Raw genomic sequence first — 144,179 nt, 5'->3', positions numbered from 1 at the left:
ATATACATCAATCAAAAGGGCACAACAACAAAATCCTAGATCTTGGTGGAGGGGCCCTAGGTCCTTAATAAGGTGGTCAAACACGACATAGGATAGTATAGAAGGTGATCAATAGGTGTCCAAGTTGACACAATATAATTTAGACAATCTCGAACATGCATTTAGGCAAGTTGTTTACATTTTGTATTACGGTTTTAGGCAAGTCAAAGGTTGGTCAACAATTGGTCAAACATTGTGAGTTGACCAAAAATCTCCATTCTTATGTTTTATAATTTTTTTGCATATTGTGGTATTGTTCTGAAGGCATATGGAGTCTTTTATTTGAAGTTTGTGTAAAAGTTGTAAAAATTGCAAAAAATGCAATAAAAGTTGTCATGCAACTTTTTGCAATTTTTCTTGCAATCAGGAAGTGTAATAGTTAGATCATTATTTTGATCAAGCATGGAAGGATGAATTTGTAAGGTCAAGAGTTGTGACCTATAAATTGATTATCTTCAACCTAGGCTGGGGTCAGAATAGCACTATACATATTTGGAATGAAGTAGCAATCCTTTTGGTGGGAAAATCCTTACTCTTGCTAATTTGGTCTTCATCCTGCCATAACATATATAGACATATGTATATACATACATACATATATATACATACATACATACATACATACATACATTCATACACATGCATACATATATACATACATCTGCATATGTAATTTTATCACCTCATTTAACTAACTTTACTTTCAAATGAAAATTTAGGAACTAAAATATTGGAATCATATAAAGGAATCATGGAGGAAAGTCAAATAGGTAACCAAATGAATGTTGGAAGGCATAGACGTTAATGATAGGAAGCATCAAGCAACATGAACGGATATGGAATTTGATGGTTCTTGCTTTGTAATTTCTATGTTCATGATGGAAAGTAGCAATTACCTTCACACTTTTATTCATGGTTTAAGAAATTATATACGGCCTACTCTTATTTCTAATTTTTTCTTATCAAAGGAGATATATGATTACCTTTTATCTAAAAAGCAAACATGATTGTAGTTTTGGTATGAACATTATGAACATGCAATAAGAAATCTATCGAGTCAGAGCAATAATCGAGGGAAGTGATATGAGAAACTTGGGAAGAGACTATTCATCTTCCACAATGAGTGGGAAGATACATTCACCAATTTGTGTATGATTCAATGGAATAATTTGAGGCAAGATGGAGCCCTAGTATTTTTTTTTTTAGAAGTCAGGTCCTCCATTTATGATGTTGGAAAGTTGAAAATGGGCAATCATTGATGTCACTTGATCTCATAAAGAAATACTATCCAGAATCTTGAGAAAGAATATGGATCTTTGGAAAGATTCTTTCAAAAAGAACATAAATAAATTTATTATTTCTGGTGAGCCTAGTGTTGGAAAAATTCCATTGCTGAAGGACTTTCTTAACATATTTTACAAGGAATTGTTCCTGAACTACTTATAAACTGAAATTTTGTCTTAGTAGATATGGATGTGCTTATTGCTAGAACTAAATTCTGTAGAGATTTTGAAATGATTGAAAATAGTATAAAGAAAAGTTATAACATTGAATGATCACATTTTTTCTTCTATTGAAAATACACCAAATCTCAAGTCACATGGAGGATGGATTGGGGCTTAGATCAAAATGATATATGAAATAGTGTGCAATTATTCTAATGCAAAACTACAAAATTTGGAGTCAAAATTGGTACAAATTAAGATTAGATTTCTCCTAGTGGTTATAGCTCATAATTGTAAATCTAAAGATGCTATAGCAGAATGCCAAGAGGACTTTCAAACTCAATTCAAGCAAATGATCAGATATACATCTTATGGAAGAAATAGAAGAAATTAATGATTTTTAGGGCTAAACGTTGTTTCAAATAATGGTCACATCAACATCAAAATCCATAACAACATGATTTTCTTCCTTACTCTATTAATGCGAGCAAGAGAACTTCAATTACATCCATTGCAAATTCCTAAACAGAAAACATTCTTGAAGATTCTAAAATAAATCATTATCCCAAAAGAAAATCCATCTTTGTGATTCCCAATACAAATATTTATCGTGAAGAGGGCTTATTAATCGAAGATGGAAACATAATAACCAAATTGAAATAGAGAGAAGAATGGAGGCAAACCAAGCCAATGTTGGAAATGAAGCAATGATAGAAATACAAAGGATAAAGAGGATGACAGTATTCCTGTGGTTCAATGCATAGCTAAGGAAGCATCCAAATTAGAACCAATCTCTACAATCTAATAGGCTTAATCAATTAAAACTTTCATATATAATGAAGATGCAAAAGAAAGTCACAAATGAATATTAAAAGGTGTAAGAGATCTTAGTCCAAGTGCACCTGCAAAACCAATATCAAGTATATTTCAAATGTTTTTGAGGTCTTATATTCTAGGTTTATCATGAATACCATGAAGGTATAGACCCATTTTATTATCATTTTATACCATCAAGGGAACTTTTTTGGTTTAGTAAACACTTAAAAATCTTAGACGGCTAGGTCTTTATAGAATCCAATCGAGTCATGAGCTAAGTCAAGTCAACTGGCAAGACATTGAATCCTTGTAATAACTTAATAGACAACACCTCAAACTTCATGTTTCCAATAGACTCTTCTAGTGGCTATGCATACATATCCATTACCAGGGTATCAATGCCTCCATGGAAGATTCCTCACTTACACTCTCACTAGGAGATCAAGGAAGAGAAATAGCTTAAAGTCCACAAGTCTTCCAATTTTTTCTGGGGGTTCGGATTAATTAGGCAATCTATTCAAAATTGGGCAATATGAACAATGTCTAAATTACCATAATTGATGGCCAAAGTAAAAATTACCTTGAATCCTTACCCTAATATTATGCAAGTTGCAAACAAAAATTATCTTGAACCCTTACAACAAAAATGAAAAATACCTTCAACCCTTACATTGAAATTAAGCAAGCAAACAAAAGAGGACGAGACCTTACCTTGAAAGCAAGTTCCAAATAGAAGAGGATGTAGATAATGCAAATGAATCCATCAACCTTACCTTGATGGTGCTGAAAATCTCTTAACTGGTCACGCCTAAAGTCTCCTGCTCGCACTTTGCTGCGTGAAGTGAAATGAAGTTTCACTTCTTTTTTTTTGTTTATATCCCTAACACTATCAAAAGTTCAATGCTAATCTTAATTGTTGTCAAAATTTAGACGTTATTGGGATCAATTTTTTTTAAATGGATTTGACAAGCCAAATTGGCCTGTCATCGAAAATTAATGTCGAAAATTACCCCCAAATGTACTAGTGAGGCTATAATCAGATGAAGTAGGAGAATTAGGTCTACTAGGGGGTACAAATCTAGTAGAGGTAGTAGGTCTAGAAAAAGTTCTAGGTAGAGTGATCTTGGTATGATGTGTAGTGACAACACAATGAGGGTCCTCATCCTTTAAGGTGAATGTGGATATGCGAGAGTCAAACTCATTGAAGGAATTTATAGTATTGTCATATCCAGTGCATGTGTAATTCACATTAGCTTATGAGTTTGAGTTTGAATTGGAGACCTTTTCCTTTTCATGATTATCTAAAGGATCTTTAAAGATGGTATGATCAGAATTGGATGCTAGTAGTGAAGGATCTATAATAATTATATCGTCATCGATAAGATATTGTATTTCATGTTTGAGTTGAAAACATGACGAGGTCTTGTGACCTTTGGTGCGATGGTAATCATAGAATTTTTTGTCATCCCACCAAGAAGGTTTAGTTAACGGTTTATCTTTGATCGGGGTTAACTGTAGGAAGTTATTATTGAGTAATTGTTGAAGTACAATCTCAAAAGGTATCCCTAAGAGTGTGAATTTCCTATCTTTGGTTCGAGGATGTCTTCGAGGTTTATCCTACGCAGAAATCTCAATTTTATGTTTTTGAGGTGGTGTTTGATTGGGAGTTTGTAAATGTGTAGGGTTTGTGCCTTTTAAAGTCAATTGAGGTTGTCTTGCACTAATCGTTCGTGCATCCACAATGCCATCATTTGTTGCATTCTTGTTTTTGGAGAAAAATTTTGCCTTGTCATTAGATGAGTTTGTGTTGGTGTTTTCCTTGTTTTTCTTAAGGATACCCTTACAGATGAGGGTGTTGTCAATACTATCCCCTTTTTCATCAACTTGGAAATGTTGCTTGGACTTTTGATCTTGAGTTCATACATTAGGTCAAGGACCAAGTTTTCAATGCAGAAATTAACTAATTGTTCTTCAAGAATGTTGAGTGAGCATTGACTAACTAAGTTTCTCCGACGTAATAATAATGTGATAAATGGTTCTCCCATCTTTTGTTTAGTAAAGCAAAAATCAGAAAGTGCCACCTCATTTGTAATGCTGAAGGAAAAGTGGGAGATGAATTTGTCTACTAATTTTGACCAAGTTTTTATGTTACCAAGAAATTTGGAGTACCATTCTAGTGAGGGCCCACCTAGAGAATGAGGGAACAGTCTCATGAGGTAGGTGAGCTCGTCACTGAGTTTAGTACAAGAGGCACAAAATTATTTGATGTGATCAATAGGGTTGCCTTTTCCTCAATATTTTTCAAATCTTGGTGCCTCAAAATGTTTGGGGAATGGAGGCATATATAGACTTTTGTCAAAAGGGTTAGGACGTAAGTCCCTTTCTATGTATAGAGCATGTTTCTTCTAGACTCCCAATGCTTTGAATTGTTTGGATAGTTGTTTGAATTGTTGTAGTAACTCTTCATTAGGGTTTTGAATGATAGTCCTCTCTTAAGTCCCTTTCTATGTATAGAGCATGTTTATTCTAAACTCCCAATGATTCAACTTGTTTGGATAGTTGTTTGAATTTCTTTAGTAACTCTTTATTAGGGTTTTGAATGATAGTCCTCTCTTAAGTCCCTTTCTATGTATAAAGCATGTTTTTTTTGGACTCCCAATGCTTCAACTTGTTTAGACAGTTATTTGAATTGTTGTAGTAACTCTTCATTAGGGTTTTGAATGATAGTCCTCTCTTTGAGTCTTTTATGTCTTTAAGTAGACCTTTTTCTATGGCAAAAACTATGTCTACTTGGTTCTAACATTTCAGTATCTAAAGATTCAAGTGATGTGTCACTAGGTGGTGGAGATATGTTGGCACCTCCAAGGAAGAATTGTCTTTGTTGTGGCACTTGTTGTGGTATTTATTGTGATTGTTCTACCATAGGTTGTTGTTGCATCACTTGTTGTGGTTGTTGTTGTGCCATTTGTCGGGGTTGTTATTGAGATACCTTGGTTAGTTGATTATAAGGCCATGTATGGGATTATTGTTGTGGAAGTATCTGTTGAGATCGTTGTGGCATATATTGTTGTTGCAACAAATGTTGTTAATAGGAAATATGTTGCTCTAGACGCTAATGATATTCCAACTATTGTTTTAGTTACTCTTGTTTTTTGGAAAGCATAGCTTGTTGTTGTTTGACAAGTTCAATGCTCTCCTCTTGTGTGTTGGCTATAAAATGAGCCTTCTTGATCCCTTTTTTGATCCTATGTCTTGAGTCCTTAAGTCCTTAGTCCTTCAATTTATTCAATGTCCTTGGTCCCATAGGCTTAAGATCACTCTTCTAGTACTCTCATAGCATTATCATATCATAGGCTTTTGCTTTTCAATCATGTGCATTATAGGCAATTATAGCTACATCATATGGAGAAGAAAGAAGGACATGGGAGCTACAACTAAAAAGGGAGTTTTTACTTTATGTTGCTTTCTTTGTTTTAGTTGGCTTTCATGGTAGACTAGAGGGTATTAACATATGTTTATTGAGTTTTATGATTTGCTCATAGTATGTTAGATATTAGCTCGTTTTATGGTCTACAATCATCTTCTTCATTGACACACTTTTATATCCATGACACCATGATGGAATTATGGTAGATTCATTGCAAAGAGTGGAGATCCCCTATATTCCTAATTCAAGATCTACATTATATTTACATACATACAAGCAAGGTGAATCCTAACATTTATCTTATCTTTCAATCATTTACATTTATATTTCTTAATTATGGTTAATTCTTTAACCTAGGGCTTGACCAAGGCAAGCCCTCATCGAACCCCAACCTCCAAATATTTCTTTTCTATGTTGATTTGCAGGCTAGGAACAAAAAAGATTACAGATCTGGAAACCATTGTTTGCCAACTTTCTAGATTCGTCAATTGTAGATCACTAGACTATGTATGACCAATCTTCCCAAGTTGACCCAGTCCTTTAGTCTTAGATCCTAGGGAGAATTATGGATATTGTTCCTTTCATGTTTTCATTCTGAGATATGTGGATGAATATTCAGATATAGTCTAGATATGTAAGTTTTGGAGCAAAAATACATCTTCTTTTACACATTTCAAGGTGGGTTATTTATATTTTATTCCTTTCATATCTTTACCCTATATCTATATCTTAATTGGGATAATTGTCTTTACATATCATCTAGATTTACATTATTTAAGAAATTAGTTCAATTCCACATTCATATTATCCTATCAAGGGCCAAATAGAGTATGTTTCCTTGTATTGTATTCTTCCTAGTAATATGAATTTAGTATTAGCTCCCTTCTTTCTTTGGTCCTAGCTTATCGAATTTGGATCATAAGTGGAATCATACTTGGAAATCCCCTTCTTTCCCTCACACATATATTTGAATGGCTTAGTGGCCTCATAAAGTGGAGACCCACATCTTATTGAAGTACTTCCATTTTACCACTAAGAAAATCCTATAATGAAGGTGACATTCTAATGGAATGATTCAAAGTCCTCTAACTAGGACACTCCTAACAGAATGATGAAATCCTTTAACAAGGTTGAACACCTAACAATGTGTTTTGTAACCTTTAATAGGGATTACTCTTGAACAAGCTCACTTAAAAGGAGTGAAAAGTGGTAGCATGTTGCTTGGTGGTTTTTTCCCAAATTGGGTTTTCACATTAAATCCCAGTGTCATATATGTATGAATGTTGTTTTGTGATGCATGTTATTTAATATCTTTTATTTATGGTAGTCAACATATACTAAATAGAGAGGTAGTGATGAATGAATAAGTTAAGTTGCTGATAATTTTCCATATTGGTCAAGTGATTTGATGAGTTTGAATAAGTTGTTTGAAGTTATTAAAAGTGGAATTGGTACATCTAGACCTGAGGATAACTGATTCACCACCCCCCCGCCCCCCCTCCTCCCCAGTTATTCTAAATATTCTAACATTTACAATATTTTTAAAATGAAATGACATTAATAGTAAAAAAAAGCCAAAAATAACCTCATTGGTCTAACCTAATATGATAAGTGTTGTAGTGTCTTAACTACCACAAAAAGTATATTAAACTAGAAGAATGCAAATTCAAGTCAAACTATATTTCAGGTGAAAGAATATTTTGCAGTAGGAAATATGAATTGTGAGGTCATCATGCCAAGATAGTGTCATGTGATTTGCAAGTTATATCTTGTTGGTAAAATGTATTACAATTTCAAGGTATATCTTGTTGACATTTTGAGTTTAGAAAGAAGTATTGGATCCTATTTTAAGAAATAAATGACAAAATTTGAGTCTACACTTGGATTGAAGACCTATAAGAAAAAATAATATATACAAGAAAAATGGTTTATATTTAGATATTGAGAATTGAAAACAAGGAAATCATTTGCTTGAGTATTTCTTTTTAAACATCAACCAAAATTTGGGTATGCTCAAATGAACTATTCTAATGAAATATGAGTAATATAAATTGTACTTGGAACTATTAGATAAATTTGAAATAGTTCAAAGCCTAAAATTTGTTCATAGAATTCTTGTAACAAATGATCTACTCTCATTCCCCATACAAACACAATGAGGCCATGATAAATAAGATATATACTCTAAAATGAATTCCCTTAAAAAATTTAATAGCATGTAGTGACCCTTACCAACAAGCCACTAAAAAACCCTAAATTTAATACACTACAGAAAGTATATTGCTGAATTAAGAAATTGTTCTGCTTAAATAACTGATGTAAAATAGTGCCAATGTATTCATTCAATGATCACCAAAATGTTTTTACATATGATATGAAATTTTCAACACTGAAACATTACAACATGGCACATTATAGACAAACCTAACTGTCTAAATCCAACTAAGAACTTGTTACAACTATAGACTGAAATGAAGAACCTGGATTGATCAAATGTTGGAGGTTGAATGCTGAAGATGATATGATGAAAGTGCAACTCTAGTTGAAAATCCAAACCAGCAATTAAGCATAAGTGAAAGGACTAAAATATCCTTCCCACCGTTGCAATAATTCAGGTGATCTTTCACACCCTCAAAATTGCATACCAATTGAGAGTTTTCATTCTCAATGGCCAATTGTGACTACCTACAGAAACCCTAGGCTCCACAACGCACATAAGCAAATATCAATATAAATCTTGATGATAGGCAATGAGCCCTTAATGCCTATTTATTCTTTTTTTCTTGATAGGTCGGCCTTCTTTTTAATTTTTTCTCTACTTCTTCCAACAACCTCTAGAAGATTGTTTTATTTAATGACTTTATAAAATATATCACTTTATTAAGTTAATTAAATATAAAGTTATCTTGTAATATATTTTTTATTGATAACTTTATAAATAATTAACTCCTCCAAAAATAGGGACATTACAAGTCCACCCCTCCTAAAATTGCTTGGCCTCAAGCAATCTTAATGCTGGATGCTACAAAATCACTTCTCCCTCCCAAGTAGCATCTTCAGTAGGTAAATCTTTCCACTTAACCAGATACTCTCTGATTACTCTCCTGTGAAGCTTCTTCTCTCTACTATCCAAAATAGATTCTGGCACTAAGATCAGTTTCTTCTCATCATCCAAGGGAGGTAATACTACAGGAGGCATCACATTCTGACCCAACGCCTTTTTGAGGCGTGATACATGAAACACATTGTGCACTCTACTATTTGTGGGAAGCTCCAACACATAAGCCACCTCACCAACTCACCTGATGATCTTGAATGGTCCATAATAGCGTGGCTTGAGTTTCTCTGCACCACTCTTCTTGAGAGTGGACTGCTTAAATGGCTGCAACATGAGGTAAACCATATCATTTACCTCAAAACTACACTCAATCCTCTTCTTGTCTGCATACTTTTTTGCTAGTTCTAAGCTCTAGCAATGTTGTCTCTAAGAGTAGCAACTATATCCTTACTTTCCTGTAATAGTTCACCTGCACGGGGTACTCGATTGTCTCCCAAAAACAAATCTAAGAAACTAGGTGCCTCATAACCATAAAGTGCCATGAAGAGTGTCATTTGTATAGTCATATGATATATAGTATTGTAACAATACTCACAGAGATAAATCCATCTGACCCAAGCTCGCTGTTGATCTACCATATAATTCCTCAAATACCCTTGCACCCATTTGTTTACAATCTCTGTTCGACCATCGGTCTGTGGGTGATAACTGGTGCTAGGTGTAAGCTCAGTGCCACACAACTGAAATATCTCCTGCCAAAGTGACTCATGAAGCAGCTATCCCTGTCACTCACAATGCTCCGAGGCAAACCATGTAATCTAAAAACCTCCCTAAAGAAGACCTCTGCCACTTGAGTTGCTGAGTATGTAGTAGTGATAGGGAATAAGTGAGCATATTTTGTTAGCCTATCCACCACCACATAAATACAATCGCGCCCCTGGGCCCTGGGCAAGCTCGTGATAAAATCCATAGAGATGCACTCCCACTTTCTATCAGGAATAGGAAGTGGTTGTAGGAGTCCTGCTGGATAAGTGTGCTCTTGTTTTTTCTGTTGGAAAACTTGAAATTCACGCACATACTGCAAAACATCAGCCTTAAGTCCCTTCCAAGTGAATCACTCTCGTACTAACCTGTAAGTCTTGAAATACCTAGGATGGCCTGTTGTAGGTGAATTGTGGAATGCTCTCAAAATCATCTACGAGAGTGTACCTAGTGTCGATCACTTTTCCCTCCACTATATCAGAGGCCCATGTGTCTCTAGCATATTCTACTACAATCAAGTGTCGCCAGTCCTCTGATATCTGAATCATAGAAGTGAGGTGTGGCCTACGAGATAAAGCATTTGCAACAATATTTTGTGTCCCCTTAACATAGGTGATATCAAAATCATAGGCTTATAAATTACTCACCCACTTTTGCTGACGATCATTCAGGTCCCACTGTCCCAAAAAGTGCCTCAAACTATTATGATAAGTTTTAATACAAAATTTGTTGCCCACAAGATACTATATGAATTTGGCCAAGGCATGCATGATGGCCAACATCTCCTTATCATATATGTTGAATGATCTCTCAGGCCCTCTGAGTTTCCTGCTCTCATAAGCTATAGGATGCTTGTCTTGCATGAGTACAGCACTAACTCCCTCTCCAGAAGCATCACATTGAAGCTCAAATGGCTTTGTGAAATCAGACAATGCTAATACTGGGCATCTAGTCATTATTTCCTTGAACCGCATAAAATAGTCTTGTGCCTCTTGAGTCCACACAAATCTCCCTTTCTTCAACAAATCTATCATGGGTGTTGCATGTCATGAGTAGCCATTGACAAACCTGCAATAGAATCCACATAGACCAAGGAACCCCCTTAACTGTGTAAGGTTCTCTAGTGGTGGCCAATCAACAATAGTGCGAATCTTTTTAGGATCCATTCGCACTCCTTCTGCACTAATGATGTGTCCAAGATACAACAGTTCTATCATCTCCAAATCACATTTGGACTCCTTGGCATGCAAGGACTCCCTCTGTAAAATGCTCAATACTGTCTCCAAGTGCTTTAAATGTTCCTGCCATGTCCCGCTATAGATTAAAATATCATCGAAGAATACCAGCACAAATTTCCTCAATTGATGGTGGAAGACCTTGTTCATACTGGATTGAAAAGTGGTAGGTGCATTAGTCAAACCAAAAGGCATGACTACAAACTCAAAATGCCCACAATGACATCTGAAAGCAATTTTTTCAATATCATGTTCTCAAACTCTGATCTGGTAATAGCCTGATCTCAAATCAATTTTTGTGAAAAAACAAGCCCCATGCAATTCATCTATCAACTCATCGATGTGTGAGATGGGATACTTGTTCTTTATAATTCTCTTATTCAACACCCTGTAATCAATACACATCCGTAGAGTACCATCCTTCTTTTTTACCAAAACAACAGAAGATGCAAAAGGTGACTTACTTGGTTGGATATGTCCCATAGCTAGCAACTCCTTGATGGTCCTCTCAATCTCATCCTTGAGTCATTTTGGGTGCTGGTATGGTGTGATCATGACAGGCTTAGTGCCCTCCTCTAGCTTGATAATGTGCTCAATACCTCTATCTAGTGGCTTGCCTGGTGGAATCTCACAAAATACCTTCTCATACTTGATTCTCAATTTCTGAATATTTGGATGATATTCAGTCTTATGTTACTCCTCCTGGATAGGCATCAAGGTGCATATTGTTGCCCACTCTAAATTATTATGCCTAGCTAATCTCTCCAATCACCTAAATGAGATAGTCCTGACATCACCATTACGAATAGCCTTTAGCACATGAGTCCTGTCATCCACCACAAATTGTATCTCCATATCCTCCAATCTTAGGGTAACCTCCTTCAAAGAATGTAGCCATTGCATCCCAAGTACTATGTCCATGTCACCCATGTTGACCACATGATAGTCTGCCTTAAACTCATTGTTGTTTAGGTGCAAAAGTAGATCTCGCACCATCCTATCACAACAAAGAGTATATCCATCGGCTACCTTGAATCTTAGTCCCTCAAACTCCTCAGTAATGAGTCCACAGCTCTCCACAAATTGTGCATCAATGAAATTATGTGTGGCACCTGTATCCAATAGAGTAATAACCTTCTATCCTACCAAGACTCCTCAAAATTTGAAAGATCCCTCTCTTTGAGTACTAGACAAACGTGCCTCCTGTAAACGTAGCTCTGGAGCCTCTTTTTTCTCAACACTATCTACCTCTTGTTCACCCTCTGCCTCATCAAGATCCTCATCATGGTGCTCTGAGATGTCTAAATCTGAACCTTCGTAATAAGCCCACATCACCCGATTAGCCTTCCCCTTAGGCCTCATAGGACAATCATGACCAAAATCATAGGGACCTTTGCAAAAGAAGCATAGCTTCTTCCTACGCAGGTCATTAAGTGTTTCCTTATCACAAGGCGCATCTGGCTTGCCTTTTGAGTCACTAACCTTCTCTTTACCCTTGTTGGATTCCCCTTTGTTATCTCTAAATGATGAAGAACCCTCTGAACTAAACCGGTTTGCTAGAGCTACAAGTTCCATACTACAGGATTTCTTCATGGCTTCATGTAATGTAGGAGGATCAAAGGCCTTTACCCACCCCTTGAGTAGTTTAGTTAATTCCTCTATGAATAAAATGACTAGCCTCCTTTCTGAAATGTCAGGCACCATCATTGCAAGCTTCTAGAAGTCATTGATAAATTTTTCTAAGCCTCCTGACTGTCTCAACTAGGCTAACTCCTAGAAATAAACTTTAGGATTTTTTTTATCAAACCTTTCTATCAATCTATCCACAAACTCTTGATAAGTGGTTACCTGATTGTGTTGCAATGTGCTTCAAATTTTGTCATAGTCTTCAGAGATAGGAAAGTGTCAACCTTATGAATCCAAGCACGAGCAGTCATTTTTCCATTGCCATCAAATGTGGGTAATACCAACTTGTTGGTGACCTGTTCCAACTCACTGTGTTTATCTGCCTGCTTCTGCCTGGCAGCTCTGTAGTTCAGGTACTTGTCAAATGTCCATCCATCCTGTACATATCCTAGTAATGAATCCCACTCATTCCTTGCTTGTTAGAGTTCATATACAAAATCTGTTACCATAGCATCAGGTTTGTGTGCTGGAGTTTCTTCCCTGAATGTAGGACGTGTGGGTCTGTCAGCTATTCTAGACTGTGTCCTATGTTGTGATCCTGCTATGCTCCTATCATCCTAGTCATTATTATGATTATTTCTCCTATTTTCCCCAATCCGTTGCATCATAGCCATCATTTCCTGTGTACTTGCCTCTATTGACTATAGAAGCCTCTCATGATGTTGTAAAGTCTCATCATCATGCATAGTTTTGGGTGGGCTTTGAGAATGTCTCTCAGCCATATTCTCAGTTATGTTGGTTCTTTTGTAAACTAAATTGGCTGCATAAACCCTATCAGGCTGGCAGGAAATCACCCTGATACCACTGTAGTGACCCTTACCAATAGGCCACTAAAAATCCTTAAATTTAATACATTGCTGAAAGTATATTGCTGAATTAAGAAATTGTTCTGCTTAAAAAACTAATGTAAAATAGTGCCAATGTATTCATTCAATGATCACCAAAATTTTTTTACATATGATATGCAATTTTCAGCACTGAAACATTATAACATGGCACGTTACAGACAAACCCTAACTGTCTGAATCCAACTAAGAACTTGTTACAACTACAGACTGAAATGAAGAACCTAGATTGATCAAATGCTGGAGGCTGAATGTTGAAGATGATATGATGAAAGTGCAACTCCAGTTGAAACTCCAAACTAGCAATTAAGCACAAGTGAAAGGACTGAAATATCCTTCCCACCATTGCAATAATTCAAGTGATCTTTCACACCCTCAAAATTGCATACCAATTGAGAGTTTTCATTCTCAATGGCCAATTGTGACTACCTGCAGAAACTCTATGCTCCACAATGCACATCAGCAAATATCAATATAAATCTCGATGATAGGGAATGAGCCCATAATGCCTATTTATTCTTTTTTTCTCGATAGGTCAACCTCCTTTTTAATTTTTTCTCTGCTTCTTCTAGCAACCTCTAGAAGATTGTTTTATTTAATGACTTTATAAAATATATCACTTTATTAAGTTAATTAAATATAAAGTTATCTTGTAATATATTTTTTATTGATAACTTTATAAATAATTAACTCCTCCAAAAATAGGGGCATTACATAGCAAGATTATCTAGTAGGTGTAAGTTGAATTTCATATCACTTTCTAGCATGTTGCCAAAATTCCCATGTACGCGAATTTGAAAGCATTGGCAAGGCACATGGGGAATCTTAATTACTATTTTAAAAAAATTACTATATATTTTTGCTATAATAGTAATAAGATTGATATATTAGGTAGTTTTTAATCCTTTTAATTTAAGATATTTAAATAAAATAAAAATAATCTCTATATACTATAACTATAATATTATTTATTATAGATAATATTATAATATTTATTTCCTTGTATTGGGGTTCGAAAAGTTGATCTTTCTTGAACCATAATAGAGGAGGTGAAGTGGGAAGCTTAAGAAATTATTTTGATTTGTGTAAACTTTGATGACACCTCTAAATGTAATTAAGGCCTAAGTGGATCCAAGTGTGACTTGGGATCACATTATGAAAGTCATAATTATGAAATCAATTCTTTTAGGGGCAGTGACAAATAATGATGCAAAATTTAGACTGGCATTAATTGGAGAAAAGTACAATATCTAGAATTGAAGGTGAGTATATAAAAATTAGAGGGGGAGTCACTTTTGATGGTGAATGCTACTAAGACAAAATCCTTGCCTAACCAGAAATTTTAAAATGGCTTAGTTTGATTTAGGAATCAATTGGAAAGTTTGAAGATTTTAAAATTACTCATGCATATATGGAGGGCGATGACATAGTTGACAAGACATCCAAATTAGAAAAATGAACTTAGCTAAATAAAGTTTGGATAGTGAGGAGGTAGGATGAGAGTTTTCTGCAAGAAGAGTGGTGCAAGTATGTATATAGGTGAAAATTCAAAGTGTTCATGGATATTGATAAAAATACTTGATAGAAAAATGATGAGATGGGAAATAATTTGTAGTTATGATAAGCTATAATCAATTCTCCAAGGTTTGTGATGTATAACATAGTTGAAAATGTGGGATGAAAAGATAAAGGGGTAGACTTGAATTGGGAGTTGATCCACGAGTTCATGTGGTATGAATGTTGGCCGAGATGGCTATCACCCAAACCATGTTACTAATTGTTCCTCGATTACTATGAAGAGATGGTAGTGCTTCTAGATTTCATTACAACTGAAATGATTGAATTGATGAGGAAATATAGTCATATTAGGAACAAAATTGAGGCCTATTGATTACTTGTTAAGTGGGGCCTATTCATAACTTGTTAAGTGAGGCCTATTGATTACTTGTTACAAGCTAGGGTTGTTGTTGCACCCAAATTTTGACCTATCAATACGCGATACAATCACTAGACTTATAGAACACATGAAGCAGTTAATCCATGCCATGAATCTTGAAGGGGAATGCTAGGGGTTAGTCCAACAATCCCCCCTCAACATTACCCGAGGAAATTCAAACCTGTGACCAAGCTCTAATGCCACTTGTTATAAGCTAAGGCTGTCATTGCATTGAGATATCAATTTGTCAATGCCTAATACAACCACTATACTTATAGAACAAAGGAGTCAGTTAAGCTATGTTCAGAGGGGAACATTGGTAGTTAGTCCAATATTACCTAGGAGGAAATTTAAAGATACAAGTATAATATGCAAAGATATAATTACTAAAAAAAAAACTTTGAGAATTCACCTTGTGACTTGGGACTATTTCAATAGAGACTATAGAGGTTACCATATGGGTGCTCTACAAAGATTATTTGGTAAGAAGAAATAAATGATTTTTATTGGAGTAGACTCTAACATTAAATTGAGGATGATATTTAAGTTGGACTTTTTATTAATCATGCATGCCATAAGAATTATGTTGGGGTTGTATTTTTGTGGATTGATCATTACCATAGGTTAGCCATAATGATTCAAAAATATTTTTAGTAGTCATTCTTAATGTGGGTGAATTGAAGGAAATTATAACAAGAACAATTTACAAAAGTTTAGCTAAGGCTAGTTTCCCAAGGAACTAGATGATGTGCACAAGATTGTGGTTGAGGATCAAAGTATTACTCTTCTAAAGGTAATGCAGGGGCATCTGAGGTTCCTGAAGATTCTAGAATTTTGGTGATGACTGGAGATGTTTGGTCATCTCTATGGTGCTTCTCAATTGGAGGCTTGACTAAATGGGCTCGATGGGGAGACTCAGTGCTCGATTGAAGGAGAAGCATTTTTTGGTCATCATTGAGTTTTCATATTTGCCAAGGAGCTCAGTTGTTGGAGGTGCTCAGTAATCGAAGGAACTTGACAAAGCTTATAGTACTTAGTGATGCTTGGGGAGCTGTTTTCTTGGTAGTGCCTAGATTTCTCATGTTTTTTGACACTCGGTCATGTGGTTATAGGGGGTTAACAAAAGGGTTAAAATTTCATATTTAATGTTTGTTGCAAGGCGACTTGTGGCTTAAATATGTATTTAATGTAAGGGTTTATTTAATTTGTAACTTGCTAGGCCAACTTGTGGCTTAGTTGGGTATAAGTAAGGGGTTCTTATAGGGTCTTGAATCATTGTTCATTCTTCATGGAGTAGTTGAGAGAGAAAAGTTTTTGAGAAGAAATAGTAGCTACGGCTTGAGAAATAAGGAGGTTTCTTGGTGGCTTGTGAGCACAAATTTAGATCTTGTAGGAGGTTTCTACCAGAGTGTTGTTGTGCTGCAAATCTACACTAGCTAGGGTTTAGGTTGGATCTTGAGGGATCTTGCATAACTATTACTTGCTTTGTATTTGATCATAACCTAGAAGACCTCACAACCTGGCACATTGCATGTAATTAGTTGTTTATTGAATAAAGAGTTGAGTTTGATATCAAATCTTGTATCTTGTGGTGTGTTTCTATTGAGTGGTTATTTGTTGGGGACTAGGACATCTCTTCTAGGGATTCTTCTCCCTTGCACTGCATCAAAAGGATCACCATGTCCTTCATCAATATAGAAGACAGGTGACAAAGTAACTCAATGTTGATTCCTCATTGGGTGGTAGTTTATGAGATGAAGTATGTCCTTAAAGAAGCTAATAATGAGTTTGGAACAAGAAAACAACAAGGGCTGGATATAAAATTATATTTGGGAGGAGGGTCATATGAGATACAATAAAGAGGTCCAATTTTCATAGGACAATGTGGAGGATGAAGATGTTGGGATTGAAGACCCTAGTTTAAATACTAAGATGAGGGTCGAGCGTAAGGTGTATGGCATGCATGACAATTTTGGTCTAGGGTATTCATTAAGGTCACAACCCTATTATTGGGAAAGTTTTATAGAAAGAGTTGAAGCAACTTTTTTCTAATTTGGTATGGAATTTGGTTTATAAATAACACAATATCTCTACTATTTATGCTCATATTTTGCTCCATTTTGTGGTAGAATCATTTAGAAGTAGTAACCTTTGTAGGGTGGTGTCATTTATTTGGTGTCAAAGGTGTTTCATCTAGGGAAGTTATTTAGGTTTATTGCATGTTGTTTAGGTGAGTAGAAAGTCATCCATATCAGACTAGTTGTATATTTTAGTGATGTTATATTTTGAAACTTTTAATATGTATGGGGTGCAACCCCAACTAGCTTTTATTTTCTAATAATAATTACTATTAGTTTTACTATGACAATAATTAAATAAGGGTAAACCCACAATAATGTGTTATACATTTTTGGATGAACAAATTTGTCACTTTCGACCAATTTTAATTTTATCCACTTTAGATTGAAAGTAGAAGGAATCCGATCAAAAGTATATTATGTAATGGTTTTGATCAAAAACCTTTTTTTTCAATATTTTTTAATTCATATCTAATTAGTTTTAATCAAAATTGTTAATGGGGCATTTTTAATCAACAAAACTCATTGTTGAAAATATTATTTTTGATAATGAGCAACGCAGAAGCTACATAGATCAACAATGAAATTCACCACCAAATCTCTAAACTAGTTTCAAGGTTGGATTTTGATGTTTTCATAAATTTTTACCTCTAAATACATTGTGTGTGTGTGTGTGTGTGTGTGTGTGTGTGTGTGTGTGTGTGTGTGTGTGTGAATACATGTATATATGTATATATGGATATACATGTGTATATAGACAAACATATATGTGTGTGTATATACATGTATATTTGTATATTATTATATATACACTCACACACATATATACATACACACACACACATATACATATATATGTGTATAATATATATTAACATATATGTATACATATGTATATATCTATATGTATATATACATATATATATGTATATGTATATGTGTATATATATAAATATATATATATATATATATATATATATATATATATATATATATATATATATATATATATATATATATATATATATGTGTGTGTGTGTGTGTGTGTGTGTGTATACACACACACACACACACACACACACACACACACACACACATGTATGTACAAATACACTTGGGTACATGTGTATATGTATATATGGATACATGTGTCTATGTATATATAGGCTATATAATGTGAAAATTCCTATTACAGTCACTAATTATTAATATCCTTTCATAAACAATTATTAAACTACCAAAAATAAATTCCTAGCTAATGTTGAAAAATAACACAACTACAACTTCACCAATAAAAAATACGGAAAGAAATTCACAACACAAAGAACACAATATTTTTGGACAAATTGTCCCTGAAAAAACCCTAAGGAAAAACCAATTCTATAGATGAGGAAATCATATTAACTTCAGCAAATCAAGAGATACAAAATTCCTTGCCTCTCACTAGCAGAACTTAGACAACCTCCTAATTTCTCCTGTTGATATTCCTCCGCTATTATCCCCAACGCTATCATTGTGCCCTTGTTAACACTGCAAGATTGTTTACTATCATTGCAAACTCATTTGCTAACACTGCAAATGCTTCTACTTGCTTGTTTAAGCTTCTCCAAGCTTCTCAAAGCTTATTCTCCAAATGCCCCCCTGACCCCCTTTTATACTACTCCTATTGGAAAACCAATGGCGGAGATTGATTCTCAATCAATCATCAAGATTAAAACAACTTAAGAACCCTAACCAAGTCAGTTTTTAGTTGCTTCCAAAAGTGGTCAATTAATTAACAAATATTTCTCCCTAATCTAAAAAATTAGTTAACAAAACAATTATTTGCTAATTAACTACACATGGACCAACAACTATCCAAAACTACCAAAACTAACATTCCCTCTTAGTGAGGAGCTATTCTGCATGACACCCAACTTGAAGAAGATGAGTTTAGCCTTCCCTAGTGCCTTAGTTTGAATGTCTACTACCTGCTCCTCTATAGGTATGTACTATAGTTGAACAACTCTCCATTGTACACAATCGTTGATGAAGTGATATCGGATTCTATATGTTTAGACCTATCATGAAATACTAGATTCTCAGACAACTTGATGCAACTCTGATTATCATAGTGTATCACAGTAGTCTCAACCTTCTGACCAAACAAGGCTACTAACAACTTTTGAATCCATATAACTTCACATGTCACCATGCTAGCTGCTATGTATTTCGCTTTTGTTGAACTCATAGCCATAGACTTTTGCTTCTTGTTGAACCAAGATACAACTCTTGATCCCAAACTGAAACAACACCCTGAAGTGCTCCTTTTTCCCATTTTACTTCTTGCCCAATTTGTGTTAGTATAGCCCATCAACCTGATACCTTCACCTTAAACACATCTAATCCCATACTCAATTGTACCACACAAGTAATGCAATACATGCTTGGTCACTGTATAATGCATTGTCTTTGGTTCAACCATGAATTGATTAAGTGAATTCACTACAAATGCTATATTTGGCCTAGTGTTGACCAAATACATAAGCAAATCAATCAACTATCTATTTAGTGTGGGATCTACATCCTTCTCCTTAGATGTATATACCTTCTTGTAATTCGTGATCATGGGTGTAGACATGGCTTTGCAATCCTCCATCCCAAATCTCTTCAAGATTTCAATGCAATATTTCCCTTGATCAAGGAAAATCTCTCCATTTGTCTACCACACCCCCATGCCTAGAAAGTAGTGCATAAGTCCTAAGTCCTTCATCTCAATCTCTTCTACAAGGTCCCTCCTACAATCCTCTATGAACCCTAGTGCACCTATAAGAAGCAGGTCGTCCACATAAAGAACAAGAATGAGAACTTCACCTCCAACTGCCAAGTAGTAGAGGTTAGCATCCACTTCACTCTTCACAAAGCCCATTTCCTGCAAGTATGTATCAATGCAATCATACCATGCTCTAGGAGGCTGCTTGAGTCCATGCAATGCTTTCTTCAATCTACACACATGGGTCTCTTTGTTGTTGGCTACAAAGTCTTCTAGTTGCTTTATGTATACCTCCTCCTTCAACTCACCATTAAGGAATGTTGTCTTGACATCCATTTGATGGATTTTCCATTCCATCTGTGTTGCAAATGAGATCACAACTCATATAGAAGTATACCTACCCACTGGAGCAAATGTCTCCTCATAGTCTATTCCCTCCTTTTGAAAAAACCCCTTGGCTATGAACCTTGCCTTGTATTTCTTAATGCTACCATCTGCACCATACTTTATCTTGTAGATCCAACATGATCCAACTACTGCTCTATCTATTGGTCTAAGCACTACCTCCCACATATTAGCATGCATAATTGAGTTATACTCCTCAACCATAGCATCCTGCCATACCTAATGTCATGCAACTTCTTGATAGTTGGAAGGTTTACTATCTACCAACTGACTAACTAATGCCACATAGTCATTGAACTTGGTTGGTTGTCTTTGCTCTCTAGTACTCTTCCTAGGAGCTCCCACAAACACTTGAGTATCCCTTTGTGTCTCTTGAACCTCGTGGTTCCTGTTGCCAACTGTACGGGACGAAATATCAACCTTTAAGTCTTCTAGATGAATTTCCTATTGCACCTGTTGCTGCATGCTTTGTGAATCTTCACCACCTGAGCTTACAATTGTACTGGTAACTGTACTTGTGCTTTGCTGCCCTTGATTAGGCCTTGGAGCTTTTGTTGGTTGCTCACTCTGATTATATGTTGGCAAATCTCTAGACCTTCTAAATGTCTTGTCCTCCATGAACTTAATATCATGTCCGACAATAATTCTTTTGGTCTTGGGGATAAAAATCCTATATGCCTTTGAGGTTTCATTGTACCCAACAAAGTACCTCCTCTCTACAGTCTGATCTAACTTGGTATGTGTATCACCTAGAATATGACAATATGCCAAACTCCCAAATATTTTGAAGTATCCAATATCTAGCTTCTTTCCTGTGAAAACTTCCTTTGGTGTCATCTTCCCTAGCACCTTGTGTGGAACCCTATTTTGAATGTAGATTATTGTACTACATGCTTCTACCCATAAGTAGTAGGGCATATCCTAGTCATGTAGCATAGATCTTTTCACCTCTGATATAGAATGATTCTTTCTCTTAACAACTCCATTCTACTATGAATTGTACGGAACAATCCATTCTCTCTTTATTCCTTCTCTAGTACAAAAATCTAGAAGTTATTTCCTTTGTACTCACCTCCACTTTCTGACCGAAGAACCTTTATCTTCCTTCTTCTTGAGTTCTCCACAAGAGCCTTATCCTCTTGGAATTGACTAAAAATCTCATCCTTGGTCTTCATGAAGTATATCCAAGTCTTCCTGGAGAAATCATCGATAAAAGTAACATAGTACTCATATCCTCTAAGAGACTTTATCGACATCAGTCTACAAACATCTAAATATACTAGATCAAGAACACCCTTAGATCTAGTGTTACTCCTTGGAAAAGATGCTTTCACAAACTCCCTTAACACACATCCCTTACATACATCATCATGCTTTGTGCTCACTTCTGGAACACCTATCACTGTCTCATGAAGCAATTTGAACGCTCCATGATGAATATGGCCCATCCTCCTATGCCATAGCTCTCCAAGATCTCTAGGATTAATATTGCTCATGAGTTCCTTAGGAGTATCAAACTGCAACCTATAAAGGTGACCACTCCTAACTCTAATAATTATGGGTGATTTCTAATCCTTGTGCTTAATCAACATGTGTCCCTCTAAAGAGTACATTATACCCCCTATCGTAAAGAATAGATGCATAAATCAAATTCATACCTAAGCTTGGCACATGCAATACATCATGAAGTGGAATTATCTTTCCATTCTCCCTCTAAATTGAATAGTCCCCTTCCAAACGAAGTTGAGTTTGGACAAGTTTCCCATAGAAATCTAGATATTGGTGTTCTCCTCCTTATAACTAGAGAAGTACTCTCTAACTCCTGTCATATGAAATGACGCCTCACTATCTATATACTAGATAGTCTATGAGGTTGAGCTCACCATACAAGCTATAAGTGCAAACTCATCTTTTAGTCTACTAGAGATTTCTTCTGCACTTGTTGAAGTTGCCACCTACTTCTTTACCTTCTTCCTTTCTGGGAAATCAATGACATAGTGACCATACTCATGACAACCAAAGCACTTGACCTTAGAAAGGTCCTTCTTTTTCTTCTCACTTTGTGAATTCGATCCTTTGCTAGGTCCCTTCTTTGCTTTCCCTTTCCCCACTAGGGCAATGTTTTCTTGTTCCACCCCACTTTTTTGACTCTTGTTGGCCCCATTAACAAGACTTAGTCTAAACTCCTCTTGAGTGAAATTAGTCCATAGTTGATCCCAGCTCAGTAAGGTATCTCGTCCATTGACAACTTGAACAAAGACACCCCATTTCTTAGTAAACCCATTTAGGACTATTCTCACTAGCTCATCATCACTTGGGCTATCTCCAACAACTGCTAACTCATCCTTGAAAAGTCTAAGATTGGTGAGGTAACTTGTGATGTCTTCTCACTGGTTCATTCGAGTATTCTTCAACTTCTCTCTAAGAATCATCTTCCTGTTGGTGGTAGCATTTCGGTACATTTTCAAAATAAAATCCCAAATCTTCTTCACTGTATTTAGCTTTGAGATATGTGGAACAATATGATCCTTGACACCATCAAGGATAATCCTCCTCGTCTTGGTATCGTCCTTATATGCTGCAAGTTGTGTTGCATTTGTAGGTACAACTATACTAGTGGTAGCATAATCCTTGATACCATTCTCTTCCAACAATAAAGAAAGCCTGGCCTTCCAAACACCAAAATTTGAGGCACCGTCCAATCTGTCCTGATCTCTCAAACTAGCTGAAGCCATCTCAAGGGATTAAATCAATAATAAATCTAAAGAGATCAATCTAGGTCTTATAAACTCTTAATTTATTTCCTAGGGCAAAACACTTCTACTCTCAACACTGCTTTGATACCATGTGAAAATTCCTATTGCAATAATTGATTATTAATCTCCTATCGTAAACGATTATTAAACTGTTGAAAATAATTTTTTAGCTAATATCGAAAAATAACATAACTGCAACTTCACCAATAAAAAATACAGAAATAAATTCACAACACAAAGAACACAATATTTTCGGACAAATCGTCCCTGGAAAAACCCCTAAGAGAAAACCAGTTCTATAGGTGAGGAAATTATATTAACTTCAACAAATCAAGAGATGCAAAATTCCTTGCCTCTCATTGGTAGAACTTAGACAACCTCCTAATTTCTTAGGACTGTTGATATTCCTCTGCTGTTATTCCTAGTGCTATCACTACGCCCTTGTTAACACTGCAAGACTATTTGCTATCACTAAAAACTCATTTACTAACACTGCAAATACTTCTACTTCCTTATTCAATCTTCTCCAAGCTTCTCAAAACTTATTCTCTAGATTCCCCCCTGAGCCTCTTTTATACTAATATTGGAAAACCAACGACTGATATTGATTCTCAATTGATAGTTGAAATTAAAACAACTTAACAACCCTAACCAAGTTGGTTCTTGGTTGCTTCCAAAAGTGGTCAATTAATTAACAAATATTTGTCCCTAATCTAACACATTAGTTAGCAAAACAATTATTTGCTAATTAAATGCATATGGACCAACAATTGTCCAAAGCTACCAAAACTAACATATAAATACATGTGCATATCTCTCTCTTTATGTGTTAATGTGAAGGTTGAGTTTAAAGAGATTGAATCAATATTTTATGTCAAATGACTAGAAAAAATAAAGATGTTTAAAGATATTAAATCATTATTTTATGTCAAATGATAAAAAAATCAAAAAATTGTGTGTGTGTGTGTTTTTCATTCTAGAAGAAAAAGTTAAGGATTTTAATGTTCTTTCTAATTATCAACATGTATGAAATATAGAGTTTACCAATGAAAAAACTATAATAATGTCAAACACATATCTTTTTTTAAATGTGACCTCTCCTAAAAAACTCATGTCTTAACATAGATGGACATCTCTTACTCTCTTTCTCTCCCCTTTTAGTCTTCTTAAACACAATTTAATAAAATGTTTAGGACACCTCTCTCTCTCGTTCTTCCTCATTCTAGTCAAGTCTTAGGCGATTTAAAAGTATGTATAGGAACCTCCCTCTCACACAAGACTAGATTTTTAGTTCTCTCTTACTTTCTCTCTCCCTGTAGTCAAGTCTCAGCTGATCTAAAAGTATGTCTAAGACCTCTCCCTAGTATTCTCTTGCTAGAATTTTAATTCACTCTCTTACACACACTCTCTCATCAAGCTTTAAGCGATTAAAAAGTATGTCTAAGAGCTCTCTCTACCACTCAATCTTATTGTTTTTTTTTGTTGCTCACTCCACCTCCCTTTTAGTCTTCTTAAATTTGATTAAATATGTTTAGTCTCTCATATTCTTTTATTAACCCTCTCTACCCTTTGATTTCCTTTCTATTTCCTTTCAGAAAAATGCTTTCTGAAAATTCCACACCCACAAAATCACAAAATTCACTTCGAAATGTCTTCGGAAATATGCGATATGTTCAATCGATAGCCTACTCCACTAGTACGGTAATTACTCGAGGAAAATATCAACTGCAATCTTATAAAGGGCTAGAATGTGGAGATAAGATATGACATATTAAAGGAGGAAGAAGAGCAGGCTATGTCAATGGCTTTCACAGTTCGCCTCAACAATCGCTTCAATCTCGCTTCGTTCGATTGTGCTCACAAGCATCAAACACAATACTCACTGTCAACTCCTTCTGTGTCTATTTCATCCACTCTAACTTCAATTCACTGGCATACTTTAAGCAGCAAACACGGAGTACCTTGGAATTCCAAAAGCCTACAGTGTAATACTCGCACACTCACTAAAATGCAATGTTCCGCCAGTCAAGAATCGTTAGTTTCTGGAATTGGTCTACATAATTACGAGGTACCCAACACAGCACTTTACCTAGAACTTTTCTTTGTCTAAATTCCTTGTACAATGTATCCAGTTGGGATTAAATTGTCTGAATAATGAATGCCCTGCTACCCAAGCGGCATGATATTTGCTGGCATTTTAATTCTGAGGAGATATTTATTCTCTGGAGTGTTATGAATGCGGAAGCATTAATCCAGAAATAATAAATTTGTAAAACAAATTATAACAAACGGAATAAAACCTTGACAATATGCAATGCAAGAATTGGTAATTTTATTGCTCAGAAGAAAAATAATTACATCTCCAATATTTCTTTTTAAAAACATTATATTACACCTTTAAGAAAAAAAAGATTTATACCCTCTGTAAGATAACAAAAATGCTCAGTACAGAATGAAATCTGATTTGTTCCGTCTTTTGAAGAACTTGGAAATTTTCGTCAAAAGTAAACACCTGTTTTTCCTAATATAATAGAGAGTATTTTCACAATCTTGTTGTTTCTGTTTTTCTTCTTGTTATAATCTAACAATCTCCACCTTGACAACAATTTACCTAATACTTGCCCAAGTCCATACATCACCTTTTGCAAACCAAGAGATGCCACTCTTCACTTCAGCTTCACTACCACCATTGGTTTAGTAAACATTTCTGCACAATTTTTATGTTATTTTTAGATGTATGAACTTTTCCAAGAGTTACTCTACCTCCAGTAATAACCCGTCTTACTTAATTTTAATATGCTTAGTTTTACAGTGATAAGCTGACTTTTTAGCCAAATGGATAGCACTCTGACTATCAGATAATACACTCACATTGTCCTACACTTTTCCAAACTCACCCAAAAACCCTTCGACCAAATTGCCTTTTTACATGCATGTGAGATACAAAGCAACTGTTTCTTGAAGCTTTGACATCCAATTAATTGCTCCATCTACAAGAATAAAGATATAATTTGATGTAGATCTCCTTTTATCCAAATCACTTGCAAAATCAGAATCAACATTACCACACATTGAACCACTACAACCATTATAGGTGATACAATAATTACTTGTGCCTCTAAGATGCATAAGCACCCATTTCACTGCCCATGCTTTTTACTTGAATTTTTCATGTATCTACTAACTACACCAATTGCATATGAAATATCTGGTCTTCTACATACCATCACATACATTAAACTTCCTACAGCATAGCATATGGTATTTGAGACATATAATCCTTTTCTTCTGTAGTACTAGGACATAAACTTAAGGAAATCCTAAATTGGAAAGCTCAAGGGGTAATTATAGGTTTCACTTTTTGCATACCAAAACTTTGAGGATCTTCTCTACACATTTCTACTGCAATAACCAAAGCTTTTCATGTTTCCTGTCTCTATATATCTCAATGCTCAAAATTTGTTTTGCTGTTCCTAGATTCTTCATATCAAATGTCCTAGCAAACTGAGTCTTTAATTTATTAATTTCAGCCATGCTTTTACTTGTTACAAGCATATCATGAACATGTAACACTAAGATAATGAGTAAACCATTTCCAAACTTTTAGAGTAAACAAAATGGTCATACTCACTTCTTAGAAAGTCTTGGTTCACCATGAAGGAATCAAACTTTTTGTACCATTGCCTAGGTGATTGCTTCAGGCCATACAATGACTTCTTGAGCTTACAAATAAATTTCTTGTTGTGATCTTAAACAAACCCTTGCGGTTGTTCTTTATATCTCATCATCCAAATCTCCATGTAAAAATGCTGTTTTAACATCTAGTTGCTCTAACTCAAGGTCAAGCAATGAAACTGATGCTAACATAGACTGAATAGAAACCATCTTAACAATTGGTGAAAAAAACAGTGAAAGCCAATACCTTCTTTCTAAGAATATCCCTCTGCTACCAACCTTGCCTAGTACTTTATTGCTTTATCATCAACACCCTTCTTCAATTTGTAGACCCCCTTGCAACCTGTTGTCTTTATTTTTGTCCATCCTTTTAAGTTTCATGCTTGGCGTTGAGTCAATTAAAATAATTCTAGACACGGAGTCTAGGTCTGTCCTTAGGACACTTTCTTGTTATTGGCCTCCTCCTTTCCTTCATAGCCCGGAATTACGGAATTTCACTATTCTAGCTTCTCTTTCGACCCAATGTGTGGGATTCATATAAATCGAGTGCGTCGAGGTCACATTTGTCCTACGTGGGTTGGGAATGTTCTTAAGCATTGCCCCCCATGAGAAGAAAGAAAAAACTATTTCAGATTTTCAAGGTTCATCTAAATTTTTGCTCCCTCAGAAAAGTTCCTACTATGCTATTCTTCTGCTTGGAGGGGCGAAGTGCTCCCAGTGATTTCCCGAAATGCGGAAGAAGTTCCTCCAGCTAGCAAAGTTTTTGAAGGAAAACCAAGTGGAGATGTCAAGAAGTACAATTTTGAAGCATAGAAAGCTCCTAAGTCTTCCGAGGATGAAGAAAAAACTAAATGCTCACATTGTAGGGAAGAATCTGTTTTCGGTGCACCTTGGGTCCAGTGATTGTGATTCTCCATTTATCTAGAAAGTGCAAATTTGGCTAAGTCCATGAAGCATGCATGGGGAGATTTTTCTTTTCGGAGGCACTTGAAAGAGTCTTGAGCGGAAGAAAACCGTCTTTGGAGTTTCCCTAAAAGAAAATGGCTATGTGTTCTCTTTGCAGAATTCTACCTCTGTTGTTGTGTCTCTGACTAGAAAAGTACCTCGATTGCTTCTTCTTCAACAAGTGAAGTAAAGGTGTATTTTTTGTTGGCAACTTGACCAAAAGGAGAGAATATTCCTTTTGGAGATGCTGATATGATGTTGCCTGAGGGAGAAGCCTAGTTGACATGTTCCCTATATAAAGCAAAATCATTAACTCCTCTAGCTTATTGGAAAAGCGAGTTTCTTGCTGTTAGATTGTGGTGACTGATTAGAAAAGTACTATACATACTTCATAAATTCTTTGAAATTTTTTTTTGCGCCCTATTTCATCGGGGTTTTGGGCCGACATGTAACTATGAATTATAACCCTAAAGCGGTAAAAGTACTTGTATAAAAGGGCTTAGGGTTAGGGATTGTTTCATAAGGTGATGCAAAAATTGGTTCTTGCCGTGGTATTGAGTTGTAAGGGATTACGGATTGTAATCAGGTTGTAATTATTGGATCATAATAATATCGGACTTGCTGTTTGGTGGACGTAGCCCAGGGATTGGGTGAACCACGTTAAATCTTGGTGTCTTGTGTTCTTTTCTGTGTGATCTATTATTTTCTGATATTGGTTATATTTGCATGTAATTGTTGTTTTTGTCCATGGTTTAATCCTAACACTTGCTACCTCATATTTGAAAAGGCAAATCTTATGAAATCTATTGTACGAATTTCTGTTTAAGGTGAATTTGATATGACTGACATCATTTTTGGCTGTTATTCCACCATATTAATGTCAAATCTGATCATTATGCTGATAAGGGTCATTTCTAAATTTAATGGGCCACTCTTTACTTGCGTGACACAGAAAATCTGAGCCTAACGATCAGATTTGAAATCAATAAAGATTGGAGGGTGGGTAATCGCAATTCTCCATTCTACAACAAGCATTTTCATTCTTAGTGCAAATTTCTTCTTGTTTTGAGCATCAATATATATTCATGGAAGTTAGAGTGGGAGGCTATGATTGTTTGCTTGGACTTGAGAGTGAATTGAAGAATTACACAGAGACTTCTTTTAGATTCTTTGATCTCAGTGATTTGCAAAGAAGGTTGAATGCTCAACCTATCCATTCGATTACTCAAAAATTGAAGGAGAGTAGATTGGTAGAGGCCGCAAGATTCTTGGTAGTGGTCCAGACACCAAAATTGAATCAAGAGTGTATTGCACAATATAATCCGAAGACCAAATAGATTAAAATGTCAGAAAAATCTTTCCAGCTTACTTCGACAAGGATCTAATGTGTAGTGTCTTCTGAATGCCAATAAGGGATGAATTTTGCCCAAATCCCAAAATAAACTTTTGAGCTATGTGTTTTGTGGCAAATTTGCTCAAACATTGGTAGATGTGTCAGACATAGTGAAGTGCATGATTTGTATTGTCCGTTTTGGCATTGGAAATTCAAATACCACATTTTAATTTTTATTGTGCTTTCAATATTTATTTTAGGCTATGTTTTGACGCTTGCCATAGGGGATGGCGATAGGGCTTTTAACAAAAGCCACTGTTATCATTATTAACTCATGATATTGCTACCAAGATACAACTATGTAGTTTTCAAGTCAAAATCTTTGACCCATGAGTAGCAGTTCACAAGAACCCATCTCTCGTACGAGAATGAATTTTACACTTAGCACTCATTGCATTTGGGTGACGCTCATAGAGGTGAAACATTGGGCCTTTTTGGGATGTCACCGATCCGAGCACTACTCCAACCCAAGCCCATGGAGTTTCCTCTAGGATTAAGAACATTTAGCTTGCTATCCATTTGCAAAACCTTCAACAAGTGTTGTGCTTTATGAACCATTCATTATAGAGCCCCTTTAATTCATTAATTGAGAAGTGGGAGATATTTTCCACAGAAATTCAAATTGTTATATTGATATCAGGATTCAACTATGTAGTTTTTGAGTCAAACACATTGACCCATTTCTCGTGAGCAATGGTTCACAAGAACCCATCTCTCATGAGAATGAATGGAACACTTGCATTCATCGTATCTAGGTGATGCCCACAAAGGCAAAGCATTGGGCCTTATTGGGAGGTCACCCATCCCAATACTACTCTAAATCAAGCCTGCTTAACCATGGAGTATAAGTTAACTAGTACTATAACTGAAGACAGAGCATATATTTGAAATTAATTTTGCCTAAAAAACAGAGCTGCAACATTTATGGTGAGCATTACAAGTTTGCAACTAGCCTAATGATAGTCAATGTTATGGAGGTTTTTGTAGATTGACATAGCAATATTGAACAAACATTTGATTGAAATATTGTTATTTTGGCACTTATAAGGCTATATCATTATAACATTGGTCTTGCAAATTGCTTTTCGGGGCCTTAATATGAAACATATTTTGGAGTAAATTTTGGTCTTGCAAGTGTATGGTTAATAATCTAATTATTTATTTATTCTGTTATTTTTAGTGAAAGGATTTTCATTTGTGAAAAGTAAAACAGTATCATGAGTCATATTTGTCACTTAAGGCACTGGACAGTTTACTGATGATGCTGCAGAGGTGGAAGTGCGAATCCCATTGCCGGGAGAAACTACTCTGGCTTCTGAAGATGTGTTTGTTAATGTTCAAGACACTTCTCTTGTTATTGCAGTTCGGGCCGTGAATGAAGTCAAAGTTTTGTTGTCAATTGACCGTCTATATAGCAGGATAAACCCTTCAGAAACTGTCTGGTTCGTTCCATTCCTCTGAAAAATCATCAATGTTTTTTTTGTGTTCATCTTTTTTATTTTGAGCCATCAAGTTTTGGGATCATATCATTATTTGAGAGTCTGTAATAGTTTTTTTTTGTAGAGTTAAACTTTTAGAAGAGCATTTCATTGTATTAATTCTTGTGATTGTACAGGTATATTGATGAAAATGATGTTGTGGTAAGCCTAAAAAAGAGTGATGTAGATGTGAAATGGCCTGATATTATGGAGGCCTGGCATTCACTTGGTACAGGAGTTTCAGCACTTTTAAAAGGAACATCAGTGTACCTTGTTGGAGACTCTTCCGAAATCAATTGGGCAGTGGCTAGAGAACTAGCAATCGGTTTAGAGTATTGTGTTTCTCTTTCTCTTGCTTTATATTTTCTTGGTTTACAATGAGCAAGAAGATTTACAAGAATTAAAAATGAATGCAGTTGACAACCCATTTCATCAAAGACCACCAAATCATTTCATCAAAAACTAAAATATCTTGATAAGAAATGACTGAGGATTTTTTGATGCAAGTCAAAAGCATCCTTTACCTTATATTTTATTGAGTGTACTATTGAAGTGTCCATTTTAATTGTTTTCTTAATTTGTAGCTTATTCTGATTCTCTATATGCTTTTTGAAAATATAGAACTGATAATGCAATTTTGAACTTGAGGACTCTACATCCCATCCTTTAAAGCTGAGAAAGGATAACATGTGGGTCTGTGCCTAAAGCAGTAATGACTCAAAATGCTGGTCAATAATCTCAGACCTGACATTGAAAATAAGAGCTACCTTTTGCTTGACTTAATTATCTGCCATAATCTAAGCAGAAGACTGCTCTCCAAAACCTTACCTGTATACTGTTCTCCATAAAACTGCTTTGCAGCTGTCTTTGATGATCCAATTGTCTCCCAAGAGTGCCTTTTTCTGAGAAAAGCAACAGAAAATAAATAATTGCATTCAGCATGAAACCCTTACAAACGGACTTGGAAGCAGTATAAGTCGGACGACATGTGTGTTTGATTCCTCTCTTCCAGAAGCACTGCATAAAGAAACAGTGGCATGACCCTTGTGAAGTCTGCAGTAAATGGTGAAATCTTCCTCCACCACTAGCCATCCATAGACCTTGTTGGTTCCCAAAACCACAGATTGGAAATCACAGAGCTTGCCAATTCTCCAACAGGATTCCACAATCAGTTCTGGCCAACAAATGGGGATAATCCAAATTCCCCTGCACTTCAAGCATCGCTACACCTAGGCGGGTAGACCTTCACTTTGAACCTGATCCCCTTGCTCAAAGCTTTTATATAGCGCATTTAGTCTTTGTGAGTTATTTGGTTGGAAAAATCCTCAAACTTGATCAATATAAAGTTATGTAATTGCTTGAAATGGTTGGATGTTTTATATAAGGTTATCAACAATTAATTAGATGCTTGCAAGAAGGAAATATGTAGATTTTTTGACTTCAACCATGAATCCAAATAATTGAACTTCAGTGATTTAAAAGACCAGTGCCTTTTCTTATTTGGGCACTAGAGTCAACTATTATGAAGATTATTATGTACAACTCTATGAGACAATATTTTATCAAAAATATAATCAATTACTCCTTAGCTCTGCAATAGATAATTTTTTATATGCAATTCTACGACAGCCAAAAGGAATTTAACTTCTTAGGTAGGAAGTCCAATTAGCCTAAGAGGCAGAAACTTAATATGTATCACACTATTCCCTGTTCATTGAACACAGACTGCAGAAAATACCCAATGCAAAAAATAAAGCCTTGTAGGAATAATTCAACAATTTCTTTATTGATCATAAAAGACAAATCATCATTATAATTGTAATCTCTTTACCTTGAAAATAAACAAAAGAGTCTTTTATTTATTATTAATATATAATATTTGAATTTATGTACAAGTCATATTTTAATTATTGCAATACCCCATACAAGGCTGAATATATCTATTTTGTATTTCCTCAGAATATCTTCTTATTAAATATGTCTTTGTTTTCAAATAGCCTACCCCTTATTTATACTTTAGCTATAAGGGAAGAAATGACCTTTCAAATGAAATGCCATTTCCTTTTATTATTAATTCATGTATCAAATCTTGTTTTAATGTTAACAATAACCGGACTTTTTGGCTATCGCACCTTTTAATCTTTTATTATTATAAGCACTTTGATATAATTATCGGGTCCTTTTGATCATTGACGATATCTTTATAGTTATAACTTTGGAGAGTCAACATTGATTCTTGTTATAGACTCGATTGCTTGCGTATATCAATATTTCATATATTTATTTCTCCTGCTGTGAATCCTATTTTCATCGCTTCTGTATTTTTTTGTTAATTTCTTTTCAACTTAAACAATTTGATGGGAGTTTTCAATACTCACACAGACTCCTTTCGATTCCTGCACTTTTGGAAACTATGGCATTTTCTGCGAGTGCTTACAAGTTACAGATTGCGGGTTGCGAGATTTGTCTGGCCTTTTCTCCTTTTGGGATTGTGGGTTTCCTTCACCGGTTTTTGCTTTGCCTCCTACTGGAGTGGTTCGCTCTTAATCTGTGATTGCTTTTGGTGTGCCTCCTACCAGTTCTGATGGTTTTTATGCCTCAAATTTTTCTATGTGGAGTTTGTGATTGATCCTCCTCTTTTCAACTGGTGTTATTGTATGTTGGTTTTTGGTGTTGTTTAATTTCCGGCTCTCCTCTAACGCTCTTCGACATTGTTGGGGTTTGAGGTTTTTGGTTTTTGCTGCAATGACCATAGGTGACTGTGACTTGCCACAAGATCAACAACATTAGCTTCTGACCTATAAGAGATTATGTGATCGGGTTACGAAGCTTGAAGCTGATAATACAACATTCAGAGAACAGTTTGCTGCACTTACAATTGAAATCTCAGAGGTCAAAATGTCTATAGCACTAAACACCACGAGTATCCAACGATTTTCAGATACCTTTATCTTTGAAATAGCAGGCTTAAAATCCAATGTTCAATCTGATATTGAACTACTTGAAGGGTTGGATAAAATCAAGGATCAACAAACTAAAATGGCTATGATACATTCCTCTCTGATTGCTGAAACTAAATAGAAGGTGAGATCATGGGCCTCTCTCTACACCAACACAAATACTACTACACCTTGGCTGAGCTTGGATAAGATAATGCAAGGAAAGATTGATGATGAGTGCATTCGTCGTGCACGTGAGCTCAACTTGTGCGTTTGAGGCCTCTCACCCACTGTGGACCCTATGGTTGCTGGACATTCTGTCCTCTCTGATCAACTCGGTTTATCCAATATCACTTTAGTCAAGTGTTGGTTCGGTAATGGTGATACTCTCTTCATTAGATTTCTCTCCCTTTTTGACAGACTTCGGGCACTTCAAGCGAAGAGAAAGTTGTTCTATCTCCCCTCTAAAATTTATCTTGATTAAGATCTCGTTAAGGCACACGTTACAGAGGTGAAACATGCATGGGAATTGTGGCAGAGGCTAGGCATGTAGGAAAGTGGGCTGTTATTAGGAATCTTAGAGCTGTGGTTCGTGATTCTCCTCCTGCTGGGTGGGTTGAGAGGACGATCTCCAAAATTGCATGACGGTTTCAACAGCAATCTGACAAGAGGAAATCCCCTTTTCTTGTCAACTATTGGAATGGTAATGGATCTTTATGGTCATTACTTGGTCTTTTTCATGATGCAGTGGGGTCTGCTAATATTTTGGCTGTTACTGAGACTCATGAGAGTCCCATGTGCCCTCTTCCTAGGTCTCCGGGTTACCAGTGGCTATCAGTTTGCAGAGACGAGGTGCGTACTTTTGGTGGGGTTCGTGGGTAAGGTGGTGTTGCTTGTTTGATTAGAGATGAAATTTTCAGGTTCACTTTAGTAGTTCACTCTGATGCCTTTGCCAGATTCATGTGGGTTCGTATTGGCTGTCGTAATCACCAATAGAGGGACATCTTTCTCGCAGTTTGCTATTTTCCACCAACCTCTTCTCCTTATGCTATTAATGATTCTAAGAATGGCGATCCTTTTGGTGACCTTCAGGAGAGTATCTCATAGTTTACTGCCATGGGTGATATCATTATTCTCGGAGATTTCAATACATGCACCAGGGACCTCCAGCCTCCTATACATGACCGTGGCTCAGATTCAATCTGTACTTCTAAGTTAGATCCGATCAATATGAGACTCCAATGCACTTTAGATGATGCTTTTGGTCCTCTTTCTTGTTACGGTCGTCATCTCCTTTAGCTATGTGAGTCTTTTGGTTTATTGCTTCTGAATGGGTTATCCTTTTACCTGAGATCCCATCTCTTTACTTGTTGGCCTCACTGTGGTGGTGCGAGTGTTGTGGACTATGTCATCACCTCTTCTTCCTTCATTCTGTCCATTTACCGTTTCATTATTTCTCGCCTCCCCTTTGCTGACCATGCTCTCCTTAGCATTGTTATCTGCTATTCTTCCCTACTCTTCTTCCCGTTTAGCACCTTCCCTGTAGCCCTCCCCATCCAGTCGACCAATGTCTGCACTCCTACTAGATTTCGCTATTCTGAGGGTGATGGCGAGCTTTTTTCCTATCATCTTAGAAGACTTCTGACACTTGCTAGTTTTACTGACTCACAGGTGGTCTCGATCATGTTTGACTTGCTTCTACCATATGGGAGTCTGCTCTCCTATTCATTCCTCACTGCCCCCTCCTCTCAAATCTAAGCACCAGAATACTTGTCCTATGAATAAATGCTTTGATGATGATTGTAAAGCTTTTCATCAATCTGTTTGTTTTGCCTTTGAGACTCACTCCCCTGTCTTTGCTCACCTGCGTGTTTCTTATCTCCGTTTCCTTTTCCATAAGAAGCGTTCTTTTGCTTCTTCTTAGTGTAGATCCCTTTGCTCCACACTAATCTGGAATCCCCAAAGTTTTTGGCGCAACCTTTTCCTTTAGTGTTCCCCTCCGTTCTCCATCCTTGACTTCCGCTCTTTGACTTCCCATACCATTTTGTTGTATGACATTTTGGGTCAGCCTTCCCTTCATTCCATTCTGCCTCCTTACTGTCGTTTGTTCACTTCCTCTTGTATCTTTGAGGCCAACAGATCCATTAGATGTAGTAGAGTTGCAGATGAGGATGACTTCCATGCATAATTCTTCAAACTTGGTGCTTCAATTCTTGGTTCATATCTTCCTACGCTCTTTAATAGAGTAGTTTGCATTGGATTTCCTGAGACATGGTTGAGGCATGTGATTTATCCTATCCATAAGTCTAGACCTACTTCGGACCTAGGTAACTATAGGACTATCATGATCGGACATATCTTTGCCAAGCTTTACGCTACTACTCTAAACACCATGTTGTCTGGAGAGTTGGACAAGAGAGGGTGCAGAGCTAAAGGGCAGGCTGGTTTTCATACTGACTATCAGGCTATGGATCATATCTTCACTCTGCAGGCTATTATTGAGGGGGCTAGGCATCGCTCTAAGAAAGTCTACTGTTGTTTTGTGGATTTTCGTAAGGCTTTTGATTCTGTTCCTAGGATGGCCTTATTTCAGAGACTTAGTAAGATTGGGATCTCAGATATGCTTTTGATTGCTATTATGAGACTATACAAGAAGATGACTAGTAGGTTCAGGACTCCGGAGGGTTTCTCTGGTTTGATTCAGAGCACCATTGATGTGAAGCAGGGTTATCCTCTTTCTCCTACTCTGTTCGGATTTTATATTGACGAGCTCGAGGATTTTCTTGTGAGCTCCTCTCATCTCGATGATGGTTGTTATTTGCATCAGGTGTTGATATCCATTCTCCTTTTTGCAGATGATGTTGTTCTTTTGGCCTCTTCTTTGGATAGTTTACATAGACTCCTTGATGGTTTGGCCTCTTTTTGTGATCAGTGTCAACTTGTAGTTAATCTGGCTAAGACTTGTGTGATGATCTTTAATTGCTTGAAGACCTCTCATCTTCATTTCTTTTTCTAGGGATAGGAGGTTGAGATCATAATCTGGCTAAGACTTGTGTGATGATCTTTAATTGCTTGAAGACCTCTCATCTTCATTTCTTTTTCTAGGGATAGGAGGTTGAGATCACTTCTTCATACATATATCTTGGAGTTAAGTTTTCGGGATTCTGCTTCAGTTTGAGACTAGCTATTCAATTTAGGATTAGTAAGGGTATGGGATCTCTGGCCATGATTGAGAGGCAGTGTTTCAAGCATCATTTTCAAGATATTTCGTCCAAGTTGTCTCTCTTGGATTCCTTGGTCAGACCGACCGTTCTTTATGGCTTGGTGGTTTGGGGGCCTATTGGGCTTCTATTGAGTGTGTTTAGACTTTATTTTTACGGCGCATCATCAGATGTCACAGACTCACCCCCCACAGTATTGTTTTAGCCGAGTTTGGAGCTCATCCTTTTAGGCTTTTGACCATTTATGACTTGATTTGGTTTCTCCATTGGCTTCGAGGTTTCGTGGACCCTAATGTTGATTGTCATAGATACTCTCATCTTGCATACTGTTCTTCTGTTCAAATTAGGAGATCTGACACTACCACTAGATCTTGCTGTTGGTATGCCCTTGCCACCTCTCTGTTGGGTTCGATTGGGATTGACATTGATCATCTCCCTCCTTACTAGTTCTTGCTGGACGCTCCTGCACATCTCCTCCCCTCTCCTTAGGAGTTGAATGACTGTGTTAGATAGGAAATCTATAGACAGTACATTATCACTACTTAGAGTAATCCTCCTGGGGGATTACGTCCTAAGATGGCATTTTATGCAGAGCATTTTCTTGAGATTCAGAATGGTATTATTGTGCGGCTTACTTATCTCTATTGACGTTGGTGTCATTCCCTTAGATTCTCTTTGGGCTCTTTCAGAGTTGGTTCTCATCGTCTTTGGATCCGGACTAATCACCATATGGACAGAGAAGATTGGGTTTGTAGATTGTGTTCTTTGGTAGAGGTTGAGTTTGAGACCGATTTCTTATTTCGTTGCCCTATCTACTATGAGATCAAAGGGAGATTTTATTGTCTTTTCAGAGATTGTTTCTCTCTTTTAGAGTTCTTTAGCTATGTTCATCAGCAATGTCTTGCACTTTATCTTTAGGAGGCCACCCAACTTCGTGAGCATACTCTTCAGTTAGCTACGTCTCATATCCACACCTCCGACCAGCTCATTACCACCTTTTACTCCCCCTTGTCTCGGTGAAAAGGCCTTCCAACACTACTCCTAGATCAATCAGGCATTGTACCTGTCTTTTTAGGTAGCGACACTCCTCCAGCGGGTCTCATTGAAGATCTAGGACTTTGAATCGTCCAGAGTTATATCCTTCTGTTTCTAATCACTTTGTACCAATGAAGGATTCATAGTCCTTACCTTGTGTTTCTTGGTCTTCTGTCTTGTTTTGTTTCTTTTCTGACACCGTTTTGGTGTTTCTGGTGTGGTTGACTCTTTTGTTTGTATGTTCAGTCCCATAAACCTTTCTGGTTTTTTGTTGGACATTAATATTATTATCTTATCTTATTTGCTATCGGGAGGAGCTTGTTCAATCACTTCTAGTTATGCATATAAAGCCTCTTTAATTTGCTTAGCGAATATTAGTTGGAGAAAGATATTTTAAATGTTCTAATCCAAACATCTGCTGTAAACAATATCAAATATGCTAGATCAATGTTCATTATTTAGTTTCTCTCTACATAATATATTCTCCACTTAGTCTAATGAATCGCTACTAAGTTAGGAAATTATCTTCCTACTCGACAGCTCCTGTGGTGGCTTTCCTTCTTTAGTTTGACCTGAGGAGGCTTTCCTTCTTTAGTTTGACCTGTCGATGTCTTTATTCCCTCTCATAGAGGATTCATCGTATACTCTCTTCATCCCATTGATCTCTTTTCCCATCATCTATGTGTCTTTCTAGAATTCCACATACTCCCAAGCTCAGGAAAGGCTGTACTACAAAACCTAAGCATTTATGTGAATGCTCCGTAGAATCCTTTATTCGCCTTTCATCCTTTTCTTCATAGGTATCTTAGACATAAAATTTCATTGCACTAACAACTTCGCACAAACTATGTGGAGGAAATGTTCCTTTTTTGGAGTGGCTTTCCAATGAACCTGAAGGCAAGTGACATAAAGTTGAACAGTAGCTTAGATGCACCATCTTCAAACATTGGAACTTCTAAAAGGATCTTGGCAAACTCCTTAGTTTATTGCATTAATTCAAAATTATCTTCTCTAAAGCATCTAGTACACAAAAAATGGATTGCCTCCAATGTCCAAATCCATGACTTTACACTTCTACCATTCTTTACATCATTTTCTATTGATTTTTGACATCAATGATTGTCTTTTTTTCTGTTCTCAACATCATAAATGAAGGCCCTAATCTTTGTCAAAAAAATTGGGCTCAACTAGTGGCTCTTGTTGGGGACATATGCCCCCATGTGGGCATAATGATATTCCAGCTATCTCTAGATGAAGCAGACCATGCATCCAGGCTTAACTTGATGCAAAGTGAAATTGGGTGGCCCCAGGCCCCCCAAAAGTGAACCCTGATCCTTTCTTCTATCAAACACCCAATTCTGAGCATGCAACACTTTGAATCTTGTTGTATTAGCTGCATCATTCTTATGAACAATACTTATTGCTTTATCAATGCAATCTATGGTAAATGACTTTTGTTTATCTTTTGAGAAATCCTCAGGTGCATTGTGGTCTTTGTCGAAAGGAGGATCTGTAGATTCATGCATGTGAATAGTCATATTAATTTCAAAATAAGTCTTCTCTACTTGATCGTAGTCTTGTACACAATTTGCTCATTTGATTCCGCCTTATCTTCATACTTTAAATGCAAACTCTGATCATAGATTGAACTAATGTCTGTCTCACCTTTTGAATGCATATCATGAATTTCATTAACTTCAAAATTAGGTCTGCTATCTTCATCATGATGCTGATGGACTTGATTGCTTAAACAATCCTCTTCAAACAATGGATTCAAGAACACAGTGAACTCAGACATATGTTTATGAGATCTTTTGTTTGGATCATCAGGTGTTCTATCATACAAGATATCAACAAATTATATACTAAAGTCATCCTTTTGAGAATCATCATCTTCTTGATCAACAAGACTAATATCTTCATCAAGATTATCTCCTTAAACTTCCTCTTGTTCATATACCATATGCAGTTCTATTTCGTCTCCATTATTTGATTCTTGGAAATTATCATCTCTTTCATCTAATGCCCCCTAAATATGCATTGATCCATTGACTTGTTTATTCTGGTGGGTTGAGAAAATATTTAGGCCATTTTTCTCTACATGGTTATGATATTCCATGTATAATAAGGATGAGACATTCATCCTCATTTTTGCATTCACTAATATTTGGTGTCATACAAGTATCATCATGGACAAATCTTTCCTCAAACTTTCCAAAAAAATCGTCTCCATTAAAATCTGAAACATGATTTTGTTTTTGTATCATACATTTTTTTTATCCATTCAACCTTAGTGCCAATTTTTTGTAGCATTAAGTTGAGTGAGTGCACAACAGAAGGTGTTCAGAATATGTGTTCATATTGGTCCTCAACCAATAAGCCGACAACCCTACAATTCTTTGCATTGTCGGTTACTATTTGAACAGCATTCTGAGAGGCAACTTGCTTGATAGCTTGGATGAGAATGTTTGCAACGAAAGGACCATCCTTTACCTCTCCTTCACAATCCACAACTTTCAAAAATATTGCACCTCTTGTAGACACTACAATAACATTCATCAAAGATAGTTCCTTGCATCTTTCCATCTATTTGATACTATTGTCACACTTGTTTCGACCCATGAATCCTTGATGGGCAGCATAGCATTCTCTACATAGGCCACCTATTCATCCAGTAAATTGGTGCGTATCTTCTCATAACCAGGGCCCTTGAACCTTTTGGAGCCTCATGAACTGCCCTCACCATGTATTGCCAATACGGTGAGTGAACAACATTAAATGTCAATCCATTTGTATAGATGCATCTAGCTATGGCTTGATTAGCAATATCTTTAGCATTCATTTTGGAATGATGATTCCAAGGGTCCCACTGCTCTCTTACAATCTATTGTTGAGGAGGACACAAGAATGGATGGCCCTTTGTAGGTGGCTCACTAGGAGTGGTACTTGAAGATATTTGATGTTTTTCCTTTCTCTAAAGGCCCACCACTTTGCAATAGATATGAAGAATTTGTCCTTGAATGTATTTGTTTATAGTATGATTTGGAAGGAAGGTTTTAGGTAGTACTTTGCTAACTCTTGCCTTTCCGGTAAAAAATTTGATGCCTTTTTGAGGAATAAAGCACAAAAGTTCTTTCACTCTACTATAAGAGCTACTAAATTCCTCTTTGTAGTGGCCACAAATCCACACATAACCTCCTCCACCTAGCATTGGTCGAGTCATTTGCACATATTTTTAAAGTGGGGAGCATTTGTTGATTTGAAGTGGGGGTTTTCAGCAACAGAAACACTTGTAACCATTCTTTAAATCTACAAAAAAAATACACAACAAATAAAACAAAAAATTAAAAATGAATTAAGCTCATTTATGTACACAAGTTGTCAAACCGTAGTGGATACCATATATCAATAAGTTCCAAAATGAAAAAACTAGGAACAATTGAAATCTAAGATTAGCAGTTTCATCTCAGTTTGATTAAAGAAATTGGATTGGTATCAAACTGTAAGATTAAAGAAATTAGAATGGTATCAAACTGTAATTTAAATTTAATAATAAATAAGTTAATAACAATAGTCTCTACCTCCGGCAAGAGCCTACAACCTAGCGGTAAATTGTGAACCTCTTATTTGGGAGGTCTTGGGTTGGAGTCTCTTTCAACTTAACAGATAATAATAGTTAATCTCAACAATAATCATAAAATAATAAATAATCTAGGCTTCCGCCCATTACCTATAAAAAAAATTGTAGTCCCTACCTCTTTCTTGATCTCTGTTATATTAAAAGTTGCAGAAGAAAGTCCACCTCAGGAGTAATCGCTGCCTCTGTTATCTGCTGCGAATGAGTGAAGGGATTTCATAATACTAGTAACACAACTTTGAATGAGTGAATTGCGAACACAAACCATCGTTGAAATTGGGAACTGCAAACAGGCTATCAATACACAAACCACTGCATAATGATAATAATAAATATGAATACGAAGTATTGCTGCAAAGTTAGATAAAGCCAAAAACAGGCATCGTTTTAGGGTTGGGTCTGTTGGAAGATAAAAACAATTATAATAAACAAAGAAGCGCTTTTCCAAAACATTAAAAAGTCAAACTTTCTTGGTCGGTTGCCCAAATTTGCTACAAATTTGTTGTCATTCCACCCGTGTTCGTCCATCAACTCCTAAAGTCGTTCGACATTTGTCCAGGGTTCGAAAACACAAATTCCACAGGGAATTGATCAGGTAAATGGTAAATTTGAATAGAACCCGGACCAAATTTGAATGTGCAGCAAATTAAATATTGATTTTGCATGCTGAGGGGCGAATATGGTAACTTAGATGTTTAATTATAATTCCGAAAGGCATTATTATACTGCTAAATCCATGCATGAGCTTTGGCATGAGATCCTGTATAGATTTTTTTTTACCCATGATTGAAACAAAACAAGAGTGTCGGTCACTCAAATATCACATGTAAAAGTTCTATGAATTTTACTTCCCAACACCCAACAGGATGGCAAGAAACTGCTCTAACCACTGCATTGAGTCTTGCTGGCTTACCCTCAACAATGCTGAAGAACAATTTTTTTTGTTGTTTTGAAAGTTTTATATATTTTTTGTTTGTTCCAAATATATGCTTTTTTTTTTTTTTTTCAGAATATGAAATGTATAACAATGCACAGAAAGTGAAATTGCAAATCTTTTTAAATTAATTTCTTTATTAAGCAAACATAGACAATGGTAGCAAATATATACAATGCACAATTCTAAGCTCAAAATGCTTGAACCTGGTAATGCCAGTGTGCAACGCTGGTTTCCATGGATAAAGGAAATGATCATAAATTGGTCCCAGCAGAGACATGGACCTTTCAGCAAACAAAACACAGACCTGGAAGGATGTAACTCAGGTCTATATGCTCCCACAGTCACCTCTACAAACAGGTCGCAGCCCTGAAATCTGGTACGCTACTCCTTAATGGATGATCGAGCCTTTCCTCCAAGTGATTATGTGCAATATTGGAGCTAGTACTCCACATAAAAGCCTCTGTACTTCTTAGATCTCTAGCCGTCCCCTCTCTAACTCAATTGTCAGTAAAAACTAACTTTCAGCCAGTACAATTCAATCCCCAACTGTAAAAGTCAGTCACAGAACCTACGGCCATCATCCACAATTCCTCAATATGGATCGATTAAGAATTTAGACCCTTATAACAACAGCAAAATGCAAAATTTGTTGCCAGTGAGAACCAATTTAAAGTGCTGGAAAATACTGAAAGAAATTCCCAATTGTTTAAGCTGAAAACCTGTGGAAACCACTTAACGCAAATATCAAAACAATGCTCATAGAATGAATAAATCAGATCTAGAGGCTTTCTTTTATGATAATTAAGGCCAAAATCTTCTTCAATACACCAATGACTAATAGCTTCTTCCATACACTTTTCACTTAACTGCAAACTTCGCTTTTTGGTTGCATATTTGAATTTTGAAATATAATTATTCCAGGTACCTTTTAATTAATAACTTGGCATAGTGTTCCATGAATTAATTAAATAAATGGCCTCTTCCAATGATGACTCAACCCTCAACTTAAGTGAAATCATTAAGTTGAATTTTAATTTTATAGTAAGTCATTTAATGATTTAATAATAACTTGGCCGCAAATAATAATAACTCTCAAAATACATATCCTTTTAGCATATCATCTGAAACAAAAGGCACATCTATTATTTCCCCATGTGACCAAATGCACTTTCTAAAAATAGAAATGGCCCTCAATTATCAGCAGACTTTCCATAAATAGTAAGTACACGAAACTAAGCCCAAATAAGTCCAATCTAAGCCAAATGAAGACCAAACTGGAACACATTGAATTGTGAAGATAAGACTCTTCCATAATCGAGCCTCTACCTTAGAAGACCCTTTATCCACAATAATTAGCCTACAAGGATAACAATAATAGGCTAATCACTTCAACTCTGATGCTAGCAAAAATGGGGACATTACAAAGACGGATTACAAGCAATACAAATTTTCCCTTTTGACCAATCAATCTTCTACATTGTTTTCACTAATTGAAGATACAAATTGTGTACGACTTAGATCTGGTATCCAGTACTTTCGTTCACTATGTTTGATTGTCACACTGCTCTGTCTAGATTCATATACACGATGACATTGATACATGTATGGCTGCCCCACCAAAACATCACAAACATCTAGAGAAGCTACATCATAAATTACCTCTTTCTATATGAGGGAGTTGCACCTTTTCCTTTACAAGGGATACATCCTTCCATAAATCAAATGCTGCCTTGAAACCTTGCTTTATTGTTAGTTATATGCTTTATGGGATTGCTGCCAATGATATTTTTTTCTCTATTGACAATTGACCTCGCTTGTTAACTTTATTTCCATCGCCTAGGATATAGAGTATAGGTTGCAATCTGATTAATTTAATCAAGGATATGTTCTTTAATATTGCGGGGCAATGATAGAGCTTATGGTTTTCATTCAAGTTACACGATTCTTCCTAGTGAAGTTATAGGTAAACCTTTTTACCAAATCACTAGATACTATGTTTTTAAAGTGTAAATTAACTACTTGGAAGGATAACCAACTTAATTGCCCATCCATATTTCTTGATTATGCCAAGTAGATTCTCATTTATTGGCGTATATCATATAGATTCCTACCCATTAGGGCACTTTTTTCAAATTTAGGAAGTCACTTAAGAGTGCACTTTTATGAGTGAACAATTATGTTAAATTCTTTAAGGATGCATCAATTAAGTATTGCACATCAAGAATGATAACATGCTTAAGCCATTGTACATGTATCAGATTCTCTAACTTTTTATTGAGCATAAATGTTACATCGCAAATTTTGCCCTAAGTTTTAAATTGATCATAGCTGTTGGTTTAACAAATTATTTCTTTCTTGATCATGTGAAACAAGTTAGTTAATTATAGACATATCAATTTATTTCCTTCTTGATCATGTGAAACAAGTTAGTTAATTATAGACGTTGTATCAATTTATTCTTTCCTGATCATGTGAAGTGAGTTAGTTAATTATAAACGTTGTACCAACTGACAATGAGTAAGTTATTATAGACGTTGATGAAATCTATAACTGTCATTAGATGATCGACAATTGTTTGATTGGAATTAACGATTAATATATCTTTGAATTGATGTCTTGGCGAGAATACTTTGCTTGGGTGATTGTAGGAAGAAGACTAAAGAGAGGGGAAGCATTGCTAAACGGGATTATCGAAAGGGGTTGGTCGATTGGTCCAGTCATCAGGTTCGACGGGTATGACCTAAGACTACCTTGGAAAGGATACAAAGACTTGACAACTTGTTGCATTATAGGACCGCATGAGCTATTAGAAAAACAATATAATAAAAACTTAAATAATCTAAATTAAAAATATAAAATTCATACCTTTGAAGATTTATTAATGGAATTTCTTATTTAATCATTATTATACACCCTTAAAATACGAACACATTTATATAAAAATGAGGTGACACCAATAAATTGTAAGTTTATAATCTAATGATGTCACTTCACCAATACATACACATGATCATTTATAAGAATGCATAATAATAATAAAATAAAATAAAAATAAAACTCTTCAACTTCTTATTCTTTCCCTCTATTTCTTTTAAAATTCGATTTGCGAGGCATTCGAATGGCCTTCTTTATAACTGAAGGTAGCTGAAGAGCCAAGCAACCATTTTAATAGAGTCTCTTTGATCGTATTTGCCATAACTATTTTCCTCTCTACAATCCTATAACTCTTCAATTCATTTGTTTACACGTTTAAGCTAGGAAAAGAGATTCTGAGAATAATATTAGTTTCATAAGCTTGCCATCCGGTTTCCTTTCTTCTTCATGTCAACATCCATCCGCGAGATCATAGCAAGGAAAGTGCAGAATCCATTATTTCCGGCCGTGGAAGGAAGGAATGGTCCGATTACAAGTCACGTAAGATATGGTAAATCCAGCAGAAACGTATTGAATTCATTACTTCATTTTAATCTTAATGCCATGCCAGTCGGTGTCCTGTTATGATCATCTTTTCATGTTAAAGTAAATGTTGTTGCCAAATTTTATAAAGTTTGAATGGAGTATGCAAATATATTTTTAAACATAGCTTTCTAGTCGGAATTCATAGGGTCTGATATCATGCCACCTGTTGTTCACTAACCATAAGTTGTCTCAGCCATGGATATGGAAAAGATGGAATAATAATGAAAACCATGAAATAAATAACCTACTGAATTTATTCTTTTTCCTTTTTATACATCATGCAGAGATGTTAATAATATCATGAATACCGAACACCAAAGAAATCACCTGCAAGGATGCCATTAATGGTGATGAGGTGAAGATAACTTGCAAGAAACAAGATTGAAATCAAATAACTAAGTAACAAACATATATAATAGCTCATGCATGTCCTAATGATGAAACTAGTTGTCAAGTCGAGTGGTGGAGATTGGGTTTACGAACCCAACTTTGAAATCCTTGGCTAGGGTAGATATAGGCAGATGTGCCGAACATTGTTTACCGCATAGATTAAATGATTAATGCACACAGACACAGAACAAGAACAATAGCAGCAGTACTTCGTTTTTTATTCGCATATGCCAAGAGCTTACCTACATAGCATAAGATGAGATGATTTACAATGATCCCAGATGGGGTATAAATACTTCTCGCCGAACCTTTTTGAACGGGTCCGTCGACTACATGACAATTCTAATCTACCCGTCGGCTACAAAATCTTTATCGACAACATGACCCCGTCGGCTACATAGTTTCTACCGACGACATCATCCCTTCCAAAAGAAAAGTCGTCTCTGGACGACCACACAACAAAACTCAACAACTAACTACATTTATTCATAAAAACAACATAAACATAGACATCATGAACCAGAAGGCTATGTCTTGGACTGTGAAGACCAGCTGCGTCGAAGCTGATACACTTGATCTGTTCGGACCTTCAAATCAGCTTTGATCTGAGAGTTCTCTTCCACTACTTCCTTCAGCATCAATGCAACCTCTTGACACTCAACTTCTTTATGATCATGAGCCCTCTTTGTTGAGTCCTTCTCCTGAAGTGCTGTTACCAAATGTTGCTTCGTTGCTGCTAGCTGTTGTTCCGCTTGCTGCTTCCCTCGTGTACCTTCCTCGAGTTGTACTAACAGGGCTGTTCGCTCTGTCTCCCATGCAATCTACTGGGTGGCAAGTCGGTCGACCATCTTCTCCCGAGCCTTTGCCGTCTCCCGAGCTTCCTGCCTAGCCTCTGCCCGCCTTCTGTGAGCACCGACTCTGCTAGGGACTTGCTTCACTCTGTGATCTCTCCACCTCTGGCAATGACGCCAAATGTTTACCGCATAGATTAATTGATTAATGCACACAAACACAGAACAGGAACAACAACAGTACTCCATTTGTTTTTTGCATATGCCAAGAGCTTGCCTACATAGCATAAGATAAGATGAGATGATTTACAATGATCCCAGACAGGGTATAAATACTTCTCGCTGAACCTTTCCGAAGGGGTTTGTCGGCTCCATGACAATTCTAATCCACCCTTCGGCTACAAAATCTTTATCGACAACATGAGCCCGTTGGCTACATAGTTTCTACCGACGACAAACATGAGATCTTTTTGTTTGTCCAGATGGTTCAATTATTCAGGAATAACTGATGGGACACTCAAACTACTAGATTACTTAGATGGCTGGACTTAAGAACATTCCAAGTCTGATCTTGAGGTAGGGAGGGCCGTTCTATTAAGATAGGATGTGTGGGGATAAGTATGGTCTGTGGTTGGGAAGTTAAGCCTATGTCAATGCTTCTCCTCTCACCAATGCCGAGGCTTGAACAATAAGACCAAGGGAATTCTCCAACATATCTGTATGTTCTTTTGCACTTTACCTTTGGAATCATGGAAGCATAAATAGATAGTGTAGAATATATGTGAGAATATATTAGATGTTTAAAATGGTAGTTGCTACTTTATTTTTCAGTTGAACATGTTAGATTGATTTAAATGGTATCATTTATTTCCTTTACAATTGATGAATTTAAAATGTAATTTGATTGGATAGCAGTTACTCCTTTCTAGTTATAATTAGTTAAAAGAAATCATTGTCATATGAAAGGGATTAGTTGATAGTTAAATACTGTTTTAAATTGGCTAGGAAAATTTGTATGTTACATATGGTATCAGAGCGTTGGGTTTGACACTAAACCTAGGGCACCCTACCTTCTTGAAACCTAAAAGATTCTGGACTAACTACAGGATGCAAGTACGTAAAACACCACGTAAGAAGACTAGACACCCCATCTTTCTCTATCTCATTAAAAATATGACTAAATGTGACCACCTTTTGCTCTATGCCCCGAGATAATGAAACTCTAAATCAAGCAATTCAGTGGATGAAGAAAGAAAGAGTCAAGTGGACTCCTACTAGCAAAGCAGCATATAGAAACAAGCTGATTCAAAACTGGAACGCTCGGTAGAGCAATCCTCACAGTTTCATAGATCCTGGATGGTGCGGGATATGTACCAAGCTGAACCAAAATTAAGTGTTGCAAAACAAGATTAAATGTTATGTTGATGTAAACATCCTCAATAGAGGAAATTTTGCAAATTAGGTTGCTTTAAGTGAAGCAACGAAATAATAAATTATATTAAGTTATTTGATTTTGTAAAAGATCTCTACTTTTCACATAATTGACACAATTATAAATTAACAGGTGGGAGCTATAAACATAGAAATTAACAGCAATGAGAACATTGTAAATCAAGACATCATACGTGAGAACAGTCAATCTTCAAATGAATTGCTACTCTAGATCTTACAAGAAACACAACTAAAGCTAGAAACTATGGAAAAAGAATGAGTGAAATGATAGCCCAGATAGGGCAGAACCGTGAGGAAATTCAAACCTCATCACCACCTAGAGCCGATATAGAAGTCTCAGAGCATGACAAAACTCCCTCACCCAAGCAATTGGAGAAACAAAAGAAGAAAGAGATAGTGGCTGATTTATCAACAGACATTAAGAAAATAAAACCACCTAAGTTTTCCGGTTCTGAGTCCAAGGAGGAAGTAGAAGCATGGTTAACTGAGATGGAACAATATTTTGAGATTAGGAATTTCTTTGAAACCTCAAAGGCAATTTGGGGAATTTTTACCGGAGAAGCTGCAACCTGGTGGAGAAACACCAAGGTTGAACAAAACATAAGAACCACTGAGATCACCTGGGAAAAATTTGTGAACATGTTTCGGAAACGTTGGCTGCCACAAACCTTTTATGATCAGAAGCTCGTAGACTTCCAAAACTTAAAACAAGGAGACATGTCAGTACATAAGTACTGGGAGAGGTTCATTCGATTGCTAACATATGTGCCACCTTATTAGCAAGACACCAATTTGAAGGTGAGGAAATTCATCATGGGATTGAACAATAGAATAGGAGGAGCTATTGATGTTCTCGCTCCTTGAACCATGGAAGAGGCCCTAGAGAAAGCTATTCGGCAAGAACACAAGATTAGATGGATGACTCCATCCGAGACAACAAAAGGAAGACAACCTAGAATTCAGATGGTGTTGATTTCAAGCCTCAGAAAAAGCAATTTAAGGATTACAAAAACAACAAACTAGAGTTAAAGGGCAATGGGGTTAAGGATGCCAAAAGCAATTATTATATGAATAAAAACAATAGGAATAATGAAAAGAAAGGACCACCAAGAGGATGTTTTAATTGTGGAGGAGATCATTATGTAAACCAGTGTCCCAGTAAACCCAACGTTAGCCAGCCATAACGACCACCTTTACCACAACAACAAGTCTTTCAGCAAAGGATTCACGCAGCTCTTGATAATATGCAGGCAAAACAATAGATAGGCCCCATTGAAACTTCGAGTAAAATCTACAGAAACCCTGTGTCCATATTAATTTATACTGGAGCATTTGAATGTTTTATATCACCTAGATTGTTAAGTAGGTTTCCGAAAAGATCTAGTTTTATGGCAAAACCATGGATAGTCGAGTATGCGAACCAGTCAGGGGCTAAAGTAGAGCAATGCCTATCTGAAGCTGAGGTTGACTTCCCGAATTTTTCAACTGAATTGAACTTATATGTAGCATCCCTTGGGTCATACAACATTATCATAGGAATTAATTGGCTTAGTGAACATAAGACCAAAGTAGATTGTCTTGCCAAAACTATAAATTGTGTGGATGATCAAGGTAGACCAACAAGCATTTCAGGGATTAAGCATGAAATTAGATCAAAACAGATTTCTGCAATGCAACTTAAAAGATATGGGAGAAAGGGCTGTGAGATTTTTGCAATTAGGATTGAGGATACAAGGGAACCTAAAACCACCATGTATGGAGATGACTACATTTATGAAGATGGGGAAATCAGGCGAAAGTTAAAAGAGTCCTTCGAAGAAAAATACCCTTATTTCAAGAATTATCAAGATGTGTTTCGTGAAGAACTTTTTGGACTACCCCCTTCTTGAGCATTTGATTTCATCATAGACTTGTTACTAGGAGCAGAACCCATATCCCGGGCCCCATATAGAATGACAACTACAGAATTAATGGAATTACAGATCCAACTTCAGGATATGCTAGATAAGAAGTTGATCCGGCCTAGTGTCTCACCACGGGGAGCCTCAGTGCTGTTTGTGAGGAAGAAGGATGGAACCATGAGATTATGCATAGATTACATGATGTTTAATAAAGTCACCATCCAAAAATCGATACCCATTACCGAGGATAGATGATCTTTTTGATCAAATGAAGGGTGCGACAGTATTTTCAAAAATGGACTTAAGGTCAGGATACCATCAGCTTCGAATAAAGGATGAAGATATATATAAAACTGCATTTAGAACCAGATATGGACATTACAAGTTCACAGTGTTGCCATTCGGGTTAACCAATGCCCCTGCAGCTTTCCTGAATCTAATGAACAACATCTTTCAGGTTTGTTTGGACAAGTTTGTAGTAGTCTTTATAGACGACATCTTAATATATTCTAAGAACGAGGAAGAACATTAAAGGCATTTAGAAATAGTTCTGCAAAGATTAAGGGAACACAAACTATATGGGAAATTATCTAAGAGCGCTTTTTACCAAAAGGAAATTCAGTATCTAAGGCACATTATATCAGCTCAGGGTATAGCAGTAGATCCATCAAAGATAAAAGCAATCAAGGGATGAGCCATACCTGGGAATGTATTCGAAGTTAGGAGCTTTATGGGATTAGTAGGGTTCTATAGAAAGTTTGTCATAAATTTTTCAAGGATAGCCTATCCGATCACTTCACTTCAGAGGAAGGGAAAAAAATTTATCTGGACAGAGAAGTGTCAATTAGCCTTCGATTTTTTGAAAGAAAAGTTGACTACAACACCTATTCTAAGGGTACCTAATCCACAAAAGCAGTTCGTAGTTATAACCGATGCATCCAGAGAAGGATTAGGGGGTGTGTTAATGCAGGATGAACAAGTTATTGCTTATGAATCTAGGAAATTGAAAAACTATGAACATAATTATACACCCCATGATCTTGAATTAGCAACAATTGTGCATGCCTTGCAAATGTGGAGACATTACTTAATCAGAAAATCGTTTGAGTTTAGATCTGATCATCATAGTTTGCAGTATATTTTTACCCAACTGAATCTTAATGCTAGACAGAGGAGGTGGTTGGAATTCTTAGCAGATTATGAGTTCGACATAAGTTATATTAAAGGTAAGGAAAACAAGGTGACAGATACCCTAAGCCGGAGAAGACACATCTTGGCGATAACTACTGTAAACTTCAGGTTAAGGGACCAAATTTTACGACACTTGGAGTGTGATGAGTTTTATATAGAAATCAGCTTAGCTGTTATTAGAGACCCGCAAGATCCTAAGTATTCAGAGTTTAGCTTAGAAGAGGATGGATTATTAAGGTATCACCACAGAATCTATGTACCCAACAACCTTGAGCTCCGAAGACTGATTTTAGGTGAATTTCATTCAGCCCCATATTCGAGACATCCTAGAGTAACGAAAATGTTATTTGATATAAAACCTCTATACTTCTGGAAGGGAATGAAAAGGGAGATAATTGAGTTTGTCGCAGGATGTTTGGAATGCCAGAGAGTAAAAGCAGAACATCGATACCCCGCAGGCCTGTTACACCCAAATGAAGTACCCGAGTGGAAATGGCAGGTAATATCCATGGATTTCGTACAAGGTTTACCTATGACACGGAATTGACACAACACTATTTTGGTTGTGGTTGATAGATTGACAAAGGTTTCTCATTTTATACCAGTGAATTTAACTGATGGAGCACCTAAGATTGCCCATAAGTTCATTAAAGAGATTTTCAGGTTACACGGAATTTCAGAGAAAATTATTTTAGATAGGGATGCTAGGATAATTTCGAGATTCTGGCAAACATTATTTACAGCTTTGGGTACCAAGTCAAACATTAGTTCAGCTATCATCCTGAGATAGATGGTTAGACAGAACAGGTAAATCAAGTATTCGAAGATCTCCTAAGAGTATATTGTATGGACCGACAGTACCAATGGGAAACATACTTACCCTTGGTAGAATTTGCATATAATAACTCCTATTAGTCTATTAGAATGGCTCCCTTTGAGGCCTTGTATGGTTGTAAATGCGGAACCCCAGTAAGTTGGAATCGGTTGGAAGATAGAATCATTGTTGGGCCTGAAATGCTTCAAGAGATGGAGGAATAAATAATCCAGATTCGTCAAAGGTTAAAGGAAGTGAACAATAGACAGAAAAGTTATGCTGATGCCGAAAGAATACCTAGGGAATTCTCAGTAGGGGATAAGGTATTACGAAGGGTTAAACCTTAGAAGAGTACTATCAAGTTCGGCAAAAATGCTATGTTAGCCCCGAGATATGTGGGACCCTTTGAAGTTCTAGAAGTTGTGAACCCAGGAGCTTACAGGATTGCTTTACCACCGGCCCTTGCTAGGATGCATGATGTCTTCCATGTGTCATATCTTAAAAAGTATATTACCCACCATGAACATATGATTGATTGGAAATTATTGCAGGTGCGAGAACCAAGGGTGGTAGAGGTAAAACCACTCAGAATACTTGAGGTACGTAAGCTACGCTTACGAAATTGGGAAGTGATTTAGTGTAAGGTTCAGTGGGACCAATATGCTGAGGATAATGCCACCTGGGAGGATTATCATGACATTTTTCAAAGATGCCCCTATCTTTTCTCTGAAAACTAAAAACTGAATATTTTCTATTCTTCTAGTATAAACTAAGTATTGCTTGAACTTTGTTGTTATGTTCATCGAGGACGATGAAAAATCTAAGGGGGTGGGTATGTTACATCCCAAATTTTGCCCTAAGTTTTAAATTGATCATAGCTGTTGGTTTAACAAATTTTTTCTTTCTTGATCATGTGCAACAAGTTAGTTAATTATAGACGTATCAATTTATTTCCTTCTTGATCATGTGAAACAAGTTAGTTAATTATAGACGTTGTATCAATTTTTTCTTTGTTGATCATGTGAAGTGAGTTAGTTAATTATAAACATTGTACCAACTAATAACGAGTTATGTGAAATGAGTTAGTTATTATAGATGTTGATGAAATCTATAACTGTCATTAGATGATCAACAATTGTTTGATTGGAATTAACGATTAATATATCTTTGAATTGATGTTTTGGCGAGAATGCTTTGCTTGGGTGATTGCAGGAAGAAGACTGAAGAGAGGGGAAGCATTGCCAAACAGGATCATCGGAAGGGGATGGTCGATTGGTTTAGTCATTAGGTTCGATAGGTATGACCTAAAACTACCCTGGAAAAGATACAAAGACTTGACAACCTGTTGCATTATAGAACCGCATGAGCTATTATAAAAACAATATAATAAAAACTTAAATAATCTAAATTAAAAATATAAAATTCATACCTTTGAAGATTTATTAATGGAATTTCTTATTTAATCATTATTATACACCCTTAAAATACGAACACATGTATATAATAATGAGGTGACACCAATAAATTATAAGTTTATAATCCAATGATGTCACTTCACCAATATGTACACATGATTGTTTATAAGAATGCATAATAATAATAAAATAAAATAAAAATCTTCAACTTCTTATTCTTTCCCTCTTTATTTCTTTTAAAATTTGATTTGTGAGGCATTCGAATGGCCTTCTTTATAACAGAAGGTAGCCGAAGAGCCAAGCAACCATTTTAATAGAGTCTCTTTGATCATATTTGCCATAACTATTTTCCTCTCTGCAATCCCATAACTCTTCAATTCATTTGCTTATACGTTTAAGCTAGGAAAAGAGATTCTGAGAATAATATCGACTTCATAAGCTTGCCATCCGGTTTCCTTTCTTCTTAATGTCAACATCCATTTGCGAGATCATAGCAAGGGAAGTGCGGAATCCATTATTTCTGGCCATGGAAGGAAGGAACATTCCGATTACAAGTCACGTAAGATATGCTAAGTCTAGCAAAAACGTATTGAATTCATTACTTCCTTTTAATTTTAATGCCATGCCAGTCGGTGTCCTGTTATGATCAGCTTTTCATGTTAAAGTAAATGTTGTTGCCAAATTTTATAAAGTTTGAATGGAGTATACAAATATATTTTTAAACATAGCTTTCTAGTCAGAATTCATAGGATCTGATATCATGCCACCTGCTGTTCACTAACCATAAGTTGTCTCAGCCATGGATATGGAGGATGGAATAATAATGAAAACCATGAAATAAAGAACCTACCAAATTTATTCTTTTTCCTTTTTATACATCATGTAGAGATGTTAATAATATCATGAATACCAAACACCAAAGAAATCACTGGCAAGGATGCCATTAATGGTGATGAGGTGAAGATAACTTGCAAGAAATAAGATTGAAATCAGATAATTAAGTAACAAACATATATAATAGCTCATGCATGTCCTAATGATGAAACTAGTTGTCAAGTCGAGTGGTGGAGATCGGGTTTACGAACCCAACTTTGAAATCATTGGCCAGGGTAGATATAGGAAGATGTGCCGAACATGAGATCTTTTTGTTTGTCCAGATGCTTTAGTTATTCAGGAATAATTGATGGGACACTTAAACCACCAGATTACTTAGATGGCTGGACCTAAGAACATCCCAAGCTTGATCCTGAGGCAGGGAGGGCTGTTCTATTAAGTTAGGATGTGTGGAGATAAGTATGGTCCGTGGTTGGGAGGTTAAGCCTATGTCAATGCTTCTCCTCTCACCAATGCCGAGGCTTGAACAACAAGACTAAGGGAATTCTCCATCATATCTGTATGTTCTTTTGTAGTTTACCTTTGGAATCATGGAAGCATAAATAGATAGTGTAGAATATATGCGAGAATATATTAGATGTTTAAAATAGTAGTTGCTACTTTATTTTTCAGTTGAACATGTTAGATTGATTTAAATGGTATCATTTATTTCCTTTACATTCGTCGAATTTAAAATGCAATTTGATTGGATAGCAGTTACTCCTTTCTAGTTATAATTAGTTAAAGGAAATCATTGTCATATGAAAGGGATTAGTTGATAGTTAAATACTGTTTTAAATTGGTTAGGAAAATTTGTATGCTACAATAAATACACATAGGAATATGCTTTTGGAAGTGATGTTTGATATTTCTTACCATACTTAACCTTTCTCCTCTGTAGGTATACTCCTCTTCAAACAAGGATATTGTTAGAACAAGCAACTGAAAAATCTATTGATAATTGTAAGTACTATTTGGTCAATTTGTTGTTCTTCCTAATCTAGATGTCCACACAATTATTTGTGTGCTACTTTGATGAGATACGTTTATTATTAATGCCAAGTAATGAATTGGAAACTAGAAACTGATTATTTTCTGCTCATCTATTTAGTCAGTATCATAAAAACTATTTCACACTGACACCAGTTTAAAAGTTATAGAATAGATGGTAACATGGTAAAGAAAAGTGGATAGAACACAATTGCTTTCAGTTATCTATCAAAAATCCATGGACATTATGATTTTGTTATGCTCATAAATCTATCAAAAAAACTATGGATATCATATGCTCATATTTATGAGAATAGCAAAATCATAATATCCATGGTTTTTAACTTTTTTGACAGGCAGCTTTGATCAATTGTGTTCTATTCACTATAACATGTTATCATATATTCCATGCTTTTTAAACTTTCTGTTTGTTGCATTAGATACATGGTAAAGAGTGTATATTACAACTTGAACAAGGGAAGAAATTCAAATTTATTGTGAATAGGGTCACCTAAGACTTTTACTTTTTGTTTCCTGCTAGTGGCAATTTTTTTTACAGTAATAATAAAGTCCTCTTTGCTTCTTCCATTGAAATCAAGTCCTCTTTGTTTCTTGCTACACCAATTGTACTTTCACTAATTTTTTTAGTAACAAAGGGATTGTGAAGTCCCAAAATGGAATCTCAAACAAAATGGAATTTTGTTATATTGTTTTGATGAATAACCGAAAGTATCAAAGGAGTTTTTGAAAGATTTATAATTTTTTTTTTTGATTAGTAAAATAACTAAAAGAAACAACGACTGAATGCTAAAACAGTGGTATTCTTAAGAATCCCCTGTGTCACTTGTATTAGTTTAGATCTAAAATTTGATGACAATGAACTTAGCATAGGAAGCCCTGAACTGATATGTAATCAAGAAAAACCCTAATTATTATCTTAGAGCCTAACTACCTCTTGCAAGTAGAGGGCAAGGCATATCTAATCAACGAACCTGAAAAGGTGAAGGGAGTTTGGGCCTTCCTGAAAGGCAATAGAACCTATTTTTGATATCATAGTCGAGAGAGCAATGGAAAATGAAGTGCTCCCCAGTCTCAACTTCCGAAGGCTGCAAAATTGACAAATCCTTTTTTCTCTGTCTGATTGATGATCAAATTTTATTTGGGAGCCAGTGGGATCCCACTCCAAAAGAAGCAAGGGAGAATTTCAGGAAATGCGACCAATGACAAGATAAGTAAGAAGGGTGGACAATGAGCTTTTCCTTCAACTCAAGAAATTGCTCTATGTAGAAAGCCATCTTATGGCAAAGACCATAGGGGAGTTAATGCATGTGGTAAGGATGAGTTACTTGTAAATATTCGTTCTGGTACACTTGTTAAACTCTTTCTTGGAAAAAGATGGCGAGGGGCTCAATAGAGTGTTGGAAAGGGTTGAGATCCATCTGGATCCCGATCGATCCAAGAAAGGTTCAAGTCTTAGAAACCGTATGCACGATCAGAGGAAGTAGGAACAAAACTAGACTCAAAGGAGCAATTGGCAAGGTAGTAGTACTTGAGGCGCCCCTCATTAGATTCAACAGACCCTTGAAGATGTTGTCTCAATAAGATTGAAATGGCCTCAAGCCTGAAGGATTAGGTCCTAGACTTCACAAGAATAATATTGTGCAAAATGGACCTACTTTCACCTAATGATACAAGGAAGGAGGAGTTGAATCCACTCAACATAAGCCCAATTAGACTCCAGAAAAGGCCCTTAAACCACATAACTTTGGGGAACATTAGGTTTGATAAGGGTGTCCATGAGAGTCATGTCGGATATGGTGTCCTAGAAGTGATGCTAGAAACACCGTCTCTCGAAAAGAGCCAAAGACCCAAACCCCTTGTTGATGCCAGGTTGAAGGGCTAGTCGCATGCTGAAATACGAGTCGAGGAGTTGGCCCCCAAATAAGTATAAGAAGTGGCAATCTTGACCTCTTCACTCTAGAAGGAGTAAAGGTGAGAGGTCTTAAGACTATTGAAGACTATCACCTTGGTTTTCCCCAAATCAACAATCAACATCTGTAGGTCACAAAAGGAAGCAAGACAATCAAGATGCCTCTGCAATCCTTCTAGTGAAGAAACCAGAATGACATCATCAATGAAGAGCAAGATAGAAATCAAAACCCAGTGGAGAAGGCACCCATACTCTCCTAAATGCTTGTGAATAAATACTTCCAATTCATCAATGTGGATCCCAAATAGAGTAGGGGCAAATGACATCCTTGTTTAACACCAATGGTACAACTAATGAAGTGGGAGAACCCACAAGTAGTTTTAAGATGACTAAGAACCCTCTTGTAAAGTCGCATAATAATAGTCTCGAGAATCTCATAAATACCCATTGCATGAATTGACTAATTTTTTTTGTGGAAATCCACAAAACAATAGTAAACCTTGATGAGTGATAGCAAGCCTTTTTTATAATGCTCAAAGAGTCAAAATATGGAGCATGGTCTGATGGTCCTCACTAAAGAAAGCCTATCCTCAAGCACAAATGCAACACTAGTCTAATTCCTTGGAGAAGAATATGTAAAGAACAATGGCATGAAGCTTGAAGAACATGTCGCCAACCATGATGGTCCTATAGTTGTTGGGATTTAAGTTGGGGCCTTGACTTGTGGAACAAATTTATGATGCGATGTGATCAAGATGGAGGGGGTGAGTGGACAACATAATTGAAGAGGCCTAATAAATAAGCACCTAAAAAGTATAGCTAAATTTGAAGAACTCATCTTGGAACCTCTCTTTGCAACCTTGTTAGTGTTCAAGATTCTAATTGCTTTTTTGATGTTAGTGTAGGTGAAAAGTTAGTAGGAGGCGTGCTGGCTTGGGATATCATAGAGCACTAAGGTATGAGAGACCAATGAGATAAAATCAAACTTAGGGGGAATGGGAAAAGCGTGGGAAAAGAGTACACTAGAAGGCCTTGGGGGAACAAAAGAGGAAGGCACAAAGGACTCTACTACACTAGGAAATGAAGAGAGACTTCATGCAACAAAGAGGTAGTGGTGGGAAATTTTCAAAAAGGTATAGGAAGGGTGGTGCGTGGTATAAGAAGAATGGTAGAGACAATGTAGGCTTTGTAGTCCTCATCATACCAATTATTCATGGGACGTGTTCCTCAGCCGAGGGGAGGGATAAAGGAATGGTGAAATGAGGAAAGGACTATTGGGTGGTTTCCTAGATAACAATAAAAAGGCATGTATACTTGGTGGCAACACTCTCTAAAGGGAAGAAGTTGGAGTCGATAGGAAGTTGTCATCTAATAAGGTGGGTGAAAAAGGTCATGATCACCATCATAGAGAAAAACAAGCTGCAAGGAGGGACTCGTAAGGGGGCAAAGGGTGTAGATTATGGGGGATGTGGGGAAGCTGTATGGACAAAGAAGTTGAGAAGAGCATCGTCAGTGGGAGGGGGGGGGGGGGGGGGGGGGCTGATAGAGAAGTGACAAATGGAAGGGATGGATTGGGTAGAGAGAACATGGTCAACGACACTAGCACCATCATCGTGAGGTTTGCAGGTGAAGTAGGAATCTAGAAAGCATGCCTAACCATTCAAAATCACAAGACCAAGAGATTTATTGAGCTTTAGAAGGTGTTAACCATACTTAGTGAAAGGTCCTGAAGAATCCTTTAACGATCTATAAAGCCCCAATATAGTAGTGTTTATGTCATTACTGCAAAGAGTATTTGCAACCCAATTGTAAAGAGGGGTTGAGCATCTTGAGTATGAACGTTTAAGTTGCCAAGAATGAAAACATCCCTGTTAACAGAAAATTGAGAGATGCTATCATAAAGGTCGGTGAAGGGATCTCCATTGGAGCCATTGTGTATAGCATACATAGAAGAGGCTATAGGGAAATGTCAAACACCAACGAGAAGGTCCTTTAGGTGGGGGAGAAAGTCACAAAATCAAACTCAAGTTTCAATGGAAGCAATCAAAATCTAGTCTTGGAGATTACTAACAAGTCAAGTGACACTGCCAAAGCCTCAGACCCCACCAAAACTCCTTGTTTCGCGCAAAGCGAACAAAATCCCGTAATGACAAGAAGAGGATATGTAGGACTTTTGTACGTTTCAATGAGGAAAATGAGATTAGAAGAGCTCAATGCATCATTAAGTTAGCCCATTGAAGACTGGTAAAAACCATTTCCATTCCAATGAATTATTTGTAGTACTATATCCTTCCTATCTTTCTCCACTCACAGTTACCATGGGTGTCATTTAGTGACAACAATATTGGGTCTGGATTCCCAACTGGGTGGGAAGGAATCCCTGATGATTGCCTTGAGGTTCTTGATGAAAACCCACTACCCATTGCATCTTTCACTAGCCACCAACTCTTTAGAGTGTTTTAGTTCAACAACTTGTGCTTTTGTGAGGTCTTTATTGGGGAATATTTTCAGTGGCAAATGAATCAATACACGCCTAGCTTTAGGAACTTTGAGTCGATCAACAACACAATGCAAGTGGAGGAAGATGGTGGAATCCTAACCCACTTAGGTTTTGTTTTCAAGAAAGATTCTTCCCCAGCTAAAAGAGAGTGTTGATGTTATTGTAGCTATGGTCGAATTCCTTTGGGCCAATGTAGATAACATAAAGGCTGTGATAATAGAACTATTTTATTAACAATAATTATATTATATAATATTATATGAAATTGAAAATATAATTATTAGTAATATAATAATTATGTTGTATAATAATATATTTATTATTATATTATATAAAATCTAATAATATAAGTATAATATTACTTAAATATATAATTATTATATTATATTATTAAGATTATACCATAATGAGAGGTGGTGTCCCTTGGTTATGGGGCACAACTAACATTTATGTAGTAAGATTGAGTCTTCCTCCAACATGGATTTAGGAAAAAGATGCACACTCCAAAATTTTCAACAAGACCCTGTCTCCATACGACTACGGATCACTCTCCCTATTGTACGGTCTGCCTATAACCATTGCGTGACCTCAACACATTACCATTGTACACAATAAAAGGACCTATATGTGGTCCAAGTTAATATATGTACGTGTGGTTCCGATTGATTTAGTATATCTCAGACACATTTTTGTTTTAGTGTCCGTTGGTAAGTATTGACGTCGACTATCTTTGTACACCTTCGGAAAGGTTTTGCCCGACGCGTATTTTAGCATAGCTTTTAGGTAGTCATAGGTATGCATTTTTGGATTATTTCTTTGTATTGCGAATTCTCGTTGGGATTCTCTGTTATTTGCCATTTCGAAAGTGAAAGATCTTCCCTACTTGGCTTGTCCTGTTTCAATGGAGGATTCAACCCTCACCCTATTTGTTGTGTTTTGTTGGCTGCAGTTCTAGCACATCTGGAGCGTCTTCTGCAATTATATACATATATATTGTTCTGCAATTATATACATATATATTGTTATATGGAATCGTTATTTCACGGTCTGTGATTTTTGCTGGAAAATTTAATCATTCCTATTTGGTCTACATATTTAACTTCTGTATTCAATTTTCTATATAGTCGACAGTCATACTGTACAACACCCTTGGATTACATCTTCCTCATGGCAAGTCTGCCCCGGCATACCGTACGGCCTCCCACACCATCAGCATGGCCTCTCCTAGCAAACTATACAACTGACCTCATTATACTGTACAACTAGCTTTCTATACCATATGGCCAGCCAGTGATAGTTGCATTGCATGCCTTTGTTCGCCACTACCATATAGTATACGATCATCTTTGCCCCTCTTCACCTCACCTTCTATATAGTATGACCTCCTTGACCGTACAACATCTTTGGTAACCGTACACCATCTCCCCTATCTGTATCTGCTACCCAGCAGTTCTTACGGCTTCCCATTAGGTGTCTTTGCTAGTAACTAATGAAAAAAAGATTGAACGTAGGGAATAGGAATATTATAGCTAAGATAGGCCATGGAAGACTTTAGAGCTATCATCTCTCCCTGTGTGCGAAGTTGAACCTTAGTGACATGCTCATCATGATCATCCTCCTCATCCTTATAATACTCATCATCAGAGTCAGCTCCATCACTCTGGGCCTCAGGGTCCTGCACTGGGTCTCCTTGTGCTCTAGTCTCCTCCATTGCCATCTTCACTGCCACTACCTTTGCCTCTTGATCCACCTGATCGATCCACTCCAAGTCTTCATCACTGAAGATAGGATCATCAACTTCCAACTCCAATTTGCCCTCAAATAGCCAAGACAAGTTGTGTGAGATAACACTGTTGAAGGCATGTTGAATCTTGAAATTTGGCTAAGCCTGAAATTTATTGAAAACCCCCCAAATCTAGAATTTGCATTTTAACTCCTATCAAAGCTTAAACCTATCTCAAACATCTTGACACTATTTATACAAATCTAACTTAAAGTATAAGAAAGTTAAATGTTATAGTTGTATAAATCATCCTACCCCTAAGTTGGAAAACTTATTATTTTTCCTTGGCTGATGGCAGAGTCTGACCAGCATAACTCGACGAGTTAGTTGAGGCAGTTGCCTTGGCGAGTCAACCTAGACTCGGTCAAGATCTGTTGAGTTCGAGTCTAGAGTTGATTTGCCTCATTTTTACCACCTCACCTTGCTTCGGGTCTTGCCGAGTCCTTGCCAGACTCATTGAGTAACGTTGGTTGCTAAAGAAGGATGGAATCCTATGAATGTGTGTGGAGTACCGTGCGCTAAATAAAAAGACCATCAAGAGTAGGCAGGTATCCTATTTCAAGGATCGATGAGTTGTTATATGAGTTACACAATGCAGTTTATTTTTCCAAGATAGACCTTTGTTCTAGATATCACCAAATCTGCATGAGGGAATAGGATGTGGAGAAAAGAACCTTTCGCTGCTATTTTGGACATTGCAAGTTTTTGGTCATGCCATTTGGGTTGCCCAACGCTTTGGCCATATTTCAATCTGCATGGACCGCATCTTTAACAAGCAACTGCGCAAGTTCTTGTTGGTATTTTTTGATGTCATACTTATTTACAATAAGACATGGGAAGAGCACTCAAGGCATTTGGACTAAGTACTTGAGAGGATGGAGTCACAATTGTTGTTCACCAAAGGGTACAAATGTGAATTGGAATGATGAAGATATTATTTTTGGGAGATGCCAGTAGTTGAGGGGTTGAGGTACATTAGGAAAAGATTCAAGCCATTTTGGATTGGCCACCTTTGAAAACTCTCTCGCATCTGCACAGATTCTTTGGGTTGTGCAATTACTACATAAGGTTCATGAAGGGATTCTCACACTCAACACCATTGATAGATCCGACGAATAAGGGATCCTTCCAATGGAATGAACAGGCACAACCAACATTTCATGTAGTGCCTGCCCCTAAGTCGCATTTCTGTCATCCTTGCCAAACTCTTTTAGGCCAATTTATGTTTGATGATTAGTATTATTATTTTAGAGATTATCAGATGTTGTTTTACACTCATTTTATTATATGATGAGATTACTTGGTACTCTATATTTAATGCATGTATGATGATTATTCAATGTTTTCAGTTATCGATGACGATTAGTTAGATGGTTTATTATCACATGTGCCTTCTTATGGATACTTACCCCATACTGCATGTGTATGGTGTGCGTGTTTGTTTTATTTATGTATGGTGTTTTTGATGTGGTTAAGGAAGGGAGTCGTAGTCACCTGCTAGTCGGGATCTACATGATGCACCATTTCCTGCCATTGTCTGTTTAGCTTAGAATATTGTGTTTGTACATGCGTGGATTTTATGCAGGTTGCAGGTACCGGGTATCGACTTCCCTGAATTGCCAGGATGAGCGTACCCTATCGCATAGTCTCAATGGTAAGAGAGGGGAGATAAACTCTTAAGTCCAATTCCTAAACCCTTTAGCCAATTGTCCTAATTGATAATTAGGACAAGTATCTGAGTTAAGTACCCTCCGAATGCATCAAATGATGTAATTTCGGGATTATAACCTTTTTGTTTTGATTTAGTATGTGTTTTTCTATGTAGGGTTTTCGTATGTTTCTTTATGAGTCCTTGATGTGTTTTCTATTAATTAAGTCTAATTAAAAAGATTAATTAAAGATTTAATTTAATGGAGAATTAATATGATATCTTTAATATTTAATTAATTGAGAAATTAATTAAATAAAAGAATTAAATTTGGAAATTAAAGTTCAAAGATAAATTTAGAACAGGATAATATCTATTTAATTTAATAATAATATATTTGGAGTTCATTTTTAAATAAATGCTAAATATTATTGTTATTTAAATTAATTAATTATGTTATCAATTAAGTTTCTAAAATTAATTTAAAAAGTTGAAAGACATTAAATTATTAAAGGATTTTAGATCGCATAATCTAAGCATGAGTTTAAATTTGAGTAATAAATTAAAAGATTAAATTATAGAAATTAATAATGTTATTTTAATTTCACAAAGTGCACATGAGATTAAAGTAATAAATTAATTTAAAATAGAAGTCAAGTAGAATATTAAATAAAGTTATTTAATAAATCAACTTAATGTGCATAAAAGATGAATGCAAATTAAAAGAAAAGATAAGAAAGGTTATTTGGAGTTAACTTAGTTGTGCAAAGAGTCTTCTCGGGTGAACGCACAATTAGTGCCCCGATTTGAGGAGAAAATTGCTTATCACAACTTTGGGGGTTCATTTTTGGGGGGATACGAATTTGGACGGGAATTTTTGGGGAGACAACTTTTGGAAGCGAATTTCAGAAGGCTAATACCAAAGAAAGATTTTCGGAAGAAGGTTATTGAGAGGAGCGAATTCTCTTACAGTTCCTGGAGATTGCATAATAGCATCAGGATCAGGTAGGGTCTTGTGTTTTTGATTATCGATTAAATACGCAATTATCCTTTCTTGTCTTCTTCGTGTCTGGGGTTTGTAAATCTGAATTCTCTATGATGAATGTTTAAACATTACAATATTGGAATTTATCAGATGCTTGTCTATAAACTTCTGTATACAAAATTTGAATGGGAAGGGTTGAATCTAATACCGAAATTCTAAATTAGAAGTTTGGATTGACTATATTTCTATACCAATTTAATGAAGGAGGCAATGTCTTTTAATATATTTATATGTTTAGGAATTAAATTAGCATATTTATAAATTTATATATATATATTTTTATATTCAAACAAAATTAAATTTCAATAAAAAAAAAAAGAGATTGATTAAAAACAGATTCGTTGTTTTTAAAAAAAAAAAAAAATATAATAATGTAATTAGTGGGGGGGAGGGAATTATCCCGTGCCCACCCCCACTGTCGGTGGAGCCGACAATACCTGCGTCGCAGGTATTGCGACAACAGGTACAGAGTACCTGCCGCCGCAGGCCCTGCGACCGCAGGACTGCGGCAGACCACATGGGTCTTGCAAGCCGACGGGCTTTAAACGTGTATTTTTAATTGTTTTTTTTAATTTCGGTTTTTATATAATTTTTATTATTTATAAAAACAAATTTTATTATTATTTAAAATTTTTAATTAATAAATTTTTAATATATTTTAATTAATAATATTTTAATCTTTATTAATATTTAATAATTAAATAATAATGCATTTAGCATAGTTTTTGTAAATATTAATTTATTAATAATTTTGGTTAAATATTAATAAATTAACAATTAATAAATAGATTAAAATAAGTAATTAGAACAAGTAATTATTGATTAATTTAATTAAAATTAGTTTAATTAAAGTTAATTAATAATGAATATTATTTGATTAAATTGTAGATTCGGATTATTGACTTAATGGAAGTTATTATAGAAATGGGTTAATCGTAAGGGGTAGTTGTGAAAACTTAGTTACCTGAATTCGACATTAAATGGAAACATAAACCTTACCTTAACTCAATAATAATATACTTTCAAATCCAATCTCTGAGACTTTGATGTTTTTTATGCGTTCTCTGTGTTTTGGGGTTGTTCTAGTATTGACCAGTTTAGGTTGTTACCAGAGGCTCGGGGTTGTGAATGTGATGTCATGATGATTTGGTCTCGATCTTTCTTAACCCGACCATGGTAATCTGATGAAGTGCTCTATGACATGATTGTATTTACTGTTTGTTATTGCTTTCCAGTTTCCTTGTGTGAAGCTGAGATGTATGTATTTGAGATACCTGACTTAACCATTTTCGAGTCTCGATCAGTTATATTTGATAAGCATTTTTGAGTCTCGATCAGTTATACTTGGATTGCTTTTCGGTTGCTTGAGAGGACTGAAGTGTTTGTTATGTTCTTGATGATGTCATATTTTGACTTGACCATTTTGGAGTCTTCGATCAATATTGTAATTTACTATTGGGATACTTTCTGGTTGCTCATTGGAGAACCATTGGTTTTGTGATTTATCATTGATGTCTTCAGTTGCTGATAGAGAACTATTGTGATCATATGATTATTATTTTGATGCTTATCTGTTGCTCATGAAGAACTAATGTAATTTTTGTGGCTTATCTTTTATGATGTTTTTTCAGTTGCTTGTATAGGACTGAGGTGATTTTATTATGATTATTTGATTTATGATTTCATGAGCTTAGGGTAGGTTATCTATGTGTAGAGTCGGGAAGTGGCTTGCAATGGGGATCGGGGCCCTAAGAGGCTGCTTGGAGTAACCCATTGTAAGTTGTTTTAATAAGTGAAAACATTTACACTAAATGAGAGAAAATGAACCTAACAAGATAATTGTATGTTCTCTCTCATGCCTTGAGTGCTAGTACAGGCTAGGATGGGGTAGAGAGAACGCTTGGTTACGACCTTGCATTCCATAGTATGCCTCGTCAGTACGAGAGGATACTAGTGGCCGTAGGATCAGTAGGGACCCGGGATTCCTAAGGAATTGCTCGGGTAACTTCTACGTGACTTTTGCGATGACACTTTTCCGCTTGCATATTAGGTTTCCTACGTGTCTTGTGGTACCTCTGGGTTTAGATGTCGATCTTTTTAGGAACCCTTGAGTTAGCATACTTATAGGATTTCCTGGACTTAGAGAGTATTTATGATTATAGGTTTTGTTATCCTATTTGGGACTTGAGACTATCTCCTCAGCGTGGTGGGAGTGGACCATTTAGGTTCCACGCGGTCGGGTGGTAGTGCTTTTTACTCTTACCATTGAGATCCGTTCCGTGGTCACCGTGGTTGGAGTTTTCGTGATTGGCATTTACCTTCATTATGTTCTTGGATTATTATGATGGATGGTTAGTTTTTATGATAGATGTTTTATCATTATGGATGTATGGATGTATCATGTACGGTGAATAGTTTCATATATTTTTACTGTACTTTGTATCATGAATTTGAGGATGTTGTATCTTTATTTTTACATATGTATATTCTTTTAAGCCTTTCATACCCTGTGACTTGTACAGTGGATGATTGAGCATTCCGAATTAATTTGCCAAGAGGCATTCGGAACAAATGTATATTATGGACATGGGACTTTCTGATTATTCTTTCATATGTATGTGATAGTTGTTAGACTTAGAATTAATTAAATTTAAACGTGACTCAACGTCTTGGGATCTTTAAGAAATGTAACTTACAATGTATGTTTGTCGATGATTACATGTTATTGCTTCCGCTACTATGTGTTTGATGTGTATGTTATACATTCTTACTTTTAAAAAAAAAAATGTTTAGCAAACTTAGTGAAACTTTAGGTTAATTCTTTTGGATCCCTTGGCAGGGCGTTACATTTCACAAGCTGAAGAAAGCTACGAGTTCCTATCTGGTTCTTGCATTGTCAAATTTCACCCAACCTTTCATCCTAGAGTGCGATGCATCTAGAGAAGGCATCGGGACCATGCTAATGCAGAACCATCACCTAATTGCATTTGAGTCAGGAGCAACATAGTATACTCCATCTATGACAAAGAAATGCTCTCCATTATGCATACCTTGACGAAGTTTCAACAATACCTCATTGCAGCCAAGTTTGTCATCCGTATGACCACAACAACCTGAGGTTTGGAGTAGAAGGAGATGAAAGAATGGTAACATAAGTGGGTGAGCACACTTTAGGCAATTGACTTTGATATTGAGTATGTGAAAGGGAAAAATCTTATTGTGGCAGATGCATCATCAAGATCTTCCATAGGCTCCTTGACTTAGATTTTGGTAGATTGGAAGGCACATTTATTGGTCGAATACTCCGAGAACACTTTTGCATGCCAATTGTTGGTCACTAAAGAGCAGGACAATAGGTACAAAGTGGTTGATGGCATCCTTTACTACAAGGACAAAATTTATTTGGTACCCGATTCCAAGATGAAGCATAAAACTTTAAAAGAGATGCACAATTCAACCTTGGTTAGGCTTCCAGGGTACTGGAAGACCTATAGAAAAATTAGGGAAAGGTTTTCATGGAAGGGTATCAAGAACGACGTCCTATAATATATGTTCAGGAATGTGCTAATTGTCAACAAAACAAATCCGAGTACACTCTACTCGCTGGTCAGTTTCATTTATTGCCGATTCTTGAGTAGAAGTGGGATACCATCTTGACATACTTCATTTCCAGGCTTCTCAAGGTGCAAGGAAAGGACTATATCTTTGTGGTGGTCGACTTACTGACCAAGTATGGTCACTTTGCTAATTCCATTGGGTATTAGGTCGTGCAAGTGGTAGATTTATTCTTCTGTGAAGTATTCCGCTTTCATGGTCTCCCCAAAACATAGTAAGTGGCAAGGATATTTGCTTCCTCTACATTTTTTGGACAAATTATTTCAACTTGCAAGAACAAAGTTGTCTCCAAGCACCAACTATCACCCACAAACTGACGGACAAATGAAGATTGTGAATAAATGGGTGGACAGCTACCTTTGGAACTATGTTTTGGCACAACAAAGGGCATGGGTTAAGTGGTTGCATTTGGGTGAGCATTGTAACAATACAACATATGCCATTCAAAGCATTGTATGGTTACAAGACTCCATTGTTCATTGATATGGCACTCGTGATAGTCATGCACCAAAGGCCAAGGATTGGCTATAGGAGGATATGGTTTTTTTGAGACCCCTCAAGGAAAATCTTCAAAGGGCCCAGGACTAGCATAAGATGTATTGTGACAAGCATCGGATCGAGAGAAGTTTTGAAGTTGGCGATTTGGTATACCTTCAACTTCAGCCCTACTGACAATCTTCTGTAAAGGCATGTGGGAAAGAAAAACCAAGGCTACATTTTCATGATTCCTAGCATGTGGTCCAGAGGGTAAGCAAAGTTGCCTACAAATTGGAGTTGCATGAAGGGAGTCACATCCACAATGTATTCCATGTGTCTAGCTTGAAGAAGGCCATGGACAACGCGTTACTATGTCAAAGGATGTTCTACCCATTGACAAAGGAGAAAAAATAGTTTTGGAGTCGCCGAGATCATCGATACCCGAGAGAAGAAATTGATGACACACACCATTAATGAGTTTCTTGTGCACTGGAAGGATCTGCCAATAGAAGACCCTACCTGGGAAGGTGAACAAATCTTGGAACACACCAATTTGAGATTAGTTGAGGACAAACAATTTTTGGGATGGGAGGACTGTAATGTCTCGATTAGTAAATAAAATAAATAATAATATTTGTATTTGGGGTCCTGATTGATTTATATATATCTTAGGTCCATCTTCTATTTTTTCATAGGTGTGTGTTGTCATGTTGCACTTATTGTGCACATCAAGAGCTTAACTCTGAAGGGGGGCATTTATGACTAACAAGTAGGATGTATTTCTAATGTGGTTTGAATTGTGTTATTGTATTACAAATTCCAATTGGAGTTCTATGTTGTTTGCCATTTTGGAAGTGGAAAATCTTCCCTATTTAGCCAATCACAATTTCAGCAGGCTTCATCCCTCACTCTGTTCTACTTTGTGTTGCTTATTTCGGATTGGGCACATCTGAAATGTTATCATGGTCTAAATCAAAACCTTTTTCCGATGTCATTGGTATTTGACATTGATCTTGTTTTTATTCGTTTTATCTATAGTTCTATTAATTGACTGTGCATGTGAACTCATTTATCTTGGTATTGGTGAACACTAAAACTCCCAAGTTAAGACCCTGTCGCAGTACGGATCACTTTCCCTACCGTACAGTTTGCCTGAAACCACTGCATGACCTCAACACATTACTACCATACACCATCCGTCTCTGCAATCCCCAACACCAAATGAATCACCAACACCGTACAAATTTCCCCTATTCCACCGTACAACAGTAATAATTCTTCCACCGTATGCTGGCTGGCCCTTGTCATCACCGTACAGGCTATTGCAGACCTGCCCCCCAATCGTACAGCCATTAGCTGCCCTTTCTACTGTACAACCTCTCCCACTTGGACTGTATGCCTGCATCCTCAAACATCATACGGAACCCAGCTACCGTACGAAACCACATCACTGTCTGAACCATATGTTGGCATAGAGGATTGGACGTGGATTCTTTTTGCTTGATAGGGAGGTCTGAAATCTCGCCAGGAAAATTACACCATGTGTGTTTGTATGTATGCCGAAGAGTGGGGCTTGTACTATGGAAGGGCATCACATAGTTTCATGACTTATGACTCGACATCCTGCTGGTGCTGCTCATCAATAGAAATGTGGTGACTGGTTAGTACTTCCTTATAGTTTCAGTGGACTAATTAAACTTTTAAACTGACAACTTTATTTGTACTGTCTACTAGTTGAGTGAGTGAATGTTCAATTTAGGTGCATGGATCATTTACTAGCAAACTGGCTTGTTTTCTTTTTTATGCATCCTACCGGTGCTGCTCATCAAATAGGAATGGGGTGACTGGTTGAGGTCTTCCTTTTAGTCTGAGTGGACCAATTAAAGTATTAAACCAACAGCTGTATTTGTATTGTCTACCAATTGAATGAGTGAATATTTAATCTAGGTGCATGGATCATTTACTAGCAAACTGACTTGTTTTCCTTTTTATAGTATTGAATGATGAAGGTGAAGACTCTGTGGCTGAAGCTGAGTCTGCAATATTAGAAAGCATTAATATGTATGGAAAGCTTATCTTTAAATTTTATTTTTGTAATTATTCAAATTTTTTGGTTAGATAATTCATAATTCACAATTATCAATATTTTTCTATATCCTGTTATTTTCAGACATGTACGATTGGTTGTGGCAATGTTAGGAGGAATTCAGGGAGCAGCTTCCAGACATGAGAAATGGAAGAAACTTCATGCCGGATTCACAATTTGGCTATCTCAAAGTGAAGCTAAAGGTAAGGCTTTAATTTATCATGTGCCCTACCCATGCTAAAATTCTTATATTGACATTTTCTTATGCAGATTATTCTTTGTGGTTGATTTCAATATCCTAAAGTAGTAAGTACAACTGTGTACTTTAATTTGTATCTTAATTCTTTTGCTACTTGAAACAATAGAAGGATCTTTGCACTTATAACTTTATATCTCTACACGTTCTCTTTCACCAGTCTTAAATGGAACTACTAAGGAGCTGTACATTATGGAACTATGCCGTTTCTTGGAATTGAACACTGCAATTTTCATGATCACATTTCATTGATTACTGTAGCTTTTGTTCTCTTGTAGCTTATATATACCTGTATTTTATAATAATTACTATATTGGTTTGAATATCTGGTGTAGAATAGATTATGAGCACAAGGGCATGCCATATTTGGCATTCACATAGTATGTTCTGTGTTTTTCAATTGTTTAATCCATAAATGTGTGATCTTATTTTCTCTGTTTGTAATAAAGAGTTTAACATCAAGTAAACTTGGAGTTTCATTGTTTGGAAAAGTTCTTTAATCTATACTAGTTTATAATAAAGCGGATCAGTGCACTACATTGTGCAATTGTTAAAGCATAATATACTAGCACTTGCACCTTTCAAGGGTGCAAGGGTTATGCCGATAGTGTTATATATATTAAATGACTTAAGAAGAATTTCTCGTAATAAAATATCTGATGGAATAATTTCATCTTTTTTATCTATACATACAAGATAATTACATTTTATTTCAAGTCTCATTTGATTCTGTTGTTTTCTATATAATTGTTGTTCAGTGTTAAAACAAACAAAAGCACTTTAATAGGATGTAGCCCTTTTCTTTACACGACACTGAGCCTTTCAAATATGTGTGTGTGAGGGAAAGAGGGGGATTTCTAAGTATGATTCCACTTATAATCTGAATTAGATTAGCTAGGAGCCAAAGGAAGAAGGGTACTAATACTAAATCCGGGTGGTAAGGAGGAGTGCAATACTAATAAATACACTCTCTTAGGCCCTTAATAGGACAATGTGAATGTGAAATTGAACTAATTGCTTAGCAAATGCAAATCTAGATGCTATGTGAGTACAATTAGCCCAATTAAGATGTAAATCTAGGGTTAAGATATGAAATGAAATGAAATGTAAAAGACTCATCTTGAAATGCATAGAGGAAGATGTATTTATGCTCAATAACTGTCGGATCTAAATCTTTTATGAACTTCCATTCGTGGATCTCAGAATGAAACAACGAAAGTAACAAAACTCGAAATCTCCTCGGAATCCGGGACTGAAGGAGTAGGTCGACATGGATAGATGTCCTACAACGAGGTTGACATAGTCCGCAACTCCGAAACTAATGACTCTAGAAAGCTTGCAAATTGTAGGTTCTAGATCTGCAATCCTTTTCGCTTCCAACCTACAATTCACCATAGAAAGAAAGTTTTGGGGGTTGGGGTTTGAGGAGGGCTTGCCTTGGTCAAGACATAGGTTAAGGAATTAACTGTAAATGTAAAAGACTATAAAGAACGAGATAAATGTTAGGATTCACCTTGCGCGTGTGTATGTAATGTAGATTTTGAATTAGGGATGTAGGATATCTCCATACTTTGCAATGGATCTATCATAACTCTGTCATGGTGCCATGGATATGGATATGCATTAATGAAGAGGATAAATGCTTCAACGCAGATCTCCTCCCTTGATGGTCAACAATATGCTAGATCTTGAAGAGGAAATGCTCATAAAGGATTCTCCAATGCTAGATAAAATCTCCTTGCTTGAATGCTTGAAAAATGCTTGAATACTTGAACTCCTTGAATGCAAAAGGCAAAAATCTTCACTAGAGGGCAACAGCTCGAGTGCATGAACAATAATTGAGATGGGATATGAATTAGGTTGCTTGATTCCTAAAATGAAGCCTCCAAGTCTCCTTATATATGAGTTTTTGAGTGGGAAAACAATACAGGCCGACTGGATAATGGTAATTAACTAATTAAACCCTCAATGACTTTCGAGCCTTGAAATAAAAAATTGTCGAGTTCTAGGTCGACATAGGTCAACCTAGTCTAGGACTATATCGACCTGGGAGGACTAGGTCGACTTGGTTCAGGAGGATAGGTCTTGGGTGCCACAGAGAGCCAGGGTAGATGCCAGAGAGATAAGTTGGAAATATGGAAGAGAGAAGAGGTAAAGAAGGAAAAGAAGAGCAAGCATGAGCATATCCATGGTCTAAAGAGGGAATCATGAAGATAAGGGAGATCAATGGTTTTAAAAGGAAAGTGTGTCCTTTTTAAGATGACACAATTGTATATGGATTATTTTGTAGTTTAGAGTGCTTCTGGAAACTATAAGTAGGTTGAATATAGAGACTATCTAGAGATTTTATTCTAGACACACCTTTAAATGTTAGTCCATGCCTCTTTATTTTCTCAATTTTGATTGTTTCTCCCCACATCTATCTCCCTATCCCTACCTATATATCTGTCTTACTCACACATATACACACTTCTTCTGTCTCCCTGCTTACCTCTCTCTTATATTACCTCCCTCTCTCTCTATCTCCATCGTTGCCTTTCTCCTCACTCCTCTTCTTGTTTCTTTTCCCCTACTTCTTTCTCTTTATCTATCGCTTGACAACTATCCCCCACTTTGATATTTGATTTAAATCCATGTATCACCAATCTCTCCCTGTTTTTCCCTCCTTTCTTCTTCCATATATCCCTTTTTTCCCCTCTCATTATTTCCTTGTCTCACTCCACTCTTATATAACTTCCCCTATCTACCTATCACTATAGTTATATTGTTTTTTTTTGTTTAAACAACCATTGTATTAATCCATAAACTCCTAAAATTCTTGCCTACATTATTAGACTATAAGAATTGGAGATGTAAACATAAAATTTGGAAACAGCAATTGTTAGAATATTTTCATTATGTAAATTTTTTTTTTGAATATTTAATGTCTAATTTTATTTTTCTAAATTACTATATAAATGTTTTATTTAAAAATAGATTACAATTTAATATTTCCTAATATTTTGAGAAGATAATAATATTCCATCTTTTATTCTAACCCAAACTTTATTTCTCAATCTAATTTTAATTCAAATTGTTGTTGTAATCCTAATCCCTATGTATCCATATATGAAATAAAAGATGGAAATTGTAGTTGCTGAAAATACAAAAATGAAAATAAGAAAACAACGTAAAATTGCAAGAATAGTAGAGGTATTGGGTTTGAAACTACTCCATTGTTAAATCATTTTATGGAAAAAATCCCTTTTTTCCCAGCTTCTATTTTTATTGATTAATACATTTGTTAATAGTTCTTAATGAATAAGAAAAAAAATGATTAATTTCAAATAATTCATCATACCAGCAAGATAATGAGTAATTTCAATATATTTATTATGGAAGGTATTAATCACATTATTAGGTTTTTCATAGGTTTGAAAAATGTATTGCATGGAGAGAGCAGGAGATGATCTTTCAAGTAAAGTACATTAATATTGTCATCTAATGATGATCAAAATGACTACCTAATTTCTTAATTTTAATCTTAAAATTAATTTTAACTCCAATTCTTATTAAACTCCATCTCTACTCTATAATCAATTCAACTCTACGCTAAGTTTAGCCATCACTCAAACTACAAAAAAATCCTAATTTATGAAAAATATATTAAGATATATTATAAAATTTCATTTTATATCTTTCAGTAATAAAAGCAAAGAAAGAAAATTTGAAAAGCTATTATTTAAAAAAAATGTTCTTGTCACACTAAGTTGTTTAAACCAATTTCAAACTAGGTAAATATTTTCTACAACATAATAATTTAAAACTATAAATCTCTGTTAGTCTCAGATTGGTTTTGACAATTGAGTGTCAACACACTTAACCATTTCTCAAGATGATGCCGAGTATAATACAGAAGCCGAGCCATAGAATGTGCCGAGCCAGAGGATTCAATAGGTGCCGAGTGAACTTTAGGTGCCGAGCAAAGTTCAAGTGCTGAGCAAAGAATAGATGCCGAGTCACTATAGGTGCTGAGCAAAGAATAGATGACGAGTGAAACAAAATTACTATAGGAGCCAAGCGAGCCAGTTTTCCTATATGTGTTGAGCATCAGTAACTAGTAAGTTTTGAGTAACACAAAATCAACATATGAGTTTGTATCTTCGTAAACTTAGATGTAAATCGTTTTTGAAGCTGACATGGGATGAATCTTAAAGGATCTTGAAGATAAGAACGAATCTTTTGCATTACCTATGTAATCAGCATGCAACCAATAAAAAAAATGGAGAAGGCATGCAGTGGCAAATGAAGATTGAATATTGATCGTAGATTCATACCTAACCCTAAGTCTTCAAAATCTTTAAAAGGAGGACGATACCCCATTATGCATAGAATGAGGATGCGCGAGAGAGGTGTATGGGTGAATTATAGCAAAGTGCAGAAGAGTAAAAAGACTTAGTGAAGAACAGAGCAACATTGCAAAATTCAGTTGGTCAAGAACAGAGTATCAGAACCTCGAAGAGTGACATATCAGATCAAACAGGGATCAGAGGAGACAGAACAGAACAAGGATCTGTAATCAACAATAGAGGATTGCAAGTCATCAGGTTAAGACTTTCTAATACTCTCTAGCAATTGTATTAGATATGGAAATCCTATGGACTTAGGTTGGCCTAGCAGCCATTTGTAAATCCTTTAATAGGGTGGCATTCCAAGTGAATGTACAAAAGTCTTTTAACCAGGCCTATTTTTAGTAGGGTAGTTAAATCCTTTAACCATGTCATTTTTAATAGGGTGTAAAGTCTTTAACAGGACATGCCTTTCACAGGGCAGACCATTGGAAGTGATCAAACATTGTAACCTTGAACAACTACATATTGTTGCAGTGATATTTTGTGGGTGTCATCCCCACCTCAGTTTTACCTTCTCATTTTGAAGGGTTTCTAGGTTACCAAATTTGTGTGTTATTTGTCTTTACTTTTATGTTTATTAGATGAATTAGATGCATGTGAATGTTTTTAGTTAAAAGGATTAGAAAAGGTTAAAGTTAGTGACTTTTGATTCACCCCCCCCTCAGAAGTAAATCTTCCCAGTTGTTAATTCCAACAATTGGTATTAGAGTTGAGTTCTCACAAGAAAGAGCCTTACAACTTGGAGAAAAGATCTAGAAATGGAAGTCTACAAAATTGGGAAGATCATAGAGAATCAGGCAATTGACATACAACTTGCTTTACATGCTTTGGAAGAAGCTAGAGGAGAACTAAGAAAATCCTTAAAGAGAAGAAGAGAGATTGCCATAGCTGAGAATGATACACAATACAAGGAGATTGACTTCTCGAACTTGTTTTCGAATAGAGATTCCAAAGAGTTTGATGCAGCAATTGCAGAACTGATGGAGAAGAATAGAGCTCAAGCAGAAGAAATCAGAACACTCAAGCTTGAACAAGAATCACAAGCCATGATCCTTTGTGAAGTAATTGAACAAAAGAAAAGAGCCATTGAAGACAAGGCTATGCTAGAAGAAGACAAGAGAAACCTTGCCAATAGATTGGAAGAAAAGTCAATTGAGCTAGCAAGAATTTCAAACATGCAGCTAGACACCCTGAGTCAGATGATGAATGCACATCATGAATTGAATGTCAAGGACATTGAGATCTCTACACTGAAGATGCAAAATGAACAACTGCAAAATGACCTAAAAAGAGAAAAGGAGATTGCAGAGAGCTTTAACAAACCCAATGAGACCATCAAGTACTTTGAGCAGCTACTAAAATCATCAAGGGCAAGCAATGATACTTTAGGATTAGGATACATCAACACTGAACAAAGAGAGTCATCCAAGACTGCAGAAGAAAGGAGTAACAAAGGTAAGAACACTAAACCTACTTGTCATGTCTGTGGTAAAAAGGGACATACCTCTAATGTGTGTAGGAGCAAGAATGTCTATCAACGTGACAAACCCAAGAATGCAAGTCATTGTCATAAGTACAAAAAGCAAGGACATCAAGCACATAATTGCAGGACTAAGACTATTAGAACACCAAAATTTGAAGGTCATTGCTACAATTGCAAGAAGTATGGACATAGGGCTTTTGAGTGCAGATCAAAGCCTATGTGGACACCAAATCAGCCAGCTAGAGGAAATAATGTACATCACTACAATTGGGACTTAACACCAGGTAAAGCTGTCATTACTGCCAGGAATATGGACACATTTCTGAAAATTGCATAAGGACACATTTCAGAGGAAACTACAACAGAGGGTTGAGCCAACCCACATGTTTCAGTTGCTTGAAGATTGGTCATACTAGCAGGAATTGCCCAACAAAGTCAAAGGCACCCAACTCAAAGAATGACAAAGGCAAAGAGAAGGTAGATGTTGAACACATCAAAGGAGAAATGAATAAGACATGGAAGAAGAAAGATGGGTGTAGCACATCAAATGAAGGGATCACTTCACCTAACAGGTCAAGTGATCACACTTCATCAAACTAAGCATGAAAAGGCATAAGGGACTGATTTACAAAGTTTTATCATACATTAGTGCCTAGACAATTAAGTACTGAAAAGAAGAGATCAGCACGATCAAAGATGCAAAGTTAAATTTTCAAGTTGCCAAGTTGCCAGTACATACCGAGTTGATTGTCAAGACTGTAGGAGCCGAATGATTAGTAGGAGCCGAGTTGGTAGAGGAAGCCGAGTGAAGAAGAGAGCTCAGTTGAAGTTGAGTAAAGAATACTCCTGTGGAAGCCGAGTGGCGAAAAGGCAATGGAAGTTGAGTAATGGAGAAATCCTTCAAAAGCCGAGTGAACAATTGTAACCACACTAAGCATTAAATGCAAGGAAAATAGGGTATATTATCATGATTTCAATCATTTTTCCTCATCGCGAACAAAGAACAAAGATGAGAAAGAGCGCAGAGTGAGTTCAAAGCAGAGAATTTAGCGTATAAGAAGAGTTCAACAGCATTCCAACATGATTCCATCAATTTCAAGGTACTTACGTCTGTGCCGAGTTACGCAGTTTCGTATTTTCTTTGCATACAAACCCTAGATTGCAAAAATGGCTTCTAGCTCTAGGAAGACTCAGGAGAAGGAACCTTTTGAAGTTCAACTAGTGTCCAATGAGGTCAAACAACTCGATGTCCGCTCAATCCCAGAGGTAGCTTATAAGAACGACTTAGTTGGAGCCTTATCCATCATACCCCCTAAGGTTGTAATGGTTCAAGATGTAAGAAGATGTTATAATTGCAAGATTGGAGCTATAGGTGACATGGAAATGAGGGAAGCCTATGAGAGATTGTGTGAGAATGGAGTGTTGAAGGAAGAATACCAGATTGTTGAGAAGAAGGGTTTAACGTGTGTCCTAGAATTCCCCACCATTTTCAAATTTGAATGGATTAGACTAGTACTCAGCCGAATACATGATGGAAGTTTATGGTTGGAGGATGGTCCAATAAAAATCACGAAGAGAATTGTGCATAGAGTGACAGGGTACCCAACCCTAGATCGGTCGAAGACCCTTAGGAGTGATTCTAAGGAGGCCATTGAGAAAAACATAGGTGCTAAGTGGAACAAGAGAGGGATGACAATTGACACCATAGAAGACCCTCTTGTTGACTTTGCTATTAGGGTGATTGCACACAAGTTCTAACAATCTAGCAAACTTAACAGTGTACCTTGTATTGCAGTGGATGTAGGATATAAATTGGTGAAGAAGGATCATACATATGATCTTGCAGAACTGCAACTACAACAGATTAATGAGAATCTAGTAGTAATCAGAAGAACCAAGGGAGCCCAATGCAAATTTGGTGCCATTTTTATCTGTATATTCTTTTATGTGTAGAATGAATTTCCTTCATTTGGTAAAGTAGCATGGAAAACAAATAGGTCAATCATAGCTCAAGTCAATGAATACATAGAGCAGATGGGAGCTAATTTTGAGACCTTGATGGCTAGCTATTTTGAATACTTAAAGAAGTCAATGAAGCAAAGGCTAAGAATCCCAGTTTCCCTAGTAGAGAAACATGTAAATGATGTATGTTTTCTTGTAGATATAGACTATACATACATTCAAGCTGCCATACTAAGAGTGAGATGGCTAAGACCTCTTGGGTATGAAATAAATATAGATGAAGCATCAGCAGCAATAACTACATTATTAGCAGAGGAAGTTGACAAGGATGCACCACATTTTGGAACCTATGACGTGGTGAGATCAAAAGTGGATATGGAGTTGAAGACTGCCTCCACTTTGAAAAAGAAAGATAGACTTGTTAAGAAATTAAAAGCTAAATTTGGGGAAGGCATTGTAGAAGCAACAGAAGAAGAAGGTGAAGATGCCAAGGAAGATGAAGAAGAACAAGGTCAGGAACCACTTGCCTTAACCCAAGGTATGGGAGGGGATGCAGATGAGGAGGAAGGTGCCAAGCAGGAAGCACCAGAGGCTGAGACAAAGAAAAGAAAAGCTCAAAAACAGCCAGTTGCACAGCCCAAGGGAAAGAAAAAGGCTACAAAGCCAAGCCCAACCAAGCCAACTACAAGGGCTGATACCAGGGCTACAACTCACGTAGCAAAAGAGCAGGAGAAGCAGAAGGCAACAGAACAAGGAGGGCCTGTAGAGCAAAAGAAAAGAAGAAAATATGTTGCACCTCCTGAATCAGATGAACAAAGGACCGAGTCTGATGAAGATCAATTCAGATTGGTAAGCCATTCTACCACATCTAAATTGGAAAACATTTGTAATAATATTAGAGACAATGCTGATTTAACTGGTCTAAAGACCATTGATTTTAATAAGTTGTCAAAAGAACAACAAAACATAGTGGAAGAGTTCATTTGCACTATGATGGCTAAGTTCAAGACCACCTCACTTGAACGATAATTCAATGCCTAAGGAGCTAAGCTCATTAGTTGAGAATAAATGGGATTACTGTCTCAAAATGGAAAAAGAAATAAGGGAGTCTACATTGGCTCATGTAATGCCAGACCTTACTAAAGGTCAAATAAAAAAGGCTAGTAAGAAGCATGGGAGCAAATTTGCACCGAAATATAGAGCCTTTAGAATTTTGTAGAACCAAATAGAAGATGTTGTCCAAAAGTCCACACAAATGTGGAAATTAATATATGGATTGACAACTGTGAAAGAAGGAAAGGAAGACCCATTTGAGGGAAGGAATAATGAAGAAGAGGAAAATGAGAAAGGTGAAAAGGCAGAGAAAGAAAAAGAAGACGAAACAGTGGAGAAGACACAGGGTGAAGAGGCAACAGTTGAAGAGCAGCAATCAGAACAGGACACCCAACTGCCACCACCAAGTCCACATACAACACCTATAGATACAGTAATTGTAAAGGATGTTCTTGACACTTCAGCTTAGAACATCAATCCTTTAACTACAGAGGATCTCAAAAAGATCCTTCACCAATCTACATTGCAAGCACAACTTTGTACAAATCTAGTTTTGGTGAGTGTTGATGAATTGTGGAAGGCTGTAGCAAAGATAACAAGGGAGAAGGAAAGTACACAAGGACCACCTACACAACCTCCCACAGCCACAACAGATCAACCTAACGAGCAAGAAGAACAAGACAAAATTGCTAAGGTTGATAGTACAGTTACAACAACAACAACTGTTGAGGAGCAAGCAAAGGAACAAACAGGGCAACATGTTCCCACTGCACAAAGTCAAGGTGCACCTCCTCAAATTATCATTATTGATCAAGGCAGTAGAGAAGAGGAGAAGGAAGAGGAGAAAACCCCTAAGGAGCAGGAGGCAATACAAACATTTGCAAACTTGCCTACCTCGGGGACTCCTAATAAGAAGCTGAGCACTAATGCAGTACCATTGCAGATTTCAGCACTAGGCTTGAGCTCCACCAAGGTTGCAAGGGTACTTCACTATGGAGACCCTACACTTGATGAAGAAATAGTCATACCTAGTTATGAATTGAGAACAATGAACCTACAACAGATAAATGAAGTGCAAGAGGCACTAGAGAGAAGGAAGAAACAAGAGATACTTAGAAATGAGTATAGGCATAAACAAGCATTGGTGGAAATTAAAGATATATTTCTTGATGCTTTCAGCTTGCAAGTACCTGATGAAACCCAACCCATCATGGAGCAATTGTCCAACATTGTGGACCAGGTACAAAATGAAGACCTTGAAACTAATGTAAAATTATTAGAATGGTTAGAAAAGAAGTTTCAGATGAAAGTCAATGAGAAAATATCAAGTGAAATAACACTTTCCCAAGTAGAATTGGCTAAGAAGATTGAAAAAGTAAAGAAAGTACTTGAGAATGTATTCTCATTGTACAACAAGTTGTGTAATTCATCATATTTCACACAAAAAACTAGCCAAAGGATAATGAGCTTGGAACGAAATCTCAAGATTTCTAGCACTCAGCTACTTAAAGATCCAACTCAGAGTGAGAAGCATTTTGCAACTATGCTTCACACACAAAAGGAGTTAGTTGTATTGACAGCAAAAGAGGCCAATATTAAGGCCAAATTGATGCAAATTCAATCTTCCATTACCCCACATTTGGAAGTACTCCATAAGGAATAGGCCTATGCAGAAAATGTTCTAAAGAAAGATCCTAATCTTTCTACTTTAGAAGGCCTTGTACATCTTGCAGCAGAGACAACCATCCAACACAAGTCATTGAAAATTTCTTTAGATAATTGGAATGCTTCTCTCAAGATGATTATGGAGGTGAATAAAACATTTTTGGCGAAGTATTCTATTGATTCTTAGGACCCTTTGACATAAGTGTCAAAAAGGGGGAGATAATTCATTATTGCATCTAATAAGAATGGGGAGATATAATGTTTTGAGGGAGATGTGAATAAGAATGGTTACATAATACATTGTTTGATGCAAGTAATAAAGAATATCCAAAGGGGGAGATTTTCAAATTCACATTTTGAGGAAGTAATAAAGCCAAAAGGATACAAAACTGCAAGATGTGAAAGGGAAACAGATATAGAGTACAGGAAGTAGAAACAGGGTACACAGATACATAAACAAAGGCAGACAAGGCAAAGAGTATCAGATACATCAGCATGAGACACATTCAGCACAAGAATTTTGGTTATAGGAATGAAAATGGCACATCAACTCAGGGGGAGTTACAAATTTTTTGAGGTATACAAAATTTTGAACAAGTTTTTGAAGTCTTGTATATATGACAAACAGAATATGTAGTATACTCATAGAGATCAGATGCATAATGTTTAGTTAAGTGTTTTTTCCACTCATGTCAAAGGGGGAGATTGTTAGTCTTAGATTGGTTTTGACAATTGAGTGTCAACACACTTAACCATTTCTCAAGATGATGCCGAGTATAATATAGAAGCCGAGCCACAGTGTGTGCCGAGCCAGAGAATTCAATAGGTGCTGAGTGAACTTCAGGTGCCATGCGAAGTTCAAGTGCGGAGCAAAGTATAGATGCCGAGTCACTATAGGTGCCGAGCAAAGAATAGATGCCGAGTGAAACAAAATTACTATAGGAGCCGAGTGAGCCAGTTTTCCTATATGTGCTGAGCATTAGCAACTAGTAAGTGCCGAGTAACATAGAATCAACATATGAGTTTGTATCTTCACAAACTCAAATGTAAACCGTTTTTGAAGCCAACATGGGATGAATCTTGAAGGATCTTGAAGATAAGAACGAATCTTTTGCCTTACTTATGTAATCAGCATGCAACCAATAAGAAAAATAGAGAAGGCATGAAACCAATAGGAAAAGTGCAAGAAATGAGCGGGAAATGAAGATTTAATATTGATCGCAGATTCATACCTAACCCTAAGTCTTCGAAATCTTTAAAAGGAGGACAATACCCCATTATGCATAGAATGAGGATGCACAAGAGAGAAGTGTATGGGTGAATTATAGCGAAGTGCAGAAGAGTAAAAAGACTTAGTGAAGAATAGAGCAGCATTGCATAATTCAGTTGATCAAGAACAAAGTATCAAAACCTCGAAGAGTGACATATCAAATCAAGCAAGAATTAGAATAGATAGAGCAGAACAAGGATCTGTAATTAGCAATAGAGGATTGCAAGTCATCAGGTCAAGACTTTCTAATACTCTCTAGCAATTGTATTAGATATGGAAATCCTATGGACTTAGGTTGGCCTAGCAGCCATTTGTAAATCCTTTAATAGGGTGGCATTCCAAGTGAATGTACAAAAGTCCTTTAATTAGGCCTACTTTTAGCAGGGCAGTTAAATCCTTTAACCAGGTCACTTTTAACAGGGTGTAAAGTCTTTAACAGGATAGACCTTTCACAGGGCAGACCATTGGAAGTGGTCAAACATTGTAACCTTGAACAGTTACATATTGCTGCAGTGATATTTTGTGGATGTCATCCCCACCCCAGTTTTACCTTCTCATTTTGGAATGTTTCTAGGTTACCAAATTTGTGTGTTATCTATCTTTACTTTTATGTTTATTAGATGAATTAGATGCATGTGAATGGTTTCAGTTAAAAGGATTTGAAAAGGTTGAAGTTAGTGACTTCTGATTCACACACCCCCCCCCCCCAGAAGTGAATCTTCCCACTTGTTAAGTCCAACAATCTCAACTAATTAATTTGATTTTTAAATTTTTTTTTATGTAAATTTAATTGAAATATAAATTTCAACCTAATAAAAATAAAAAATACTTTTGTCATGGATATCTTACCAATGTGAAAAGAAAACTGGACAAGTTTTAGATAAAGCTTCAACAGATATTGTAGACAAAGGATTTGAGGATTCCCTTGTTATTTTGAACCTGTATTTATATAGCCTTTTTGTTGTGATGAATGCAATGTGCTTTGAAGAATGTTGGAGCCCTAGCTTACGAAGAATAACATGGTATTATATATAATATTAATCAATCATTGGCCTGACAGTAAGGAGGGACTGATCCAGGCATAAGAAAAAACTTCAACAAAAATCTTATAGGCATAGTGCAGCACACATTTGCTTTTGAAGACAAAATTTGCAGAGCCCATTAGAATCAACATTTTGCATGCATGTGAGATGAAGTTCTTTCGAGATGTGTAATGTTTTCACAGCTGCGTGTCAACCAAGAATCCCAAACAATCCCAAACAGAGAATAATTAGAGATTGTAAACATTTGCACCCTACACAATATGCCTTTTGATTTGTTTTTGTTCAAAGTACAAGTGCTGTTAGGAGGAAGTCAAAGGAGTGAACAAAGATTATTGCATTGTGATCTTGTTTTTAAGAAGATAATATATGCCTGGCCTCCCTCTTTGGTGGAATTTTCCCTTGGAAGGGCTGGTTTGAATTTCTCATGTTGATCATATTATTCTTATTCTCTTTAAGGATATTTTAAATCAAGCATCCTTAAGTGAATGGTGTTTCATGAACAAACTTAATTTCATATTTGCATATAATTTCAGATTTCCATATTGTGGTAGTTTATTTTTTCTTATCCCAACATTTGCTACCAACACTTTAGCCACCTTTCATTCTTGTGGTTGTAAAGGCTTTTTGGGCTGTAGTGGCAATTCTGGAAGATTTTATTTTGCAAATTTTTATATGGAAGCCATGGCTGCATCTACATTTCGAATAGAGATTGAAATATTCAATGGATCTAATTATAAATTTTGGAAGTTGAGATCTCCTCAAAAGAGAGACATCAATGGATAGTGACGACTATAAGCCTGAAAGCATTGCCCAAGGCTTGTTGGACAAGATGGATAAGAAAGAACAGGTGGCAATCCAGCTTTTTCTTGCAGACTTATCCTTTTAAATGTGATTCTTACAGGAAAAAGAATCCAATGCTTTTGTCCTGAGATGACACCATAGTTATTTTTAGTAAGCACATACAAGCACACTATAATCCCCTTTTGATTATTAAATAAATCTTTACACAAGCAATCTTCTTATTTTATATTCACACACTCTTTTGCAATTTTCCTATCTTAGCTGCCACAACACTCACTCAAATAGTGAGAATTCCAACCTTCTAACTCTCTATGTAATATTTAGGTAAGTTATCTAACCACCGTTGGTTCTAATAATTTAAATTATCACACCCTATTGATATAATAAATCCTAACAACCACTTCCAAAACTTAAGAAAGCAAAATATATATAGAAAACATTTGCAAGCAAATTTCCAATGCATACATAATGTTTCTGTTCATCAAGACTAAAGAAAATTCCTTACAAAGATACGAAACAAAAAAATAACACATTCAGCACAAACATGTGGATCCACCAAAACAAAATCTGTTATTATTTTTATTAATTTTTTGAATATGATTGTTTTAAGAAAATGATTAACTAAACTGGTGATGTTTGTGGTTATGTTATATGACTATATTAGCCTGTGCTCTCATTTTATTTGTTTGATAGAATCTATATGCATTGACCTGCATGTTTTTCTATATTTACATTCCAAGTCAACTATCAATCTGTTAATTTAAAATCCTCATACAAAATAATTGGTAGAAAGCTCACAAAATACTAAACTTCATCATCTTTACATGTAGGTCTAGGGATAGATTTTCTAGTTTAGAATAAATTATACAAGCTAAAATTCTGAATAGAATTGACTTTGTGATTAATTGTGCTTGTTAGAGTAAATAATTAATTATTAATTATTTATTCTATTTACTTAAGTTTACTTAGGACAATGCATTCATTTAATAGTTGTAGTGATGAGTTGTTGACAACACGGGAGTTTGTTCCCTTCTAGCATGTTCCACTTTTTTGTGGAAGTGTGCTTAGTTGTCAACCTTATCTTCTACCACCTTCTAGTTTGTTCTACAAGCTTCCTTGAGGCCTTTATAAGTGGTCTCTCTCTCATTGTAAATTCACCTATTCACATAGCAATTTCATTTCTCTATTGTGAAATGTTTTCTCTTGCACTGTTTGCTTCAAGCTTTTGTTCCTTTGGTTTCTTTTTGGCAAGCTATTTGTATGCAGGTGATCTTGGCGCATTGCGGAGTCAGATTTTATCAACTCCTACATGGTATCAGAGCCTTCTTGCTACTACTTGTTTGAAGTATTTTCGAAGCCATGATTTGGAGACACAAAATTTAGTTTGTTTATGCAATTTTCTTCAATCCGGGGGAAGAGCGTTTTTTCGGAGCACTTTGGGCTCAAACGGACGCTGTCATTGGATTTGGAAGACTGTTTATAGTCAGGATTCATATAATTTTTTTTGATTTTGGTGACAGAGCTCTAGGAGGCAAATTTTTTTTTGCTTGTAGGCCTTGTTGTACGGACTGTATGGACAATTTAGCAAAATAAAATAAAATAAAAATATCCAAAATAGGCGTACCACTGTGGCACCGCCCAGCAGCCACTGCAGGACCACCTGCGCTCCACTGGCGCCTCGCCGCGATTGGCTGTGCCACCGCAGGTCTGCCATAGCTTGGCCACCGCCCTTCCTCCACAACACTTCCTATTCTCCTCGCCTTTGCTAGTCCCCGCTCCCTCTGCTCCACTTGACCGCCCAGCGTGCTGCCTTTGCACAATCAACAGCCTACGTGGATTGTTCGGTAGAGTTGGAGTATTTTGTAGGTGACACATGGCATGGGTGCCATTGTGGCACTTTGCCATGTGGACCCTGCCACGTTACCCACCACCTCAGCCACCTGCCATGTGGCATATTTTTTTGCTTCAATGGCTAGGAAGCCATCAATTTTTTTTTAGTGTTTTGCTGACGTCAGCATGATGTCACTGCATCATTAGCCCTCCAGCACCTCTCTAGGGTCCTTTTTGACCTACAGTTGGTTTTTTGGCCATATCTTGAGCATACAGAGGTATTTTTTTGATCTGAAAGAAGCATCGAAAAGTTGGTTTCGAGACGAAGACATTGTTGAAGGTATTTTCGGGTTTTGATGCAGTTTAGTTGCTTGTTTTTGCAGTTGAAGTCTGAAGTTTTGTTTTTGACTCTGACAAGCTTTTCTTTTGCGTCCCATGTCAGTTTTTTGAAAATCTTATATTTTTGGAAAGCTGGTTTTGTCATCTTTTTAGAAATGCTGTCATTTCCTTTAGATTCTGGGCTCTGATATATGAATATAACTATGCAATGAACTTTTTTCAAGGATGCTGTGTCTCATATACCTGTATAACTATGCAATGCTGATTATGGTGGTGTGTCTGGTATGTTGTTATGCTTAGACAATCACAAAAAAGCTGCTCTACTTGATATTTCAATCTATATGTATAACAATGACGTGATGATATCGCTTATAGCCATAAAATCTTGTTGGACTAATCACAAGAGTCTCCATTTGGGTTTGGGACATGGTAACTGCTTGGATTTGTTTATCTGTGGTGTTAACATGTTTTTTGGTGCATTGACAAATGTGTTTCAACAATTGGTAGTAGAGCTAGGTGATAGGTTTGATCCCCTCAAGTGATGCTAATGGGGGATTGTTGAACTAATTGCCATTGTCTCCCTTCAGATTTGGGACATGGAGTAACTGCCTCCCTCAGATCTGTTTATCTCTGCCGTTTGTATTGGGTGTTAATAGGTCAATCTTTTGGCACAACTGTAATGTTCCTGTCATAAAATAAATCATTTATCAAACTATTGTTATTGGGCTGATTGATTTAATATATCTCAGACCCATTTTTATTTTTGTTTTTGTAGTTTGTGTCACCGTCGGCTATCTTTGTACACCCTCGAAAAGTTTCGCAATGGGTATTTAAGCACGGCTTGTAGGTAGTCTTTAGGTATGCATTTTGGATTATTTCATTGTATTGCGAATTCCAGTTGGGATTCTCTGTTGTTCGCCATTTCGGAAGTGAAAGATCTTCCCTACTTGGCTATTCCGGTTTCAGTGGGATTCAACCCTCACCCTATTTTGTCTATGTATTGTTTGGCTCGGATTCGACAAATCGGAGCATCATTTGTATGTGAATATTATTATCATCTGGCACAAGTTTGTATCTATTTGGTCTTTGATTATCTACAAGCTATTGTATTCAATTTATTATATTTGTATCTTGACTATTGTTGCCAAACGTTTTTGCATCCATCCTCGCCATACACCTTCCTATCCATACTATACGGCCACTTCTTACCACTGTACTACTTGGTTGCTCTTCCATACAGCCACCATATTGCCGACCATTCCACCGTGTGGCCTTCCCAAGACCATCGTACGACCTTCCCAAGACACACTGTACGACCCTCTGCATTGACCGTACGGCCTCCCTGCATACATCGTACAACCCTCCTATATACACTGTATGACTGTTCTTCAACCACTGTACATACAATTTCAAGCCCTCAGCTAGCCGTACCTCCCCTATGCCTACTGTACGACCTACTAGGACTAGTATACGCATTATTCTGGTTGTCTAACGTCCATCAGAATAAACACGAGCAACCCAATTTGGTAAAATCAAACCTAGGAACATTACAGTGGTATCAGAGCTTCGATCTCGCCAACCTATGGACAGTGAATGAGAGTTTATAGTCGGAAGAGAAGGACACATTTTGTTGATAGAATGGCTGCCGAATCGGAACTGACAGTTGCCGAACTCGTGGCACGACTGAGAGAACTTGCCAGGAATCAGGCATAGATCATTGATACTTAGCGACTCATGAAAGAGACTCTAAGAAGTTGGCAGACAATAAAATATCTAGAGGAAAAAATGGTCACAACATGGACTCGATGTCGGGTAAATCAAACTCTCATCCAACACACTCTCAACCATCCATGCCATCTTTTCCCCCATGGACGGAGGCACCACACGGAGGGAAATAACCAACCTTTGAAGAGATGCAAGAACAACTGAGAGAAGACTGGAAGAATGTGAATTTTGATGAAGATATATCCTACAAAGATTACACGAATCTGAGAATGAGATATTTGAGAGGCGGAAACCAAGGATATTTTAATGATGATCTTAGAAGAAAGTTAAGTAAATCTGTCTCCATTTGACGGATTCGGATCCATATTTGCGCAAGCATGGGTAATGAAGGCCGATACCATAGTTCTGAAAATCGCCTCAAAATCGCCCAAATCGCGATAAGATTCATGCTGGCCGATTTTTTATGAATCTTGAATCGTTGAAGGTGATTTTTTGGCATGAATCGCCTGAATTGGTGATTTAGGCGATTCATGCCAAAAAATCGCATGAATCTGCCTCGTGAATTGGCCTCGGCAGCTAGGAAGTTGAATTGAAAATTATTAAAAAAACACATGTTTTATTTGCTTTCTTTTTTGCCTTTCCTCTTTGTTATAATTGTTAGGTTTGAGTTGGAGCCTTGTTTTTATATTTTGTTTACAGATATTAATAGTGACATTGAATCACTGATAGACATATGTACAACAGAAAGATATTGAGGAAGCAGGAGTAAAAAAATAAAAAATGTTCAGAATGCATAACGGACAATGCCCAAGGGAAGGGAAAGACATAATCAGGTAGTAAAACATCAGCAGTTGCCAGAAAGAGTGTGGGATCAGAAGAAAATCACAAAAATACTATGTTCCATGCAGTTTTGTGTGGGTTTCAAAGTGCTAATTTGGTCTTGGCGGTGGGGGTGTTGCCCCTCGACCCCGCCCTGTATGGCGCTGCCCCAGGACCTCGTGTTGCCCCTTGACCCTGCTAGGGGCGTTGCCCCCTAGACCCCCAATCGCAGCAGTTATCAGTCGTGGGAAGTCTAACCAGTTGATGAGACCTAGAGCTGCTGTAGGCATGAAGTGTCTGTGGTGGAGAGAACAACAGAGCAAGCCTTTCGAGAGGGGTGATACGCTTTGAAGCACTTGGAGTAGGTGTTGGATGTGAAGCTGTCTTATAATAACTAAGGCAGCTGTCTTATAAAAACTCTTTACCCCATGCAGTAAACACAAACTTCCATGTGTATGTATGTTAAGTTTTAACTTCTATTTGATGATGTTATAGTGTGTTTAAGTTATATTCAATAAAGGGTGCATGAAATAAGTTTTAAATTGTTAAAATCTCTAAATGTAAAGGGTTTTTTCAAATTTGCCGATTCATGGGCGATTCATCACTGATTCACGATTTGATTCGACCTTGTTGATTCTGATACGATTCTGATTCTCGTTACTTTGGCCGATACTTCCAGCCGAATCCTATGCTAGAAGAAGCAATTAAATTCATGGCATTACACTTGGAAGGAGTTGCACATGAATGGTGGCATCACGACACCATCACACTGGGTCATGATCAAATAAATACTTACGCTGAATTCATTGAGAGATTGATAGATCGGTTTGATAGTGAAGATCCGGAACTCAATTTCAAAGATTTGGCACAGCTGAGGCAAACTGGATTAGTCGACCAGTACATTGTGGAATTTTAGAAACTCTCTGTTTTGGTCATGGACATTTATGAAAGAAGATGGATGGTGCTCTTCATGGACGGATTGATAGAACCATTGAAAGTTTGGGTAAAGGGGTTCAATCCTGCCACCTTGTCGGAAGCTATTAAGAAGGCACGGAGCATGGCATCATCATCGACGTCATCCTCTCGAAGTTATTCACACCCCAAATCGCTGGCGTTTTTGAGGGACAAAGATAATAAACCTCTGCCTAGGAAGCTATCATTGGACGAAGCTACCAGACAAGAACTCTAAAGGAAGAAATTATGTTTCAACTGCAAGGGACCTTGGGAACTTGGCAACAGATGCCTCAGAAAAGGAAAAATACACTACCTTGAGGTCGTGTCCAATGATGAGGATGAATAGGAAGAGAGACTTGCTAAAGACAACCAACATCACGACGACACCAACATGGTTAGTTTGAACCATACGGAAAGGATTGTAGCATTGGTGTGATGGGAACTATCGCCCTAGCTAGTAGCCCAGGTGCACAATGTTTCATGTACGGGGAACCATTCAAGGACAAAGGGTTATGGTGATGCTTGATAGCGGAGCTACGCTAAACTTCATAAACTCCTCTCTGGTGAAACGAACAGGTCTACCTATGGAGACACATGCAGGATTTCAAGTCAAGATTGTCGGAGGGGCTTTCCTGCCCTGCACACACCTTGTTCCTCAGCTAAGTATCACAATGGTGAATCACATGGTGACCGAGGATTTCTTTATAGTGGACCTTGATGATATGGAGGTTATTCTAGGCATACAGTAGATGAGACACTTGATGAGTACTTAGAGTTTCAAACAGATGGACTTCACTTTTGTTGTCAATGGAAAGAAGGTTGTTCTTCGTGGAATGGCAAATGAATGTTCGAAGGAAGTTTTTGCACATCGGATGGAGACAATTTTTTAGTGTGATGACATTGCGTGGGCTACACATTGTTTTGTCTTGGCGGAACCCATTAAAGGGCAACGAAACCTTCCCAGGGTGATGATCTCCAGAATATTTTGAGTAAACATGATAAAGTTATTAGTGACATTCCTCCTAGCATACCGCCTCGTCAAGGGTTTGAACATACTATCAAGTTGGAAGTTGGAGCCAAGCCGATCATAACCACACCCTACTGCCATCCCAGGAAATTCAAAAATGAGATCAAAAAGATTATTCAAGAATTGCTGGAAAAAGGATGGATCCATCCCAGTTCTAGCCCCTTCGCGTCATCAGTAGTATTGGTAAAGAAGGATAGGACGATGTGCATGTGTGTGGACTATTGTGTGCTAAACAAAAAAAAAAAACAATAGATATCCCATTCAAGGATAGATGAGTTGCTAGATGAATTGCATGGCGTAGTCTATTTTTTAAAAATAGATCTCCGCTCCGAATACCATCAGATCCGCATGAGGGAGGAAGACGTAGAAAAGACGTTAAACCTAGATGCAAGCAGAGTGGGTTTAACCATGGAGGATACTTCGTAGTTAAGTGCGCTCAAGCTGGAGTTGTACTGGGATGGGTGCCTCCCGGGAAGTCTTGATGCCTCACCTCTGTGAGCATCACCTAGATCCAATGAGTGCTAAGTGTTCCATTTATTCTCATGAGAGATGGATTTGTGTTGAATCACTAGTCTTGAAACATGGGTCAATGAGTTTAACTCAAAAACTACACAGTTAAATCCTGATAGCAATATCACAATTTGACTTGCTGTGGAAATTATCTCCTACTTATCAATTGATGAGCTTAAGCGGCTTTTTAACGAATGGTTCATAAGGCACAACACTTGGTGAAGGGTTTTCAAATGGGGTTACAAGCAGAGTGGGTTTAACAATGGAAAAAACTTTGTAGGTTAGCACGCTCAAGCTGGAGCAATATTAGGATGGGTGACCTCCCAGGTTGTCTTGGTGCTTCACCTCTATGAGCATCACCTAGGTCCAATGAGTGCTAAGTGTTTCATTTATTCTCATGAGAGATAAATTCGTGTTGAATCACTACTCATGAAACATGGGTCAATGAATTTCACTCAAAAACTACACAGTTAAATTCTAATTGCAATATCACAATTTGATTTGTTGAGGAAATTATCTCCTACTTAGCTTAAGGGGCTTTCTAATGAATGGTTCATAAGGCACAACATTTGGTGAAGGTTTTGCAAATGGGGTTGCAAGTAGAGTGGGTTTAACCATGGAGGAAACTCCGTAGTTAAGCGTGCTCAAATTGGAGTAGTACTGGGATGGGTGACCTCCTAGGAAGTCTCGATGCTTCACCTTTGTGAGCATCACCTAGATCCAATGAGTGCTTAGTGTTCCATTTATTCTCATGAGAGATGGATTCGTATTGAATCACTACTCATGAAACATGGGTCAATGAGTTTGACTTAAAAACTACACAATTAAATCCTGAAAGCAATATCACAATTTGACTTGCTGTGGAAATTATCTCCTACTTATCAATTTATGAACTTAAGGGACTTGCTAATGAATAGTTCATAAGGCACAACGCTTGGTGAAGGTTTTGCAAATAGGGTTGCAAGTAGAGTGGGTTTAACCATAGAGGAAACTCCGTAGTTAAGCACCCTCAAGCTGGAGTAATATTGGGATGGGTGACCTCGCGGGAAGTCCCGGTGCTTCACCTCTATGAGCATCACCTAGATCTAATGAGTGCTAAGTGTTCCATTTATTCTCATGAGAGATTGATTCGTGTTGAATCACTACTCATGAAACATGGGTCAATGTGTATGATTCAAAAACTACATAGTTAAATCCTGATAGCAGTACCACAATTTGACTTGCTGGGAAATTATCTCGTACTTATCAATTGATGAACTTAAGGGGCTTTCTAATGAACAATTCATAAGGCACAATACTTGGTGAAGGTTTTGCAAATGGGATTGCAAGCAGAGTGGGTTTAACCATGGAGGAAACTCCGTAGTTAAGCACGCTTAAGCTGGAGTAGTACTGGGATGGGTGACCTCCTAGGAAGTCGCGGTGCTTCAACTTTGTGAGCATCGCCTAGATCCAATGAGTGCTAAGTGTTCCATTTATTCTCACGAGAGATGGATTCGTTTTGATTCACTAGTCATGAAACATGGGTCAGTGAGTTTAACTCAAAAACTACAGTTAAATCCTGATAGCAATATCACAATTCGACTTGCTGTGGAAATTATCTGCTACTTATCAATTGATGAGCTTAAGAGGATTTCTAATGAATGGTTCATATGGCACAACACTTGGTGTAGGTTTTGCAAATGGGGTTGCAAGCAGAGTGGGTTTAACCATGGAAAAACTCCGTAGTTAAGCATGCTCAAGCAGGAGTAGTACTGGGATGGGTAATCTCTCGGGAAGTCCTGGTGTTTCACCTCTTTGAGCATCCCCTAGATCCAATGAGTGCTAAGTGTTCCATTTATTCTCATGAGAGGTGGAGTCATGTTGAATTACTACTCATGAAACGTGGGTCAATGAGTTTGATTCAAAAACTGCACAGTTAAATCAAATCCTGATAGCAATATCACAATTATTTATATTACTCTAATTTGTGATTGTCTTAACCTTATCATCTTTTGTATCTCATCACTGACTCAGACTTTCTAATTTGATTTCTTTCATGTTCAAATATTTGCTGGGCTTTCTTAGTTTATCAATTGACTGGGCTCTGTTTTTACTGTCCTGATTTTGCTTATAGCATAAACACGTTCTATTCTGGCTTGTTATATATTCTGCCAGCATTCCTCTGCAGCAGTGAATGAATTATTATCAACACATCAGATGTCTTCGTGCTGTAGTAAATTTCAACACTGGTTGCACACCCCATTCAATTCAACACCTTTAGTCTCCGATGACTCCTTGTCTCTTATGGCTTATGCGAGCAATCCTTCTCAAGCATATTATATTTCTGATTAAAAACTCTTTGAGACCATGCACAACCTCTATTAACACTGTTTCATTTCCGTTGTTGCTACTGTTTGAAACCCAGTGATATATGTCTCCTTTTATTTTCAAACCCGATGGCATTTTTGACAATGACTGTAGAATTCAAAAGCCGATGGAGTTCCTGTAGCATTTGTTCAATGCTTGTCCATATAATGTCTCTACCATTGAATATACATTCTGGTATGGTCAACCTTCACACCCTTACATTCAGATTTCCGTTGTTGCTGGGACCATGACATTTGTTTCAGGATGATTGATTATCAGTGCACAAATATTTATTATCATTTTTAATTCCTTTTGACATGGTCAGTTAGGTGATACAACACGAATAAACTTGCTTCGGTGTTATTTCATTCCAAGTTGTTGCAAATAGTCACTGCTAGCATTGTTTATGATGTGCAACCAGGAATCCCAGTGATGTATGTCTCATTCGTAGTCTTTGATGACATGGCAGGTATGTAGGCTCAGGGTCATTAGTAGTGTTTCTGATGTCCTCTATTATTTCTGATGACTCTGCTTATATCATTTGATCATATTAGAATCACCTTATTACTGTCTCTACCTCTATACACTCATCGTTTGTTTCTTACTCTGTTAAACATAGTCACATTTGATAAGTTGCTGACAGAGCACTGCTTAGTCTTAAACTGCTACTTCACATTGATAAGTAGGAGATAATTTCCACAGCTAGTCAAATTGTGATATGAATATCAGGATTTAACTGTGTGATTTTGAGTCAAACTCGATGACCCATGTTTCATGAGTAGTGATTCAACATGAATCCATCTCTCATGAGAATAAATGGAACACTTAGCACTCATTGGATCTAGGTGATGCTCACAGGGGTGAAGCACCGGGACTTCCCGGGAGGTCACCCATCCCAGTACTACTCCAGCTTGAGCGCGTTTAACTACAGAGTTTCCTCCATAGTTAAACCCAAAGCTTGCAACCCCATTTGCAAAACCTTCACCAAGTGTTGTGCCTTATGAACCATTCATTAGAAAGCCCCTTAAGCTCATCAATTGATAAGTAGGAGATAATTTCCACAGCTAGTCAAATTGTGATATGAATATCAGGATTTAACTGTGTGATTTTGAGTCAAACTCGATGACCCATGTTTCATGAGTAGTGATTCAACATGAATCCATCTCTCATGAGAATAAATGGAACACTTAGCACTCATTGGATCTAGGTGATGCTCACAGGGGTGAAGCACCGGGACTTCCTGGGAGGTCACCCATCCCAATACTACTCCAGCCTGAGCGCATTTAACTACAGAGTTTCCTCCATAGTTAAACCCAAAGCTTGCAACCCCATTTGCAAAACCTTCACCAAGTGTTGTGCCTTATGAACCATTCATTAGAAAGCCCCTTAAGCTCATCAATTGATAAGTAGGAGATAATTTCCACAGCTAGTCAAATTGTGATATGAATATCATGATTTAACTGTGTGATTTTGAGTCAAACTCGATGACCCATGTTTCATGAGTAGTGATTCAACATGAATCCATCTCGTAAATCTCCATGTGTGATCATTGCTTTCTAGATTATCATTGCTGCATAGTCGCTCCTTTATACTGATTTGTAGGTACATGTGATGACCAACGTATATGCTTGTATTAAGTATATCCATCATATTTTGTAATAATTTCATCTCTATTTCATCTATATATATGTGTGATCTTCATCCAAACTTTATTTATTACGTCACCTATATACTTCATCCAACCTATATCTAAATCTTCTTTTCTTATTTAAGTTTTTCTTAGTTATCTTTCGCATTCTCAGCTCTTCTGGGCATTTATGTATGACATATCTTTGGCAATAATAATGACTTCACTGATCAATCTTGTGCTGATCAACAATAGTCTCATGCTTTCACTTTGACCTCAATGACAACTTCTTTATACCTTTAACATCAATGACAATATTTCTATCAAAAAGGTGGTACGATTATGTATCAAAAGTCTAATTGCCAGCCTGTCACGCTTTTATGTAAACTGTTATAATTAGTCCCTGGATTATTTCTGTCACCTTTCTTGTTTGAAACACTTTGTGTATGCCACCTCTTTTGATTCTCAAATGGGGTCACCTGTACATGCTGATTTCTGGTTGTGCATGCCTCCTCTTTCGATTCTCAAATGGGGTCACCTGTAAATGCAGATTTCTGGAACAAGGAACCTTAACCAGTATGGCAACTAGATTTAACAGAGCAGGAATCTGAACAATTGGACATCAGCTCTCATATCTTTCAGTTGCATGGGAGCTGTCATTTTGAACTTGAGGCAAAATGAGATAAAGAGAATTTTGTGAGATACTTTGAGGCCATGAAGAGGATCCTGTTCTTGAAGATCTCACCGAAGACATGGAAGAATTGTTGGGTATGATCCACATGGACGGTGGTCTGAAATTTTAGTTTGTTTTAATTCATGGATATTCTTTTTGGGCAATTTTGGTTACTGTTCCTTGAACCTTTCCGTTTCCATAATGGTTGATGTGAGAAGTTTAATGGTCATTTTTGGTAGAGTTTAGCTATTTAAAGAACATTTTTGATGCTGAGAAAAAAGGAGGCTTTTGGGTAAACTTCTGGAGATAATTTCATAATATGGATGTATAGTCTTTGAACTCATACTTTGATATTGATGAAATGAGGATATTACTTATAATTGGCGTGTTTAAGTTTGTCTTCCAGTTACAGATAGACTTTGGGCCACAGTAATTGTTTATTAATATCTTTTCTATTATTATTAGTTGAATATATAATTCATTTCAAAACTTTGTATTTGTAATTTGAATTATGTCCAAAAGTGGATACTTTCGTAGGATCTTTCATGACAAAACCATATATTTGCAATTTAATGATGTTAGAAGAGAGATGGCCCTTGCTAATCTCTAGTCTGGATGTTATGCATAGGCAACAGTAATTGGACTTTGTTAAAGTTATTTTCATCCATTTAATGTGAAATCAGTTTGCTACATCTGCTAGCATGGTTATGGTAAGATGTAAATGCCTTTATTGATTTCTGGTGAAAAGCATATCAATGCTTTATTCATCGGAAACCTTTTAAGAGGGAGATGTACGTCTCAATTTAGAGGAAAGTTATTAATCCAATGATAACTTCTCCAACTGTTAGTGCTCTTTCTTCTTCTTTTTGGACATTTTGAGTCTGTTTCTATATTTTAGTTTTTGAAGGACAACTCTGTTCGCTAACACTATCACTTCTATAATTATTAAGCACAGTAAATTTTCTTTTCCCAGAACTTAGTCATTATTATATCATAATTTATACTTGCTTGGTTGCGAACATGCCTTATGATTAGCCTACATGCTGACTGGTGCTTTCAGCCAACTAATCACTTCCGTATCCTCATTCGCTGTTCCTAATTATACTTGCCTTGATAGATATAGTTATCGATATCTTTAGATCATATCCTTTAAAATGACATTGCTGACTTGGTAAATCACTTGACTCATCATTTTGCTTACTGTATTGTGGCTTTGATTGTCCTTTATTCCTGCCATAATTTCCTAGAGACATCATATATTGCTGACGAGAGATAGTAGACATTAATTGATATGTGTTATATAACTGATATCTTTGACAAATAATCTCTGAGATCAAGCTATCATCAATAATTGACGAGTTATTCTTATTATAATTCCCTCAATGTTAAAGCTGGTCATCAACAATTATTATATTCTTGTGTTCAATCATGGATCTATTTTCCCAACAACATCAAATGCAACTGGTTCTTTTACATATGTCAATATAAAGATGCTATGATATTTATTTGATAATCCTTTGTTGGCATAAATAATATCAACTTTTGCTCTCCTCTAATAGTATCAGAAAAATGTTTGGTATCTTGCTAGTCACCGGTAATGAATACTATGTGTGTTGTTTGATTCTGAAACCCATTATCACATATGAGTGGTGTTGGCTAAAAGTTTTGCACGTCAGTGACCACAACTTGCAAAATTGTGATCTTAGGCAACATTTCATGAGATTTTTCTCTCCTCTCAGCAAGAGGTGAGGCTTCCTTCTTACCATAGGTGGCTTCAACAGGAACTTAACTAAAATTACAATAAAGGCAGTCCTCTTAATCAATTCCTCTTTTTTCAGGAATGATTTGCATGCAAATATAACTTTCCAACTTAACAAAAATACCTTATCACTACGATAATACTAGCGACCTTGGAGTTGACATAAGAACAAAATGAGGGGCAGCAATTTAATTTTTATATTTTGTGAAGCAAAAACAAGAACCCAAAGTCTCCTGCACTTGTCTTGAATGAGAATTTAAGTACAATAATCAATAAGGCACAAAGTTTCTTATTGGATTCTCTCAAATTAAAAAAAAAACACTTACCAAAGTCTTCAACTCTAAGTGATGACAACAACTACTATCTATTATAATTTGTTCTCTTATAATGCAAAATCTTCAAAAGTTGAAATTGACTCTGAATGTAATAGGCAGCTCAAAATCTGCACAATTAAATTCAAACCCCTCTTGAGCGAAGCTCCAAAACTCACAATCAATATCCAAAATATGTCATCACATAACGCCTTGAATCAACACAAAGTTTGAAATTCAGTTGCCTTTTTTATTGAAAGCAATTTAGATTTACATCTAAGCTCAAAGTCTTGGAGTGCATATACAAATTGGCAGAATTTTCTTGCTTTGCCAGAAGTTGATTATTTACAATTAGCTCGCTCCTTTGTATAGAAAAAGAAGAGAGAGAAAGGTGTAGAGAAAGGGGAATCCCTTCACCACCTTGACTTATAAAAAAACAAACTCCTAACTAACTTTGACTTATTCAAAATTGCATGCTTAATGCAGTTGCAACTTGATAACATGTTATAACTTTGCACGTGATACTATCACATGCAATTACATCTTGTTTTTCCGTTACATATAATATGTTAATTACAAGTACAAGGTACATGATGACAATAACCCAAGTGCTTGACAAGACAGAACTTCTATTACATCGTCCTTTTTTCTATCTTAATGCTACTATAGGATGCTCAATGGTTGATGTGCTTAGTTTTGGTGGAAGCATCAACTTGCATCCTTAATCGCTCTACAATATAATGGTGGTTGTCTCTTGAAAGCACATTTGTTTCTTTTCATCTCCGTCTTGAAAACATTTTATGCATGCAATCATTCTCTCATCTTAGTGTAGGCTCCATTATGTGATCATTCTTGCCTTGGGTCCCTCTTTGCATGTCTCGGGTTATACATGTTATTGAGTTTCCAAAAAAGCCATAATATGGTCTTTCAAGCATAGATGGGTCTATTTCACATTTTTGATGTACAAGTATGGAATTTTGGATTTTTGACATGTGGAGTATGGCTGGAGACTTTTGGAACAGCAAATGGATATATGCATTTAAGCTTACAATATGTGCTTATATGGTGGAAAAAACCCAAAAACGGGGTTTTGGAGGTCAAAAGCATGTGTGGACAGCTTGCGTATTTTTATGGAAAAGGTGTGAAAAATGAATGGAAAGATGTTTGTTTATGATGGGACTTTGTAGTTTCGTCATAAACAAACATGTATGTGCATGCAAGGATTCGCCATTATGGATTTTTAAAATACATGACCACTGTATGTAAGATATGAAAGGAGCATATGAAAGCAAGAAAATGGGGTTTTTTGCAAGCAAAACATATGGTGAATGTGCTTTATTTGTGAGAGTTATTTTTAAGAACGTAGTTTTAATTTTTGACTGCATGTACAAGTAAGATGAAGTGCTTGCACATGCAACTTGAAGAATGTAGGCGGAAGATAGAAGAAGCACATCATATTACATGCAAATCTGAAAATTGAAATGAAGAGACTTGCATAAACAAGACAACAAATGTATACGATAATATGCCTTATGAAAAATAACAAGGAATCATACCTTTTCCTCAAGAGATGAGAATTTGTTTTAAATACTTGCAAAAAATTTGAAAATGCAATCAAAGAGATTTCATGGATTTAGAAAGATTGCAGGATGAAGTATTAAATAAATTTCGAATCTTGACTCAATCCTTGCAAGAAATGAGTCAAAATTCGCAATGTGCCAAGTATAGGAAGTTAGAGCAAGAAATTGCATCATTTTGGCAATTGTTTGACCAAGAAATGTGCAACATGCAAAAAATTATGAAAATGGTGTCAAAAGCATATCGAGTGATTTGAAAGACTTCAATGTAAGCTAGGAAGGATAGGAAATATATTAAAACTTACCTTGATCCAATCTTGTTTTGATGGTGCAAATTGCTCAAAGCTAAGGCATTCTTGAGCAAAAACGTGCCTTAAATGGGTTGAAAAATGATGAATGCACTCAACGAACTCTCTTTTGGAATAGCCCAATGTAATCCTTGTGTGATTTTACACAAAAACTATCTATAGATTGTAACAAATGACCAAGTAATGCTCACGAAATGCGCATTTGAAGGCTGGAAAACCCGCTTTTGATGAAAAATACCCTAGAAAGTGGAGTTTTGAGAGTCAAAAACGTGTCTTTTGGGGCTAAAAATTGCCACTTTTATTTCAAAGACTTGAATGTAAGCTAGGAAGGATAGGAAATGTTTTAAAACTTACTTGGAACCAAACACTTGCTGTTTTGATGGTGCAAATTGCTCAAAACCAAGGCGTTCTTGAGCAAAAATGTGCCCCAAATGGGTTGAAAAATGATGAATGCACTCAATGAACTCTCTTTTGGAATAGCCCAATGTAATCCTTGGGTGATTCTAGGCTAAAACTACCAATAGTTCATAAGAAACGACCAAGTAATGCTCATGGAATGCTCATTTGAAGGCTGGAAAACTTGTTTTTGATGAAAAATGCTCAAGAAAGTGGAGTTTTGAGAGTCAAAAACGTGTCTTTTGAGGCTAGAAATCGCCACTTCTAGGTGTTTGATAAAAGACCTCATATTGTGAAGTAAAGACACTTTTTGGTTGCAAAAGCACATGCCTTTGGACCAAAAATCACCACTTTACTCAAAACTCATGCAGTTTCATTTATTTTGCATTTTTCAAAGCCAAAAGCATGTGCTTTTTGAGTTGAAATTCCCCACCTTAAGTGATTTTGGTTAGAAATATGTGTTTTAAAGGTAAAGATGTGCTTTCGAATGGCAAAAGCATGTAGTCGATGATGTTCCTTGCAAATTCCGCTAAGGACATTACCCTATATAGTTTGCCTATACCCTCTAGTAGAAGACACGACAATTAGTAGAACAAGAACACCAAAAACATGTTGGTTGGCTCTACTCAATAGTCTTCTTCCCACCCCACATGCTTTTGCAGTATCCATCACAATTTAGACCAAATTTGTAATGTCCCCATTTTTGAGTTCTGACAGATTTGATGGATTCGGTCTATTATTAGGTCCTTCTAGGCTGATTTTGGTGTGTAGAGGACCTTGTTGTGGAGTTCTAAGACTCTTCGATCGCCAATTGTGATTTTTGGCTCCATTTTGAGGGACTTACTATTTATAGTAAGTCAACATATAGTTCCAATGAGCTCAGATGCGTTAGAGGAGTTGTGTAACATCCGCTTTTTCTAGGTCTTAACTAACAACTAACTTGTGATATTGCCATCAGGATTTAATTGTGTGATTTTGAGTCAAACTCATTGACCTATGTTTCATGAGTAGTGATTCAACATGAATCCATCTCTCATGAGAATAAATGGAACACTTAGCACTCATTGGATCTAGGTGAGGCTCATAGGATTGAAGCACCGGGACTTCTTGAGAGGTCATCCATCCCAGTACTACTCTAGCCTGAGTGTGCTTAACTACGGAGTTTCCTCCATGGTTAAACCCCAATTGATGAGCTTAAGGGGCTTTCTAATGAATGGTTCATAAAGCACAACACTTGGTGAAGGTTTTGCAAATGGGGTTGCAAGCTTTGGGTTTAACCATGGAGGAAACTCCGTAGTTAAGCGCACTCAGGCTAGAGTAGTGCTGGGATGGGTGACCTCTTGGGAAGTCTTGGTGCTCACCCCTGTGAGCATCACCTAGATCCAATGAGTGCTAAGTGTTCCATTTATTCTCATGAGAGATGGATTCATGTTGAATCACTACTCATGAAACATGAGTCAATGAGTTTGACTCAAAATCACACAGTTAAATCCTGATAGCAATATCACAATTTGACTTGCTATGGAAATTATTTCCTACTTATCAATTGATGAGCTTAAGGGGCTTTCTAATGAATGGGTCATAAGGCACAACACTTGGTGAAGGTTTTGCAAATGGGGTTGCAAGCTTTGGGTTTAACCATGGAGGAAACTCCGTAGTTAAGTGCACTCAGGCTGGAGTGGTATTGGGATGGGTGACCTCCCGGGAAGTGCTGGTGCTTCACCCCTGTGAGCATCATCTAGATCCAATGAGTGTTAAGTGTTCCATTTATTCTCATGAGAGATGGATTCATGTTGAATCACTTTGTGTGAAACATGGATCAATGAGTTTGACTCAAACTCACACAGTTAAATACTGATAGCAATATCACAATTTGACTTGTTGTGGAAATTATCTCCTACTTATTAACAACTAACTTATCAAAGAAATACAGTTATTACTTCGTTTTCATAGGAAGACAGTTATATTAGTTACATTCATGTGAATGAGATTAATAGTTACAATCAGTTAAATGGAAATTTCATAACTAACAATTGAAAACACCATCAATGAATTTACTATGGAAATTAACATCTACATACCATAGAATTTGAAATTGAAATCAATCTAGGGATGCTTCCGCAAAACCTAGGTTAGTCCATAAATACCACTTAGGAACAAATGACAATTACCATCAAATACCACTATATCATTCAGGGCATAAAATACCATTGTATATTTTAGGGCATCAAATATCATTGTATCATTTAGGGCATCAAATTTCACTATATCAATTAGGGCATCAAATATCATTGTATCATTTAGGGCATCAAATATCACTGTATCAATTAGGGCATCGAATTTTATTGTACCTTCTATTGCTAATTATGGCAATAATATTCAATTAAAAAATACGCTTATATTCATTATTCAAATAAATGAAAGATTGAAATAAATATCCATGAGATAAACCTATCTCTTGCATATATTTATATTTCATGTTTAGTTAAAAGATCAGTCGATCTAACTGGTTACCAATTACATTGATTGAAAGTTGCTTTCATTAAAGGAATAATTGAATCAATGATATAAATGAATCCATTATATTTTCTACTCATATAAACATCATAAAGGTAAAATACCTGTTTCCGTCAAATGTTTGAATGCATAACTTATCTTTGTTTGATGCACATCCCGACATCTTGTAGAGAGGGAAAACATTTTCAGGGGCCTAACCACCCAACCATGGACTTTAAACTTATCCCCGCACTTTCTCTTAGAAAGGTCCTCCCTACTCGGAATAGACATGGAACACCTTGTCCAACCACTAAGCATCTTGGTACTTAGTTCCATCACTCGACTAGACAATAGGGTGAATTAAATGGACATACATGAGTTATTTAATAATTCTTTTAAAAAGTAATAAATTCATTGAATCGCTTCTGATTCTGGTTTCATGTTCTTGCAGATTTTCTTTCACCTCTTCACCCTCTTTCTTGGCTATTCCAGTAGGGTGAGTTCTAGGTGTTAAATCTCGAAGTAATTTAACTCCGTTGCTGAACTTCAGTTGGTGAAAAAGATTAATATAATTTCATTACTGTGATAATACAATTCTTATGACCCGAGAACTTCTTAAGTATTTACAAAGAAATAGATTAAATATGGAATCCGACTCAAAACAAGAGGCGCCTTGGCATAACAAATACATTTGATTTAGACTTAATTAGGGAGAGATGGATTTAACGAATATACTATTGGATAAATAGCCAAACAATTAGACATTGAATTACCAGTGTAACATGGGGATGCATTCCCCCCCCCCCCCCCCCCCGCCAAAAAAAATAAAATTGGGCTGTCTCGGAGACGGGGGGACGGCGTCTCGGTGTTTCAAGCGGCGCTACTCAGAGTGCCACTGCCGCCGGAGATGGCGAGACATCTCCGAGATGACTAGAGGTCTCCGAGACGGGGGAGATGTCTTCGAGATGGCGAGATGTCTCCGAGTGTGGGGGTGCAGGGGGACGCCAAGGAGTCTCCTTCATTGGGGGGGCTGCCAAAGAGTCTCCTTCATTGCGGGGGGATGCCAAGGAGTCTCCTTTATTGATTTGACATTTTGATTTGGACTCTTGGAGACTTGTAGTTTTTGTTTGCATTATATACTTATTTTGATATCATGATTCATGGCACATGATACTTATTGTAATCATCTTTATGTCACGACTCATATGATCATTGATTACTATTAGATAGTAGAATCTAGATACTCATACCATTGATCTGAAGGATGATATATAGAGTCTAGACTAATATTTATTATTTGTTGATGTTCAATGTTTAATATTCATTGTTTGTTTGTCATTTGATCACGAATCATGATGTTCCAATTGAAAACTTCAATGCAATGTTCAATATTTAATTTTTTTACATCTTTGTATCTTATATTGTATAATTGTAGTACATCTTTTCATAACTAGCATTTTAAGTACCATATGTATAGTATATACACCCCTACTCCTTCTGCCACCCCCCCATCCTTTGCCGCCGTCCCCCTGCCGTCCCCAAATCAAGGCCCCTCTATCCCTTCATCTCGAAAACTTGTTCCCCCATCCCCCCCGTCCCCTCGTCTCCCAGGGTGGTGTAACTATGTGAATTACTGACTCAATTATTACATTTGTTATTTTGAGTGCATACATAAAGCAATATGAAATGAAAGCGCTGACCACATAACCTGATCAATAAAAGTATGAAGCTCGGCTTGATTCCCGTACAGTCGTCTCTTCTGAAGTACGTATTCCAAATGTAGAGCTCAAATTAGATAAAAAAACTACGACTTGGATTGTCCTCAATCCGAATGCGACAAATAAAATGATGAGAAAAAGAGGGTGTAGAGATAATGATGCAGAACTCACGTTTTTTTTTCGTTCTTCCGACTTGCATATAAAAGAAGACATTCGAAGAAAAATATAAAGGCTTCCAAGAAGTCGTGACTCTTTGAGTGGTTATAAAAAGGAAGAAAAACCAACTTCTTGAACCACTGTTAAAAGATGCCAAGTGTACATTCTTGCCTCTTATAAAGACAAATAATTATGAGGAAGAATTCAAAGGCTACTAAATCAAAAAGGATAATCATTAAATTATATATATATATATATATATATATATATATATATATATATATATATTTGCACATACATACATACATACATACATACATACATACATACATATATGTTATATTGAACGATGACATTGTAATATTATTATTTATCCAAGGTCATATTTACTAAGGTATGCATATCTAAATAAGTGTATTAATTGGAAGATTATTTTATTTTCATATCTTCTCAAGGTATACGCATATTTAGGTATATGTATTTTAATAGATGAGCTTGTATAAATTAATACTATGGTGGCACCGTACTTTTATACCTATGTGGACATACATATATATGTATTAGTTGAAGTGATGAGAATGTCAATATAAATCATTAAATGTATGTACTTTGATTATGTTTAAATGTTTAATGTTTTAATGATTATCCAATAGCTCATGCATGTGCAACGTATGTATCCTATTATGTAGTCGCTAGGTCCTCAACGATGGCGATTCAAGATTCATACCCATTTGCCTAGTGATGGTAATGCCTTTGTGCTCAATTCTTTTCTGACAATGCTTCTACCCCTCTAACATGCTCCCTACAAAGAATTTTTCCATAGTTAAATCATATTACCATAACAAGTTATTAATCATAAATGATCATAACGGCTAACCGCCTTTTCAATTTCGATGAATTCATGGTAAATAATCAACTATCTGAAATAACTTTAAAATATCATCATAATAGTTAACTAGCATGTTATCTTCATGTGAAATTATAATGACTAACCATCTTACTATTTTGCATGATTATAACAAATTTTAACTGTCAATTGACTTCATGTGAACCTCAATGGCTATATGAACATTTTAAAATGGGTCAAAAATTGGGATGTAACAAGTTGAATGATGCTCAGTTCTTATTTTTGGCGTCTAGTTTGGCTCCCAAGATTCTTGGAGGGAGCATTTATTTTTAGTAAGTCACATGGTCAATTTTATTCATTGTCTTTCTTCATCAAGATCACTTATGTTGTGTCAGATTTCAATTCTAATGCTTCTTCAATCAATTTTTGCAAGACGGGTTGGTTATGATTATTATTTAATTAAATTCGCTAAGGTTTCTATTTTTGTTGGTATAGTGTATTGGTCACCTTAGTGTCATAGCTTGTTGGAACCAAGTTTGAAAGTTTTAAACCTTGGGCACAATAAACAATGATCTTGTGTGACAAAATATCATAATATTGATGAAAAGGTTGTTTGGAGGCAAAGGGAGTTAATAACTTTTTAAATTCAATTATGTGCCTATGTATAATGTAAAGTGCATTTAAATAAAATGTATGCTCTTGAAGCTATTAGGCGTTGGGTGTGAATGAGAAGCCAAGTTTCATTTTATATTATAAAAAGGCCTTCATGAGGAAATCAAACCATCTTTTGTCTGTTGCATTTTTTATGAATTTGGGAGCTCTTTAGGGTTTCAGCGCTGGCTGTTGGAGAGGATTGATTCCTCCATTCTTTTCGCACTTTGAGTTGTCGAAATACATAGTGAATTGTGCTTTGATTCTGAGGTTTATTTCTGGATTTGGGGTTTGACAATTTGGTGTTGAAGTATACACAATTGATCATATTATTTGTTGTGATTTTCTACTGGTTTGGATGCCAATTTCTATCCTTCATTTCTGTCCAAAATTATTGTTGATTTGAAGGTGTTTGTAAGCTGTAATTAGGCATTTCAGTCCGCAAGAGGATATTCTCCTTGGCAGCCAGTTTTGAGAAGTAGTGTGTGGTTTATGAGGGGCAGCGATTTCATTGCTAGAGCTGCATTTAGGTTTCTTAATACCAGCATTGCAACTGCTAGCAACATTTTTCATTTGGCTGCCATCTATTGACTTTGGCGTGGAAATTTTTATCTCACCTTGATGAAATTAAATTCAATGCCAAGCATTTATAGATTTTTGTTTAATTGTTCATCCATGAGTTATTGTTGTAATAATTGCAAACATTGTAATTGCAATTCATAGATTCATCCTGGCATTGTTAGTAGCTTCTTTTTCATGCTATTTTTAAGCATTATATATATTTTGAGAATATAAAGAAAACATATATCCCCAAAACCAAAATATTGTGAAACACACTCAAAACTGTTCAACATAATTCTACTGTGAGGCAATAGGGTTTTTATGGTGGTATTAGAGCTTGCATGATAAGTGTTAGACAAAATGTCAAACCCACTAGATTTGTTAGAATTGGTAGGGGCTTTTATAGATATTAGAGCAATTTCTTGCTATCTGGTGCGGTGGGCAAAAAATTATTTTTTCGTTTTGTTATTATTTAAGTGGCCAAAACTCTTTTTATTATTTCAATTATGGACAAATACAGTAAATCTGGTAAATATGAAAACTAGTTGAAAAGTAGGGGTAATATCAAGAAGCAAAGAAATGCCCTAATGAAAACTATGGAAAAGTGTAGACCAAATTAGAAAAGGATAGATGCAAGAGTTTCAAATCTGGTGACAGTTGACAGGGAAGCTAGGTATATGGTTTCCATTTTAACAAGTCTTCTTTACAGAGAAAACAGGAAGAGAATCAGGAGGATTGTAGAGGTTTAGCTTCAGCAACCAGCAATCATTAGGTGGTGGAGCCTTTGCTCAGTGGGACAGCTACTAGTATTCTCATATATGTGACGCTGGAGGACCTTCTCAGGAGCATGTGGTTATGAAAAACTTGCCTGAGGATAGTTGCATTGAGTCCCAACATTTACATGAGATAGGAGCTAGTGATCGAGAAGATGCTGATGACATGATAGCCGCCATTGATGACAGCCTTACACTAGTAGGTAGTAATGAAAATGTTAGCCATACAAGGTTTGATTTCGATGACGATAGTCCAATTTTTGAGACTCTTGATTGTTGATGACAAGAGGAGGGTTGAGAATGCTGTTGGTATCACAATGAGTTTTGATTCACACGATGAGAGTTAGTTTTGAGGATTGGATGAAAAATATTAGCTCCAATAGCTTTGATTTTTATGGCAGCACTCATAACGGTGAGCCTATGTAGGAGAGCAATTTTCTCTTATGTAGTTGATGATTGCATAGAGTTCCCTTGTGTTGACTCTCAGGATTCATGTGTCAACACTCAGCATTCATGTGTTAAAAATGAGTTATATGATGCAGATTTGTGCCATAAAGATTTTGATTTTTATGACAACAATAAGCCATGCTTGCAGTAGCATGAAAGAGTAGAGGTTTTACAAGTGGATGATGTTGGTACCCGTGATTTGGGTACTATTGATATAATCTATGAGGATGACTCATGCTGTAGTGAGTCTTCTTTGTCATATCAGATTTTTAACAAATACTTCAGGGGATTCATTGATTGACGATATGTGTCAGGGTTGTGACTTACAAGGACTTGTAGTTACATGGGAAGTGGAACCATGCAAGGAGATTGATATAGCAATAACTTCTACTTATTCCTAGGAAGCCGGGTTTGGACTATGGAGCTTAGGTCTGGATTTGAGCCTAGGTCCATTGCTGGTTCGAGTAGGGTCCCTATTGGGGACCGTGGGTCCATCCGGGTCTGCTTAGTTCATTGCCGGCCTAGACAGGTTCTTTGTTGGGGACTGTGGGTTTGTCCAAGCATGGACCCGAACAAACCCACACTGCTCAATAGGGGCCCTGCTTGGATTGACAATGGGCCTGGGTGAATCCTGGTAGACCCAGGTGGACCCACGACCCATGGGGCCAAAAAAGTGAAGTAAAAAACATAAAACAATCAATTTTTTAATATCTTTTTGTTTCCAACCCTAAAAAAAGCCTAATAAGAAAAAATTCATTCATCTAATCTCTCATTTGCTTTCTTATTTTGCTCTCTCATTTTGGTGTGGCCATTTTGCAAGTTTGAAGAGAAGATTGTAGAGATTGTTTATGGATACTCAAATCCTTCCAATAATCAATGTTGAGTGTTTCAAGTATGCATTTGATCCCTCCCTTAGCTTTTTTGATAGTTTGTTTTTAATTTTTTTATTGTTCTAAAAATTTATCAAGTTTCTATATAAGTTTTGAAATATTTTTATTTTATTTTTGTTATAGATTGCAAGAATGAGTAGTTAGATTTTAGTGGGTGGAGAGGGATCCCAAAGGTTCAAAATTGATAAAAGTTCTCCTTTTTGGAAGTATGCAACAAGAATTAAACAATGTGTTGGAGGGGGAGCGTATATATGGAAATGCGATTTTTGCCAAACCCAATATAGAAGCTGATATTAGCGAGTTAAACATCATTTGATAGGCCGTGCAGATCAAGGGATTAGCATGTGTGAGGGGACCCTAGATGGAGGTCTGAAGGGGTTGTCGGCTTAAATGAACACCAAGAGGCTGATGGGTTAGTGTCAAAGGGGAAAAAAGAAAGAACAAAAAACAAAGCACAAACCACATTTTGAAATAACCACTAGACAACATCCCTTGCTACCTACCCCTTCTACAGATGAAGAAGAAATAGAAACACCCCCATCCCACAAGAGAGGCCCATTATATAGGGTATTTTAAATTGAATTGAGAGAAATTGCTGACATAAAGGTTGGGTGTTGCCTCTTTACGAATGGTGTTCCATTCAATCTAGTGAGATCACCTTATTGGAGAGAGATGGTGGAAACAATAAATGAAGTACCTCATGGTTATCGAGGCCCTGGATATGAAAAGTTGAGAACCATCATATTGCAAGTTCAGAGAAAGAATGTAGTAACCCTCCTCAAACCAATAAGAGATTCTTGGATCCAAACGAGGGTGATGGATGGAAAGATTGCAAAAACCGTTCATTAATAAATGTGATTGTTGTCTCCCCCAAGGGGACAATGTTTTTGAGGGTTGTTGATTGTGAAGGGCAGGTAAAGGATGTAGATTTTATTTTCCGACTTCTCATTTAATCCATAGAGTCCGTGAGAGTTGACAATATTGTCCAAGTAATAATAGACAATGCTAAAAGTTTGTAGGATTGCAGGTGCTTTGGTAGAAGTACGATATGATCATATGTTTTGGACACCATGCACCATTCACTCTTTGAACTTGGTGATGAAAGCAATTGGCATCCAAATTGAATGGCTGGAAAAAGTGTACGAGGAGGGTGAGGAGAACCAAATGTTTGTGACAAACTACCATATGTCATGAGCAATTTTCAAAACTTTCTCTGGCTTGGAATTATTGAAGGTAAATTTAAAACTTTATTTAGTTTCATTTATCATTTTGTGCAATACATTACATAATTGAATAAAATATTTTTTGTGTTGTTTACATATTTGAAATGTGTTATTAACTTAGAATTTGAATTAACATGGTAATAGGTTGTTAAAACAAGATTTGTTTCACACAAAATCGTCCTTAGAGGACTTGTGAGGGTGAAAGAAGCATTGTCCCAAATGGTTATTAACAACCAATGGGGTGGATGGAAGCAATCCGACACAAGAAGGGCTAAAAATGTAAAAGATATGATGATTAGTGATGATTTTTGGACAAGGGTGGAATATATATTAGAATTCACTGAGCCCATCATGTCAATGCTTTAGTTTGCCGACAATGATGAGCCTTGTTTGAGAGACATATGATGCCATGGACTCCATGCTAGAGAGAGTGAAAATGGTAAGTTTATATTTTTATACAATACTTTATCCTTGTTTATTGAGAGATTTTGATTTTTAATTGTAAATAATACTACATCAAGATTACGTACATGAACTTTATTTCACATGCCAGGTCATTCAGTGGAGAGAGCAGGATCCTGAGGAAACCTTCTACAAAAAGGTGGAGAAAATTGTTCTACATCACTGGAACAAGATGACTACACCTTTACACCTCTTGGCATATGCACTTTCTCCCAGGTATTATAGCGGTGAGATACTTTCTATTCTTGGTAGAGTGGTACCATTCAAAGATCTTGAGTTTTCTAATGGGTATAAGAAGGCATTTAGCAGGCTCTTTAGCAATCATGAGGTGGCATCGAATGTTAGAAGAGAGTTTGTAGACTTTGTCTTAGGAAAAAAATGCAAATACTAATGCAATCAATGACCAAAGTACAATGGATGCCATTGGATGGTGGTACTTACATGGGTAAGGTTACATGTACCTCCAACCTCTTGCCATTAAGATCCTGTCACAAGTAAGTATTCAAGTTTTTTTTCCCTTTTTTTATGGCCACTTAGCTTGTAGAATTAGCACTCCTAAATTCCTATTGTATAATATTTTATAATTTCTATTTTTAAAATTTTGTCGGTTGTCTCTCTAGGTTGCGAGCTCTTATGTTGCTAAGCGGAATTGGAGTAAATACTTATTTATCCACTCAGTGAAGCATAACCGGTTGTGTTCCAAGAAAGTGTAGGACTTGGTATTTATTCACAATAGCTGGTGCCCCTTGTCACACAAGGATCCAAAATATAAGGGGCTAGAGAAGTTGTGGGATGTATCACCCGAGATTGCTGACTTGGATATGATTGTTTAAGATCTAGCTAGAACTTTTGTCTTGGATGTCGTAGAGGAGGAGGAGGATGTGACAACATCTAGGATTAGTGGAACCGGTTTGGGTTCCAATAATGAGGATGTAGATATAGTTGAGGATGAAGCTATTGATCCCTCATTTTTTGATGATCGTTTTGACCCTTGAAGGGCATTTGCATTTTTGATATTATGAGTCTATGATCATTGATAAACTATTAAATATTATTATATTTGTCATTTGTTATTACGTTTCAAACTTTATTATCTGTCAATCTGATGAACTAGTGTATGTTTTGAAATTTCATTTTGTAATTTACTAATTCAATGTATGAGTTTCTTTACAATCATGAACATAGATTAATGAGTGAGTATTTAGTGTTTATCTTTGGCATTTGGCATTGATCAATGATCAAGTAACATTGATATATTCATACTACGAGTTGTCTTAGTAAGTTTTACAATTATGCATTTTTTTTTGCATATATATATATATATATATATATGTATATATATTTACTCACGAACCCACCCACAAACCCAAATGGGAAAAATATTTTGCCCCAATCAACCTAAACTCAAACCCAAATCAACAACTTAGACTTATGCAGATGAGACATCCGTTGAGGTACGCTGTAGAAGTGCCTTAGTAGTTGATACGAGTGAGGATGATAGCACACATGATGTTATGTGTGATGAGGTGAGTGACGTAGATACAATTTTCTATCATAGTGCCAAGTTTGGGTTGGAGGACATGTGCAGGAGTCAGTGGCTATAGGTTTCTTATTATTTGATTGGGTAGCTGACGGTTAGCAATAGTATGGTTGCCACAACTTTAGAGCACTTTGATGTTGCTTGACAGATGTTGGCACCTATGGTTGGATCGCTCGTGTTAGATGAGCACTGTGATGGTGGTCTTGCCCTTGAGGAGTTTCATGCTCTTTGAGAGACTACTAGGATTATGAGACATAATTATTATAGCTATTATCAGATTGGGATTTCCTACTTAAGAGAGACAGGGTATATTATGATGCCTTGAGGGGAAAGTAGGAGGTTAACGAGTTCACCCATGAGCATGAGGTGATTGTGGACTCTTTGCAGTATACTCAGTTGGCCCTTAAAAGAGTCACAATCACGTTTGGATGAGGTTACCATGGAGTTGGAGCATGTACAATCTATACCAGCCCTAGATCTAGTTTAGCTACATATAGTGATGGTTGGTGATGAGTTGACTACCACCAATAAGGATAATGAATGTGACGAGGATATAGTTACATAATCCTTGACACGAGTATAGTAGCTATAGATGAGATGAGTGTATTAGTGGAGGATTGTAGAGAGCTTGTTGTTGTATTAGGTTCTTCAGAGGTTAGTCTATTGATAGGTGATGCAAGGCATATTTTTGATAGCCATTATGATGTAGAGGTGGATTAAGTGGTGAGTTATGTGATAGTTCACGACAACACTCCCTTGTCTTCACTAGATACATGTTGAGTATCATCTAGTTGGGAGGTTGATTCTCATGTTGGGATATTTCCCTATGGAAACAATCTTGTTACTTCATGTTATATAGTTGATAGCAATAGAAAGTTGGTAGTGCCAAAATTTCAGAGAGATCAACTGTGGGTTGCAAGGGAACATGTTGATGCTTCTTCATATAACTTCTACTGCATAGAGTCATTTGTGGAGTATTTACTTGAGAGTTTGGAATTGCAGGAGGGACCATAAAGAGCTTTTGAAGGTAATCCCATTTGGGGTTCTTGTGGTATTCGACATTTGGTGGGAAAGATTGTAGAGACTTTAACTATAATGTTTCCCTACAAGTACCTTGTGGTTGAGTTTGGACTAGGTGTTTGGAGTTAGAGATTGGAGCTATCTATTGGTTCCCATTTTTGTGTTGATGAGGTTCTGATAGAGATTGGAACATTTTAATTTTTATCGCAATTGCATAGTGAGGAGTGCTCATCTTTCTCTTTTGACCCATAGATAGAGGACTTGGTTTGGCATGGGTGTGGGTTGGCACCGGTTTCATACCGTCCTTTTGCAGATGGGATCGACAGTTGCTAGTCAGATCACTTGTAATATTGACACATCCAGGACAACTCAACAGAGGATGGAGATGGTGGTTGTGTGATAGGCACCTATGGTTGTTACTATCTCTATAGTGTAGTTGGATGTGAGTATCAATTATATTGGGACTCGGGTTGATAGAGTTGGCGCTTCAGTTGGGTTGAATTGCAATGAGATATCTACTCCATCAACGCCTATAGTTAGTTTTAAGATGATTCTATTACTGATCTTAGTTATTTGGGTGTTGATGCTAGAGGAGTCAATTGTGCACAATAGGGATGTTACAAAGTTTTACCCTTGGGATCTGGGTGGACTTTGATGTTTGTTTTTGCTTCAGGATTGCTTGGGGACAAGCAGTCTTAGGGAGGGCAGACTCTAATGTCCCCATTTTTGAGTTGCGGTACAGTTGATGGATTTAGTATATTATTGGGTCCTTATAGGCTTATACTGGTGTTTAGAGGACCTCTTTGTGGAATTTTAAGGCTCTCTAGTAGCCAATGGTGATTTTTGGCTCCGTTTTGAGGGACTTATTATATAGTAAGTCAACAGATGGTTATGATGAGCTTAGATGAGTTAGAGGATTGAATGCTGCTCTCATTTTTTATTTTTGGCTTTTGGTTTGGGCTCCAAGATTCTTGGAGTGAGCGTCTATTTTTAGTGAGACACCCTGTGAAGTTCATTCATTGTCTTTCTTCATCAATATCACTCATGTCCAGTCAGATCTCGATTGTCATGCTTCTTCAATCATTTTTGCAAGATGGGTGGATTATGATTATTATTTAATTAAATTTGCTAAGTTTTCTATTTATGATGGTATTATATATTGGTCACATTAGTTTCATAGCTCGTTGGAACCAAGTTGAAAAGTTTCAAATCTTGGGCACAAGAAACAATGACCTTGTGTGATAGAATATCATGATATTGATGACAAGGTCATTTTTGGAGGGAAAGGGAGTTAATAAATTTTATCATTCAATTATGGGCCTATGTATAATGCAAAGTGCATTTAAGTGAAAAGTGTGCTCTTGAAGCTATTGGGTGTTGGGTGTGAATGAGAAGCCAAGTTTCATTTTATATTATAAAAAATGGCCTTCATGAGGAAATCAAACCATCTTTTGTCTATTGCATTTTTTATAAATTTGGGAGCTCTTGAGGGTTTCAGGTTTGACTGTTCGAGAGGACCGATTCCTCCATTCTTTTGACACTTTGAGTTGTGGAAATAGACAGTGAATTGTGCTCTGCTTCTGAGGTTTATTTCTGCATTTGGGGTTTGACAATTTGGTGTTGAAGTATACCAAATTGATCATATTATTTGTTGCGATTTTCTACTGGTTTGGACGCCAATTTCTACCCTTAATTTCTGTCCAAAATTACTGTTGATTTGAAGGTGTTTGTAACCTGTAATTAGGCGTTTCAGTCTGCAAGAGGATATTCTCCTTTGCAGCCATATCTGAAAAGTAATGTGTGGTTTATGAGGAGCATCAATTTCATTGCTAGAGCTGCATTTGGGTTTCTTAGTACTAGCTTTGCAACTGCTAGGAACATTTTCCCTTTGGCTGCCTTTTATTGACTTTGGTGTGGAGAATTTTATCTCACCCTACTGCAATCAAGTCCAATGCCAAGCATTTACAGGTTCTTGTTTAATTGTTTATCCATTAGTTATTGTTGTAGTAATTGCAATTCATAGATTTATCCTGGCATTCTTAGTATTTCTTTTCATGCTATTTGTTTAAGCATATATGTATATTTTGAAAAAATGAAAAAAAAACTTATATCCCAAAAACCCATAAATTGCAAAAAGCATTCAAAACTCTTCAGCATAATTCTACACTGAGCCAGAAGGGCTTTTTCAGTGGTGTCATAACTTGCATGATAAATATTTGACAAAATGTCAAACCACTAGAATTGAAGTTCAAACCAGTTGGGGTTCTTACAACATTTTTTTACTAACCTCTAAGACAATCTCATCCAACATTGAATTCAGAGCCTTAGCCTTCTTTACTTTGTTAGAGGCTTTGACGGACCCCAAAAACTCCAATTGACCATTTGAGGCCCCTTGGAAGTTGACGAGCATGCAATTCCTTAATATTTCTAGCCATTTGATAATATTATGCATCTATTCTGGTGCCAATATTTGGTTGTCTTAACAATTATATTTGTATTTGGCATTTTTTTCTATATAAATAACCCACTTAAGTCATGTGAACTAGTAGACTTGAAAACATTTCTTTGCATTGGTCAAGGCTGTGACCTTATTCCCCAATATGGGCCTTGTCATGTTGAATGGAAGGTGGTTGTAGTACGAAAATTAGCATAAACTATGCTCTCTTTCTTATGTTTCTCTTGTTCCAAGTTGTACATTGGAATGAACAATATTTATTACTGCATTTGCTAGAGTTTGATGAAGTGGATGTGCTGCAAATTTGTGGACCATGTGAGGATACTAAAATTTCTGCATTTGCTTTTATCTTTAATTCCTGCACCATGTTTTGGATTCATCACTGAAGCAATGGCAGCAACTGTCTTTCTTCTCCATTCTTTCTTTCACCATGTTGAAGCAAGGGCGATGTTCATCTCACATACAACCTCTTGCTGAGCATCTGTATATAATTTGACATTTCAGCCAACAATTCATGCAAGGTGATACGTAAGGCAATTGGTCTCTTAATTCATTTTCAATCAACAATAATTGCAAATGACTGATCCAATGGTTGATTTTGGACCTTTTGGTACACCATTCTTCCAAGTGGAATTTTCCTTCCAATGCTTTGACTTCCACTTCCTAATGCCGTTGAATTCAAGTCTCAAAGTCCAACATTGAAAAAACAAACAGGGCAAGTTTAGTTGCTGCAAACCCTAGAACTGATTTTTTATCCCCAGAAATGTAGAACCTTGGCCCTTGGGTATTTTAGATAGTTTTAAATTCATGCAAAAAAATATGTACCTTGGAAAATTTTAGAAATGTAAAACAAAATTAAGGAAACTTATTGAAAAAGGATAAAAGCAACCTACCAAGAAATGATGATTTATGTTTGTTTAACATTTTAGTGGTCAAATCTATTATGTACTTAATTTTTTTTCTTTTAGAGTTCATTTTAACTATAAATTATTAATGTCCATACTCCATAGAAATCACCAGAAATGTTGATTTTCTACCGTGTTTAGATTAATCAAGATTTTTGTTGATATTTTTGAAGTACATTCTAGGTAATATTGCTTTGCACCATCTTGTCAAAATTTAATTTCTTTTTTCTTTCTGCAAAGTCCTTTGAGGATAGGATTTATTTTTCCATCATTTTTTACCAGATGAAGCTTCAGCTGAGGAGGAAGCTAGGAGGGCAAAAGAGAGTCAAAGTCAAGCTTATGCAGGGGCTGATGTGGTGGTTAAGCTGGGTGGGTGGGATACAGATGCAGCTAGGCCTGCAGCAGAAGGTTGCTTGAGAGCATTGAAATATCTCATTGAATCTGACAAGGAACTCCCAGGTAAAGAAAAATTCATGTCATTCCTCAAAGTTTACAGTCAGTTGTAGATTAAAACATTGTCTTGTTTTTTATATTGCATTTTTCAAATCAAATGACACAAATCATTGCATGGCAAATTATGGCTGTAAATAAATTCCTTGTTTTTTCCTATGTGTAGGAAAGAAGAGTCTTTATGTACGAATGGGATGCCGTGGTGACTGGCATATTTCTCAAGAAAAGGATGTTCAAGCAGCAATGCCAATAAAATCTTAGTAATGCAAGTGAAGATGCTTATAAAATCTGTAATCACTTTATACAATTTTTTCTTTGCTTTGATTGTAGAATGCTTTTGATACAGAATTTAGCGTCTTGTACACTTCATTTTTTCTCATCTGTTTTTCATCAACTTAAAAGCTACTGACACAATTGTAAATTTCCATTCTAGCTCTGTAAAATTGTAGAAAAAATATAGTTGTCTTTAATAGTTTGTGTTGACTTTTGGAGATCAAAATCAGTTTTGTTCTCCAATCAATAAACAATAATTGTTCTTGTATACAATATGCCATATAAAGCACTAACAACAATCAGATCAAAGGAATGTGTATTTAACTGTATGCTTTGAAGAGCTAGAATAACTTATCTTGTTCAGTTGGAATTGTAAATTGTAGTGCTTAAAATTGTTCGGCACATGTTATGTTTGGTGATGATCTACTTCTTTTTAGCTTAGAAGGCGATGCAGCCTCCTGCATGCTGGATCTGAAATCTGATGGGTGTGGATGCAGAGGCGGGAGCTAATGCATCTGGAAGCCATTCCCAGCCAGCTAGATGTGGCAAGAAGCCACTGTGTGGCTTCTGGTCGCATCCAGCTAGCGGGGAATGGCTTCTGGCCAGCTTTTGGACACATCTTAAGTAATATTTTAGCAGTCATATTTTACACTTAGTCTGTTGAACTCATAATGATGCATCTGCTGAGTCTGTGGAACTCAGATGTAAACATTTTATCAGTTTAGGAATGCTCCTTTCGAGTCCTACAAGATGCGTAGGAATATCCAACGGAACCATCTTGTTCAAGATATCCAAAACATTTTTCACAACTGCTTTTACTAGTCGTCCTTCATGTTTGAAAGTCAAGCAAATTTATACTTGTAACTAATTATAAAAGTATTATTCTAATTTCAGAAGAAAGATATGTGGCGTATTCCAAACTCCAAGATATTTGAGATTTTTGCCCCATTTCTTTATGTAATACAGTTTATAAAATTTTCACTAAAGCCATATACATGAGATTGCAGCAGTTTATCCCATGTATTGTCTCTGCAGAACAAGGTGGCTTCGTGCCAGGTAGAGAAACAATGGAAGGTGCAATAGTTGCGCACGAGACTCTTCATTCTAATCACACAAACAACTTACCTATTTTTGTGGATAAGTAGATATGATGAAGGCATATGATAGAGTGTACTGGCAGTTCCTTTTTGAAGTATTGCATAAATTTGGTTTTTCAGAAGAATGGTGTAACTGGTTTGAGGCTTGCATATCAGGGGCCTGGTTTTCAGTTATTATAAATAGGGTCTCGGTGGGCTTTTTCCAATCCTCACAGGGGGTAAGACAAGGTGATCCCTTTCCCCATTTCTTTTTGTTATTATGGTTGAAGCCTTAAGAAGTTTAGTCTAAACATAGCCTTGGTCTCTGGAAAGTAGTACAAATCGCAGGACTTCCATCTCGACTATGCATTCTTTATTTGTGGATGACACATTATTATTTGGGAAAACAACCCTTCAAGAAGCAAGGCACATCTTACTTAGGGCTTCCACTTTTTACAGGAGCTAATTAAGTGTGTTACTGGTCATCTATAATTGATAGAATAAAGGGTAGAATACTAGCATGGAAAGTAAGATGGTTGTCACTAGTGGGCAGGATTCTCCTAGTGAAGGTGGTTTTATCTGCAATTCCAAACTATTATATTGCAATTCTCAAGGCCCCACCTTCTAATGTTAATCAAATTGAAAAGTGGATTAAGGACTTCTTGTGGAAAGGTAACTTGTCAGAAGAGTGAAAGATTCCATTAATTTCTCTTCAAGATTTGGCACAAACTAAGGCAATTGGGGGGGCAGGTGTTCATGATTTGCAGCTTAGAAATGAAGTATTTGGAGGAAAGCTCATTTGGTAGATGTATACAATGCCAGATAAGAAATGGTGCAGGATTATGCAGCAAAAATATTTAGACAATTTGGATCCCAAAAGAGTTTTCACCATTCTTGATCTTCCTAAAGGCTCGACTGTTTGGAACTTCATGATGTATTCCAAAGATTTAGTCCAGCGATATATTTCATGGGAAGTGTAGAGAGGTGAAGAAATAAGTTTCTGGGAGGAGTCATGGCAGGGCTTACCTCCTTTAGGTAGTCTTCAGCAGGCTGTTGTCTTAGTTGATGTTTTCTCTATCAGGTGGGGTGTCAAACTAATTGATTATGTTGATTATGTTAATCGATTCATAGGGAAAGTTAATTGGAAAGACCCTAGTGAATTACCCCTCTCGGAGAGTCAATAAAAGTTCCTTTGGTAAATATTCAAAGAGAGGGAAATCTTTTTGTCTGATAGCGAGGATGCATTATTGTGGGTATTGGCAAGTGATGTACAATATTCAATTAAACAAGGGTATAAAGTATTGCAGCAAATTCACAATTCGAAGCTCACTCATCGGGCTTTTACCTTCTGTTGGAATAAGTATGTTCTCCCCAAGGCCAGGTGTTTTGCTTGACTTGCATTGAAGAATAGGGTTCTCATTAGTGATAGACTCACTAAGCTCTATATAGCTCTACCTTTCAATTGTATCCTTTGCAATGAAGTTATAGAAAGTATTGATCATTAGCTGCTAAATTGCTCTTTTGCTAATTATTGCCGTTTTTTTTATTAAGTTAAATTGCAATATGCCTTTACCGAATACATTGTGGGATTTATTCCACTCTTGGCCGGCCTTATACTCTTCTTTATTCAATTGCATATGGAAATGTATTCCTACCATGGTTGTATGCTAAGATACTGATTTGTTCTGTATAGGCTAGGCTTCTGCATCCAATGTGGATGGATTCTGGATGCATTTGGGAGCATTTGTGGGCCCAGTGGCCAAAAGGCCCAAAAAAAACATTAAAAAACAAAACAAACACTTAAGTTGCCCATTCAACACATGTTGTAATTGCATTTTTTAGGTTTTTTTTTGCTATGAAACCCTAAGACGACCTTAAAGGTGAATAATGAAGCATTCACAACTCATTTTGGAACTTTGTTTGCACCTACAACCACTTCTCATTTGGTCTCTAGTTTGCATTGTCATTGTGAAACCAAGTTCAACATTTTCAAAGAGGATCGATCAAAGAGCGAGAGATAGCTTTCTCAAAGGAGTTTAAATCATTCAAGGTAAGTGATCAATCCCAGTCTTGAGTATTTTGATGAATTTTTTAGAGTTTTTGATGAATTTTTTGAAGTTCTTGAAGAATTTTTCCGAGTGTTCTTCTTGAAAGATATGCAGAAGCAAGTTTGGGTATCTATTTTAGTAGTTTTTTCTCACTTCTTTCCACTTGTATGCATGATGTTCATAGTTGTTAGGCCCTAATTAAAATTTATTTATTTTCTTATAGAATAGATTGCAACAAACTAGGCAAGAATGGATACTGGTGGTAGTGCTAGTCAAAGTTCAGTGGGGGGCCAAGGAGGGGAAGGGACTAATAATTTCAAAATTGATATACGTTCTCCTTTGTGGAGACATACAACACGAATATCACAGGTTGCAGGAGGTGGCTCATACTATTGGAAGTACAATTATTTCCAAAGTAACAAAGGAAAACCTTTCAATAGCTCATATTCCCAAGTGAAGCTTCATTTTATGGGCCTTGTTAGCAAGGGATTTGGAATGTGCAAAGGCAAAAATGGTACTATGATGACTAGTGCAGAAATACTTTCATTTGTAAGAGAACAAGAAACTGCTGATGCATTGATCGATAGATCAAAAATAGGTACTATCAAGGTCCATCCTCAAAGAGCAAGCTGCATGCACCCATTGAACCAATTACATCCTCCCAACACCCATTCTTGCAAGTACTTGTGCCAGGAGAGGATGAGGAAGAAGTGGCGATTTCAACCCGCAAAAGAGGCCCATTGCATATCGCATTTAAAATGGAGGCAAGAGATCTCGCTGATGAAGCTATTGCACATTGCCTCTATGCGAATGGGCTTCCTTTCAACTTGATGAGATCGCCATATTGGAAGGAAATGGTGGTAGCAATCAATGAATCACCAACTGACTACACAAGCTTGGGGTATGAAAAGGTGCGTTCGACTCTATTGCAACAAAAGAAGACACATATAGAGAAAAACCTTCAAGCATTCAAAAAATCTTGGAAAACTTCAGGTCTAACTATTGTGTCAGATGGTTGGAAGGATGCAAGAAACCGACCATTGATCAATGTGATTGCAGTTTCCCCCAAAGGGGCAATGTTTTTGAAGGCTATTGATTGTGAGGGGCAAGTGAAGGATTCCAAATTCATTTCTAGAATTCTCATCGAGGCCATCGAGATGGTGGGTAGTGAGAATGTGGTAAAGGTGGTCATAGACAATGCCAAAATTCGTAGGGGTGCGGGTGCTTTAGTTGAGTCAGTGTGAGCATATTTTTTGGACCCCATGCACTGTTCACTCCCTTAACTTGATCATGTAGAGGATTGGCACTCAAATGGATTGGGTGAAGAAAATATACCAAGAGGGGGAGGACATACAGATGTTTGTGACAAACCACCACATGTCACAATCCATTTCTAGAACATACTCCAAATTGGAGTTGCTGAAGGTAAATTGATCTTTTAAAATTACTAAGTTTCATGGATTTGTAATTTATTTAAAAATTAAAATTTGTAATTATATTGTCAATTGACATATTGTTAACTTGCTTAGGTTGCTGAGACCTGTTTTTGCATCTCATACAATTGTTATGAGACTACTCAAGGTAAAAGATGCATTGGGCCAAATGGTCATCGGTAATCAATGGGGCATGCGAAAGATGTCAAATCCAGAAAGAGCACAAAGGATCAGGGATTTCATCTTGAATGGGAGTTGGTGGGCTCGTGTGGCATATGTATTAGATTTCACCGAGCCCATCATGACTATGCTCCATTTTGCTGATAAAGATACACCTTGCTTGGGGGATGTGTATGATGGCATGGACACCATGGTTGAGAAGGTAAAACATTCTATACAAGCACATAAGAGTGACCCCACACAAAGTGAAGCCTTATGCAAACAAGTGCAAGCAATTATCCACCATCGTTGGAATAAGATGACTAATCCATTGTACCTCCTTGCATATGCCTTATCTCCTAGGTACTATAGTGCGGAGGTAGTTGGTATGTTAGGTAGAGTTGCACCATTTGTGAATGAGGAGGTTGCTGAGGGGTGCCTCAAAGCTCTTACAAGACTTTTCCCACTTGAAGAAATGCATGAAAAAGTGAGGGAAGAATTTGGGCTGTTTGCTTCGGGGTTAAGGCATTCTCCATTTGCACTAAGGACCAAAATAGAATGGGAGCTATCACATGGTGGTACATGTATGGTCAACCTTTCAAGCATCTTCAACGTCTTGCAATCAAAGACCTATTGTGAGTAAGTTTTTTATTTTGTTTTGTAAATTTGTTTTGAAACTTTTATGTTTACACTTGCATTCTAGAATTTAGTGTTAAACACATTCTTTAAAATTAATTTTCTTTTCATTTGTATGTTTTGTGACAATTATCTAGGTTGCTAGTTCTTTTGCTGCTGAGAAGAATTGGAGTACATACTCCTTTATCCATTCAGTGAAGTGCAACCCGTTGGACTTCAAGAAAGTTGAGGACTTGGTCTTTGTCGACACCAACTTGCGTCTTTTGTCACGTAAGAATGATTATTACAAGGAAGGGGCAACAAAGCTTTGGGATGTAGCCCTTGAGTGTGCAGATTTATTACAGTTGGAGATAGTGATGATACTAGCGTGGCATGCGGTGTATCTAGCACAAGTGGAACCATGCTTGGTTCAAATGATCTTTCAGCAGTTGGAGATGATGACGAGAATGTGGGTTTTCTTGCGAATCCCTATGATTCAGAGTCAGACTCTGATGCAAGTTGATTGAATCTTTTAAATCATTAACTATGTTTTTATTTTGTTGGATGTTTACTACATAGGTTAATTAAGAATTGCACACAGATAATGAACACGAACACGAACAACAGAACTCTTCTTATTATATTCGCATATGGCAGACATTACATTATGCTTCCATGATAAGATCTCATGAATACAATGCTTCCCGAAGGAGTTATAAATACTTTCCGAAGAACTTTCCCGAAGGAGTCCGTCGGCCACATACAACATGTCGCTACATAACAAAAACCTTTCCAAAGGGACCCGTGGGCTACATAACAAGAACCTTTCCAAAGGGACCCGTCGGCTGAGACACAATTTCCTTTCCAAAGGGACTCGTCGGCTAATACACAATTTCCTTCTCGAAGGGACTCGTCAACTGATACACAATTTCTACCGACGACATCATCCCCCCCAAAAAGAAAAGTCGTCTCTTGATGACTATTACAAAATCTTTGAGACAAATCAACAACCAAAATACAGACTGACTAACTGGTCTTCAACATTGTCACCTTAGCCAATTTGACATCTGACCCTGATAGCCACTTGTGCCGCTTTTTGCATTCCAATTCCGGGTACACTGAACCAAGTGTCGCTGTACTGCCTTCAACTGGATGATCAACTCCTCCCGAGCTCTCTACGCATCCACCAAGACAGCCTCACGGCCAACACCTACTCTTAGTGCCTCTGGTACACAGACACTCTATGCTTGCAACAGCTTCAAGTCTTCTCAACTGGTTAGACTCCCACGACTGATATTTGCAACGACTGGGGGTCCAGGGGGCAACGCCCCCTCGGGGTCGGGCGCTGCCACCAAAACCAAATTAGCACTTTGAAACACACACAAAATTGCACGGAACACACCATTTCTGTCATTTTCTGCCGATTCTACACTCTTTCTGGCAATCGCTAATGCTTCACCTTCCCTTTGGTATCCTCCGTTACTCATTCTAAGCCTGCTTGATTTGTCGACTTTTTTTTTTTTTTTAGAAAACCTCCTGTCACTCTTCTGTGCTACCAATGTACAGCTACACCATAGATCCTCCACCATATCGACTCCTTCCTCATGCAATATCCTCAAATGTTACTAAATTTGAATGTCATATCCTGCAGAAGTCGTACGCTCAGACACCAAATTTTGGAAGGCTCTTCCTCACGCCAAGCCCTAAGAATATTAAAACATAACTTTAATCTTTCAATCCCGTACGCCAAGTCTTTCAATCTTCAACAATCTGTACACATCCCCTTCTGCAAAATCCATACGCAACTGGAAGCTTTAAATTTGCAAATTCATATTGAAGCACACAGGAAACTTTTCTATTGAAATCCGTACTGTAGCAATATCCTTCCTCATCCTCAACTCTGCGAAAATCCGTACTTTGAATATGCTGAAAAATTCGTACAGTGACTTGGCTCTAAAATCCGTATTACGACTGATGAAAGAATTTGTACATTGCTTGCTAAAACTCATGCACTGGAACCTCCAAAGTCCGTACGCCGTACGGTAATTAGATTTTATAAAACCTGTGATGAATTCAGAAAACCGTACGGTGGTTGGAATCCGAAATCCGTACACTGCCCACTCAAAAGAAATCCATACGCTATTAAATCATTAGAAATTCGTACACTGTCTCCACAATCCGTATGGCAACTGTGAAAATATTTGTACGGGAACTATATTCAAAATCCGTATGGTATCTGTCCACTAAAAAATCGTACGGTAGCATTTAAAAATCGTACATTGCTTTCTTGTTATAAAATCCGTACGGTGAACCAATAAATTCCGTACACAACCTCCAAAAACTGTACGGTGAGCAGGTTAAGAATCTGTACAGTGCCTTTTTTCATTTTTTTTTTTTAAAACTATGTACAATATTTACATATGTATAGTACTTACAGTCTTCTTCTCTCAGTTGTTCGTCCATGGAGGTGCGTTACTTCTTTCATGGCAGACATTCAACTTTGACCTATTCATTGTGTCGGCAACTTCCTTTCCGTCTAGCATCCATTGTTTTACTGCTCCATTATCACCCACTTCCCGAATTTGATATGGTCCGACCCAACTTGCCTGGGTTGATCTCATTCCGTCCATCATACCTCAACGCCAACTGTCCTGGTTGAAACCTGCTATGCCTGTTTTGTGTCATCTCCATATCACCCAGTTTGTTCCCGAAGCTTCATACCATGAACTCCGGCAGCTGCCCCATTTGGTTGTGAATAACATGTCCACTCTGTACTGTTGCAACTTTTATTAAACCCTTCCGCTTTGTTTCCTGTGTGGACCGTATGATGTGTCTTCCTTGCTGCTGGCACCTTTCTGCTATATCTGTGGTTTGACGTAATACTTTCTTCCTGCACGGTCGTATAGTGGAATCTTTCCTCCTTTTGAGTTCGTACTGTATGTTCTTTCCTTCAGCTTCAGTCATACCCGCATTTTCTTCTTCGGCTTCTCTGTGTTGCTTCGAACATTCATTTCCTCCTTCGGCTTCTCCATGTTCCTTCGGACATTCATTTCCTCCGTCAGCTTCTCTTTGTTCCTTCGGACATTCATTTCCTTCTTCGGCTTCTCTGTGTTCTTTTGGACATTCATTTCCTTCTTCGGCTTCTCTGTGTCCCTTCGGACATTCATTTCCTTCTTTTTTACCTTCGTCGATCCTTAGCATATTACAACTCGGAAAGAGTTTGTAGTCCTCTATCTGCCAGTGGTAAAGACCGTTCATTGAATCCAGATCGTCATCTGTCGATCTTCCTTCTAACCTCAGGACTCCCTCTTGATCTGGTTCCATATTCTGCCTCCTTTCATCCTCTTCTTCGAAATCTGACGATAGAGCTTCTTCCCCGACCATTTGAGTGCGTAGATCGATGACGTACCTCCGCCCTTTGCTTTCAAGTGATAAAGTATTTTTCTTCCAATCGCGCTTTGCCTTGGCTTGTATCAACCACCCCCGGCCTAGAATGGCATCGTATCCTCTCCGCTTCAGTGGGATCACGACAAAGTCCAACAGGAACGGTTGTGTTCCAATCGTCACTGGTTGCGCTATGAGTATTCCCAATGGCTTGATTCCATGTTGATTGGCTGTTAACAACTGGAAGGTAGGTGGCCACAATGTTGGTTGTCCCAACTTTTTCCAAGCATCCTCTGGCAAGACATTGACCCCAGATCCTCCGTCTACGATCGTGTCTGTTAGCACAGTTCCGAGAATGCCCATTTTGACAATTGCCGGATAGCGTCCAGATGAAAGAGCTAACAGCATCGGGTCTTCTGCACATGTGCCCCCCCGTTTCTCCTTTTCTTGCTCTACTAGTTGCTTAGCAATTGAGACTATATTCATGAGTGCCGTATGGAGTTGAGGCATAGTGAGCAATAGATCATTTATCTTGATGGGTATCTCGGTTTGCAATATTTGCCGTACAATGTTCTGTTCTGTGCAGTTCTGTATGGAGGTACTCGGCATGTCCTTCAGGTGTGCCATTTCTACCTACGTTGCTCTCTGGATCTCTGCGCGGGCTTCCTCCAGTCTCTTCTTTTCCTCCGTCAGATTGGGGTATAGCTTTGCCTGCTTCCGAGTGATTGCCAAAACTTCTTCCTCGTCTGTCCTGATGGTAATCAAGTTTACTCCAGACTTCGGGCACTTAGCATCGTCATGATCGTCAGGTCCACACCATCGGCATAGCAACTTCGATGTGTTGGCCGTTGTGCACTCTCGGGCAAAGTGACCCCACAGATTGCATGCGCGGCATTGAACAATTGGCCAGCCATTGGCATCATACTGGATTCAACTCCTCCTGCCATTATTGTTGTTGTTTTGACCGCGCTGATTGTTTCTATATCCTCCCGATGTGGCACCTTCCGTACTGGTGTTCTCGTTCCCTCCTGATGGGGATGCTTCCTATGTTAGGAACACTTGCTGCGGTGTTCTTGTTTTCAAATTGAAAGGGCATTCCTTGACGGGGTGTCCCATAATCTGGCAAATCTCACAGAATTGATCTTTCGGGCATGATCCCTTCATATGGCCTTCTTTCTTGCACTCTGTGCACCATAGGTCATTGCCCTTAGTCTCCTTGTTCATGTTTTTGAACTCCCTCATCATCCGAAGCATGTCCTTTTGAAGAGCACGAACTTTCTTGCTGTTGCCTTCATCGTCGCTGCTATCTTCTCTTGAAGGCTCATTGGCATCTGAATCGGATGAGCTGATCTTCTTCTTTTTTGTCTTCTGGTCACTTTCGAGGTTCATTGCCCGATTGTACGCTTCAGTATATGTTGATGGTGGCACGATCTTCGTTTCTTTTCGCAGCTTCGGGTGAAGGCCTTCAATAAACCATCTTTTCTGGAGCCCATCTGTCGGCTTATTCTCCATTTTACTGATTAAGTCCTTCAACCTCTTGGCGAAGACCTGTACTGTTTCATTCTTCTTTTGTTTGGTATTGAATATCTCCGCTACAATTTCATTATCGTCATGCAGAAGTTGAAATTCTGCGATGAACTCCTTAATGTTATCCCAACTATTTAACTTTTGTGGATCAGTATCAGTAAACCAATCAATCACAACACCCTGTAGGGTAGTGGAAAATTGTCAGATCCATTCGTTTGTATCTGTTATGCCATTTGCCCTCTAGATCGTTTCACATGTTTTACAATGTCGAATGGGATCAACTGCTTCATCACCATCAAATTTAGGCAACTTTTCTTTCGGACCTGCCATTATCACTATATGTTGAGGGTTTTGTTGTGTACCTGCGCTGTTTTGAGCACCCATGCTGTTCTGAGCTCCCGCACTGTTTTGAGCTCCCGCGCTGTTCTGAGCACCCGCGTTGTTCTGTACACCCGCGCTGTTCTGGACACCCACCCTGTTCTGCACACCCGCGCTGTTCTGCACACCCGCTGTTTTCGGCTTCCGCGCTGTTTTCAACACTCGTGCTATTTTCAGCTTCCGCGCTGTTTGGTGAAGAAGAGGGTTTGTCAACCGAAGCTGTTCGTTCCGGAAGTATATCTCGGACAAAGAGGTCACTCCACGCTCATGCTCCTTCGGCACTTCGAGCCATGCGAGTCGATCTCCTTCCGTCAGGATTCTCTTCCTGTGGTGTATGTAGGTTCAGAAACTCCTCCCTTGCTTCTTCCACCAAATCGAGCCGTTGTCGAGTCTCTTCCAACAATTTTTTAGTGCTTTTGTGTCCGTCGGTAACTTGCTGAAATCTCCGTCTGTGTTCAGCCTGTTGTACCAAAATTAAATTTTCCTGTGCTGCGTGTAATTCATCCTTTTCCTTCAACTTATTCTTATCTTTGTTCAACTGATTCGGCATTTAATTCATATCCGCCTGCCTGTGTACCAGGTCCATCGGGCAACGGCGCCAAATGTTTACCGCATAGGTTAATTAAGAATTGCACACAGATAATGAACACGAACACGAACAACAGAACTCTTCTTATTATATTCGCATATGGCAGACATTACATTATGCTTCCATGATAAGATCTCATGAATACAATTCTTCCTGAAGGGGTTATAAATACTTTCTGAAGAACTTTCCCGAAGGAGTCTGTCGGCCACATACAACATGTCGCTACATAACAAAAACCTTTTCGAAGGGACCCGTCGGCTACATAACAAGAACCTTTCCCAAGGGACCCGTTAGCTGATACACAATTTCCTTTCCGAAGGGACTCGTCGGCTGATACACAATTTCCTTCCCGAAAGGACCCGTCAACTGATACACAATTTCTACTGACGACATTGGAATCTTGAACATGACCTATTTGAACTTATTGTCTAAGACTGATAAATATCTTGAATTTTGATGAAGGCTTAAGTATCATAGCCATATTGTCAAATGATTTGTTTTTGTATATTTCTTGCATTTCTTTGCATACATACATACATACATACATATATATGTATGTATGTATATATGTATATCCATTTCCTCCTTTATTTGCATCCAAAAAAAAAAATCCCTGTATCTCGTATCCACTTCGGAATCTGCATCTGAATCGGTAACTTAGGTTGTATGGGCTATTTGGTGGGAAAGGTACAAGTGTATTTTTTGTAAGGAGAGCAATAAAGTAGGCATAGTGGTAAAGGGCATTGAATAATTAGTGTTAGAAGTGGTCAATGCCAATTTTAGTATCTACCAAATGCAACTTTTTCTTTTCGAATTGGGATGGATAGATAATGAAACAATGGAAGGGAATCATGATCCCTTTTGGATCAGTTCCGCAATGGAATGTTGTTGCTACTATAGACATAAAAAGTGTCTAATGGTCCCCTCCGAACGATGATTTCATTAAAATCAATTTTGATGGTGTTTGGAGAGGTAATCTAGGTTTGGTAGGTATTGGCATTTGTATTCGAGATCATTAGGGTATTGTTTGTGCTATCAAGCTTTCTCCTATTCCTTAGGGGACTAATAATTTTGCTAAAGCTACTGCTTTATTACATGGTTTAAGATTAGCTAAAAGGGGGGGGATTTAAGAAGGTGCACATTGAAGGTGACTCTATGGTAATAGTTAATACATGCATAAAAGGGTTTTTGCATAATTGGAAACTAGCATATATTCTAAACCAAGTATGGAAATTAATGAGTTTCTTTCAAAATGTTTGCATTTTTCACATTATGCGCAAAGGCAATCAAGTTGTGGGTTTGTTGGAAAATTGCGGGGGGGGGGGGGGGGTGTGATGGGAAGCACATGGATTCCTTAAATCCCATGGAGTTCATTGCTACGCATGAACAACTATTAACACAAATTCTTTGTTTGCAAGGTAAAAATTTGGATTAAGGCTTAATTGTTTCAAGCTGGTGGCCTTTCCTTCATATTTGAGTAACTTTGAGTTGATTAATCAATTACCAAAAAGATTGGGATTAAGGGGTCAATATAATAATCAGTTTATTTAACACCATTAATGAGATTGAAGCCAAAATTTTATGAGCTCGATATATGAAGTATTATGAGATGTTTAGCTTAAAGGTTTATGTGGCAAAAGGATTGTCGCGTCACTTTATTAGTTGTTATTTACATCTGTACATTGGATGTCAAAGATGGATATGTATAGGTGTCGTATGATCATATGCCCATGGAGATCAACTAATGTTTTGGGATCAATTTGATAGTTATGAATTGTGTTCGAATGTCGCATGCTATGTGCTAGGAATGGAGATTTGGCAGAGAGTTTATGGGGCTTTTTGTTTTGATTTGTGTTGTGAGGTTTTCACACATCGCCCCAAATTCTTGGGGACCCCCTTTTTAATCGCCTTTAGGGCCAGTGGAGAAGGTTAGATGTATTTTTCACCCGGTTTCAACTTGATTTTCCAGAGCTATCAGTTCTATCCTTAGGCCGAATAAGTTCAAAATTGATTTCAACTTGGCAGGATAAGATTGTGAATTTTGTACTTAGACGATTTCTTTTGAAAATTTGGATTTAATTGTAAATTTGAATGATTTTCAAATAAGGAAATTTTTTTAAGACTTAGGTTCTTGGAAAATCTTTTTTTTTTGGTGAAATAGAATTTAATTTTGTAAGATGAAGTTAAATTGCAAAATCGATTTTTACTCTAGAGGCAATTTTATTTTTTGTCATAAAATTTTAATTATTTAGCAAAATCGATTTAGAGGAAAATTGCAAAAATTGGCTTTAATAGATTAAATTTGCCTTGAAAGCTTTTGGTATTTAATGAAATTGGTAAATTAATATTAAGAAATGGCTTTTGGTTAGCCAAAATTCAACTTCAAGGATGTATTAATTAGCAAACCCTCATTAAATAGAAATTTTTAGCATCCCCAAGGCACCATTTAATTTCGTTTTGCAATTTGTGGTTAATTAGTAAATTAAAAGTGCAGTTTTCATTTTAGAAAATTAAAATTTTGGCAAAGTATTTAAAGTGGGCCACTAACTTAGCTTTAATTTTGGTTTTTTTTTCCTCTATAGGACCAAGTCGGCCAGCCTGGGAGGAAGGTGAAAGCTGCTATAAAGGGAGTCCCCTCCCATTTCATTTTCATCAATTCATTTGCTCCTCATGCTTGGGCGAATTTGAAGCAAGGGCAGATTTCCAGACTTGGGCGAAATTGGTGGAAGGCAGTTTTTTGGCGATTTTTGGGCAATTTCTCCATTGCCATTGTTGGGCGATTTGTCTAAGGGCCAGATTTTTTGCGTTTTTGGGGATTTTTGCTCCACTTTGTGGGCTGCGATTTGTGCCCAAGGTGGCAGATTTTACAGATTTTGCTCCTTTGCTTGGGCGAATTTTGTGGAAGGGCAGATTTTTTTTCATGCTTAGCCGAATTTTGTGGGGGCCGAAATTTGTGGAAGACAAAATTCTGATTTTCTAGAGGGGCTGCAATTTTTATATCAGATTTGGGCAATTTTGTTGAGAGAAGAGATACATATGAAAGTTTGATTTTTGCATAGAAGGCAAGTGTTGGATAAGCTTAGAGGCTTTGTTTTCTAATTTGCAAAGGGATTTGTAATTCTTTGATGTCATATCTCGGGTTCCGAAAAGTTGTAAGATTATTAGTTAAGGTGAAAGTCATCATCTAGAGTTGCAAGGAGTGCTTAAGCTGACATCCATTCTTTCGCTCTTTTCTAAGAATTGCACTACTTGGTTCTTCTTGCCTTTTGGTCCACCACTCTACCATCCCGTAATAGGGCGACGAGCATGGAGGATGATAGTGCAAGTAAGAATCCCAAGCGGGCAAACGCTAAGAAAGACAAAGAGGATATGACGCCCAAAACTTCCTTCTTCTCGAAAATGAAGAAAATAACCAATACTAATATCGCTACAGTGGACATGATACGGATGAGGGACAGACTAAAGGAAGGACAATCCCCCTTGGCAAAGAGGATATACAAGAGCGGAATTGTACATGCAGCAGCTTTTCCTCCTACTTTGCCTTGTCCGGAATTGATTATGGAGTGTGCATCCAGATTTGATCTAGACAGTAAATCCATCATTTTTGGCGAAGGGAAGAGAGTGTTGGCCAACATTGGCGAACAAGCAATTGAAGAGACATTTAATATTCCTCAGAGCAAGGGCATGACAGTTGTAATGGTGGATCAGGCGGCCAAATCATTTCAAGGTAACCAAGAGGCCTACTTCTCACATCTAAAGCGGAATTGGATACACGAAGGAAGGAAAGGAGTTAACAAATCAACAAGGCTTACAGTGGCAGATTTCAAGCCGGAATATGGCGATCTCATTGTTCTTCTCAGCCGGATCATGGGCCTAGCTCAAGCTATGCAATTCGAAAACTGGATGTACTTCTTCATTGATGAAATTGAAAAGGGAAAAGGAAAATTTGATTGGGCTAGGATCATAAGTGAAAATTTAGAGTTGCAACTTAGAATAGTTCAAAACCAAAGGCAATTCTACATGGGATCCTATCTGTTTTACTTAATTGCTGGATTGTATGAGAGTCCGGGACTTAGGGCCTTAGGAGAGATTAGTAATGGGCCGGGGCAATATTTGGTGCATGAATGCTATCCGCAGCTTCATTTGCACAATAACAAGGATTACAAGATGTTTTGCGATGCATTCGCCATGAAGACAGTAAGGGTATTACAAGGGGCGCCTGCTAAGAGACTTTCATTGGAAGCAGAAGCAAGGATTAAGAAGTTTGGGAGTTGGTTCATCCAATTCCCGCAATTCACATACATTAGAGTGGCAGGAAGTACAGTTTGTCCCAAGAGGCTTCCAAGATACCCGCCCGACAAGGTAGTTTTGATGGAATTGGCTAGGCAGCTTGAGCACTATGATAGAGTAATGAGGAATGAGGGGAAAACAGGCGTTTCCTTCTCAATTATAATTGGCAATGATAGTTGCCCAAATTGGGCTGCCTTTGAGGCTGCGGAAAAGGAATTGGAGTGGTATCATCTAGGATGGTACAGAGCAAGGCAAGGATTTGACCCTGTTGGTCTTATCAAGGCATCTCATGAAAGCAAATTTAAGCATGTTCCCACTATAGAGGACTTTTGGGCCAATGCAAAGGATGATTTTCACGTGAGAAAGCTAGCTTTCTCGAGATTGTCGGTGAACATGATGAGAGATATCAGATGGAGAGGCCTTGATATTCCCGATCAATTGGAGGATGATCGTAGTGTGTTGAGAGAAGACTATGAGACAGTAGTTGGAACAGAGTTGAATCCAGTGGATTGGGACGATCATCAGGATCCTTCCTTGGAGGCAGTCACAAGGACAGTAGATTTGCATACCGAGTCGTGGTATAATGCCAAGTTGAGAAAGCTACAAAGACAAAAGGTTCTCCTTACTTATGAGATGATGAAACCGAAGGAAGGTCTAGTAGAATCAATCGGACAGAAGGGTGAAGGAAGTGGCCGGCAATCGGAGGCAGTTAGAAATAGCAAGAAGAGGGCTTTGGAGGTAGAGAAAAGCCAAGAGCGTTCGGAACCTCCAGCCAAGAGACAGCGGGCAGCGCCGTCAAGGGAGAGTATAACTAAGGCTAGAAGCCAAGAGGTCAATTCGAGTGATAAAGGGGCCGCAGTGGAGGTGAGCTTTGATTCGGAATCAAGTGGCTACAGTGAAAGTACGGAGTACTCCCCTCTTTCGGAGAACCAGCAAGGAAATATGGCAGAAACTAGTAGAGAAGAAGATGGGCCGATTGATATTGAAGAGATAAGTCAGGCGTCTAAGGCCGTTGGTGATGCTTTGTTGGTCGAACCGAATCCGGATTTGGGGAGATGCACTGCACCACTATGGTTAAGGAAAATGCTTATGCCGAGAGGCGAGGTGGTAATGGCTCACGCAGTTGATGATATACAAGGACTAATAGAAAAGGATGATAGCGAGAACCAAAAACAGATGGCAAATACGGTGGCAAGGGTAATCAGAAGCCACAGTGATGGTCACCGAAGGGTTCAGATTGCTATACCAACAGTCAATAAGGCAGCGGATGAGATTGCAGCCCAGGAGTACGAAATAGTAGAACATAATTTGGGAAGAAATACAGATGATATGGAATGTGAGGAGGTTCAGGAAGGCATAGCATCAATCAGAGAAAGATTGAGGAAGGCAAACGAAAGGATAGTAAAGTTGGAGGCCGAAAACAAATATTGGAGAGATTGCTAGCCAATCCAACAGCTGCATCAGGCAGCCCTTCCTCAAGACAGCGGGAGCAATTCAGAAGAGGTATCAGCTCAGTTACATGAAGTAAGGGGTTGGATCTATGATACAATCCAAGATGGGCGAAATTTCTTGCCCTCCTTCATCTCAACATTCCAGTCATTGGTGACTGTTAGAAACAAATTCAGATTATTTGAAGAGGAATGGAAGAATTTTCTTCCCATCAAGGATTTGGTTATTCCTAGGCTGCAGGTGTTCATTAGGCTACCGGAGGCATATTTGGAAAGAGCTCGGTTGGTTGATGAGAGAGGATTGAGCATAGTTGAATCTTGGTATGTCGCATTGACTACCAGATTCAGAACACTTGAAGAAATTCATGATGAGATTGCACAACACGGCCCAGGCGTCGACACTTCCATTTCGACCATGATGAGCGACGTTGGGGTGGCGCTTGATTTTGAGGGTATTAGAGAGGAGGATGTCAGTGAGACAGGATTTGGATCGAGATTGGATGAGTTAGGAAAGGCTGCCGTCAAAAGGAAACATCTGAACACCCTTTCCTCACTCAATGCTTTTATTGGGTTTGCAAAGGAATATGAGAAGGATCACGAAAGGATACTACAAGCAGCAAACAGTGTGGCAAAGTTAGCAGAACTCCGAGCGAAGCACACACCTTGTCCTCCTATGGAAGAAGTTAACGAAAGGCTAGCTAAGTTCATTGCCTTAGCTAAAAGAACAAAAGAAAAAGGAAGAATTATATTAGAAGATCATCTTATGTAAGCCCAAGTGGCAACTTTCTCTTTCTTCTAGAATAGGACAAGTGTTTGTTTCTGATTGGCCACCATTTTGTTGCCTTCTCATTGGTTGCCACTTTTGCACTTTTTTCATTGGTCCATTGATGAGGTGGCATCTTCTCATTGGCCGATGGGGTGGCAACCCTAATTAGGGTTTTTGGATCCAATCTGGATCGTCGATCTTGTTTTGATCTCTACCGTCCATTGTATTTTGGACCTCTATATAAGGCCATTGGCTCTCATTTGTAAAGGGGGGGGTTGGAGAAATTGTTGCGAAAATAATACCAAAGTGCTCTCTTTTTCATTGCATGTTGACTAAGAACATTGGGTGTTATTGCATGTTTTCTACTTCCACATAGTTAAATTTTCTTTTCAAGTTGAAGCAATTTCATTTCAAGTTGTTAGAGTAAGAGTAAAATAAAATGGATAGTTGCATGGTAGCTTTGGTAGATGTTTGATAGGGGTCAACACTAGGCCACTAGCATCCTAGCGGCTGGTTGGGAGGCTTTGTGTGGTGATCTAGTTTACTTTCCTTTGAAGCGTTGCATCTATGGAGGTAGGGCCGCTGGTTAGCCTTCATTAGATTCGATCCCCGTCCATCTGCTAACCTTCCATTCTTAGGAGTAGGAGTAGTTGAGCAACCAAATTTCATGCTTAGAAGAGGTTAGTTAGAGAAGTAAACCCAAACATCGGCATTCTCACCTTCCATCGCCATTCACCCTACATTGCCATCATCGCGCCATCAACATCATCTAGCATTCACACCGAACCACCATCTCCATTTTCTCACCAAGATCCAAATTTTTCTCAAACAAGAAAACGTAAGGCCGCCTACGTGATTACCAGCAAATCACATTGATAAAACTGAGCGAGTATCCAACGGTGTAAGGAACATTGGAGTTATACTCATGTCCCATGAGAGATAACTTTTCAAGAGAGGAATTGTGTATTTGATATTCTGTATCAAGCATCCAATTACTAATATGTTATGTAGTGACACAAAACTCGCATCAACAATTTGCCCACATGGCTTTTATGCGAGCTCGAGCTGTTAATATTGGGGTTTTTGAGGAGATGACATGACCATCCCTTCGATTGTGATTGATATCATTGGGTTCTTGAATGTAACTGCCATTGTACTAGTTGAAGGTGATAATGCATACTTGGTGGAAGTAATTGGCTTCAATATTGAGAAGGTTGTTTGGATGTGATTGTTTACCCAAATCACAACATAATGCACTTATCATATATTTTGATGGCTATGTTTACATTTTGGAAAGCTGAATGGTATAATGCTATTCATCTTATTTTCAGTGCCTCTGTAATGCTTCATCTCTACATCTGTCTAGTTTAGTAGCCTTTCTCTTTTGTAATTCGACAAGAAGTAGGGTTTTCTTGCTAGTTCTTTCCCTGTTGTGTTATCGAACTAGATATTATTAATAAAATATTTAATGGCTCCATCCATTTTTGGAAAAAAAGAAGAAAGATAGGTAGTATATTTACGTCCACAAATACAGCCATTTGTGACCTACAAGAAGCTAGAATGAATTTATAATATGAAATTTGTTACAAGACAGAGATTACGGGCAGCCAGTAAAGTGATGTGAAGGCTGTAAATGAAATATCCAAACCCTTATATAGGTTGGTGTTGCCACTGACTAATAAAATGATGATGATAACTAACTCTTTGAGACCATTTATAGTTTTGCTATCAAATGTTTTAATTTTGTATGTCATATCTCCAAATTTTAATGTAATAATTAAATTAATTAATTGGTCCCAAAATTTCAATAATATAACCTTTAATTAGTTACTTCAATTAGTTAATATGGGGCCCAAGTTAATAATATTTATATTTGTGGTTCCAATTGATTTAGTAGACCTTAGACCCATTTTTATTATTTCCGTAGGTAGTTGTGGTTGTCGACTATCTTTGCAAACCCTCAAAAAGTTTGCTCGACAGGTATTTAAGCATGACATGTAGGTAGTAGTTGGTATGCGATTTGGATTATTTCTTTGTATTGTGAATTCTTGTTGGAGTTTTGTATTTGTTTGCCATTTCGGAAGCGAAAGATCTTCCCTATTTGGCTTTCCAGTTTCGGTGGGAATCAACCCTCACCCTATTTTGCTTGCGTACTACTTGGCTCGGATCTGGCAAGTCGAAGCACCACATTTGTTTGGAAACTTAGTTTATAATTCATTGCGATATAAGTAGTATTTCATGTTTGGTGTACCTTCTCTATATTATCTTTGTGCATTTTCATTTGGATATTTAATTCAACATTAATTCTTCCCTCGATATACATATTCACTACCGTATGGCCTGAAGGAACACTTACTCAAATATTTGGCATCATTGTGCAAACCCAACCTACACCGTATGGTATTCCTACCGGCTCCTCAACCGTACATCTTCTATTCTCTACCGTATGACTATTTGGGATCATTGTACATTGCCTTGACACTGTATGACAAATTCCTACTCCATCGTACGAACCCTAATTGAAACTCATCGTACGAGTTGTCTTCTGTTCCCATTGTACAACCATCACCCCACACTGCACACTCTTGCAACTCGTCGTACGACCCCTATTACCATCGTACGAACATCACTTGCCACAGTACGAACATCACTGATTGCATGTTCGACTCTTGTTGCTCCCAAATAGGCTTAGGACAACTTCTTCCAAAATACATACATGCCATATACATGCTGATTTCTTTCAAGAAACTACGAAGATAATGAAATTCTTCTTCCTAGGGCATTGGGAACATTACAATGGTATTAGAGCGAGTGATCTTGCCAGCGTGTTGGGGTGATTGAGAGATTTTTGTATTTGGATTACACTATGGTTCAGTTTCCAGCTGATTGGAGGGCACATCTGTTAGTTGAATACTCCAAGAATAATTTTGCATGCCAACTATTGGATGGTCAAGTACAAGAGGATAGATACAAGGTGGTTGGCAAAATCATTTACCACAAAGACAAAATCTACTTTGTACTTGAGTTCAAGATGAAGGCAATGATTTTGGAAGAATGTACTTGCACAGATATCATTGAACCAATGCTTGACGATCAACTTGATGAAAATTTGGGTTCTACCAGTGATCCTCTGAATAAACAAGCTCTATCAGTAGTTGTTTAGCCTCTTGGTGATGCAGATTTGATTGAGGATTATTTGTAGGAGTAATCTTTACAGTTGGCTGATTATGAAGTCTATTCCCCAGTGGCAATCATGATGGATTACACAGATGAATTTCAAGTTTGGGATCTTGGTGACTCGAGACGAGACAATATTTATATCAGAGTAACGTAGTGGATGCTTAACAATAGTGTGGTGCAAGGGAGGTTTAATGACAATTCACTCTTTTCGCTTGTGTGTTTGCTTTGGGATCCTGGTGACTCAAGAGATGACAATATTTATATCAGAGTGGTGTAGTGAGAGTTTGACGACAATGTGGTGTTGCGAAGGATTGATGTCATTTCACTTGTCTCACTTGCGCGTTTGAATTGGGACCCTGGAGCTGTTGGCGTTTTGTCTGATGATGGATTGCTTGAGGGCAAGCAATCTTTGGGCAGCGAGGGTTTGTCAAGTCCCCAAATTTTAATGTTATAATTAAATTAAATTAATTAATCAATTGGTCCTAGAATTTAAATAATATAACAAAAGGACCTTTAATTAGTTACTTTAATTAATTAATATGGGGCCCAAGTTAATAATATTTGTATTTGTGGTTCCGATTGATTTAGTATATCTCGTACCCATTTTTATTGTTTCCACAGGTAGGTGTGGCTGTCTGCTATCTTCGTAAACCCTCAGCAAGTTTCCCTGACCAGTATTTAACCACGACATGTAGGTAGTAGTTGGTATGCGATTTGGATTATTTCTTTGTATTGCAAATTCCTGTTGGAGTTCTGTATTGTTCGCTATTTTGAAAGTGAAAGATCTTCCCTATTTGGCTTTCCGGTTTCGGTGGGATTCAACCCTCACCCTATTGCACCTACGTACTACTTGGCTTGGACCTAGCAAGTCAGAGCATCATCGTTGTTTATAAACTCAGTTTATAATTCATTGCAATATAAGTACTATTTCATGTTCAGTGTACCTTCTCTATATTATTTGTGTGTTTGCATTTGGATATTTAATTCAACATTGATTCTTCCCTCGGTATACATATTGACTACTATACAACCTGAAGGAACACCTACTCAAATATCTGGCACCACCATGCAAACCCAACCTACAACATATGGGATTCCTATTGGCTCCTCAACCGTACATCTTCCATTCTCTATCGTACGGCTATTTGGGATCACCGTACATTGCCCCCACACCATACGACAAACTCCTACTCCATCGTACGGACCCCAGTTGAAACTCACCATACGGGCTGTCTTCTGCTTCCACCGTACAGCCATCACCCCACACCGCACACTCCCGCAACTTGTCATACGGCCCCTACTGCCACCATACGGACATCACTGATTGCATGTTTGGCTCTTGTTGCTCCTAAACAGGGTTAGGACGACTTCCTCCAAAATACATACAGGCCATATACATGCTGATTTCCTTCAAGAAACTACGAAGATAACGAAATCCTTCTTCCTAGGGCATTGGGACCATTGCATTGCATATTTTTTTATTTCTTTACATATACATAGTATAACTGTACACACACACACATAGATCCATATGCATCCGCATCCCCCCCCCCCCTGCCCCCCCCCCCCCCCCCCCCCCCGCAAAAAAAAAATCCTGCATCCGCTTTGGGATCCGCATCCAAATTGGTAACTAAGCTTTTTAGTAATAAATGTGGCCGCATGTATAGTCAGAAGGATTGAATACTTACTTTAACTGCATACATTTAGCTTGCACAAGGAGTAGAATAAGACAAGAAAATCTCAGGCAGTGATGTCCATCATAAACAAATTTTCTGCATCGCATACTTTTGACATGATGGAATTCTTATGCATGTGTATTCCACAACCTCTGAGGATCAATCCGGAGTCCCATTAATTCTTTAACTGAGGTGCTTCTGGTGTTGATAATCTAGATAATCTGCTTATAGAATATAACACTAAACTAGACATTGACTTAGCCATATTGGATCTGTCTCATACAGTCAAAATATAGAATTTAAATAGTCTATATCTGGCCAGAAAAATGGCTATGCCTTGCTACCAAATTAGATGATTGTTAACTGTCACTATCATGTGAGTTCTGAAGTCAATATTTTTATCGTACAGACTTACAATAATTTTAACATCTGTCATACCTTCGTACATCTGTCATATCTTTGTCAAACTCCGATTGAAGTTTTAAGGCTCCATCAAGGGTGTTGTAAGCTTTAAAGTTGGTCCCTTGTTGTAAGATTTTTGGTTATGGACTGTATGAAGTTGAACATAAGTTATATATCTTGTTGATCTATCCTCGCATCTACCATGGTTCTTTACCATACTGTGCTATTATTACATAGGTAAGATTTAATAGGTCCAAAAGTTAAAATTATGATCCAGACAAAAGATTGTGACAATTGAAATCAAATTAATCAAAACAATTAGAGAACATCAGAAATTATTGAGGGAAAAACCCTTTTCATCAAGGGAAACAACCCAGCCCACTAAAATATGGATTCTTTTATTATCCTTTAAAGTAGATACAGAAGATGATGCCAAAGATACATGAATATTATATTTTCTCACTAAAATATATATGCACAGAATTAATACTGATTCTCTGAATATGCATTTCTATAACTCAAGATACCCAAAACAAATATCACATGAACATATATATAGTCCGCCTCATAGAACATGGCATACACAACACTTGAACGTATAATATATTCTGTCAAATATAACATGGCACATAGATACATTCTTCTCTGCAACAATGAATTGGACATCCTTTTGTGATTCCAACAATAACCTCCAACTCTAATAAAACAGCTCGCACACAGAAACCCAATGATAGTTTATCAATAGACAATATGAACAGAAAATGAATAATTCTGAATGCAATGACACTCTGTCTACCATTACGAATGGTAGAATAACATGGGTATGTGAACCACCAAGTGACAATATGCTTGAAACGTCATCTTCCTTAAGCACAATGACATCTCCAGAGATGACATGGCAACAGTTGCTGACATGGATGACAGCTCATGAGAAATCAGGACAAGTCAAACAAATATTGGTGGTAATGAGCACGAAATATAAAACAATAGACATTGAACACAAGAGGCAGAAAACACAAACAGAGATGAAACTGAATTTGAGAGCTGAATAAGATCAATTTTATAAAGTGATTGCCGAAGAAGGAGGAACCAATGATCTCTATCACAGCTGTACATTTCAAAACTCCCTCTTAGCAAGAGAGAGATCTTTAGACTGTCATCTCATGGCATAACCATTTAGCTGCAATAAAGAATTATCAGTGATATCTCATCACATCAGCATGTAATTATTATCTCATCATAATAATAAACAAATTTTATCTTGGAAAAAATATTCGCCATAGCTACTCATAGAGGGTGAAACATAAGGTATATCATGGAGTCACACAAATGATTTCCACCATGCCTACTTGTAGAAAGCGGATTCACCATGCCTACTCGCAGAGGGTGAAATGAGGGCGTGCACCTCAATTTTCATCCAGAGAAGAATGTACTTCCAACATGCCTACTGGCAGTTGGCGGTACGACGGCTTACACAGCAGACTTCTCCTAGAGAAGAATGCATTTCCACCATACCTATTCATAGAGGGTGGATTCACCATGCCTACTCGTAGGGGGTGAAACAAGGGATTTCACCTCGAACTTCTCTCGTAGAGAAAAACTGATAAAGCACAAAATGGATTAGTAGAGCTGTGACTCTCTCTCAGCAAGAGCATCATTATCCACAATACCAAGCTTAGCTCAAAAGTAAAAAACTTCACTCTTAGAAGTGATTTGGTGAGAATGTCTGCAACCTTTTCTTCTGTAGAAATATACTTAAGCTCAATAGCCTTTCTCTGAACCATATCCTTCAAATAGTGATATTTAATTTCTATATTCTTTGTCCTATTATGAAAAACTAGATTAACTGAAAGCTTTACAGAACTTTGATTATCACACATAATCGTAGTAGGTTGAGCAAGCTGTCCAGATAAACCAAACAAGTACTTTGTGAAGCTACACAACTTCTTTCGCTGCCATACTAGCTGCAACATACTCTGCTCTAGCAGTGCTCTGAGCTACACAAGTATGTTTCCTGCTGCACCATGACACCATCATTGAACCCAAGCTGAAACAACAACCTAAAGCACTCTTCCTGTCAGGCACGCACCCTACCCAATCTGAATCAGAAAAGCCCTGTAGGGTTAGCTCAATATCTGATGAAATTTTTAATCCATATCCTACTATTGCATGAACATATCTTAGAATATCTTTGGCTAGTACAAGATGAATGTGCCTTGGTTCACACATAAATTGACTGAATGTATTTAGAGCATAACAGATACCAAACCTTGTATTAACTAAATACATTAAGGAACCAATGAATTTCCTACACATTGAAGATCAACCAAATCTGAAATAGTTGCATCCTCGTGTAAAATTTTTAGATTTGCTTCCATACGAGTAACCATAGATTTACAATCCATCATACCAAATCTTTTCAATATATTTATTGCATATTTACCTTGGCTTAAAATAATTCCATTTAAATTTTGCCATACCTTAAGCCCAAGGAAATAATGCAATAATCCAAGTTCTTTCATTTCAAACTCTGAAGTGAGTCCACTCTTACATTTAATGATAAGATCATCATCACCAGTTAGGAATAAATCATCAACATAAAACACAAGGGTCAACACTTCGTTATACTTGAAAATGCAAATTTGGATCTGCATCATTCTTTTGAAAACCCAAACATGGGATATAGTTATCAATTCTTTCATACCAAGCTGAAGGAGCTTGCTTGAGGCCATACAAAGCCTTTTTCATCTTGAACTTGAACATGTGATTCTCTATCATGGATTACAAAACCTTCAGCTGTTCAATGTAGATTTCCTCTTCAATGACTCCATTTAAAAATGCTATTTTAGCATCCATTTGGTGAAGTTTCGAGCCCTTCACCACTGCAATAACTAGGATTGTTCTAATAGAAGTATAACGAGCTATAGTTGCTAAGGTTTCCTCATAATCTGTCTTTTTTTTTTGTGAAAAAACTTCTAACAACAAATGTAGCCTTATATTTATCTATACTTCCATCGACAACATGTTTAATTTTAAATAACCATATAAAAGAAACCACAGATTTACCTTTTGGTCTTGGAACAACATCCCAAACATCGTTTTTAAGAATAGACTGATACGCTTTCATCATTGCATCTTTCCATACTTGCTGATTATAAGCTTCTTCAACACTAGAAGATTTTGATGCAATTATGTGACTCATTAATGCAACATAAGCGTCAAACTTTTGAGGCCTTTTAATTTCTTTGAAAGTACCACGAGGGGCTGCATAATTTTCATCTTCTTCTGTAATGTTTCTAGCCTATAAAATTATTTTCTAAATGGCTGGAGTAGCACTTGGACCTGCTGAAATATCA

General features: G+C 37.1%; 1 protein-coding gene across 1 annotated transcript; it reads left to right on the top strand.

Moving 5' to 3' along the window:
• The first annotated feature begins 24,859 nt into the window (after positions 1–24,859).
• On the top strand, positions 24,860–118,181 carry SKL2 (shikimate kinase like 2). Its single transcript, XM_089815137.1, has 8 exons — positions 24,860–25,308; positions 30,505–30,695; positions 30,869–31,063; positions 55,688–55,749; positions 70,769–70,835; positions 70,945–71,063; positions 117,412–117,588; positions 117,746–118,181. The coding sequence occupies exons 1-8, from the start codon at positions 25,036–25,038 to the stop codon at positions 117,838–117,840; spliced, it is 1,179 nt and encodes a 392-aa protein (XP_089671263.1). The 5' UTR covers positions 24,860–25,035; the 3' UTR covers positions 117,841–118,181.
• Positions 118,182–144,179: the final 25,998 nt, after the last annotated feature.

The sequence above is a fragment of the Cupressus sempervirens genome, chromosome 2 (genome assembly GCF_028749045.1).
Source record: "Cupressus sempervirens isolate cs-2001-9-10 chromosome 2, ASM2874904v1, whole genome shotgun sequence".
In the NCBI taxonomy this organism is placed as follows: domain Eukaryota; kingdom Viridiplantae; phylum Streptophyta; class Pinopsida; order Cupressales; family Cupressaceae; genus Cupressus; species Cupressus sempervirens.
This window is presented reverse-complemented; position numbering and strand designations above follow the sequence as displayed.

Excerpts from the sequence above, each read along its gene's own strand:
- SKL2 (XM_089815137.1), top strand. The coding sequence starts at position 25,036 with ATGTCAATGGCTTTCACAGTTCGCCTCAACAATCGCTTCAATCTCGCT. Across the intron at positions 30,696-30,868 it reads AACCCTTCAGAAACTGTCTG|GTATATTGATGAAAATGATG; the intron begins GTTCGTTCCATT and ends GTGATTGTACAG. Across the intron at positions 71,064-117,411 it reads ATCTCAAAGTGAAGCTAAAG|ATGAAGCTTCAGCTGAGGAG; the intron begins GTAAGGCTTTAA and ends ATTTTTTACCAG.